This window comes from Tursiops truncatus, chromosome 13, assembly GCF_011762595.2.
Source record: "Tursiops truncatus isolate mTurTru1 chromosome 13, mTurTru1.mat.Y, whole genome shotgun sequence".
NCBI classification, from domain to species: domain Eukaryota; kingdom Metazoa; phylum Chordata; class Mammalia; order Artiodactyla; family Delphinidae; genus Tursiops; species Tursiops truncatus.
In genome coordinates, this window is record NC_047046.1 from 24,148,734 (window position 1) to 24,266,545 (window position 117,812).

Below are 117,812 nucleotides of genomic sequence, written 5' to 3' on the forward strand. Positions count from 1 at the left end.
AGGAAGAGGGTGTGACAATGCTCCTAAAGTGATTAGTGTTTCTTGCTTCAGAGACAGATATGACCTAAAGAGGGTGGTGCCAGCCTCTTAGGCCAAACTCCTCCTGAATTGAGCAGGTGAAAACATGCCCCTACATGACGCAGCTGGAGGAACAAGGGAGCACCAACCAAAGCTCAGTGTTCCTTCCCAAACCTTGATATCAGGGAATGGATCACCTGAGGATAGTGAGCTCAGGGCAGGGATGAGACTTACCCAAGGTCACATGCCATGACTGTTGTCAGAGAATCCCATGGCTGTGCCCTTCACCCCAGGCTGCCTCTTATTTGGCAAATACTTATCAAGCACCAGCTGTGTGCAGGGTGCTGTGGTGCTCCGACTTGCTCTGTGCTCCTATCTCGTGCCCTGCCTTCTGCCCCGCTTGCCCATTTTGCCCCTTTCCCCTGGATCATTATCATTGGTTTTTCCAAACACTGCTCACACCACTCTTCTGGGGAGCTCTCCCTGAGCCCCCGCCTCCCAGGGCACAGCCCCAATTCAATGCCCTTTCTGGAAGCTCTAGAGTACCCTATGGGTATCTTTGTCATAGCACTTCTCACCCTGTATGATATGGAGGTCAGATGTTTCCTTGTTGTCTGCTTCCCCACTAGTCTCTGAGTTTTCAAAGGCATGGGCCTAGTTTTCTTTATGTCTGTATCCCCAGCGTTCTCCACAATTCCAGGCACATAGCAGGAGCTATGTTTATTTTTGTTAGTAGTAGTATTGCCTTATTAATTGAATACTTACTATGTGCCAGGCATTGTGCTATGTCATTGTGCTATGACCATATGTTACCTCATTAGTCATTACAATAACATTGTGAACTAGGTCTTATTATCCTCATTTTGCAGAGGAGAAAATCTGAGGCTCAGAATGGTTAAGTACCTTGCTCAAGATCATACTACTAGCAAGTGATAGAGCTTGGACTCATGCTCAGGTCTCTTGGACTCCAAAACTCTGTTCAGTAAATTATTAATAAAAACATTAATCAATGAATAAAAAGCACCATACTGGGCCTGTGGGAAACATACAGACAAATCAATATGTATTGTTTTTGAGAAGGTTTGTATTGTTAGGAGAGAAAACAGGTACATAAATACCTAAGGTTTAAGGTCCATCCATCGCAGGGTCTTGAGGTGGGAGCAATTATTTCCATTGGGAATGGAGTATGGGGAAGCTTCTTGGGGTGAGAGGGCATTTGAGCCAAGCCTTGTAGGAATGTAGTTCGGATAGGTGGAGGTGACAGGTGGGCAGTGGGCAGGACGGTCCTGCAAACTCAGTGGAGGAAATAGCATGACCAAATGCAGAAGCAGAAGGGAGATACTGGGAACAGCAACCAGTTGATTTGGGCTAGATTTAGGGTCTGTGGGGAGGGGAGATCGAGGGGGATGGGAAGCTCTTAGCAAGTTGGCATTGGATGGTGATGGGCCTTGAACACCAGGTCAAGGCTTTTGGGTTTTCTTTGGCAGGAAGGGGGAGCCCCTGACAATTTTCGGGTTAGAGTGACCTGGCACAACACCCAGGATGGACTGAAGGAAGGGGAGAATTGGAGGAGGGAGACCACAAGAGTCTGTAGCAGCAATCTAGGGAGAGATGATGGTCTGGGAGGTTGTGGGGGAAGGGGTGAGGAAAACACTAGAAGAGGCATTTCAAAGGCTGACTCCATGGGTCCAGAAACTAGCTGAGGGGTGAAATGGGGGCAAGCATCAAGGAGGCAGCATGGGGGCAGAAAGCCCAAGCTTTGGTTCTAGCTGAGCCACATGGCCTCCCCTGGGCCTCAGTGTCCCATTTGTGAAAGGTGGAGGATGAGTCATGCCATCTCTAGTGGACTTTCCAGAGCTCACAGTCAAGCCAGATTTTGGAATTTCCAGATCTTTGAAAAAAGCTGAGAGAGTTGCAACTTAGGTGAGCAGATTTGGAAATGCAGACTAGTTATCTTCCTGGAGGTGGTAAGCCAGCTTTGGCAAGACTTCAGCTCTGGGCTCCTAGGTGAGGTAGCTGTGATGGCTTTGTGACACGTGTGTAATCAGGGAGCTGTGATAACAGAATTAGAAACTCTGCTCCCTTAAACATTTTTGCCGTGGGGTTATGTTGGCATGACTGAGGTTATCACCTAAATTGTGTACCTTCTGAGAGGAGAGTATGTGATTTATTGGCCTACGAAAGCACCAAACTCATTATGTGATAAGGTTCAATGTATGGGCCCTGCTAAAAGTCGTAGAGAAAGAGCCAAGTGTCCTGAGCTGAGCAGAACTCCCGGGAATCTCCCGTCTGTCCCTCCACCCACAGGCCATCTAGACTTTGGGCCCCAGTTAGAAGCTAAGTCTGGCTCATTTGGAAATATGGGAAGAGGGGGTGAGTAGCAAGATGCCAGAGAGGATGAAGAGAGCCCGTGGACTGAAGGAAAATGTCTATTCATGTCTTCTGCCCATTTTTAAATCAGGTTGTTTGTTTTTATTGATGTTGAGTTGTATGAGCTGTTTATATATTTTGGATATTAACCCCTTATTGGTCATATTGTTTGAAAATATTTTCTCCCATTCAGTAGATTTCCTTTGCAGTGCAAAAGCTTTTAAGTTTAATTAGGTCCCATTTGTTTATTTTTGCTTTTATTTTCTTTGCTTAGGAGACAGATCCAAAAAAAAATATTGCTACGATTTATGTCAGAGTGTTCGTCTAAGAGTTCTGTGGTTTCCAGTCTTGCATTTAGGTCTTTAATCCATTTTGAGTTTATTTTTGTATATGGTGTTAGAGAATGTTCTAATTTCATTCTTTTACATGTAGCTGTCCAGTTTTCCTAGCACCACTTATTGAAGAGACTGTCTTTTCTCCATTGTATGTTCTTGCCTCCTTTGCCGTAGATTAATTGACCATAAGTGCATGGATTTATTTCTGGGCTCTCTATTCTGTTCCATTGATATATGTGTCTGTTTTTGTGCCAGTACCATACTGTTTTGATTACTGTAGCTTTGTAATATAGTCTGAAGTCAGGGAGGGTGATTCCTCCAGCTCTGTTCTTCTTTCTCAAGATTGTTTTGGCTATTTAGTGTCTCTTGTGTTTCCATACAAATTTTAAAATTATTTACTCTAGTTTTGTGAAAAATGGCATTGATAGGACTGCATTGAATTTGTAGATTGCCTTGGGTAGTATAATCATTTTTAACAATATTATTTCTTTCAATCCAAGAACATGGTATATCTTTCCATTTGTTTGTGTCGTCTTCAATTTCTTTCATCAGTGTCTTATGGTTTTCCAAGTACAGATGTTTTACTTTCTTAGGTAGGTTTATTCCTAGGTATTTTATTCTTTTTGATGCGATGGTAAATGGGACTGTTTCCTTAATTTCTCTTTCTGATAGTTTGTTGTTAGTGCATAGAAATGTAACAGATTTATGTATATTAATTTTGTATCCTGCAACTTTACCAATTCATTGATGAGTTCTAGTAGTTTTCTGGTGGCATCTTTAGGATCTTCTATGTATTGTAGCATGTCATCTGCAAAGAGTGACAGTTTTACTTCTTCCTTTCCAATTTGGATTCCTTTTATTTCTTTTTCTTGTGTGATTGCTGTGGCTAAGACTTCCAATAATATGTTGAATAAAGGTGGTGAGAGTGGGCTTCCTTGTTTTGTTCCTGACCTTAGGGGAAATGCTTTCAGCTTTTTACCATTGAGTATGATGTTCCTGCTTTAATTTCTTTTGGGTATCCCAGAAGTGGAATTCCTGGATCATATTGTAATTCTATTTTTAATTTTTTGAGGAACCACCATACTATTTTCCATATTGGCTGCACTATTTTACAATACTACCAGAAGTGCACAAGGGTTCTAATTTCTCTACATCCTCACCAACAATTTTTTTTATAATAGTCATTCTAATGGGTGTGAAGAGGTATATTATTATGGTTATAATTCACATTTCCCTAATGATTAGTGATATTAGCATCTTTTTGTATAATTATTAGAATTATTTTTAAAATTTGCCAATCTGGCACTGTCCGTATTTCAGTTTGGGTCAGTTCAATGTACTACAATTAAATTTTTTTTTAAAGGTCAAGTCTTTAATTAATTAATTAATTTATTTATTTATTTTTGGCTGCGTTGGATCTTTGTTGCTGTGTGCGGGCTTTCCCCAGTTGTGGCGAATGGGGGCTATTCTTCTTTGCAATGCACGGGCTTCTCATCGTCGTGGCTTCTCTTGTTGCGGAGCACGGGCTCTAGGCATGCGGGCTTCAGTAGTTGTGGCACGTGGGCTCAGTAGTTGTGGCTTGCGGGCTCTAGAGCGTAGATTCAGTAGTTGTGGTGCACGGGCTTAGTTGCTCCGTGCCATGTGGGATCTTCCCGGACCAGGGCTTGAACCCATGTCTCCTGCATTAGCAGGCAGATTCTTAACCACTGCACCACCAGGGAAGTCCACTACAAGTAAATTTAACATTTTCACTTCCTTTCCTAGAGAGCTGTTGCTCTTGTAAAACGAACATCTGGATACAACCCAGATGCCTATTTGTAAGGGAGTGGTTCAATTGATTATTGCTCATACAGACTATGGAATACTAGTGGCCATTAAAAAAATAAGACAGGTGCTTCCCTCGTGGCGCAGTGGTTGAGAGTCCGCCTGCCGATACAGGGGACGCGGGTTCGTGCCCCGGTCCGGGAAGATCCCACATGCCGCGGAGCGGCTGGACCTGTGAGCCATGGCCGCTGAGCCTGCGCGTCCGGAGCCTGTGCTCCGCTACGGGAGAGGCCACGACAGTGAGAGGCCCGCGTACCGCAAAAAAAAAAAAAAAAAAAATACAGTTATCAATTTACAAGACAGTTTTCCTCAATATGTTATGTGAAAAAAGTTCTATAGGGTTCCATATTCGAACTAATCTCCCATAGTAACATTTAGATTGTTTCTAATTTTTCACTCTAATGTGTAAATATTTTTGTTCACCTGTGTGAGTATTTCTGCAGGATAAACACCTTGAAGTTGGAATTGCTGGGTCAGAGAATCCACATTTAAGGTTTTTTTAGGTATTGCTAAATTACGATAAAAATTTGCACTCCCACCGGCAAAGTATGAGTGTGCCCATTTTTCTGTTACCCTTGGCAGCACTGGATATTATTCATCTTCTAGACATCTGACAATCTTTTTTTAAAAGTCGATAAATTTTTATTTAAGGAATTTCAGGACTTCCCTTGTGGTGCTGTGGTTTAATAAACCACCTGCCAATGCAGGGGACACGGGTTTGATCCCTGGTCCAGGAAGATCCCACATGCCATGGAGCAACTAAGTCCATGCGCCACAACTACTGAAGCCTGCATGCTCTAGGGTCTGCGTGCCACAACTACTGAGGCCGCGTGCTGCAACTACTGAAGCCCGTGTGCCTAGAGCCCGTGCTCCACAGCAAGAGAAGCTACCACAATGAGAAGCCCGCGCACCACAATGAAGAGTAGCCCCCACTCACCACAACTAGAGAAAGCCTGCACGCAGCAACGAAGACCCAGCGCAGCCAAAAAAAAAAAAAAGGAATTTCGCATGCTCTGATTCCTTCTACTGCCAATCACCTTAGTTCCTCCAATGTTTGAGTCATAATCTTCACGATAGTCCTTTTAAAAAGAACTTCTGCTCAATCCACAGTTGTCGTATCAGTCAATCCACAACTTTTTTAGTTGGCTTTCTTTGATCTCCAATTGGATATGAACATACTTCAAAAATTCCCCACCTGTAATCTTTGGGAGCCATTTTCTTCAAGTATTTTACTTTAGGGTCATGTTTAAGGTCAGAGTAGATGGATTTGCCTGGTTCTGAATTTTAGACAACCTCTAAACATGCATAAGTTCAAATCATGTTCACTCCTAAGTTATCACAGCCTAGAATAGCACAGATTGGTGGGATATGCCAATACCTAAGATAAAAGAAGTTTGACTGTTAGGTCTTTCATAGTTTAGCAGCTCTGTCTTATAGTTATTTCCCACAGATGTAACACATAATTGACTCACATAATTCTGTGAATAAATAAAAAATCCACATATTTACTCTGTGAGGTGTTTCCAACAATGTAGGCTAATTGAAAAAGCCCCATTGGGAGAGACCTCAATGACATCTGACAATCTTGTAGGTGGAAAATGATCTTTTATTTTAACTTTTTCTTTGATTAATAAATTCTTACTCTTTCAATTGTGGCAGATGTCCTTGGGTGGAATAACACTGGGAATTCTTTCATAAGAAACGACCCTGTGGATGAATTCATTAGAACCCTGGAGAGGGTTGACAACTAGCTGAGAACAGGGCCCGAGGAGCCCAGAATTCACCTAGGGAAGGGTGCAGAACTGGGATTTGGGGCTTAGCTTGAGGAAGTCAGCCTTGGAGCCCCCAGAGGGATCTGAGGGCAGCCCGGGCAGCAGGAGCAGGCTCTGGCCTGAGAGAGAAGGGAGGGGAGCAAAAATGCAGTGGGTTAGAGAGCACATGCAGCCAGGAATCAGGGGTCCAGGACCCTAATCCCGATCCTGCCCCCTGATTCACTGTAGGACTCACAAGTTCCTGTCCCTCTGAGCCAGAGTGTGTCTGTCTGACAAGTGAGTGGTAGACTCTGCTCTTCAGGTCCTATGACCATAGAGATGCTTCCAGTACCTGGCACAGGTGGCTGAGACTGCTGCTTCTTAGTCTCAGTTTTCTTTCCTATAAAATAGAGACAGTGTCCCCAGTCGTACCTCGCTGAGTTCACAGGGCTGTTGTGAGGTGGTTGTGAGATGAGAGGTGGGAAAGTGCTCTGTGAACAGAAAAGAGCACTGCAAATATAAGGGCTTGTCTTTCCCCTTTTTATTTTATTTATTTATTTATTTATTTATTTTGCGGTACGCGGGCCTCTCACTGTTGTGGCCTCTCCCATTGCGGAGTACAGGCTCCGGATGCTTAGGTTCAGCGGCCATGGTTCATGGGCCTAGCCGCTCCGCGGCATGTGGGATCCTTCTAGACTGGGGCACGAACCCGTGTCGCCTGCATCGGCAGGCGGACTCTCAACCGCTGCGCCACCAGGGAAGCCCTCTCCTTTTTATTAGTTAATTTTATGAAGGTACACTTTTCTTTTTTTTTTTTTTTGCGGTACGCGGGCCTCTCACTGTTGTGGCCTCTCCCGTTGCAGAGCACAGGCTCCGGACGTGCAGGCTCAGCGGCCATGGCTCACGGGCCCAGCCGCTCCGCGGCATGTGGGATCCTTCCGGACCGGGGCACGAACCCGTGTTGCCTGCATCGGCAGGCGGACTCTCAACCACTGCGCCACCAGTGAAGCCCTGAATAATGTTTTTGGAGAAGAAGCCAGAGCATTGGATTGGGAGCACAGATTCAGGCAATGACCATGGACAAATCACCCTTCCTCTTTGAGTCTCAATTTCCACTATAGAACAAAGGGGTGGGTTGGATGCTCTTAACCCCTTTCAGCCTGAAGAGTCTATTATCTTACATGTTGTGGAAATTGAAAACCCAACATACTCCTGATTCAGACATTAAAAGAACTAGCCCTCAAGGCCACTCACATCAGCAGCTCCCTGTGCCCAAGAAGGCACAAGCAGTCCTCCCATATCAGGGCGATGTGGGTGTAATCACAATGTTAATGACAGTTCTAATTTGAAGAGGCCTTTGCCCCAAAGAGCTCACAGCTCTTTCACATGAAACAATGACTTCGGCTTGACTTTGGAGAATACCTAAGGAAGCTCTCACAAGGAGTGGAAGTGGGAAACAAGTGGGGAGTGACTCAGGATGAGTCAAAACAAGAGATTAAACTGGGAACTGTGGTGATTCCTGGCTGGAGAGCAGAGCAAATGGACTTTGTGGTGGCCCACCATTAAAAATGAGGCCTTATGGTTGGATCCATGGCCTAAGCCCATATAAAAAAAATCTCAGTTTCCTTTTCCACTTTTTTCAAACACAGCCCTGAACCATTTCCTCTCACCTATCAGCAATTTCAGTCTCACCAAGGATCAATTCCTTGTTCTACCTACCTGTCAGAACCAAATTTAAGCTGGAGGGTCGACCAGCAGGTCCTCCTCCAATCACAGAATCACTTGGAAGACAAACAGAGATTTCAGGATTTTGCATTTTGAAACATCACATTGGTTCTTTCTTTAAGTGTAGCCAATTTAGAATAGAAGGTTCTTCATCTCAGGCTTTTATTTTGTGCTTTGGGGTTGATATTTGTGTGTACATCTATGTGGGTATATGTTTGTGGTGATGTTTATATGTGTTTGTGTATATATGGTTTCATTTTTATACCTGTTCTATAATACTTTAATCAAAGTCAGTCTAAAACATTAGGCTAAGCCACAGGCCATTGACTGTTGCACCTTTGTCATTCAATGTAATGAGAATGACGTTCTTCTTTTCTTGCTTCCTGGTAGGATTTCCCAAACTTGGAAAAACCCTATTGAAGTCTTTGCCTAAAATCCTTAGAAAATCCCAGGGATCAGGGATACTTGACTAGGATTAGGTTTTTCCTCTTGCTCAGACAGAAGATCATTCTTTAGGGGAGTCTGTGCCTTAATTACTTTGTCTTAGCATTTTTGGTGTCTCAACCAAAAGGACAAATGAATCATCTTTTGGAAAAGTGTATGTGTGTGTGTATAAACAGTATTTATTTATAATGACTCAAATAATTGTTTGTGTGAATGAAGGATGAAGATAGTATTGGGAGATCTTTCATGGGTTGGGGGTGACTATGACCATTAGAAAGCATGTGTAGAAGAAGAAAGCTCTTTCTGGGAAGCCAGTTTTGTGGTTCACTTATCTTTACACTCGTAAGCATTGCCTGGGTAATCAAGTCCATTTCCCTCACTGTACTTTAAATCCCAGGGTAGATAATAAAACCAAGCAGGAGCCTGCAGACCTGGGTTTCAGCCCTAGCTCTTCCACCAACAATCTGGGTGATCTTGACAAGGTCTGTTCATTCTCTGGGACTCGGTTTCTCATTTTATAAAAATAAGGTCTTTCCCCATTAGATTGTGTACTCCTACATCTTTGCATCTTGCTGTCTACAGCACCTGAAACAGTGGCAGGCATATATAGGACACTCAGTATATATTTGTTGATCCAGTGAATATATTATGGAGTCAAGTTTGACGATCCCTGAGGTCCCCAAATACTTGAATATTCAGTGATCCTAGTGTAGTGTTCTTCCTTCTTCTCTCTCTCTTTCCCTCCCACCCTCCCTCCTTCTTACTATCCATTGATCTAATAAATAATACATTCACATGGTTCATATGTAAGCATATATGGAGAAAGTCTCCCAGTCATCCAAATATTTTCCCTGAAGGCAATAAATTTTGCCAGCTTCTTGTGTATCCAAGAGATTTAAAAATTGTACATGTAAGCAAATATATACCTATATTCTTCCCTTACCCCCTGATATTTTATACTAATTTTAGCATACTATATGTTGTTTTGTACACTTTGCTTTTTTAACCTAACAAAATATCTTTGAGATCACTACTACATATCAATATACAAGAGCTTTTTAATTAATTAATTTATTTAATAAATTTATTTATGTATTTATTTTTGGCTGTGTTGGGTCTTCGTTGCTGCATGCAGGCTTTCTCTAGTTGCAGTAAGCGGGAGCTACTCTTTGTTGCAGTGCACAGGCTTCTCATTGCGGTGGCTTCTCTTGTCGAGCATGGGCTCTAGGCACGCAGGCTTCAGTAGTTGTGGTGCGCGGGCTCAGTAGTTGTGGCTCGCGGGCTCTGGAGCGCAGGCTCAGTAGTTGTGGTGCATGGACTTAGTTGCCTCACGGCATGTGGGATCTTACTGGACCAGGGATTGAACCTCTGTCGCCTGCATTGGCAGGCGGATTCTTAACCACTGTGCCACCAGGGAAGTCCCTCTTTTTTATTTTTAATGGCTGCATATTATTATTCCATTAAGTGGATAAACTGTATTATATTTAACCAATCCTTTATGGATGGATTTAGGTTGCTTCTAATCTTTGCCCATTACAAATAGTGCTGCAATAAATAACTTAGAACATAGGTCATTTGCCCTTATGTAAGCCTATCTGTAGCATAAATTCTTAGGAAAAAAAGGTCAAAGGGTATGTGAATATAAAATTTTTAAATAGATTTTATTTTTTTAGAGCAGTTTTAGGTTCACAGCAAAATTGAGCTGGAAGTACTGAGTTACCATATCCCCCTCCCTCCATGCACAGCCTCTGTCACTGTCAACATTCTGCACCAGAATGGTACATTTGTTAGAATCAATTAATCTACATTGATACCTCATTATCATCCAAAGTCCATAGTTCACATTACGGCTCACTCTTGGCATTGCACATTCTATGAGTTTTGATAAATAGATAATGACATGTATCTACAACTAGAGTATCATACAGAATAATTTCACTGCCTTAAAAATTATCTGTATTCTTCTATTCATCTCCCTTTGCTGTCTAAACCCTGGCAATCACTGATCTTTTTTTACTGTTTCCATAGTTTTGCCTTTTCCAGAATGTCATATAGTTGGAATTACACAGTATATAGCCTTTTCAGATTGACTTCTTTTACTCATTAATATACATTTAACATTCCTCCATGTCTTTTCTTGGCTTGATAGAATATTTGTTTTTATCACTGAATAATATTCCATTGTTTGGATGTACCACTTACTAAAGGACATTTTGGTTGTTTCCAAGTTTTAGCAATCATGCTATAAATATCCATGTGCAGGTTTGTGTGCAAACATGTTTTCACCTCCTTTGGGTAAATACCTAGGAGCACAGTTACTGGATTGTATGGTAGGACTATGTTTGGTTTTGTACGAAACTGCCAAACTATCATCCAAAGTGGGTGCACCAATTTACATTCTCACCAGCAATGAATGAGAGTTTCTGTTGTTCCACATTCTTGTCAGCATTTGGTGTTGTCAGTGTTTCGGATTTTGGTCCTATCGTTAGGTGTGTCGTGGTATCTCATTGTTTTAATTTGCAATTCTCCAATGACATATGATGTTGAGCATCTTTTCATATGCTTATTTGTATGTCAGAAGATATATCTGTATATTTGAACAGGTGTCTGTTGAGACCTTTTGCCCATTTTCAAATCGAGTTGTTCATTTTCTTTTTGTTAAGTTTTAAAAGTTCTTTGTATAGGTTTGGTTAACAGTTCTTTATCAGATGTGTCTTTTACAAATATCGTCTCCCAGTCTGTGACTTGTCTCCTCATTCTCTTGATATAATTTTGATAGATGTTCTCAAATTACTCTGTTAAAGTTGGTACCAATTTATACTTTCACCTGTAATGTGTGAGAGTAAATGTTTCCTCTATGACTCAATGTATTATCAATTTATTTGTGATTTTTTTCCAGTCTGATAGGTAAAAAATAGTATCTTACTGTAGTTTTAATTTCCATGTACTTTATTAGAGAGAGACTGGGTATCTTTTAGTATGTTTATGTGCCATTTGTATTTTCTTTTTTTAAAAAAAATTTTATTTTTGGTTGCGTTGGGTCTTCGTTGTTGTATGCAGGCTTTCTCTAGTTGCAGTGAGCAGGGGCTACTCTTCATTGTGGTGCGTGGGCTTCTCATTGTGGTGGCTTCTCTTGTTGCAGAGCACGGACTCTAGGCTTGCAGGCTTCAGTAGTTGTGGTACTCGGGCTCAGTAGTTGTGGCTCACAGGCTTTGCTGCTGCGTGGCATGTGGGATCTTTCCGCACCAGGGCTCGAACCCGTGTCCCCTGCACTGGCAGGCAGATTTTTAACCCCTGCGCCACCAAGGAAATCCTGTATTTTCTTTTATATGAACTGTTTGTATTTTTTGTTCATTTTTCTGTTAGGATTGGTTCTTACATTGCTGTGGATGGTGAGACTAAGGATAAACAAATCCTATGGGCCAGTTTAGAGTGGAGCTCAGTATTCTCAAAAATATCCTCTCTATACTCTTCATTTTTGCCCAGTTCTTTGCATCTTGGATCCATTCACTGCCAGCATCATCTGTGGCTCAAGGTCCTGAATTTTCAGTGACTCTGTTTCTGCTGTTTTGACTGATGTTATGGTTGTTCCACATTTGATACTGAGTGTGAGTTTCACCCAACTTGAATACTCCCTTCCTTCCTAGGATTACCACTCTGGGAAATCCCATTCTTCTTAGTCAGCAATACCTTAAGGTCTTGTAAATATATAATCCTTTTACTGATACATGCCAACTGTGATCATGAAATAGCACAGTTACTCATCTTTATAAGTATTTTGAAATTCCCTTTAACTCAATCCTACTGCCATTGTTACAATGGGGTCACTGTTATGTCACAATATCTCTGATGTCCGGTGTGTCATGCAGGTAGAAAGTGTGACATACAGGACAGGAAACAGATTTAATTCAGTTTGGAGCTCTTTCACTTATCTATCAATCCATCTATCACCCATCAATCCACCCATCCATCCACTATTCATCCATCCATCCATCCGTCCATCCATCCATCCACCCACCCATCCTGTGATTGCTCTTATTTGAAAGAGGATCAAAAAATACCTCCACACCCATTCCATAGCAGCATTAGTCACAATGGCTGAAAGGTGAAAGCAACCCAAATGTCCATTAGTGAATGAATGGATAAACAACATGTGGTCTATTTACATAATGGAATGATTCAGCCTTTAAAAGGAAGGATATTCTTTTTAAAACATCTTTATTGGAATATAATTGCTTTACAGTGGTGTGTTAGTTTCTGCTTCTGCTTTATAACAAAGTGAATCAGCTATACATATACGTGTATCCTCATATCTCCTCCCTCTTGCGTCTCCCTCGCATTCTCACTATTCCCAGCCCTCTAAGTGGTCACAAAGCACCGAGCTGATCTCCCTGTGCTATGCGGCTGCTTCCCACTAGCTATCTATTTTACATTTGGTAGTGTATATAAGTCCATGCCACTCTCTCACTTCATCCCAGCTTACCCTTCCCCCTCCCTATGTCCTCAAGTCCATTCTCTATGTCTGCGTCTTTATTCCTCTCCTGCCCCTAGGTTCTTTCTAACCTTTTTTTTTTTTTAGATTCCATATATCTGTGTTAGCATATGGTATTTGTTTTTCTCTTTTTGACTTACTTCACTCTCTATGACAGACTCTAGGTCCATCAACCTCACTACAAATAACTCAATTTCGTTTTTTTAATGGCTGAGTAATATTCCACTGTATATATGTGCCACATCTTCTTTATCCATTCATCTGTCGATGGACACTTAGATTGCTTCCATGTCCTGGTTATTGTAAATAGAGCTGCAATGAACATTGTGGTATATGATTTGTCTCATCTTTGATGATGGTCTGTTTCCCTTACTGGGCTGGAAGCCCTGTGAGGAAGGTAAGAGCCCTGTGAGTCTTGTTCACAGCTGTATCCCTAGAGTCATTGCACATGACCTGGCACATAGAAGCTGCTCTTTTGTTGTAAGAGTGAATGAATGAATGAATGCCTTTTATGGTCTCTCCTTGGCTGCCACCCATCCCTTTCCTTCTCTGGCCACTTATGTTCTGCTGTCCTAGAAAGATCAAAGAACAGCTTGGTCCCTCCTTTGAGGTCCTTTAGCACTTCCAAGCCTTCCTCCCACTCACGCTTTGGATTTGCTCATTTCCACAGACTTCACTTTTAGAACCGGGCATGGGCTGGCAGCCTGCAGCTGGTGGTTAAAGGCTGGACTTTTCCTGTGGGTGAGCTCACTTCCAGACCAGACTGGAAGTTCCCTGAGGGCAGGGACTCTGCTTGGCAGAGTCAGGTGAAAAAGCTTTGCTGAATGTGGGAACCAGTGGACACAGTTGGAAGGCAAGCTGCTCCAAGCTGTGGCTGACTGCTGAGCTCTAGGTCATGGGAGACATCCACGGTGAAGAGCCCCTGCTTCCAAGATCCCCAAATGGGGAATTTCTTCTTCCTGTGGGCAGGTGTTATGATGGGCCCTTATACAGTTTACAGTCCTGGGGGATGTGTGGGGGAAGTGGGGACAAACAAGCACTGAAGAGGCAGGAGGGCAGTGGCCCTCAGAGGCAACAAGGTGCAAAGGAATGGGCTGCTTGACTTTAAGCAGTGGATGGATGTCTGGTGGTGGGCAGGGAGGGCCTGAGGCAGAATAGCATCCTGGCGGGTTTGGATGGTCCTTCCCCCTCCCTCACCTCATCACCTAGCAAGGGTCCCCTCTCCAAAGTGGCTGCTCTGGGACCTCCAGCACCAGCCCCTGAGAGCATCCCAACCCTCCTCTGAACTAGGGCTGCCTTGGTCTGGGCTGCATGGTCACCTCTGTCACTGGCTCACTGTGTGACCTTTGGTGAGTTGTGCCTCTTCTCACAGTCATCTCTGTTCTGAGCCTTGACTTCCAAATTAGACATGTGTTTCCAGATGGGTAGGCTGAGCCCCCAGAAAGGGCTAGGGTTTGATGAGTTCCTTGGAAGGGATTCTGTAGTATCTTTCCTCTCTCCCACCTGCCTTGGAAGGGCCCCAGATAACATTACTGGGTGAGGCACAGGGCAAGGAAATAGCTCCCAGGGGGATCCTTTTCCCCAGTCTCAGTTCCTTCTTCCTTACAGCTGGGGTAACAGTGCCCCTTGGCGCTGCAGGCTGTAGACGGAGAGGCAGAAATGTGGATGGGTGAGTGGTCATCCCACTCACCCATGAGTGGCCAAGATACTGCCATCATGCTGAATTTTCTTCCAGTAACATCCAGCAACTTCTGGTTCTCACCAGAATGTTCTCCATGGAGACCAAGAACTTGGCTGATTCCTGGAACAGTCCTGCACTCATTTTACACATGGAGAAGCCAGGTCCACAGAGAACACAAGATTGGTCCAACAGCAGGTGGCAGGTGATCTGAAGCTTCTAGGCCCCCAGCACCAGGAAGCCTGGCTCCTCAATGGAGCCGCTGGAGCCCTGGCCTGGGTGTTGCCACACAGCAGCCCAGGTGAAGCTGCCCCATGCCCGGTGCCGGTGCGGGAGCACAGTGGGCCTTTGTGCTAGGAGGGCACCACTCCCTGGCCGGCCCCACCCCACTTGAGAGAGAGTGCTTATCTGCCCGCCCACCTCACCGCCAAAGCTCTGCCAGCTCCTCCTTGTTGTGCACTCAGAGCTGCTCCCCGACGGCGCAGCGCTGGGGCTCCTGCAAGACAGCACTGCTGCCAGACTTCACGGGTCCCCTCCCCGGGACTGATCATTAACCCGGAGACCATATAAGGAGCGAGCGGCCTGGGCTGGAGGGACGCATTGTGGCCGCCGTCATGGACAGTAGCACCTGGAGCCCTGCGACCACTGCCACCGCCGAGCCCCTCAAGCCCTATGAGCGCATCCGCAATGCGGCCGACATCTCTGTCATTGTTGTCTACTTCGTGGTGGTGATGGCTGTCGGGCTGTGGGTATGTAGGGCTCCTGAAACGCGGGCTGAGGGAGCAAGGGCCAAGGGGAGGGAGGAGGGGGCACACGGAGGAGCCACCGCCTTGGTGAACTGCAAGGAGGGGAAGGTGGGCTGAAGGGTGTGTGGAGCCGGGTGGAAATGACTTGGAAATGTTTGAGAGGAGTTCAGGGGGCACCGTGTGAGGTGAGGGGCCAAGCAAGGGTGAGCAGAAGTGGGGGTGCTGGCCAGTGCCTGAGGAGGCTCCTCCACCCCGGCTCTGTGAGCAGAGAAGGAGAGTGAGAGATTGGAGAGGCTGGGGGCTGGGGGTGTGAGGGGCAGGAGAGGACCAGCTGGTAGCTGCAGGAAGGATCCCAGGGCTTGGGAAATGAGCCCCAGGAAGGTGACTACTGTCCTGCCTCTTAGTCATCCAGTTTCAGAAGGGAAAGAAGCAGGGTAGATCCGGAAGGACACCAGCCTCTGCCAGCTGCAGGTGCTTTGGGGCAGCCCAAGGCAGAGGGGCTGCCCTGCGTCCCCCACCTCGGAGAGGTCTTGTGCCCTGGGATCTAGGGGCTGGAGTGAGTGAGAGCTGAAAAGCTGGGCCCAGGAAGAGGAGGAGGAGGAGGAAGACTGGAGGGTGGCCTGGTGCTGGGGAGAGGGAAATGCGTGTGGCTCCCTTTTGGAACTATGGGGACACACCAAACCAGAGAAACTTGTTCTTAGCAGTCTTGAACTTGGAAATTTCACTTGTGACAGACGTCGGCACACCTAGCAACTGGAAGAGAGGTATTTTTAAGTGTGAACATATTCCAGTCACTCTCAAAGGCTTTCATGAGGGACCGCAGGCCAGGAGGTGCTAGCAGGTGGTTGAAGTCGTTTGACTTAGAGTAGAGGAGGGTGGGCATTAACCCCTTCATGGCCAAGAGGTTTTTTTTAGAGATAAAAGGAAGTGTTGATTTTTAAAAAGAAAAAAATAATTGTGGAAACCAGATGTGACTGAAAGCCTAAAGTGTCACAAGGAATCTGTGTGGCTGATTCTTGCTCAGTACTCTCAGCTTCCCAGACATGGTAGAAAGTCCAGCCAGGAGCCAGGGTTCTCAGGTTTAGCACTGGCTGTGACACATGCCAGCCTTGCGATGTTGGTAACCCCACTCAGTCTCAGTTTATTCAAATGTGCAATGGGTACAATCTTACCTGTTCTTATGACACCCCACGTGGCTGTGAGGATCTGCAGAGATGTATCTGAAAGCTCCTTATGGACTCTAGGAGTCTTCAGAATGACCTTCAGAATGGTCTTTCCCTGACCAACTTTCAGAGCCTGATTCCTTGGAACTTTTTTTTGTTTCAGCCCTAGCTACCTCCCCTGCTCCTTGGGGCTGTTGGTCCCCTTGCTATTCCCAGAAAAACCACTACAGAGGCCCTAAGACTATGACCTATGGAAGGCTCCCTGCCAGGAGTCCAGAAATATCTGAGCCATGCTCTCCTTGGCACTGCCTAGGGCACAGGGGGCTCAACAAATCTGTGTTAATTGCCTGTCAAATATAGGTTCCTGCCTCCGTCTTCTGAGCTTCAAGGAAGTAAGGAATGTGGAAGTGTTTCAGAAAGTGAAGTGGGTTGAAGAAAGTGCAAGTATATGGGGGATGGGGGTGATCCTCTTGGCTGGCAAGGTTACTCCGTTCTAGTTTTCTATTAAATTTTTGACACTTCCTCCCCAGGCCATGTTTTCCACTAATCGTGGGACTGTTGGAGGCTTCTTCCTGGCAGGACGAAGTATGGTGTGGTGGCCGGTAAGTTTTCTCTGAAATACTATTTGCTGAACCACGATATTCCCCATAGGAGGCCATTTTCTTGTTGGCTTTGGGTGATGGTTATTCTTTCTTCTTGCCTTAGATCCCTGATAATGGGTCACCTGCTCTCCAGGTCTCTGGGCACCCTTAATCTCTTGCAGTAAGGGAATAGCCTTTAAATAAATAACACTTGGAAGTTTTTCAAGGGATAAACAGAGGAAAGACTTCACAAGGAGGACAGCGTGGAGAAGCAAAAAGAGCACACAGTCCGAGGTGATCTTGGGCAAGTCTGAGATTCCACTTCTCTTTCTATAAAATGGGAGTTGGTAATATTTGCCTTCCAGGAGTATGATGAGAAGCGGAGACTGCTTGTGGGGTGGAAACTCAATAAATAGTAGCTCTTTTGCTATCTTTTTGCTACTTTAAGACCCACAGAGGAGAGACTTTATCTCTCCTACCTCAGGAGCCTAACACAGTGCCTGATACACAGGAGGCCCTCAATAAACATTTGTAGAGTGGCTGGAGAAGGAGCCCCCTACTGTCCCCAGTTACAGTTTTCCTCATCTCTTGGTGGATTTTGTATTTTGTATAAACGTGAGGTGTTTTCCCTGATACTTGCACATAGGCAGAAGTATCCCAATCAAAGGACGTGTGCATGGGTGGAAGAGAAACTGGAAGGACCCTTCCATCCTAACAGCACAGGGCTCTGCTGGGTTATCAGTCAGCCCAATGATTATTTCAATCCAGAGTTCTCATCGAAACTACTGGTTGACCAGATTGGCCAAATTGTGAAATTCTTTGGGCGTAAGATACAAGCAGGACTGACTGGTGAAAGGGGCAGGGGTAATGAAATGTACATACAATGAGAAGAGAGCGACAGGTATGGAGGAAGAGAAGCAAGAAAGTGAAGACTGTCACTGTCGTATACACAGAACAGAGGGAAGGTAGGAGGAAATCATGCCACTTCCTGCACTTGGCCTTTGATCAGCTATTTGGGGATGGATTTTAATATTTGGCATCTTCACAGTTGCTAATGTTATCCCTGAAGTCATTTCTGCTTTACCCTTGGCCAAGAATACTGGGCAGATGCTGACTTCTGTGTTGGGTCCCTCATGGTGGTCTCTCCTGACACATTTTATCTTCTCATGCTTTGGACTTTGGTGCTTTCCTAAAAGCTGGTGTTGGATAGGCAGCTCTGATCACAAAGTTCAAGGCAAGGTTGGAGTAGTTCCTCTAGAACTGCACTGTCCAATATGGTAGCCACTAATCACATTGGCTTTTTAAATTGAAATTAAAATAAGATAAATAATTTGTTTCCTCAGTCACACTAGCCATATTTCAAGTGCTTAATAGCTACATGTAGATGGTAGCCACCATATTGGACACTGCAGATCTAGAACATTTCCATCATTTTAGAAAGTTCTATTGGACAGTGCTGCTGTACAGATTTCACAGCCAAGGCTGGCATGAAATCTCAGTGGACTTGAGATTTTCTGAATTAGAAAACTGAATAGGACCTTGCAGTTTACTTTAGTTGTTAAGAAACCAGTGTATCCCCACCCCATCTAATGCTTCAATGCCCCCAAGAGTAAGCCTGCCATCCAGGATGTTTATCCAGCCTTGGTTTGCATCCTGACCTCTTTTCTCTTCCTTCCTCCCTCTTTAACAGGAAACTCATATCTCTTCATGTAAATTTTCTAGGGCCGATTTATTGGGGATAAGGCCTTAGCTTCCAATCTCTGGGTCTTGGAGAAGCCAACAAGAAGGCAGAGGCATGGGGCAGAACCACCCGTAGGAGATATATATTTTGGGCTAGGCCTGGGAACACATCACATCTTAACCAGTGATGATGTCTTTCTTCCTGATGGCACCTGGGTTTGGATCTGGGCTGAGAGTTGGGTGATGAGAGGATTAGCCCCACCCAAAACAGATAATGTGGGGTTTCCGGTGGGTGTTGTTTTCCTTACTCATGTCTTGGATTATTCTAACCAACAGAGAAACATGACATCATTCCGCTTTTGTGCAGAAGTCCCTGTTTCCTTGATGAGGCTGAAATTTGACTTTTCTTCCTCCAACAACAGTTTCCATCTAAGGTTTCACGAGATTATGTTAATGGTTCATAAACCTGCCGGTGTATCTGAGTCACCTGGATGTGCTTTCTAAAAATACAGATTCCTGGACCTCACTCCAGACCTACTAGATGAAAAAACCTTGGAAGAGGGCCCCAAGAATCTGCATTTAAAAAAAGCTTACCAGGTGCTTTTGATGATTAGGCAGGCTTGATAATCACTGGTTTGGGTAGACTCTTCCCTAACTGGTCAGATTTACCGAGAATATCAACATCTATTAGGGATCCTGGCAAGGGGGATTCTTGAATGGGGATACAATGACCTCTAAATCCCTCCCAACTCTGAAAATGCTCTAATTCTAGAAAATTCTAGAGTAGAATGAGTATGGGCTTTGAAGTCAGCTCATCTGACCTGCCTCATTTACTAGTTGTATGACCCTGGGGAAGTCACTGAACTTCCCTGAGCTTCAGTTCCTCCCTCTATAAAATAGGAGAATAATATGTACTTTGGAGGGTTCTTGTCAGGATTAAATGAGATTATGCATGTGCAGCACTCAACACTGTGCTTGGCAGGTGCTCAGTAAATGGGGACATTAACAAATGGAAGGAAGGTTAAGAGCGTCAGGGCATCTTACCCCTAAGATGCCCTGACGCTCTTAACCTTCCTTCCATTTGTTAATGTTCACAGACCTACTAGAGAATGGACTTGAGGATATGGGGAGGGGGAAGGGTAAGCTGTGACAAAGAGAGAGAGTGGCATGGACATATATACACTACCAAACATAAAATAGATAGCTAGTGGGAAGCAGCCGCATAGCACAGGGAGATCAGCTTGGTGGTTTGTGACCACCTAGAGGGGTGGGACAGGGAGGGTGGGAGGGAGGGAGACGCAAGAGGGAAGAGATGTGGGAACATATGTATATGTATAACTGATTCACTTTGTTATAAAGCAGAAACTAACACACCATTGCAAAGCAATTATACTCCAATAAAGATGTTAAAAAAAAAAAAAAGAGTGTCAGGGCAACGCCCCAGCTGGCACTTGTCTGGTGCCCAGTAAATGGAAGCTAGCATTTATGTGAAGATATTGCTACCACATCACTTAAATTTAACTTTCACATTGTGTGAGTATATGAACACGATTTATATGTAATTTATTTATACTACTGTAAGTTATCAATTCCAGCTACACATTGACCGCATTTTTACAGTTCTGAGATTGACTGTGTCTGACAGTTAGTGGCATGCCATACTTTAAGTGGCAATGTTTTTTCTTCTTCGTGCTCCGTGGTATGTCTTACAATAGTTGGTGTTTTTGATTCAGTAAAGTATGGTTATATTCTAAGGTAGTAGTTTTTATCTTTTATTTTTTTTACATCTTTATTGGAGTATAATTGCTTTACAATGTTGTGTTCGTTTCTGCTGTATAACAAAGTGAATCAGCTATATGTATACATATATCCTCATATCCCCTCCCTCTTGCATCTCCCTCCCACCCTCCCTATCCCACCCCTCTAGGTGGTCACAAAGCACTGAACTGATCTCCCTGTGCTATGCAGCTGCTTCCCACTAGCCATCTATTTTACATTTGGTAGTGTATATATGTCAGTGCTATTTCTCACTTCGTCCCAGCTTACCCTTCCCCCTCCCCGGTAGCAGTCTTTAAAAATATGTTCACTACAACTCTTAGGCGCTGTAGAAATGCCTCAGGGGCTGCCCTCACTCTCCTTCCCAGCAACCCGTCTTTTATTTATTTTATATGAGGGGAATCTGCTAAGATTTTGTTTGAGGGCAAGGTTCTGCTGACTTACAAAATTTAAAAACTGCTAATTTAGAAGAAAAATAAGCATGATGATTTCCATTCTAAAATTTAAAATGATTTTAAAACTATTGTAGTACACACTTGAAAGAACAACAAGGCATGCAAGAAAATGCAAATCAAACTACTTTCTCTCCAAAATTGAAAAATAGTTTAAACTGCATCAAAACTATATTTCAGAAAGAATATATTTCTTTCTTTTTTTTTTAAATGGATACGGCTGCCTTCTGCAGTCCCCAAATTGGAATGTGTGGTTTGACCAGTTCAATTGCACTTCTGGGTGCAAAGGAGAAGCACGTGCGTGGGAAATATGGGGCACCCCCCCAAGGTTTTAGGGACATTTGAGGGACCCACACCCTGGTGGGGAGGAGAGGTTTGGGGATCTCTCTTGGGTGGATGCGTGCCTCTCCCAGCCGTCCTTGTCCTCGCTCAGGCCATTGTGCTAATGTTGGCCAGGCTGGAGGGGATCCTTCTGGGTGGGCATTCAGAGGAAAATACCTGAATAGGTAGTGCAGATAATTGGGGCCTGCCAAGACATTCTGTATTTTCTTTCTTTTCTGGCTGCGGGGCATGCGGGATCGTAGTTCCCTGACCAGGGATAGAACCTGTGTCCCCTGCAGTGGAAGCGCAGAGTCTTAACCACTGGACTGCCAGGGAATTCACAAAACTATGCTTCTAAATTTCCCTTTGGATTAAAATACAAAGTCAGTTTAAGCCTGTCTTCGGTCTATAAGTTTATAACCAGAATATCTGTCCTCAAATGTGCTGGCCCAAGGAGGACATCACAGGGGCCACAGGCTCTTGCAGCTGACATTTCTCTCAGCCTCCAAGGGGACACTTTGCCTCCTTTATCTGCCTTTAGCACTGTTGCTTTGTGCTGTAGGATGCGTGAGCAACCAGAGAAACTTCGGAAGGATAGTCCCAGGGGATTTTTAGGAGGAAAGGACTTGTATTGACCTTGGATTGATACACCTGAGGCCCCGAGGGCTTGGATAGCCACCCATGAGAAAAGCAGGTGGAAATCAGAGCTCATAAAATCTGAAAGAAGATTGGATAAAGGAGACGCCAGTTGGGGGGCATTCCTGGGGGCTTCAGTGACTTTGAATGTGGCAGTTGTGACCTGTAACAGGTGGAGATCCAGGCACTCTAGAAAAGGACCCCGTTCTTAAAAAGTTAATGAGGGCAAGAGGGAGAAATAGTTTGTGCTTGGCTTAGGGATAAAAGTGAGGGACCATTGGGAGGAGGAGCAAGGACTCCAGGGCTGGGTAAAGGAAGGTCAACTCACAAAGAGGGCCAGGCAGGGAGGGCCCCAGAAACCTGAGTCACATTGAGGCAAGCCAAGCCAACTGAGAAACACGAAACCTTGTTAGTGAAATGAAACCTTATGTAATTGTGGGCTGGCACCATGGTTTGGTGCCTTTGATGAACAGCTGCCTGGGTGCTGTGCTATATGATTCTTTGAGGATGTGGGAGACGTGAAAGCAGGAAAGTGAGCTTTGAAGGGGAAATTCTCCATGCCTTGGCTAGTGGCAGCAGAAATTACTTAGAGAGATAGAGCCCCAGGTACACAGCCCCACGGAGAACTTTTGTTTTGGAAGAGAGTTTGGTCACACCAGCCAGGACCACTGGCAGAGCCAGGTCCATGGGAGCAGCAAGTACAACAGGGCTGAGCCAACCCTTCAACAACCCTCAAGGCATTTTCAAACATTTCAGAAGTAAGTATTCTAAAGGGAGTGGGGACCTCACAAGGAGCCAGAGGACTTGCTTTGTCCTAGATTTGTGACGTCAGGCAAATCATCAGCCTCTCTGAGTCTCAGAGAGTCTTCTCAGTGTGGGAAACAGTAAGACTGAGATCTCAAAGCCTCTTCCAGTACTAAAATGCTGAGATTTCACACCACAGAGGAAGGAACAAGCATGGGGGAAATGGGTGTGTACATGCGAGCCAGTCCATTGCCAGTGGAAATGTGATGGCTGTGTGTCTCTCAATAGCCACAGTTTCTTTCCTTCCTTTACTATTAAAGAATCATCAGAGAGGAGTATATCACAGTGGTTTAGGTCACGGGTTGACAAACTTTCTTTGCAGAGGCCCACAAAGTAAATATCTCTGTCACAACTACTAAACTCTGCTGCTGTAGCATGAAAGCAGCCATGGACAATACATAGATAGATGGGCATGGCTGTGTTCCAGTAAAACTCTATTTATAAAAACAGGAGGATGGCCAGATTGGGCCCGTAGACTCTAGTTTGTTGACCTCTTGTTCAGGTCTGGGCCAGGCTGCTTGGGTTCAAATGCAGCCTCTGCCCCTTACTAGCTGTGTGACCCTGTTTGGGTTACTAAACATCTGTGTGCCTTACATTTGTTTTCTTATAACAGAGATAACAGTACTTACTTGAGGTTGTTTTGAGGATGCACACTCAGTCTCAGAACAGAACCTGGCACACAAACTCTCAGGTTTAGCTCTTGTTCTTTTTTCAATCATCTATCTGATTGAATCCTCAGTGATCCAGCAAGAATGACGATTAACCCCATGGGTTGCCCAAGTTCACACAAGATAACAGTAGAGCTAGGGTTCTCCCTGTTCTTCTGGTTACTCAGGTCTCTTTTTCCTTATCCTTTGAGATGGAAATTTATGAGATCTATAGGTACAATCTACAGGTTTCTCCGAAAACCAAGACAATCTTTCATTTAGGTTCGACCATAGACCCTGATGGAAATTTTCTCTGAGGAAAGAGGACAGCTTCTCACACTTCTTAGACTCTTTTGAGTAAAATGTATCTGATTAAGTCTCTAAAACCTAATGATCAGATCAAAGTTCAGTCACTTAGGATGCTACTGGAGTGGCCACCGGGAGGCCTGGAACAGCCTGGCAGGCCTAATACCTAGGTGAGAACTCATGAATGAGAGAGGAAGAGCAGGAACAAGGCGAATGGACATAGGAGAGGCAGAGAGCTCACCAAGGGCGCAAGGGTTGGGAAGATGTGAGATGGGAGACAGACAAGTACTTGACCTTCATAAGCCCGGGTGACTGCCAAGTCCAGGTGGCCCTGTCTTCCTGCTCTGATTGCATGTAGCTGTGTGTGCTTTCATTTGTCCCAGGGTTGAGCCTGTGTTTTTCTTAATCTTTTTTTTTTTTTTTTTTAAATCTCTTCCACCACCTAGTCCAGGGCCTTGCATCTAGTATGTGCTGAATTAAAGGAATGAGAGGGAGAAGAGGGATATGTCCCCAGACCCTCATACTGGATCCCTTTGTCAATGTCACCTGAGCCTTCAGCCTGCATTCTGCTCTCTGGTGCAGTGACTACACTGTGTAGGTGGTGGAAAGAATTCAGGAGGTTAGGAGGGTGCTGAGTCCAAGTGAAAGGCTGCTTCCAGCAGTGCTCCACGTTTCTGTTCCTATGTACACAGAACATTTTTTTCCTTTAGGTTTTTTTTTTTTTTCTTGGCTCATGGTAGTAAAACTGGAAAACCAAGCCTGGCCCTAATTAGGGTGCCTGATTTCAGCCCAGATTGGACTCCTTGGTAAAGGCTGGTGTGGTCATGCTTCCTCACTATCTCAAACATTTGGTTTCTCTCAGTTTAAGTCAAGATTTTGCAAACCTTGTCAGTTCCCATATATCTGTGTCTCATTTGTGGTGAGAGTTTTTTGCTTAGCATGCCAGTGACTGCCTTACTCTCGAAGGACCAGTTCTTTCTCTTCCTCCTCCTCTTTCTTCTCTTCCTTCTCCTCTTCTTCCTCCCCCCTGCCTTCCTCCTCCTCTTGCTCTCTCCCCCTCATCCTTCCCTCTCTCTCTTTGGTGGACCCATTTCCCTCCAATTCTTCAAGGCTTGGTTTCCTTTGAGGAGTTTCTCTGATTCATGCACAGGCACTCACCATCCCATGTATCCTTTGTGTTCCGCGGCCTCAGTTGACTGTGTGTAGCCAAGTTCCTGTCATCTAGTTTGTACCTAAGCTCCTGGCTTCTCCTTTCCCTCTGGCTGTCTTCCCAACATTCTCTAACACACTAGCAATTCTGCCAACAGAGAAAGGGAAAAGTAAGTTATAATCAATATCTCTAGTTGGTTGAGGTCAGAAGAGTGCTGAAACTATCAGCCATGATGAAGTCTTTGGATTGTTCATGTTAGAAATGTGTCTGGGCTTTCCCTGTCTACTAGTGGCATGGCACATTTTGAGTTGGCTACAGCTATATGTTTGTTCTGGATAAACTATATGCAAGGGAGGTGATTTGGAGTTGGGGTTAAGAGCATAGGCTCTGGATCCAGGCTGCCTTGGTCTTAACCCCAGTTCCATCCATTCCTATCTCTGTGGCCTTGGCTGAGTTACTTACCCTCTCCTGACTCAGTTTCCTCAACTTCAAAATAGAGGTCATAGCACCTACCTCACAGGGTTGTTTTGAGGATTAAAGTAGTTAATACATGTAAATCTCTTAGAATAGTATACAGTTAGTACTACCCAAGTTGGACATTCTTATCATCATCATCATCATTGTCCTTATTATTGTATCTCATCTCCAGATCCTCCTTCTTTTTATTTATTTATTTATTTAGCTGCTCCAGGTCTTAGTTGCGGCACGCGGGATCTTCACTGCTGCAGGCGGGATCTTCATTGAGGCATGCGGGATCTTTAGTTGCAGCACGCGAACTCTTAGTTGCAGCATGTGGGATCTAGTTCCCTGACGAGGGATCTAACCCAGGCCTCCTGCATTGGAGGCGCGGAGCCTTAGCCACTGGACCACCAGGGAAGTCCCCAGATGCTCCTTCTTAAAGTGTGAATTCAATCATTTATCCATATATGCATTGCTATTATTTCATTCTACATTTACATATTGATTACCTTCTATGTGCCACATTCTGTGTTAGGTGCTGGCATATATTTGTGTGTGTGTGTGTGTGTGTGTGTGTTTGTGTGACACACATTCTTACAAAATGTATCTGAAATTACAAATAGCGGTGAAGGTTAAGAAGGAAATGTGTTTGAATCTTTATGTACATAAGAGGATCAGGGAAGGCCTTTCTGAGGATTGGGCATTTAGGTTGAGCTCTGAAAGATGAGAAGGAGGCAGATGAAGACTGGGGGAAGAGCGATCCAAGCAGAAGGAACAGAATTGTCAAAGGCCTGAGGTGAGGAGGAGCTTGGGATACTTGGGAACTGAAAGAGGGCCAGCATAGGGGAGAGACCATGCATATTGATCAGGCCCTTCAGGTGAGCGACCCTGAGTTGTTGATGATCCCAAGGATGAGCCCGTCTGAGCTGGTGAGAGGGTTGGTCTTCAGCCTCCTTGACCTATAAATGCCAACAGAAGACCTCACCCCCCTTTTGTGCCAACAGCCTGTGGGAAGATGCCAGCTTTGGCAGTCGTTTCCTGATTTCACGCCCCTTTGGTTGTTGGGGCAAAGAGAGAGTTCATGAAGAAAATAAGTGAAAGGCCACCATTGTCCATTTTGAGTTGACATAGGGTAAACAGAGATTATGATGACTCTGGAGAACGCCTGTGTCTAAATATTTACGAGTCTCCAAAATTAAATAGCCTGAATATGTAAGCCCCACCTTCTCTTCTGTCCCAATCCAGGAAATGTCATCCCTACGAGATGGCAAGGGTCAAAGATTAAACCTTTTCAAACTTCCCCTGTGAAAAGATTCCTTACTAAGGGAACCAAGATGTTAATTAATTAATTAATCAATTTATTTATTTTTAGTTTGGAAAATAGAGTCACTTTTTATTAATACATGTTATTTTTTGTTAACATATAATAAGTCTATTATTGTTATTTTAAATGATTTCACAAATACATATTCTTTCAATTTCTCATTTTATATCTCCAATATAAATATAGATAGATATAATCCTCATAAACTCTTTGGAGTCTTTAAAATTATTTTATTTTATTTTTTTGAATTTTATTCTATTTTATTTTTTTATACAGCATGTTCTTATTAGTTATCTATTTTATACATACTGGTGTATATATGTCAATCCTAATCTTCCAATTCATCCCACCACCACCACCTGACCCAAGATGTTAATTTAGATTAAAGACCAGTTCCCCAGAGGATGAGGGAAGTATCGAAATACAAGTGTGATGCAGACACACACATGCTGTTCCTGAATTTACAATGAGTCAATGAGGTGGGCTGGGGGGGTCTGACTGCATTGTGCCCCTTCAGGGAAGTTCAGAAGGGAATGTCTGGGGAGGAAGGGGGAAAGACAGTGTGGTGCTCTGGCCTCTTCTTCTGTCCCTTGGACAGAAGTCACATTGGGCTGTGGGACCTTGGGCAAATCACGTCACTGCTCTTGTCCTCAGACTTCTTACCTGTAAAATGAAGATGAGAACAATATGCACTTCACAGACTGTTGTGAGCATGATCAGATAAGGTGAATGAAGTGCCTGGCCCAACACTTGGCCTCCAAGGAGGCACTGTAAGTTAGTCATCCTCTCTCCCTTTCTTATTCTCCTAGGACGGAGCTCTCAAAGTGTGGTATCCGCAGCAGCAGCAGCAAAAAAAAAAAAAAAAAAAAAAAAAAACTCGGGTTCTTGTTAGAAATGCAAAATTTCCAACCCCAACCTCGACCAGTGTATCAGAAACTTGAGGGGATGGGGCTCAGCCATCTGTGGTTTAGCAAATCTTCCAGGTGATTCTGACTAGGGTTGCCAGATTTAGCAAATAAAAATACTGGCTGGCCAGTTAACTCTGAATTTCAGACAGTGAATGATTTTTTAGTATAAGTATGTATCACTCAATATTGGCACATACTTTTACTAAAAAATGTATTCTTTTATCTGAAATTCAGATTTAAGTGGACATCCTGTATTTTGAGTCTAGATTGTGGTGCATGCCAAAGTTTGAGAACCACTGTCTGAGGATATCTCGAGGGAGGCATCCAGCACAGCCCAGAGTAGTGGAGAGGAGGCCCTGAGATATCCTGGTAGCATTCCTTAAAGGAAAGACAGAAGCTGAGAACAGGAAGCCATCTCCAGAGCTCTGGACATTCTGGGTGTTATATGATCCATTAACAAAGAAAGTGGTTCCCGGAAATTAGCTGAGTGCATTTTCCATTTGAGCTATGAAGATCTTGCTCCCTCCAAGAGAAAATGACCTCTCTGTCTAAGGAAATTCAGGGAACTCCATCAAAACACGGGCTATGTAAAAGCATCATTAATATTTCTTCTGATTAGTATGGCTTTGTGGGGTAAAACTTTCCTAAAGATTTCTCACATGTCACTTCATTTAAGCCAGAGAACACCCTTGTGAAATAGGCTAAGAAGGATTCTTATCCTCAGTTTATAGTGGAGAAAACTGAGGCTCAGGGTAGTAATATGACTTGCTCAAGGTCACATAATTTGTCCTGGCAGAGCCAAGAATTTTTTTTCTTTGGCCGTACTGCATGGCTTGTGGGATCTTAGTTCCTCTACCAGGGATTGAAGCTGGGCCCTCGGCAGTGAGAGCGCAGAGTCCTAACCACTGGACCAAGATTAGAACTGGGTGGGAAGCCTCTCAGTGTGCTTAATAGGAGGGGAAGAAGGTGGGGTGGGGGGCAGGCACACCGTTTAACTATGCTTTCAAGGCATATACAGGGCACTCTTTTTTCAGTCCAGTGGCTACCTCTGATGGTAAAGCTAGGAACACACACAGAACCATTGTCTGTTGCTTTAGGCAATTCTTGACTCTTCAGCTCGTGGTCCTGAGTGTTCACATACTATCTTACTTTGCTAAGGGTGCGGAAGTAAAGAAAAAATGAATGTGTAAACTTGAATCACTTTCTTCCTCTGGGCTTTAATTTTGTTTTCACTTGAAAGAATAGGGTTGACCTTAATTATTTCCAAGGTAATCCCTGCTCTAACATCAGATGACTGAGTGTTGGCAAGTAATAGGCTTTCCCATATATTTCCTATTTTATGTCATATAAAACATAGTTTTCAATTAGCATTCAATGATATTTTCATGTCTTTTTCTACAACCCCAAAAACAAATACATAACTTCCCTGCATACTTTGTTCTAAGACTTCAGGCTCTACAAGTTAATCTGAGACCACCCTGGAATTGTTGCCCTTTATTGTTAAAGGTATTAAAGAATTGTGTTCTGATTATAAAATTACACAAACTCATTGTGGGAAATTTAGAAAAATACAAAAACACACTTAGTGTCTTCTTTTCCAGAGATAATCACTGTTTAATTTGGATAACTCTCTATATCTATCTATCTATCTTTAAAAATTTGGGGATCATATGGTATATAACTTTGTATGTTTTTTTATTTGACATTTTTGTCACAATCATCTCCTCATAACAAATTCTTCAAAGCTATAATTTTAAAGGCAGTGTAATATTTCATCCTAAGTATGTACCTTAATTTATCCAGTGGTTTTCCTATTGTTGGTCATTGATGTTGTTTCCAAATTTCCTGTATTGTAAATAAGGTAGCATTGAACATACTAAGAAAATCCTTACGTATAAGTCTTTCTCTGCATCTCTGATAATTTCTTAAGATAGAATACTAAAAGTAGGATTGTATGGTGGAAGGAGATGATCTTTGGATTTGTGCCAACAAACTGCTTTCCAGAATTACATTTCTATCAGAACTATGTGGGAGAGACTATTTACTTGCCAATACCAAATATTATCATTTAAAATTTTTTGCCGATTTGATAGACTAACCCTCAAGGTCGGATCCCCCTTGAGGTCTTGGTCTCACTAACACTGAGCTTACAGGTCACCCTTTTGACATCTCAGAGCAGTTTAGAGTTTCTAGTCAGCCCCATTGTCTTTAACGGGCCCCGTGTGGGCCTGGCAGGACAGGTTTATTGCTCTTCCTCAGGAGAGAGCCGTCCTTGGCATGTCCCCATTAAGAGTCCCGACTCCAGGCAGCCAGTGGGAATAAATGCAACTCAAAGGCATTTGGTCACCATGGTTCCTGTCATTTCCCCAAGAGGAGGCTCCAAGGATTTGCTGTCACTCACCCACCCACTCACTCACTCACTCAGCAGACTTTTACTGAGTGCTTGCCATGTGCAAGAAAGGTCCTATGCTAAGTGGAAGCAGAAATGCTCTTCAAGAGCTAGAGGATATTTGGGGGACAACACTTGTCCGGAAGCAGTTACCAAAATAGGACCTGACAGGAGAGTGCAACAGACGACAGGTGGGGTAAGAGGTCAGAGGAGGAAGAGATTGGTTCTGGAAGGTGTCAGCAGAGAGATGGGACTGGGCTTCCCTTTGGTCACTGGGACAGTGTTTTTGCAGGTAGAGCTTGATGGAGAGGGAGTTCCAAGCAGAAGGAAATGGTGTAAACAAAAGCAGGAGGTAGGAAAGCACAGGGCATATCCAGGAGGCTGGGTCTGTGTGATTTAGCTAGAGCATACAGGACTTGGAAGAGTGTGGAGGGGCTGCTGGGATTGGAGAAGGAGGATGAGGCTAGATTGCAGAGACCCTTGAGAGCCTGTAATTCCTCTTCCCATTTTCATGCCATGGCAGGGCAGAGGAGCCCTCCGGTCAGCAATATTTATTGACTCTGGTGGTTGAGGTCATCCTCTGGGAACTCTTATAACCCCTTCTCTTGAGGAGACAAATTGTGGAAGGATTTCCCACAAAGCCTTTAAGTGGCTTCTGTAGACTTCCATATGAAATGTCTCAGTAACTTTGCTATGGCATGAGGATACTTGGGAAGTCTTCATTTAACTGAGCCTGCCGGGTCTGGGGTTCACCAGTGACACTGGTCAAAGCTTGTTTCAGTCCATGTGCTATATGTTGGCATGTAGAGAAGTGACAGTGTCTCCCACTGGGTGGCCCAAATGCCATGGTAAACTCCGGAAGTTCAGTAGGGGATTTTGGAGAGAGAGCCTCTTTCACCCCAAACTTTTTGTTCTCCTCATCTTAGCATCCCAAGTTTGTAGTTAGTCGCTGGCTTCTGCTCCCAAAGAGAGGTCAAAACAAGTTTAAGGAGGAACAGTGACTTTCAGTGCAGTCTAGGGCAGGTTTCTCAAACTTCACTGTGTGTAAGAACTACCCTTACTTCTCTGATTCAGTAGGTGTGGGGTGGGGACTGAGCACTCGTAGCTCTCCTAAGCTCCCGGGTGAAGCCAGTGCTTCTGGCCCGCAGAGCACTCTGTGAGTAGCATGGTTTAGAGAGCCCATTTCTAGGGCTGAGTTAAGCACTGAAGGAGCGATCACTAGATGGACTGATGTCTGCCTTTGGTTTGAGAGGTAGATGCAGTCCCTGCCAGCTTCCAACTCCAGACATTAATAGTTGGTATGGGGAAATGAATTTGGCCAGATGTTTTCCTTGTGGTTTAAGTGGTTGTCCCTTTAGAGAAGGCTCATGGGAAAACATCAGATTTGTGCCAAACCCTGGAGGGATTGAAGTGAAAAAAATTTAAGTGATAGAGCCACTGTATTGTTAAGGCAAACCACATTATCAGGAATCTAAATTGCAATGAGAGGAAATCTATTCTTGTTAAATGGTCCAGATAATTTAGAGGCAGATTCTCTGACAGTGATGGGAATAAGAGGGACTGGCTTCGTCCTCAGCACTGCCAAGACCCATGGCTGAGAGGCAGGTTTAAAAGTATTTGAAGCCACATGATGTTAAAAACAGATGGTAAGTCAAGAAGGGCAGCCTGCTTAGCTCCGACCAACCCATGTCTGGACTGGTCTAGAGGCCCAGGGTCTGAGACCTATTTGGGGACACAGGTGGGGCTGAGGGCAACAGAGAGAGCAACAAGGGCCACCAGTGAGGAGCAGACACATGAGAAGAGGAAGCTTAGCCTGGAGAAGATTTGAGGGTGGGTACAACCCTTGTCCTCAGATACTGGAAAGACTAGCTTGTGGAAGAGAGATTTGACTTGTTCTGTTGCACTGTAGAGGGCACAAGTAGGACTAAATGGGGAGATTTAAGCTCAAGGTAAAGGAGGACTTTGCAACCATTAGAGTTGTTCCACTATGGATTCAGCTGCCTCGTGAGGTGGGGCATTCTCTGTCACTAGAGGCACGCATCCAGAAGCTGACCTTCACTTGGTGCGGGGGGAGGGAGGGAGGGAGTGTTTCCGAGGGGATTCAAGCTGTGACATCTATGGGCCCATCCAGTTCTGGAAGATTCTGTGATTCTCTAATTTCTCCCTAGGTTTTTCCCTCCTGCCAACAATCAAGGATAGGAAATTTAGGCAGTAAAGTATGATTGTGAATTCCCTAAAGTCAAAGGAAAACATAGTCTTTTTCTCTTTGTAATGTAATGACATTACATTATTTCCCCAATTACCATGCTGCGAAACCTGTTGGGTTTGGTCAGACCCAGCACATTTTGCACTGTGACAGCAAACCATCTAAATACTTGGAATGGCTTCTTGAGCCCCATCAGAGAATGAGGAAGGCCTGGAAAGAAGTTAGTCAGAAGCAAGGTCAAGCTGGGAACATTTCAGAGGAAGTCTGAAATCCTGAACTGAGAAGGAATGTGGGAGGAAATTACAGAGAAGGACAAGATGCTTCATAGGTCACTCCCTAGATGGGGCATGATTTCCAAGTGGACATGAACATGGGTGAGGTGTGGACAGAGAGGGCTTTTGGGAAGTCAGAGTGATGAAAGCATTGTTAACAAGCTCCAGTGAGAGGAAGGGTGGTGTGAAAACCTGTCAGAGGAGTGTAGGTGATAAAGCAATGATGTATGTATGTATTAGCCCGCTTGGGCTGCCATGGCAAAACACAACAGACTGAGTGGCTTGCACAACAGAAATTTATTTTATCACAGTTCCAGGGGTTAGAAATCCAAGATCAAGGTGCTGTCAGGGTTGATTCTGGTGAGACCTCTCTTCCTGGCTTGTGGACGGCTGCCTTCTCTCTGTGCACATTCAGTGAGAGAGAGAGAGACGGAGACATAGAGAGAACTGGTGTCTCTTCCTCTTCTTATAAGGACCAGTCGTATTAGATTAGGCCTTACCCTTATGACCTAATTTAATCTTAATTTCCTCCATAAAGACCCAATCTCCAAATATAGTCACATTGAGGGTTAGGACTTCAACATATAAATTTTGGAGGAACACAGTTCTGTCCATAACAGTGTCCATTGTAGCTCTTGTGAACTGTCTTTGAGGGTGAAGTGACTGTCCTCTTGGAGGAAAGAAAGGACACTGATTGAGGGCCCGCTGAGTGTGTCATTACTGATTCATAATCTCCTTTGACTCCTGCACAACCCTGTCATGGGAGAAGATTGAGGCTTGTAGATGTTATGATCACCCAGATTGGAAGAGGGCAAGAGAGCATTCAAACTTTAATTTTTAAGCTCATGCTGCCTTCTCACTGGAGGGAACTTTAGTGTGAAATCTTGCTGAATTCCTGGGACTGCATCTTTAAACCCGGAACTGCCAGGAAAGACTGCTTGGCAGGCTCATTTGGGGGTCCAGAAGGGTCTCTGAATAGGGAAGTGACTTGATCAGAGTTGTGCTTTGGAGAGGTCATGTGGGTGGGGGGAGACTGGAGAGCACCTCGAAGCCTGTTAAGAAGCAATGACAGCCTGTACAAGGGCGATGTAAAAAGTGCTAGCTGCCTATGCCATTGTGAAGGCAGAGTCAGGGTTTTGTAAATGACTGAGTGCAGGTCACGGGGCGAAGTGGGGGAGGTCGGATGAGGCCAAGGTGAGCGACTGGAAAACAGTAGTGACCATGATAGAAATGAACTGAACCTGGACTAATACCCGCAAAGCTCCCCTGGCCCGCATTCCATCAGATGGTGAAGGGCTGCCTCAGGAAAGCCTACAACTGCTTAAAGCCCACTGTCCCCCTTTGGGGGGATCTTGGAGAGAAATTCTTGAACTTAAGGTTAATCTAATGCAGTTAATCATTACTAGTAATTATGCTCTTAATAGTATAACATTAGGCTTAATAATTTATCAAGTGAGAGATGATAAATGAAAAAAAAAAGATAATGTGTAATGACAGGCAGGCTACATGCAGAAGGGAATCCTGATTAAAAGTGAATTCTTATCCCCACCAAGCTGTGAGGAGAGGAAGGAGGTGGATGTGTTTAAACAGCCTGCTTTCCTCTCAGTTTCTCCTTCTTCTCCTCCTCCTTCTTCTCCTTCTCCTCCTCCTCCTCCTCCTCCTCCTTCTTCTTCTGCATCACAAAGCATTTTACTGTTTGTGCTATAATGAGGATGAAATGCAGTCTAGATCAATAGAATTTTTACACAATGAGAATTCCACTTATGGTCAGAGCCAATGGTTATTTACTTCTTTATGCAAAGCTTACTGGGTCCTATTCTTTTAACAAAGGCAAGCATGCATATGTTGTACAACACACTTTAAAGTACAGATAACAAAAGATTAAACTCTTAAGCAGCAATAATCAAAGTACACAGTTTCCCTTCTTAATGAATGACATCCGCCCAGTTACTAAAGTCCTGAATCTAGGGGTTACCGTTGTTTACCCTTTCCCGCATTTCCCACGTCTGATACATCAACAGGGCTTATCAACTTTGTTTCTGAAATGTACCCCAATCTCTATGCTTGTCTTTGTCTCAACTGCCACCACCTGAGACCAAGCCGCTATCCCCTGTTACCTACAGGCAGCAACTGCCTCCCACATGTTTTTTTGTTTTCTCTCTTGCCCCCAACAATACACTCTCCACATGCTTGAGAGCAATAATTAAAAACAAGTTAGATCCTTTCCCTCCCCTGCTTGAAACCCTCCAGTGGCTTCCCAACAGACAGAGTAAAATCCACTCTCCTATCCTGGCTTGCTAGGACCTACGTGATGTATCGCCTCCCAACTTTCCAGCCTCATCTCACACCACCCATCACACTCCAGCCACTCTGGCCTTCTTTCTGCTTCCCAACCATGATGACCTTCTCACTTGGGAGGGTGTGGGGGGTGGTCTTTGCTTTGGTGGAAAGCTTTCCCTCTGATCTTAGCATGGTTGACTTCTTTTATCATCTTGATCTCAGCTTAGAGGTCACCCCACAGAGGGACCTTTCCCAGACTAAAGCAGTCACTCTATCTATCACACCTTCTCTATTCTCTTCACAACACTTAACCACTCTCTGATCTTTTTTGTTGTTGGTGGTGGTACTTTTCATACAGGAATCCTCAGTGTCTAGAATGGCACTTAACACACTGAGTAGGTGCTAAGTTAATATTTGTTGAGTGAATGAATGAAGGCACTTACACCACTGTCTCCTTATCATTCTGGAGACCTCCTGGCCCGGCCTTCAGAGATCTCCCTCTCCTCTGACTTAGCATATGGCACTAAGCACCCAGTGTTTTATATCGAGGAACAGTTAGGACAGTTTCTTGGAGTAATCTGCCTTTTGGGAAATATGTGTTTTGTTCCAAATTTGAACCATATTGGGGACATTAGACAAATAACTACCAGCCTCCCCCAATTGCTCAGCAAGACTGGGGATAATTATACTAGTTTGATGATCATCAAATGTTGCTATGCCTTCTCCTCCTGGGTACAGAAGAGCTCTAGAACTTTTTGGAGTTCTCTTGGACCTCAGAGGCAGTTGAGTTGATGGTACAGTACCATGATTGGTCAGTTCAAAATCCCTCTCTTGTTTCACCTGATACTTTCTCCTTCATCTCCTATTCAAAAATCCCATTCTCCTTTCCTCTCCCAGGTGTCAACTCTTGGGTATTTAGTATATGTCCTTCCAATTTGTCTTCTAACCTATGTTTATAGACATATGTATATCTTTGAAAAATGCAGTGTTTTGTGCATGTATACATAGGACCTTTTGTGCATGTATACATAGGAGCTTCCCATGCCTTCTTGACTGTTGCGCATTGGGCTCACAGAGGACTCACAGAGATCTGATTTGGGGATACATCCCACGACTCCTTCTGCAGTCCTCTCCTTTTATCTTTGCTATTACCCAAGTCCTCACATCTGCCTTCTGAACCAGTGGGCCCAGCAGACTCCAGCATAGTCAAGTTTCTGGCTGGCCTCTGCTCTTTCTTGTCCTTCTCTTGGATGTCATGTCTCTTCTATCTTTGGTCCACCCCTGAGAGTCCTGGTGAAGCATGGAGTCCTCACCCGACCTTCTCTTTGTGTTTCCAGATTGGAGCCTCTCTGTTCGCCAGTAACATCGGAAGCGGCCACTTTGTGGGACTGGCGGGAACGGGAGCAGCTGCAGGCATCGCCACTGGGGGCTTTGAATGGAACGTGAGTAACATCAGAGACACTGTGTCCTGGAGCTGGAAGGATCTCTAGCTGTCAGCCAGCTCAGTCTACACTCAGAGATGTTCTAGATGTTAGAGAACCTCCCAGGGCCACCTTGGAGTACAGATGGATGAGGGGCACAGCTTCAGGAACCCCAGGGTCCTGCTCCCCTTCCACCATGAGAAATCACTGATTTGATGGCGATAGTGTTTCTTTCTTCTTTTAAAAAGCCAACCCCTCCTGTACCCTTTCAGCCATATCAGAGGTTCGGAAATACCACCAGATTTCCATTATTATTATTTTTTTTATTTTTAAAAGCTCTCTAAATGATATTTTACTCCTGTAAACCAGGGAAGAGGCAAAAGGAGCTGTGATGTCAGTGGGTAGCCCCCCGGGTTCCTCTCCACTGTTGCCCAACTGTTGCTCCTGTGGACCAATCAGGCATCAAAGGCCTTCTCCAAGCACTGATGGCCACTTAGGGAGTTGTGCCCAGAGCCCAAAGAGAAAATGCTGGGTGGATTGTCTGCAGCAGCTGCAAGCCCTGCAGGCAGCAGGATGGGCTAAGGTTCCTCCTGGTTTGACTCCACCTCTTTTTTGGTTTCAGGCCCTTTTTTTGGTGGTTCTGCTGGGCTGGGTGTTTGTCCCCATTTACATTAAGGCAGGGGTAAGTATTTGCTCTGTTATTATGTAATATATATTTCCTGCTGGCAAATATCTGTGTGAACTTGGTCCTCCTGGAGGGCAAAGGAGACTTTCTGGGATAAGAGCCTATGACTTGTCTCTCTTTCCTGGGTTATAAAGTTCCTGACTGCTCTCAGGGGCATTCAACAGATCTACTTGGCCACGACTTGTCCCTCTGGGAAGCCCTCCTAAGCAACCTCACTCTATTCAGCATTGAAAGCATCACATCCCCTCGGTCTGGGTGAATACTTGCACTGTCGTGCATTTGCACATGATACATAACTGTCTGCCTCGGCCCCTGGAACAGAAGCAACATGAGAAAAAGAACCATATTTTCCCTTTATTTAAAAACATCAGCAGCCTTTGTTTGCTGAGCATGCATCTGGTACTCAACTACCAAATGCATGCTCGGTCTCTTGACTAAACCTCTGACATTTTACATAAGAGAGCTTTAGCAACATCTGTCCATTGAGATATAATGAGCACCTACCATGTGTACGTCTATACATTAGGAGCTGAAATCAATAAGAAAGAGGCACAGGCAGACTCTGCATCTTCTGGAGGCTCATGGACTGCTGGTGATACATGTCTGATTCCAGGAGACAGCAGGCTCAGGGTTGAGAACATGAGACAGAGTGTGGTTGGAATTTGCAGAAAGCAACTGGGAGAGCAGTTGAGCTGGCCTGCAGCCACAGTCCTTGGCAAGGCTTATGTGCAGAGCAGGGTGAAGCACACACCTAGCCTGGACACCTTTTTTGGTGCACTGGAAAGGTACCACCGTGGTTATGATGTCTTGTTCACAGAAGGTGCTTTGTATAGGACTATCTATCTATTTATCTATCCCCTCCTCCTTCAGGGCAAGGATCTGCCTTCTTGGTTATGTGCAGGCATGTGTTCATTAAAAAAATTGTTTATTGGGCCCTTCTACGTCCTGGGATGCTACCCAGCTGCCTCTGCAGTGGTAGGGTATGTGAGATTGAGATGAGCAAATGGATGGAGGATGGGGACATCTGGCCACCTCGCAGACTTCTCTGACCAATGAAGGTTAACCCTTGATCATACCTCTGACACCGGGGTGGATGCCTCTGCTCTGCTTGCTCTGGGCCTTCTGATCACTCAGACTGGCAGTGACCGCCCTTCCATCCCATGCAGGTGGTGACGATGCCAGAGTACCTGCGGAAGCGATTTGGAGGCAAGCGGATCCAGGTCTACCTCTCTGTTCTGTCCCTGTTGCTGTACATTTTCACCAAGATCTCGGTGAGTCCTCCGCCCTAGGGGCTGAGCACTGGCTGTCTCAGAACCTTCCTACCCTCGCTCCTCACCACATGCTGGCCCACCAAAGGGCAGTGCTATATGTTTCCATTAACTTGGTCCCTTAGGCCTTTTTGCTTCTGAGGGTAAAGTCCTATTTCACACATCAAGGAGTGAACACATGGAACTCCTTATCCTCTACTGTGGGGAAGGTTGAAGACATAAACGGTTCAAGAAGGTTCAGTGAAAGCTGTTCTTCTGTTCTAACAGAAGATTAATAGGGAGTTAGGGATGCCTGAGGGTTGGCCCCGACCTTAGAGGTAGTTGTAAGCCTTTATGCCGTGTCAGGGTCAGAATCTGGCTCCAAGTGACATTTCTGATGCGCTTAAACATGGGCAGTCAGTGGCAACTCTGGAAGGGAACTCAGAGATTCCCCCTCTTCCTTCGTGAACAGGGAAACAGAAACTCTGGGCATGGAGATTCTTGCTCAGGAGTAGAACCCAGACTGCTGGCTCCAGCTCACTGTCCTTTTCACTGCACAAGCCTTCTTATATTCATTCAGAATCAGCTCCCTGGGCCTTTAGTTGCTAACCCTCCAGGGGATTTTTGCTGTCTCTGAACCCAACCACTGGGGTGGACCCCCTTCCATTTAGCCTGCCTCCCTGCCAACCTGGAGCTGCAGGCCCCAATATGCAGAGCTGAGATTTCTCAGGGATTTGCTGGCTATCGGTGTGTTTGAAAGCTGTGCAGAGCTCTTGGCTGACCCACTGGAGCAAGACTTGAATTCCTTCTTTACTTCTCTTCCTTTCTTGAAAATGTTCAAGTCAGCTCCTTTTGATGGTAAAACAAAACAAAGTGAAAGACCCAAGAAATCATTGAAGTTCTGAGATATATTCCCCCTGACAGTCCAAAAGATGGCAGGAAGAAAAAAGTTCGCTTATAGGTCTTGCCTGGAATTTTTTTTTAACCCCTAAGGAGATTGTCAGTCTGATAAAGGTTAAAGCAACAGTGGAAAAAAAAATTTTAAAGAAAGAAAATGTGAATAAAGAATAACAGAAAGAAAACAGGACCTTGATAAGAAAACTATCTAGGAGAATAATTGGAGGAAACATGGGGTTGTGGAGGAGCTGGGCTTCTGCTCTACTGCTCGCCAGCGGTGACCTGGGGCCAGTAGCATATTGCTTTACTTCTCTGGAGCTTAGCTTCTTTGTGAGTAGGATGGGGATAAAAATTCTGCCTTGCTTACCTCCCTGGGTGGTAGTGAGGATCAAATGGATTTTCTTGAAAACATGAAACGTTTTTGGGATGTAAGATATGATGATGATGAACATGAGAACCATCGATGCTCCCTGTAAGAAGCTCCCTGGATTGCTTCAGCACCCTAACCTAGCTAGAGAAGAAGGCTATATATTCTGGATACTAGGCCCTTATCAGATATATGATTTGCAGATATTTTCTGCCATTCTTTAGGTTGTCTTTTCACTTTCTTGGTAGTGTCCTTTGATGAATAAAAGTTTTAAATCTTGATAAAGTCTAGTTTATCTGTTTTTTCCTTTTGTTGTTCATGCTTTTGGTGTCATTTCTAAGAATCCATTGCCAAATCCAAGGGCAGAGAGAGAAATGGCATTTTCTGTGCTCACATAGGAAGTGGTTCCAGCTTTCCCCCTTAGCCAGCAGTTACAAAGTACTCACTGCTCTATCAGAGGGGTTATCTCATTGACTATCGTCAATTTTCCTCTTTTTTCTTGTCCTTCCTCATCTAGCACTAAAGGTGAGATTGGACCAATCTCAGCACTCGTAAAAGATCTGCCCTGGCTGAAATCTGAGTCAGTTGGATCTGAACTGAGCCTTCTCCTCTAGTTAGTTAGGGTAATGAAAAAATAGCAGCTCGTGCTTTTATTGCCCTGATTACTTAAAAGTGAGAAAACAACAATATTAGATAACATTTTCAATTTTTTTAATTTTGGAAAATTTCAAACATACACAAGCAGAGATAGAATAGTATAATGAGTACTAATGGACCTAATTCTCATCACTTGGCTTTCACAATGAACAATATTTTGCCATTCTTGGTTCATCTCTCCCCTTCCACCTTTTTTCTCCAACAGTATTTTAAGTCAAATCCCAGACATCATGTCATTTCACTGTAAATTCTTCGGAATGCACCTTTAACTTTTAAAGAACTTAACAATTGTGCTATTATCATGCTTAACAAAATGTATAGTAATTTCTTAATTTAAGTAGTTTAATACCTGGTCCATATCCAGATTTTCCTGATTATCTGAAAAATGTCTTCTTACAGTTGATTTGTTTGAATCAGGATTCAAATGAAATCTACACATTGCATTTGACTATTGCTTCTTTAGAGGAAATGTATATATATATCTTCAGCCTACCACAATAATTTTTCACTTTTATGTTATTACTTTCTACATGCATACACTTTTTTTTTTTTGACTGGGTTGTCTTTTTTGATGTTGAGTTGAAAGTGTTCTTTATATATTCTGAATACTAGACCCTTATCTGATACATGATTTGCAAATATTCTCCCATTCTGTAGGTTGTCTTTTCACTTTCTTTTGTGTCCTTTGATGCATAAAAGTTTTAAATCTTGATGAAGTCTGATTTATCTGTTTTTTCTTTCGTTGCTCATGCTTTTGGTGTCATTCCTAAGAATCCATTGCCAAATCAAGATCATGAAGATTGAATTCTAGGTTTGTTCCTAAGAGTTTTATAGTCTTAGCTCTTACATTCAGATATTTGATCCATTTTGAGTGATTTTTGTATATGATGTGAAGTAAAGTCCAGTTCTCCCAGAACCATTTGTTGAAGAGACTTTCATGTCCCCACTGAATGGTCTCAGTGGGAACATGTGCTCCAGGATTGGGCTTTGTCTTGGAGTTGGGACTGACACCCAGCCTTACTGCTCCCTCCCTGCCCAGCTTCCTGACATAAAGTGCTACTGCCCTTGACTGGTGCCTGTGTGCTTTCCCTGCCTATGTGGTGATTCCACCTCCTTCACTTTCTCCTCCTTTCCTTCAGGGTAGTTTTTAATTACAAGATGAAAAACCTGGGCATTTCAGTCTTATTTCCTTGGAGACTGGTGTGCATAGCCTGGACTGGGAGTTGCTGGGAGGGGTAGAGAAATCGGGCTTCCTGAGGCAGGGAAGGTCAGGTGCAAGAGGAGAAAAGGAATGTAAGTGGGAGGGTGGGGAGGTGACCCTGGCACTAGTGGAGGTTGGTGAGGGAACTGCTCCTTGCTCCTTGGTTCAGCTTGTGAGATAGCACCTGTCTACTAAGCATGTAGAGGAGGGCACTGGGATTCTCTTTCTTGGAAGCAAGCCTTCTCCAAGTCCACAGTTCAGGTCGGTGAAAGTCTGTTGGCTGAGCTTTGCCCTTGGAGCTGGTGTAGCAGTAGTCATAAAAATAATCTTACTGCTCAACGTCTTTGCCTGCCTTCCCAATTACCTCACCTATTGTTCAGGTTACTGATTAAACCTCCCTGGACTTGGGAGCCCCCAGGTACCTGAGGGGCAGCCTCCCTCAGCTCAGACCCTGATGGAGTCCATCCCCCAGCAGATGGCTTTTTCTGAATTTTACTTTTGAACAGTACTTAGTATGGTCTGCCCTCTTTCTGTGTGATTTCTGCGGTTCCTTACTGGAGGCCTTGCCCAATGTCCTACCAGCTCCACCTGCTGCCCAGAGCCAGCAAACCCTTGAATAATGCACACGAAGGATGATAGCTGCCTTTTATTTGGTGCCAATAGCTTTACTTAGTCTCCAGTAGGGGCTTAACTTATTCCATCTCCAGTCCTCATAAGAGTTCTGTGCAGGTGAGGATTTTTATTTAATTTTCCACTTGATGGAGGAGAAAACTGAGTCTCAGAGAAGTTAAGTAATTTGTCCCAAATCACATAGCTAGTGTATTGCAAAGCCAGGACTGGAGTCTGGGTCTCTCTAGTCCCAGTGTCTGTGTTCTCACAATTCTGCTCTGTGCTTGGATGGGATGAAGGCATAGGATAACAGGATAGATCATCTAGTTCTATGATCTATGCTCCCATTTTACAGAGAAGAGAAGGGGCTTTGTGGGGTCAAACAGTAGCAGAACTAGATTGAGAAGCAGAGTCCCTGATACTGAATCAAAACCTTTTGACATTATGTCCCCTGGCCTTCTAAGTCCAGTACAAACAAGTCAAAATTCAAGACCTTGGGGAAAATTTAAATAGCCAGTTAAGTGACCTTCCAATTTAAATGAGTTTCTGAGAGTAGGATTTGAGAGGACTGTAAAGGGAGAACATCAGCTGCACACTGGGTGTATAAGGGATCTGCAGGTGGGACATCTAGGCAGTGGGGAAGGACAGGGAAGGGTCAGACAGGCAAGACTTTGTAAATTTGGCTGACTTCAGGTTCACCATGGGTCACAGAGCATGAAATCTTTAAAAGGATTGCACTGATATTGACTGTACTTGCTAGGAGCTCACATTAAGATACACGAATTCAGGGCTTATGAACAAAAGGAAAGAATTGTTAGTTAACAAAGTAAGGTAATCAAGTATTTACATTGCACACAAACGGAGATTAATCACTATTGTTGTGTGTGTGTGTAGGCATGGGTAAGAAGAGAGGAGTGGCCTTGTGATATCCATGTCCAGACAGGGAACAATCAGGGACCTACCAGGAAGGCTTTGGGAGGATGCAGGGATCCAGTGGGCATGTAATTGATAGGAGAGAAAAAGTGAAATGCATTTCAGGTGGAGAGTCCCAGATGTGGCCCAGGCCATTGAACAGGGGTGGTGTGGAGTCTTGACTATGGCTGCCATCTTGTGGCTATGTCCTTTTGGTTTCTGAGACTCAGACTTGATTATTCCACCCAGACTTGATTATTCCTCCATGTAATCCTGAATTTTATAGGCTCCTTCCCGCCCACCCACTCCTCCCCAGCACCCTGCCTTACCAAGTTCGGAGAAGCATTCTGTTCTGTAAAATTTCCTGGCATTATCTGTCTTATTCAAACGTGCACAATCACTTGAGATAAAGCCTCAGATTTTATGAATTACATGTGATGACCAAATGTCCCTATTTATATTTCCTGGGGCTATTATCACAGATCACAACTGTAATAAACTTTTATAGCAACTATGCTATCTGTTTTGGATCCTTGGGTGAAAATAAGAGCTTCGGAGCTTGCTTAAGTTTTGAATGCTTATCACCTGGTTCATTCACTCACAAATGGAAAGAGAAATCTGAGTAATGGGGCTCTCCATCTCAAACCTCATTGCCAGGCAAGATCTACTGGGTGCTCAGATACAACTAGGACTAGAATGGGCAGCAAATGAACACATGTAAAATCCCAGGATTTCAAACATTAGAGCTGAGACTAAACAAACTACCCAAGGCTTATGGTCAGAGACTGTTACTGTAAGAGGTTTTCCAACTGGATCTGTATTTATTGTCCCCTGTGAGTTCCATGGAGCTTGTTCAGCCAGACTTTCAAAGTGGTGGGCTAAATCCAACTTCCTGTTTCTGTAAATAAAGTTTTATTGGAACACAGTCATGCCCATTAATTGATGTATCATCTACGGCTGCTTTCAAGCTTCAACGGCAGGCAGTCTTGAGCAGGTTGGAAAGCAACTGTATGGCCTGCAAAGCCTAAGACATGTATGAAGTGAGCCTTTACAGAAAAAGTTTGCTGACCCCTGGCCTAGAGGACCATAATTGTTTAGTTCACTTCAAGTTAGTTTTGCTTAGCAGCACTGGGGAAATTTGCTTGTTCCCTTATTCCCTCCCTCCCTCCCTTTTCCCCTACCTCCCTTCTTTCCTTCCTTCTTTCCTTTTTTTCTTCTTTATTAAGAGCTAAGAGTAGTTTAGAGAAGGAGCATTCTGAGATGAGCTGTGAAATAAATGATCTCATAGGATTAGAGGAGAGTTCTTTTATATCAAAGTTGGTGGTATATTCCCTATCCAGTCCCTGATTTTTATAAATAAAAAAGTAATGAAATGCTTCAAACATACAGTAAAGTACTATACTAATACCACCACCAGGATTCTGTAGATCTAAACAGCTTATCATTTTTTTTTAAAAAGAAATAAAACATAACAGATAAGGCATATCTATACCCTTTTGACCCTATTTCCTTCCTTCTTAAAAGGTAAACACTATCTTGAACTTGGTATGTATTCTTCTGGTCTATTTTTTAATATTTTTACTACATGATGTGTGTATAGCCATATATCCATCCAGCCAAGTAGAAGGTTCTTTATGGAGCTAAATGAGGCAGGGAGAAAAAGAACTGCATCAAGAACTGGTGAATTTGGGGGTGAAGAGGGAGCAATTCTCCCTAAATTTACATGAGATAATCTAGATAAAACCACCTATCAACAAGCCTGCCACACAAGAGGTTCGTGGTGATGCTCTGGTTGTGTCTGAGTCAAGATGGATCCCATCTGTGCAGAGGAGATAAAATTATGATGTAGCTAACATCTCTCTCCACTCCAGGGTGAGGCGGGATTTCCCTCTCATGGACTCCAGCACTCAAACTTGCTTTTGGGAATAGATCAGATAAACCTTTTACACTGAGGTGTAAATGAAGGATAATAGCCTATAGCAGCAGTCTACAAAGTGGGTTGGGAGGAACCTCAAGGTGTTAATAGTTGTTCCTTGGCAAACAGAGTTCCACAGTTATATAAGTTTGTGAAGGGTCATTTACTATGTTTTCCTCCTGGGGATTCACAGTATATTAGAGGCTCAGAGAAGTTGTGTGGTAAAGAAACTGCTTTAACTTTATTTAATCCAGTATTTCACAGACCTCTTTGACTATGGAATTCTTTTTTTTTTTATCTTGTAATATCTATTATCATCTTGAATAAATCTTGTTGGGAAATTTAGGAATAGAGCATGACTCTCAGGTATTCATATCATTTTTTTAATAATTAATTAATTAATTAATTAATTTATTCTTGGCTGTGTTGGGTCTTTGTTGCTGCGCACGGGCTTTCTCTAGTTGCGGTTTGTGGGGGCCACTCTTCGTTGTGGTGCATGGGCTTCGCATAGCAGTGGCTTCTCTTGTTGCGGAGCGTGGGCTCTAGGCGCGTGGGCCTCAGTATTTGTGGCACATGGGCTCTAGAGCGCAGGCTCAGTAGTTGTAGTGCATGGGCTTAGTTGCTCTGCAGCATGTGGGATCTTCCTGGACCAGGGCTCAAACTTGTGTCCCATGCATTGGCAGGCAGATTCTTAACCACTGTGCCACCAGGAAAGTCCTCCTTTTGTTTTTATTTTTATTTTATTGAGGTAAGAACACTTAGCTTGCCCTCTAGCCACTTGACAGGTTTTGAGTGTATAATACATATTGTTGACTAGGTACGATGTTGCATGGCAGATCTTTAGAGCTTATTCATCTTACTTAACTGAAACATTATACCTGTTGATTAATAACTCCCCCTTCCTCCAGCCCCTGGTAACAGCCATTCCAGTCTCAGATTTTATGAGTTTGACTATTTTAGAAACCTTGTATACATGGAATTGTACACTACTTGTCTTTCATATTCTCAACTGGGGATAAAAATATGAACCTCTAATTGTGGGAGTTCAGCCAAAGGGCAAAGGGGTGTGGGCCAACGTGGAGCCTCGGAAATCACAGGCATCGGCACTACTTGGGAGTTGGCTTCTGCTAATCCCTCCAAGTTCTCCTCCCTCGTCCCTGCCGCTGACGTGCCTCAGCCAGGCCCCGTGCACCCTGCAGCCAGTGGCCCCTCTCTCCCCAGCCCCACCTCTTCTCTCCTTCCAGGCAGACATCTTCTCTGGGGCCATATTCATCAACCTGGCCTTGGGCCTGAATCTGTACCTGGCCATCTTTATCTTACTGGTAATCACTGCCCTTTACACAATCACAGGTGAGTCCCCTCGAATGACTCAGCCCAAGCCCAGCTTGGGGTTAGGCACTTGTGAAGACGTGGCTTCTCCTCTCAAGGAAGAGATCCACCCAGGAAACAGTTCGAGGAAACAGTTGTAGGTGGCCCCAGAAAAATCCAGTGCTGGTGGGAACAGTCAGGACAGCTTCTTACAGGAGGTGGGACAGGGTTTGGCTTTGCAGGTTGTGGAGAGAACTTGGCTGAGTCGGGAGAAGCAGGGAGGGAGTGCCAGGCTCGGGGAGAGGTGTGAGCAAGGGAATGGAGTCAGGAATGGGAGTGGCAGTGCCGGGGCAGGGTGAGCAAGCAGATGAGTTCAGCTGGAGGAGGGGCATCAATGGGAGGTAGCTGAGGGTGGGGGGTGTAGACGATGCCAAGACCTGATAGTTCAAGTGGGGTCACAGTGCGGGGGCCTTGGAAGCCAGACAGAGGCCTTGGATTTGATGTGACAGGGACTGGGAGGCACTGTAGGGAGGAAGGGAGGGAGTGACACACAGAGACCTTAGAGGAAGGCTCCAGAGGTGACCGGAGAAGCCGGCGGCACTAGTGACCATGGGGCACCTTTGCAGAGGTTGCTCTGCCCAGTTAGGGGAGCCAGGGCCAGCGACGGAGCTTGCTGCCCAGCTGGAGCCCCATGGTGCTGGGGATAAGAAGTTACTCAGATGGCCTGAGAGAAGAGAGAGTGGACTGATTTGGTTATGTCCCCAGACATCTTGTAGAGATGTCAGCTCTTTGCTCTTCCCTGCCTTTGTTTGCGCAGATGCTTCTCACCATAGCCATTTCCTGGCTTAAAGCGGTCACATCAAGCTCTCCGTCCTCAAATAGGGAGAAACATTCTCTCCCCAAGGCCCTTCCAGCATTTCTGTGAAAAGTGGAGATACTGGAACATGCTGGGTGGCAGACCTCTGTAACAGGACAAGGGAGGGAAGGAAAGGAAGGCAGACTGAGGGGTGCAGAAGGTGTGCAGAGGGAGAGGAGTGCAGGTGGCGGTGAGGGTGGGGAAAAGAGGTGGGCTGACAGGTTGCCCTCCTACCTGAGGTTAGATGCCTTGTCTCCTTTGCTTGCTCAGGGGGCCTGGCGGCTGTGATTTACACGGACACCTTGCAGACGGTGATCATGCTGGTGGGGTCTTTTATCCTGACTGGGTTTGGTAAGTGGGGCTGGGGCAGGCTGAGGAGGTCGGGGGGCAGAGGTAGAGGCCCAGGGAGAAAAAACAAGTCCAGCCTCCCTGTCTGCTGCTGTCCTAGACAGTGAGCTGGGTATGCTCTGCTCTCCCCAGGGGAGTAGACTGGCCTAGATTGGCAGTCACTGTGGGTGTGCAAGGGACACCTTCCCTAGCCCTGGAGGTTTCAGGCTGGGCCCGGCCCAGACAATACCTGGATTCCTTGCTGCCCTCTCTAGACAGTCTGGGCCAGTGGGCCCCAGTGTGGGCCGCTGATGTCACGAGAGGTCTTCTCTCCACAGAGAAACTGGACTTAAAAAGGATAAGGCTAAATATCTATTAGGCTAAATATATTTAAATGTTGCATCTTAAATCTCAGATTATGTCATCTACATTTTGATGTTAAATGTCCTTTCTTTTATGAATGACCATTTTCTTATTTATTTCTTGATTTGGTAAAATTTAAAAAATCAGCCACAAAGTAAGTCAGAAAGAGAAAAACAAATACTGTATGCTAACACATATATATGGAATAAAAAAAAAAGGCTCTGATGAACCTAGGGGCAGGACAGGAATAAAGACGCCGATGTAGACAATGAACTTGAGAAGACTGTGGGGGTGGGGGTAGGGGAAGCTGGTACGAAGTAAGAGAGTGGCATGGACATATATACACTACCAAATGTAAAATAGATAGCTAGTGGGAAGCAGCTGCATAGCACAGGGAGATCAGCTGGGTGCTTTGTGACCACATAGAGGGGTGAGATGAAGAGGGTGGGAGGGAGGCTCAAGAGGGAGGGGATATGGGGATATATGTATACATATAGCTGATTCACTTTGTTATATGCAGAAACTAACAAAACATTGTAAAGCAATTATACTCCAAAAAAGATGTTAAAAAAAAAATCAGCCACTCTGTAATCCCCGTCCTCTCAGTTTTGAAATTTTATTTGTCTATGAAATCCTAAGGACAAGACTGGAAACCCTACAAATAGAGGTACTTGTTATGGGAGGACATAAAATGCCATTTTATTTTTAAGGGGGCCTATGCTCTCTGTGTGTCCTCTGAAGCTTCTTATCCTCTCTCTATGCAATGTTTTCCAAGAGCTTCCATTTGATTTTCCCCGGTGGTCCTCAGGGGTCTGGAGCAGGGGAAAGGAATGCCTTATTCTGCAGCACAGGGTCTGGAATGCCTTATTCCCACAGCCAAGAGGTGGCAGGGCTCCAGACTTCCTCACCCATTCTTTCCCATCCCACCACACTGCTGGGACTGGGGGCCTAATCTGTGTCTGTGTCCAGAATCCCAAAGGCCACTGCTGATAGCAGGGGGTGAGGGGAAAAACAGAGTCTTTGAATCTGGTTCAAAAGCAAGGTCTTTCTTTTAATAATTCAAATACTTTCCCTTTGTAAAGAAGTTTATGGTTGGAGTACTTTCACAGGTTGTTGCTTTGGACCCTCACAGTAGCCCCCTGAGGGGGCTGGGCAGGGTTAATAATCCCATTCTATGGATGAGAAAGCTGAAGCCCAGAATGGGACAATGACTTGCCCAAGACCCCACAGTGAGGGCTCTGGCTGTGGGTTTCTCAGGCATCCACAGGAAGAAACTGCTATGAAGAGTTGAGAATTTCATGATGTTGACTTATGTTACCACTGTTTTCCAGCTTTTCACGAAGTGGGAGGGTATGATGCCTTCATGACGAAATACATGAATGCCATTCCAACTGTGATTTCTGATGGAAACACCACCATCAAGAAAGAATGCTACACCCCAAGGGCTGACTCCTTCCACATCTTCCGAGATCCTCTCAAGGGAGACCTGCCATGGCCTGGGCTCATCTTTGGGTTGTCCATCCTCGCCCTGTGGTACTGGTGCACAGATCAGGTACCCATGCTGGATGTGTTGGGAGGAGAGGGTCTTCCCCAGGGTGCTACAGAGACTCCTGTTTGCCTGTGGCTTGTGGGGCTGGGAAAGGTAGGGCAGGGCTCACGTGGTCTGAGGGCTGCTGAGCCTCGGTGACATCAGAGTGCCAGGCCAAAGACCCGGGATGGTGGGGGAAGCTGGGGTGGTTAGAGCCTGTTGTGGGGTCTCTTGCCTACACCCCTCCCTCACTGGGCTTTCCCGGGCAGGTCATTGTGCAGCGGTGCCTCTCGGCCAAAAACATGTCACACGTGAAGGCTGGCTGCATCATGTGTGGGTACCTGAAGCTGCTGCCCATGTTCCTCATGGTGATGCCAGGGATGATCAGCCGCATCCTGTACACAGGTGATGCCTTCTGCTGGACTTGCTGGCCTCTCTCTTCCATTTTCCTGGCTCCAAGTCACTTCTAAAGTCCTGTAGATCCCTGTTTCTTTTTTTCTGCCCTCTTCTTTTCTTGCCATGATTACCAAGCATTATTGTATCCCCCTGCCCCAGACAGTGAGCAACTTGAGGCTGCAGAATGTGTGGAGTTGTGTTCCCTGGTTCTTTACATTGGCAATTATTTTTCCCCTTTTGCAAATTCTCTGAAGTCATGACGTGCCTCCAACTATAGCTTCTTCTAGCTAATATTTACTTATTTTTTGCTCTGTCTTCTCCCCAACCCCCAGGCTATAGTAGTGTGTATGATGCCCTTAATGTCAAAGGACCGCAGCCAGTCTCTAACTGCTTGCTGCCCTGTTTCCTGGACCATTTCTGTGAAGCGGCCCCGAGCCTTGCACTTTGCTATCCAGGGTGTTAGATTCTTCCTTGGCCTGTTTGTGGCCTCTCCTACACTTCCGTTTGCGTGTGTTTTTCGGTCAGCCATCATAGGTCCAAACTGTTTCCTGGAATATAAAATAATGGCAAAAAGAGAGCACCACAGAGTGAAAGTTTGATGAGCACCTTCCAAAATGAAGACAAGACAGTCTGGGGCCACTTGTTGCCGTTGGCTACATGCTCCTAATAGTGCTTTCACCCTCCTATACTGGCTCACCTGTCACGAGAAAAATATATCTAACTGAAGATTTTAAAGTATAATGGATATAACACACAGACAAATATTTGAGGTGGTGCTGTGATGATTTGGTACTATATGGGGCAGCACTAAATGACCTACCTGTAGTAGGTACCTAATAAATGCGTGTAGATCTGAATTCTATAGAAGTTTTTAGAACTTCCTCCAAGTCTCTAGGTCATGTCCCCTTCCCCTCCCAGGTTACTGCCTTTCTATTTCTAGCCCAGATTTTCCACATCTGGGAAGTTCTACCCCACATTCCTCCCGCTGGGGAATTCCCTTAGTTGTCTAGATGTTCAACCCTACTTGCAAGAGCTGTTGAAAACAAACCTCAAAATTAGGAACAGCAAGTCACTGTGATCTTCAGGAGAAACAAGAACACAGTCACTGCTGAGCAGAGTAGCTAGCTAAAGTCTGAGGACCATGCCCTCTCCTTTCCTACGTAAGCATTTCTTTGCTTCTCCCTCATCTGCCTAGGAACTGTCTTTCCTCCCCAGGCAGAGCTTGGGAATGGTCAGGACCAGCAGGGCAGGGGGATGGCATGGAAGGGCTTAGTGGGAGCTGTGCTCTTTGTGGAACCATGTGAGGGCCATGGGCAGGAACGTCCTATTTGAAGCCCTGTCTTAAGAAGGTGAATCTTGGAAATAGTTCCCGGATGTCTGCTTGCTGACATGACTCTTCATCTCTCCTCAGAAAAAATTGCCTGCACTGTGCCCTCGGAGTGTGAGAAATATTGCGGCACCAAGGTTGGCTGTACCAACATGGCCTACCCGACCTTGGTGGTGGAGCTCATGCCCAATGGTGAGAGTTGTCCCTGCTGGCAGGGTCTTTCTTGGGAGGCTGATTGGGCTTGGGCTCTATCTACATAGCGGTCTGTGGGCCTTCTGGGGCAAAGCCGTTTCTGAGCCTGGGGTGCTAGTAGGGAAAGCCTCATTCCGGGCATCCTCAGTTTTTGAGCAGGTCTTGCCTTAGTAGGGAGGAGACATCTGGCTTGGTTGGGCTCCATGAGTCCTGGCACTTGTCCATCAGTCAGGCATGGAAAGGAGATGATCTGAAAACATGTTAGGGAAAAACACGACTTTTTCATGCTCATCTAGAAAGTCTTTCGATGCTCTCCAACAGACATTAACATGAGGCTTGAACTAAATGGAGTTTTACCTGGAGAATGAATTGACTTCCAGGCTGTTCCAAAGAAAAACATGGAGAGAAAGGCAAAGAGCAATTTTAGCTCTAGAATGAGGAAGTTCAAGGCAGTAGGTAGATTGGATACAAGGGGGTTTCTCATTATACAGAATGTGGTGTCCTAAGAAAGTGAATACTTAGAGTCCAGAATAGTTAGTTTTGGGGTAGACCTGTATGGTTACTGTTCATCTTCATGTTGAAGAAAAATCTAATTCTGGCTTAAGGGATGGAAATCTCATTAGGTTAGGGGTCCCAGGAGACAAAAAATTCAAAGGTATTGATCAGGAAAATTTAGAATAAACATAAAATTTTATTACTGAAAGGAAACATGGAGACCATCTAGTCAAACCTGTTCATTTTACAGTTGGGGAAATTGAGGCCTACAGAGAGAAAGTGACTTTTCCAAGGCCACACAGTAACTCAGCGTCTGGCATGGTTAACTCAGCTGAAGACTAGAATTTAGGAATTTGGATTTTTTTTTTTTAAACCACAGACTGGATAGATGACCTTGGGCAAACCCTTTGCATTCAACTTCTATAAAAATGGGAGTAATAGTTAACTATTCCACTGAGCTGGGTTGCTTATTAATTAAGGTTGCAATTAACAAGAATCATGGCTCTTTTAGAGTTCTGGCTGGGATTCTGGCCTCTGTGGCGTGCTTATGCTATTTCCTTAGACTGGCAGATCCTGGGTGAGGACTGTAGCTCTGAATACTGTGCTAGAGTGGATTGTGCATGACAGAAAGCTGTGTGGCACATAGGACACCAAAATGCTGCTTTTGCATGTACCATTGTCGTTCCTCCCATTTGGCTGGAATCTGGCTTCTGTAAACACCAGATTCCCCAATGATCTCTCCATGCTAGATCAAATAGATATTTTCCATTGGTCCCTCAGTAGCATTCAGCATTATTGATCACTCATCTTTTTTGAGTTATTCCCTTCTCTTGGATTCCATAACACTATCCTCTTCTGTTTGTCTTCCCCCCCCGCCCCCTGCCCCCATCCTTTCCAGCTGTTCCTTTTTGTCTCATTTGCAGATTCAGCCTCCTTCACTCAGTCAGTAAATATTCCCCCACCAATCCATCACCAAATTCTGTCCATTTTACCTCCTAAGTATCTCTTATATTCATCTACCTCCTTCTCTTGTTATCGCCATCACTCTACTCTGATATACCGTTACTTGTTGCCTGGACTGCTCTAAAATTATGTTAAACAAATATTTGTTGTGTGAATAAATGAACGTGAGTCTGAGAAGAGTATCATACAGAGGGAAGAAAACTCTGTCGCAGCTGAGCAATTAACTGGTAAAGTAACTCCGAGCGAATGGCAGAACTAAGACTTGAAGCCTTACCTACTGACTCCTTGAAATGGATCTTTGTTTTATTAATTGAAAAATGAGATAGTTGGATGAGATGGTCTTTATAACTCCTACTATAGCTCCAATAGTCTGTAGTCTACATGATAGACACTCAAGTGGGACCATTAAAAAAAATGTCCCAACAAATGACAAAATAATCAGAATAGGCAACCTTTATTTTTCTTCTTGTGAGGCTGTAGATGAAAACACAGCTATAAAATTATTTACAGATACAATACCTAGAAGGTGACAGAACCATGTTCCAAAAAGATCTCAAGAAGCAGGAATGTTGACTCAAAGCTAACCAGCTGAAGTTTAGTAGAGATATATGTCAAGTTCTATTATACAGGGATAGTACAAGAAACTGAAGATGTTTAGCTTGGAGAAGAGAGAGTTCAAGAGAATATGAGTTGTCTTTGAATATGTGAAAGATGGAAAAGTGGATGAAGAGTAATACCGCTTCTGGTGGGTGGCTGAGGCTATCAACAGGCAGATATCTGCCTAGTTAGGACTGTCCAAGAGGGAGCAGGCTCCTGTTGCTGCAGGGTTTAGGCAGAAGAAAAGTTGTGGAAAGGATTTGTGTGTCAGATGGGTGGTAGGCCTAGGTGACCCCTAAGGTTACCTTTACTTCTGGGATTGTACTCTCAATAGTGGGCCCTCAGCATGGCCTGGCCTCCTAGCCTCAGTAGGGACAACCTCGTGCTCTCCTTGGTTAGTATTTCACAGAGATGTGAAACTATCACCACAGTCAATTTTAGACAATTTTCGTCATGCCCCAAAGAAATCTTGTACCCGTTAGCAATCACTCTATGTTTCATCCTAGCCACCCCACAGCCCTAGGCAACCACGAATCCACTTTTTGTTTCTATGGATTTGCTTAGTCTGGACATTTCATATAAATGGAATCATGTACAATATTTGTCCTTTTGTGTCTGGCTTCTTTCACTTAGCATAATGTTTTCAAGGTTCATCCATGTTGTAGGCATGTACTAGTATTTCATTCCTTTTTTAAAAGTGATATTCCACTGGATGGATATACCACATTTTGTTTATCCATTTATCAGTTGATGGACCCTGTGTTGTTTCTACTTTTTGGCTATTATAAATAATACTGTTATGAACACCCATGTACAGGTTTTTGTACAAACCTATGTTTTTATTTCTCTTGGGTAGATGCCTAAGAGTGGAATTGATGGGTCATATGTTAACTCTATGTTTAACTATTTGAGTAAATATTTACCACAGTGGTGGTACCATTTTACATTACTGCCAGCAATGTATGAGGGTTCCTATTTCTCCACATCATTACCCATGCTTGTTATTATCTGTCTTTTTAAAAATTATAGCCCCTCCAGGGGGTGCAAAGAAGTATTTTATTGTGATTTTGATTTGAATTTCCTTGATGCTTAACAACTTTTCATGTGATTATTAGCCACTTTATCTTCTTTGGAAGAGTGTCTGTGTAGGTCCTTTGCCCATTTTAAATTAGGTTGTTTGTCTTTTTATTATAGAGTTGTAGGAATTTTTTATATATTCTGTATAATAGACCCTTATTAGATATATGCAAATATTTTCTCCCATTCTATGGGCTGTCTTTTCACTTTCTTGAAACCTTGTCTTTTGAATCCTAGTTTAACTATTTCTTCATTATCATTAATCTTTTGAGTGAGAGACCTTGTAAAAGTCTGCTCAGATGGAAACACGTACACACACACACACACACACACACACACCACCATCACCACCACCACCATCACCGCCACCACCATCAATCACCCAACAGCAAAGCATTTACCTCATGTGTATTTTGTCCCTAGCTCTTTGTTGACTGCTGTGGGCTTACAATGTATTTTTAAGCTACAGTCCATTCCTTAAAGTTCTAATCTTTCTGGAGAGATAATCAGAGAATATGGTGTGGTGTAAGAAGGCAAAAAACTTTCTAAGTCTTCACACTTTCCAAGCACAAAAGAGCTGAGGTTCTCCATGTACCACTCAGAACCTCCTTTTCTTTCAGGACTTCGAGGCCTGATGCTGTCAGTCATGTTGGCCTCTCTCATGAGCTCCCTGACCTCCATCTTCAACAGCGCCAGCACCCTCTTCACTATGGACATCTACACCAAGATCCGGAAGAGAGCATCTGAGAAAGAGCTCATGATTGCAGGAAGGTAAGTTCAGCTCCCCCTGTCATGCACCATAGAAAGCTTGAATGATCAGAGAGTTTCCCTCAAGCTGGGGAAGATTGGTACATGCTGGGTAGAATGGGAGTAACCTCTGTGGCAAGTTATATTTGCTTTCAGTGGCATTTAACTTTAAATTAGAGAGCATCAAACAATGTCCTTCTGAAGCAGGAAATGACATCAGAGATCATTTAATCTAACCTCAGTTTATCAATAAACAAGATGAGGCTTCTCCTGCCCAAATCAGGAAGCAGAGGCAGGACTGGAACCCATGGCCAACTGAGTCCTTGTCCAAGGCCCTTTATGCTGTCCCACGCTTTCTTTCTCAGCCCTCCACACTGCAGCTCTCCTCACTGGACTTCTTTTAGACCCAGGTGCCTCCAGTACCTTGACCCTTTGCTGTAACATTTTTCAGGACCATTGTGAGGATTTGGTGATATTATGCTTGTGAACATGCTTTGTAAAGTCTAAAATACCAGGCTATGTGCACGCTTGTAATGGGCACAACAGGATACTGAATGCAGTAAGCATCAATCCATGGGTCAGGTGTGCCCATTATCCCGATTATCATGGAGCAGATGCTCTGGATAGAGGATTAGCAGAAGCTCTGCTGTGTCTCTCCATGGGGCTAAGGCAGGCCAACCTCCTCAGGGGAGGTGGAAAAAGTCCCTGGGATGTCTGTCAAGGGAAAGGTTCCCAGGGAATGCTGCCACCTCATAAATCTCATGAGCAAGATTAGGGCAAAGGAAGGAAAGGAAAATGGCAGGCCACTTTCAGGAGATGAGACACCTGGCACTCAGGGGAGGTCTGACCACTGGGCCAGAGTCCACCACTCTGCTTCACCGGAAGCAGCACGGTTACCCTGACTGGGTTTTCCTTAGAAAGAAGTTTACTGGTGTTTTTCTGCTATTTATAAGGCTCAAGATGCAACATGGGAAGAAAACCATTTTGTTGCTTTGCTCAGGGCTGGACCTCTTGGCCTGAGATTATGTTGGGGCTCATATATTTTTTGTGCATCCAATGACTGCTGCCCAGGGGTTTGTCCCTGTCCTAGATGAACTTACAGTTACATGAAACAATTCCAAACTTTGCTGTGGCACCTGTAAGAGCAATCAAGGGCTCAGAGAAGGGATAGATGAGTGCACCATGCAGTAGCTGAGGAAGGCTCCTGGGGGAGCAGCATCCAAAATGGTGGATAAGAGTTGGGTAAATGGGAGGCAGTGGGAAGGGCATTTTAGAGGGAGAAATATGTGAGTGAAAACACTGCCCTGCAAAGGTTAGCTTAAGACTCTTGCCTTAAATTCAGGTAGGAGAGATAAGAGAATCACAGCCTTCCTTCTATTTAAATCCAGAGGTTATAAGGAACCCTCCAATCTGTTCAGGACTTGAAGTGAAACTCAAAAGGAGGAAAGCTAGAGAATTCCCTAGTGGTCCAGTGGTTAGGACTCTGTGCTCTTGCTGCCAAGGGCGCAGGTTCAATCCCTGGTTGGGGAACTAAGATCTGCAAGCCACGTGGCGTGGCCAAAGGAAAAAAAAGGAGAGCTGGCTCCAAGGTCCATACTCTGTTCCTATACTCCACTGCCTCTCAAAGTGGGATTCTCTCCTGGTGGTTACTGGGTCTACTTTACTATTGAAAATCAAGTGCATTTTACTTACAGGTGAAGAAGATTTTCCTGAAGAAGCAGAATACAGAAGAAAAGAGTCTCAGTGAATTTGCTAATTATTTTTCTTTGCTGTGGTCATATAAAACTTTATATCTATCTATCTATTTTTATGTGTACATCTATATTTGCTAGTTATATATACACACACACACACACACACACATATATATATATATATACACACAGTGATATATATTTATTCATGTGGAGGCATTTATTGACACGCTATTGTGGGGGCTTTGATTTCAGGTTGTTCATGCTGGTGCTGATTGGCATCAGCATTGCCTGGGTCCCCATTGTGCAGTCAGCACAAAGTGGGCAGCTCTTTGATTACATCCAGTCCATCACCAGTTACTTGGGACCACCCATTGCAGCTGTCTTCCTGCTTGCTATTTTCTGCAAGAGAGTCAATGAGCAGGTAGGTATCATACATGTCTAGAAAAATCATTCTGGAACAGAAATTCCCATCTGGATTTGTATATTCTCTGGGAGGGATTCTATTTCCCAGAGATCTTAAGCAGGAATGAATGTGCTGCTGAGGGTTTATATGGAAAAGCCTCCAGGGACCATGGGACTCTCCTGGGTTCACATACTCTCGGACTTCCCTCTTCTCTTTGCTGCATGTTCCAAATTAATTCCCAACTAATGATGTATGTTTTCCATCCACTCCTGGTGATTTTGACCCAACTGCATGGCACTCCCTGGGAAGTTTGTAGCCCCTGGGTGAGCAGCTCCAGAGGAAGTTCTAGCACAGGCTACCTCCTTGGTTCGGCAGTGAGCTAGATTTTCCAGCCAGCACTTTTCAGGGCCCAGTGAAGGACTAAGTAGTGATACTCAAGCAGGATAGGGATGAGGGACTGTCAGGAATCTCACCTGTTGAGAGAGTTTGTGTGTGTGGATAATGGAAGACTCAGCTGGAAAGGCAGGTTAAGGTTAGACTAGGCACAGTCCCTTTGAAAGCCAGGCTGAAGAATTTGGGCCATCAGTGGGGCAACGTTGCAGATTTTGAAGCACCACGAAAAGAATGCCTTTGGATAAGGCTTCTGACTGGGATGTTGCTCAGTGTCTCTGTATCCAACCATCTCTATGCCTGGGAAGGATTGGGAAGGGGTAGGGGTGTTGACTATGTAGCTGACTGTCTGAAACAATATAAACAATGATGTATTTTTGGTTAGACAACCCCTTTCTCTCAATAGGACAGAGACAGATATATATCAGGGAAACACTTCACTGCAGTGACCCAGAGTTGAGGTGTGTGAATCACAACACGTGTCTCTCTTCCTTTGTCATTTGCCATTAGGAACATAGTCCAGATTTGCTGGGAACACAAAACTGGGTGCATGGATAAGTGGCCTTGAGAGATCAGAATTAAACCTGCAAGTGATCTTGGAAAGTTAGGGAAATTGGCACACATCTTGGAATACGTTTCAATAGGGATTGACAGAAACTGGTTCACTGGGAGATTTCTAAAATTCAGGTAAGGAAAGTGTGGCTAGAAGCCCAACTGGGTATTGCAGTGGGCCACAAGCAGACTCAGTTCAGCAATGGACCAGAGCTTTCAAAAAGTAAGGCTAGGGACTTCCCTGGTGGTCCAGCGGTTAAGACTCCAAGCTCCCAATGCAGGGGGCCCAGGTTCGACCCCTGGTCAGTGAACTAGATCCCGCGTGCCGCAACTAAGACCCAGCACAGCCAAATAAATAAATATTAAAAACAAAAGTAAGGCTAAGAATTGGAATAGATTGTCATGGTTCTCAACTGGGGGTAATTTTTCCCTTTCCCAGGGGATATTTGGTGATGTCTTGGAACATTTTTTTTTCGTATCTGTGAACATTTTAAAATTATATTTCATATTTTAAAATTTTGGTCAAACAGAAATTGCTTTGATACCCCAAATCCAGATTATTACCTACATTTCAAAATTCCTTAAGGAAAGGTTCAGTTTATCCTACTATTTTGATTTCCTTGGTAGGAGATATAGCTATATATCTTTATGTCCATGTCTATGACACTCTGAAAGGAATAAACACATTTTGTTAGCATTGTTCTCCTTTATTTGGCAGTTATTTATAACCACTTTTCAACTAACTTCAGAAGTATTCCAAGTTATTAAAGGGAGTGCTTTTTGGGTATGTAAACACCCAATAACTACTGTATTGGGAACATTTCTTTTAATGGTGCACTAAATTCATCTCTTTAATTAGGAAATGAGACGACTAATTTTCACATCATAAATGCAACATTCTCTTATTTCATTATTTTTTTAAAAAATTTATTTATTTAATTTATTTTTGGCTGTGTTGGGTCTTCATTGCTGCATGTGGGTTTTCTCTAGTTGCGGCGAGTGGGGGCTACTCTTTGTTGCGGTGCACAGGTTTCTCATTGTGGTGGCTTCTCTTGTTGCAGAGCATGGGCTCTAGGCACGCGGGCTTCAGTAGTTGTGGCTCGCAGGCTCAGTAGTTGTGGCTCGCAGGCTTTAGAGTGCAGGCTCAGTAGTTGTGGCGCACGGGTTTAGTTGCTCTGCGGCATGTGGGATCTTCCCGGACCAGGGCTTGAACACATGTCCCCTGCATTGACAGGCAGATTCTTAACCACTGGGCTACCAGGGAAGCCCTTATTTCATTATTTTGGAACATTTTTTTTCTTGGCCACGCCGTGCAGCTTGTGGGATTTTTAAAGTTCCCTGATCAGGGATCAAACTAGGGCCCTCTGCAGTGAGAGCACGGAATCCTAACCACTGCATGGCCAGGGAATTCCCATTTGGGAACACTTTTGATTGTTATGATTTGGAGAATGTTACTGGTATCTAGTGGGTAGAGACCAACATTCTACAATGCACAAGACACCCTCCTACCCCACTTCCCCCCACAAAAAATTATCCAGCCCAAATGTCACAGTGCTGAGGGTGAGAAGCCCTGGCCCAGAGTCTCTGGAGAGTAGCACACAGAGACTGCAAAGTGATTCTCAGGACTCATCTCGCACTCTGTTTGCTGAGGGGTGACCAAGTCTTGAGGAAAATTTCAAAGGATCCCAGATTTTTCTTTTTTTCTTTTTAATAAATTTTAAGCTACACTAACTTTTTTTTTTTTTACTTTTAATTAATTAATTTATTTAGGCTGTTGCTGCGTTTTAGTTGCAGCACGCGGGATCTTCGTTGCGGCACGCAAACTTGTAATTGCGGCATGCATGTGGGATCTAGTTCCCCCACTAGGGATCGAACCCAGTCCCCCTGCATTGGGAGCGTGGATTCCCACCCACTGGACTGCCAAGGAAGTCCCCCAGATTTTTCAAGAGCCTCTTGAGAATAGAGACTAAAGGAATAAGAGCAGACTAATTGCCAAAAGAAAAGGAAAACCTAAGCGAGTTTTATCAATACTATTCACACAAACTAAAATTAAGAAATAAATTTTTTACTGAAAAAGTGTATGAGGGACAAACGGGACCTCTTTTTCTTCTTCCTTATTCATTTATTCATCCAGCAGACACTTCCAGATGCCAGCATAGGGCTAGGCATTAGCAACACGCAGGGAATGAATCCTGGTTCCTTCTCTGAGCAAGCTCCCAGTTCAGATGGGGAGACAGGAGCGAATGCATGATTACATGGCAGTGTGGTCGGTGCTGGTGTGGAGGTGTGTCCACAGTGCTGCAGCCACAGCAAGGAGGATGCACCCACCCAGTTCTGTCTAGGCAGAAGGAGAGGAGACCTTCCAGCTAGGGCAAGGTTCCCAGGAAGGGATGAACCTATGCCCTCCTAGGTAGAGAGAATGACCTGTGCAAAGAGACAAGACATGAACATACATGACACGTTTAAAGAATAGCTGGTAATTTAGCACACCTGTAATATACAGTGTCGGGGTACAGATGGCTAGCAAAGGAGCTGTTCAGACCAACACTTGACAAAATCACGAAGCCTTCTTTTGGCCACCCTTCTATGTGCTCACTCTGCTTTGTCATTGGTCCTCTTAAAATATGACCTGTAGACTCAGACCTTGTCCTCTAGGTGAGAACTGACTGAAAGGAAGGAAAGAAGGAAGGAAAGGAGGGAGGAAGGAAGAGAGGGAGGGAGGGAGGAAAGAAAGGGTTTTTTTAAAAACCTGAAAAATTGTCCCCCAATGTTACTAGTCTCTTAAGGGCTTTCCATAATTCTAATATGTAAACCCAAAATTTAATGTAAAAACACACAGTATAATTTTATGTTCTCAAATTAAAAACAGTGACTTTGGATCTATAAAAGGGGGTGATGGAAAATTCCTTTCTCCTCTGTCCCCAAAAGACCCAATTTCTTTTTCCATGTCTTCAAGGAATACAAATTACTTCACAAGTAATTGCTGTACATCTGAATGTGCCTAAATCTGGAGGCTGATGGTAAAAGTAGCTGCAGGTAGAGAAATTCAAATTATTTTTAAAGTTAAAGGGAATTAAGGCCTTAGGTTGCTATTCTAACCAGTTATTAGACACTTTACTCCATTATCTTGTGAATCCTTGTTTTATGACTTACGTAAAATCACATTACTGAAACGTGGTAAACGCAACCACTGAAGGCCTGATGTAACATTCCTAGCCGTATTCTGAACTCCACTGTTTCCGTTTTAGATAGCCTGGAGCTCTCATTTCTCTCACTGTTATTCTTTTGCCTCTGTCCCCACAGTGAATGTGCAGCTGTTTTCTGTATACAGTGTTTCTTAACCCTGGTTTTTCTTTCACAGGGAGCCTTTTGGGGACTGATCATTGGATTTGTGATTGGGGTGTCCCGTATGATTGCTGAGTTTGCCTATGGAACTGGGAGCTGCATGGAGCCCAGCAACTGTCCCACAATTATCTGTGGTGTACACTACTTGTACTTTGCCATCATCCTCTTTGTCATTTCTCTCATCATCATCCTGGCTGTCTCCCTCTTCACCAAGCCCATTCCAGATGTGCATGTGAGTATCCATCTGGGAGACCTGTCCTGCCCTGGTTTCATGTTCATGCTGCAACACCCATCTTGGTTGCCTTTGGCTCAATCAGACGTCACCAACTCACATGACTAAAATAGGCCATCCTTGCTTTTGGTGTCATGTAGAAGGATACAGGACAGAAAACATGGTTTCCCAGTAGAGCAGTGTTACGAGTGTGTCTTCAGCAGGAGTCCTCACAGCAGACCTCATTTCACTCCAGAGGCTATTCTCTGGATCCTGCTCCCCAAGTGACAGCTCGGTACAAGGGAATGAGATCACATGGGCAGGCACAGGGGTCACCCTGGCTTGGATGCTTATGCCCCAGATAGCAACACATATTTCTTGTAACAATCTCCTGGTCATAGCTTCCAGGGGTCCCAGCAAGGGACATACCTGGTTATAAAAATCACCACGTTGAGGGAAATCTGAAGTATGATTTACCCTTTATTTTTTCCCAATTAAGCCTCCAAACAGTTGCCCATAGAATTTAAGAAATTTCAAATAGTATCAAAGTCTAATTGATTCAAGACTTTAAAAATCGCAAGTACTCTTCTTTAACTCTAGATGTCACCCTTGGTTTAGGGTATGTTCGCAGCCCTCCCAATGCAGATGAAGATTACCAATTATGGGTCATTTTTACCATAAGCAATATAGTCTGATAACCCAGCACAGGTGACATTCTATCCTTTTCAGTTTTCCAAGGAACAGAGCTAGAGAGTTAACCCAAGATCGCATTTGTCTGTAGAGAAAGAGAAAGGGTTTTGTTTATCCCTTTCTGGTGCATGGACAAATACAGGGCTTACGGAATCCCTGAGAGACCTTCAGTCTCACTGCCAAATTTTCAAAACTGTGACCAACCTTAATATCAAACAAATATTGCTTTTATAGCAGCAGAACCGCCATCATGGTTAGTGGCCAAATCTGTCACAGGCTCACTTTATGTTGTATTAATTGCTTCTTGATGTCTCAGTTTTTGAAAGTATTGTAGCCCCAAACACATTTAATTCCATGCTTCCTCTTGAAGTAAAGTAGTTTCTGGTTTTATGTCAATAGAAACTGCACCTCCAGCTGTTCCCTGTTCTAAATGGCTTATGAGTCTACAATTCTCCCCCCATAATATAGTACAGAAAACCTGATCTTACACTGCTGGTCTAGATAAATGGGTGTCTAGCCTTGTTTCCCAGCACAGGTGCTAAATGGAACAAATTCACTTATCATATGTAACAAGAGATCATTCATTCAAAACATTTCTATGTTCAAGGCAGTCTCATAGTCTCTGAATATGCACATAGCATAGGGGCTGGTGTGCACGTGTGTAAGATTTATATCCACATTTCCAGCATATTTAGAGATAGTGCTGTGGATGGGAACTGTTATCTGTGTTCTTTATGGTATTGAGAGCCACATTCCTTTTCCTTTCTTGATATACATCTCTTTGTTCTCTCAACTTCTTGGCCCAAGACACTGTTTGGATCTTTCTGCTAACCTGTTCTGCTTTCTCCACAGCTCTACCGCCTGTGCTGGAGCCTGCGTAACAGCAAAGAGGAGCGTATTGACCTGGATGCAGAAGAGGAGGACATTCAAGAAACCTCAGAGGAGACCATTGAAACAGGTGATTTGTGGCTCAGAGCCTATTCCTAAGCCCTAAAGAGTTACTCCTCCAACAGCAAGACCACCTTACTGAAGCCTTCACTAAGTGCCTCATCAAAGCTCAGATCTTTCTACTAGAGGGGAGTGAGGAGTGGGGTGTGGGGTGAGATGGATAAGTGGGTTTTGAGTAGTTTACTCAAGGTCTGGTCAAGGGGAGGAAGGGGATACCAAATCATCCCAGCTCTTCAGTCCCTGGTTTTTAGTGCTCAGTGAGTAAGCGTGGGTGAGATACATGCCACCCTGACTTGGTTTGGGGCTTGGCTAGGGACAAGGGAAGGCTCAGGACTCTTCCGACATAGCCTGTGAGCTGAAAGAAGTTGGAACCAAAGCTATGGTCAGTTCTAGTGATATCAGGGGGATGGGATAGAGGCTCGTAGGGTCTTGTGTCTTACCGGCTTACCACATCATATTTAAAAAATCAAATTTCCCTGGAAGTCCAGTAAGATAATGCTTAGGCAATGCCAAGAGACTTATCCTGATCATGGAGCAATGCTTTCCTCAACTTCTGTGTTGCAGCTTTTCCTCCCTAGATGGGAGGGGTGCACACATGGAAGATGGTTGTGGTGATGTGCAGTGTGCAGAAGTGTGGTAGCACAAGGTCATATGTGTTTTACCTGGTACTGGGCTGGAGGTCTCATCACTCCATCTGAAGGGGAGCATGGATGCTGCACAACAAGGTCTGAATCTGGCCATCAGGAAACTCATAGAACCAGCTCTGGAAAGGGCCCTAGAGATTGTTTGGTCTTATCACCTCATTTTACAGACATGGATATTGAGGCCCAGGAAGGGAGAGGCTTTGCCTATGGTCCCAGCTCTGATGTAGTCTGCTCTGAGATCTCTAAAGACCTCTCAGTTCTGAAATGTAACCCTGCAAGTGCTGGAAGGAACCTAGAGCCATAGGCAGCTGGCCATGGTATTGAAAAAGGCTGCCCCTTCCTGCTTCCTTGGGCCAGGCAGGTGTGAACATGCCCCCTACTTCTCCCACCCCTCAAAGTGTCTCCACATTGAGTGAGAATATCAGATTTGAAAGGAACATGGATGAGGCATATTTTGCATGTTTTAATGTGGAAGAAGAGATTAGCTCTGCACCACAGGGAAGGCTTAAGACAGATGGGTGGAAAGAACTCTTCCAATTTAACTTGAAGTATGGAGGCAGGATAGTGCAGAAACTGTGTGGTATTTGGATTTGGGGAGAACTGAGGTTGAATCCTGAATTCTCTACTTACTACCCTGGGCAAGAGATTCCATTTTTCTAAAGGTCAAGTTCCTCACAAAAGTATTCTAAATGATAGGCTACACTTCATAGCATAATCCTCCACTATAAGCATAATCCTCCACTATAAGAATTGGCTATAGTTATCACCGTCATTACTGATACTTAAGGAAGAGTTTTCTAACTGTGTTTGTCTGGAAAGGGGTGGGCAGCAAGTATGCATCTAACAGGGATGCCATAGAGGAGACTCCTACACTGACTAGAGAACTGGCTTAGTGACTTCTGAGGTTCCTGGCAGCACTTGAATTCTGTTGTTTCTTGAACTCATGGTGAAATCAGACTGAACACTCTGCCCTATTAAAGTTCAAAAAATGAAGATCTCTTGAGGGCTTTTGCAGGCAATAGGTGTGACCCTCAACATTCTCTGAGAAATGGCAGCATGAGGAAACTTGCAGCTGCATCATCATCATCCCCATATCATCACCACCAGCACCATTGTCATCATGACTGATATTGATATGATCATAACATTTTAATTATGAATACTTTAGTCTAGTGATACATTTTAGCACTGCATCATACTTATAAGGCATATAATGCAAGTGTAAGTCTTCCAATTTTACAGATGAGGAAAATGAGACATAAAGACTTTCTCAAGGCCACCCAACTTTTTATTGACCCAGATAACCAGGCATTTCTCACTTGGGCTGGTTAGTGAGCCCAACTCCTTGCTAATCCCTCCCCATTCTCCTATTTTGGTAGAGTTTACTGAAATGGAGGGGTACAAGGAGGTTTGTCTATCTTTTTTATGTGTGTGAGGGAAAAGAGAGGGAATGGAAGGGGACTAACACTTCCTAACCCCTACTACACACTGGGCACTCTCTCAGGAAATCTTATTAATGAAGAAGGTGTTATTTATCCAACTTTACGTATACTTGAATATGAGAGGTGAATTAAGAAGGCCATAAAGTGGATTGACATATATACACTAATATGTATAAAATGGATAACTAATAAGAACCTGCTGTATAAAAAAATAAAATAAAATTCAAAAAAGCAAAAAAAAAAGAAGGCCATAAAGCTGGGTTTTGGTTCCAGTTCTGACACATGTATGTGCTTGACCACTGAGGTTCTTTCCAATTCAGTAAGTCTGTGATTCTTAGAACTGGGAGAGTGGAGAGCAGTGGTCCCTGACCATGGTGCTGAAAACACAGTGGGCTTGATTTTGTATCTAGTGAGTCACAAACCTGAGATTCTAACCCAGGTCTGCCTACCTCTAATGCCACACCTGGGCTCAGGAGACAGAATTAGTTCCCTTGGTGGGCATCCACTTTGAATGGCAAGGTCAGTTGAATGGTTCGACACAGCAGTATCAGATCTTAAGCCCTGGAAGTGTTGATCACTGCTGCCTTGTATCAGGGACTATTCAGACCAATCCTTATCACATGGCTGGATCTGTTGTGAAGCCTTGGGGTTTCCAGGTGTAGCCAGTGCACTCCTGAGTCATGCCAATCTCATTGCTTTTCAGTGATGTAGCAAACAGACATGAGTTTCTGTGTTTGGGAGGTGAGTTTTCCATGTTCTTCATATGTCACAGTCCCCAGCCAATTGTTAACATTTCTCTCTCATAAACTATTATTTCCTGTTTGATTCTGACTGTTCTAAATTAAAATGTATTTACATTGGGCCCAACAGAGATAAAACGTAGGCAAGCTGATCATAAGGATGTAGAATCCATCTATTAACATCATCTTATAATTATGTTTATACAAACATAAATTTGTACCATTTTCATTCTTGCAAACAAGAAAACTGGGAAATGTCTGCAAAATGGCAGATGTTTCATGGAATGGCATCTCCCCTGGAAACCTTTTCTGGTGCCTCCTGCTTCTGTATCCAACAATCCTTTTATGCTTTGCCCTTGAAACAGAAGTTCCTGAGGAGAAAAAAGGATGCTTCAGGCGGGCCTATGACCTGTTTTGTGGTCTGGACCAGCAGAAGGGTCCCAAAATGACAAAGGAAGAGGAGGCAGCCATGAAGCTGAAGATGACAGACACCTCGGAGAAGCCTTTGTGGAGGACGATAGTGAACATCAATGGCATTATCCTGCTGACCGTGGCCGTTTTCTGTCATGGGTATTTTGCCTGAGTCCTGTCTTCTGCTGCAGGCTGTGCTTGTGAAGGCTGGGATCTTTATTCTGTCTCCTTTTAATCCCGTTCTGCAGTGTTGAAGGGACACCAGCTAGTTGTAAAGTTTGCCCAGTTGATAAATGTGTACATTTGTAATTACAGGCTAGCTAGAGAAAAATTGCTGTTTTGCTGTTAACTTGCATTTGAGACCAGTGTGATACAATCATCTGTACATATCGGAGCTGCAGAAGGAAATTCCACTCAGTCTGATGTCTAGGAAAAGGCAGTCTGATGTCTAGGAAAAGGCAGACTAAGAAACAGAAGCCCATGATGTCTGATGCAAGTTTGTCTCAGGTAGATTCAGCACGTCAACATTGTTTGTGACCCTTGAATATTATGTTAAGAGTTGTGGTCTCCCTGGTTCCTACCACTTTCCCTATCTAACTTCCCCCTTCATTTTTTTTTTTAAAGAAAAATCTCCCCCGCCTCATGATATCCCAGTCAAGGTTTTCCTGGCACAGGAAAGATCAATCTGATAAACTGATGAACACGTTGAAGCTGAGGATGTGAACTTGATGGGGTCCCTGTCCTGGGTGTTTGCTCTTTGAAGGAGGGGCCTGGACATGGCCGTACTAACACCAAAGGGAGGGACCTAGGCTCCAGCCTCAGGCCAGCGGGGAGAGCAGATAATTCCGAGTCAAGGGGATTTTCTGGTTTTCTTAAAAGTGTCCATTGTCAGTTCTTTGTGTTGAGATTTCATTCATTTTAGCATTTCCTGTGCCTGGACTCTCTTAGCCACTCAGTAATGTTTGTGGACTGAATGAATGATGTGGGTATTTGTTAATAAATGCTTGCTTTATTTTTGGTTAGCCTTATGGCTGCACAGAGTACACACTCTGGTGACTATAATGAATTGGGGTGCATTTTTCAGAGGCTCCTCTTCCTCATGGTGCTGATATTGACATACAGGCTTAGTAACTGACTCAGTGTCACAAAATAGAGCACATATGCCTCTTGGGGGCATCTGTCATCTCAAAGCAGCTGCACTCTCCTGAAACACTGAAACTTTTAGCCAGAGATCCTCCTCCCTGTGAGTTCATGTGACCACAGCTCTTCTTTTCTTAAGTGTCTTGATTGGTGGTCATCCATTGACCAAGTTTGGGGTGGGTGGTCTCTGTTCCAGGTGGTAGCACTCAACACTTTTATTTCTTGTTTTACCTGTTTCCTAGGGAGAAATGTTTTAAATTAAAATTAAATTTAATTAATTTATTTCTTTTAGTTCCACCTGTGGAATCTTAATCATATTGTAATATAATCCTGTGGAAGTCATGATGTTAGTATTGACTGATTTCAGGCTAGCTTAGAAAAGAGCTGAGAGTGGTTCCTTGGGTATAAAAATGGTTCAACAGGTAAAGAATGGCTTCTTCTTGTGAAAGGAAAAGAAAATATTTGATGTGCCCTCATACTCCCCTTAAGCTAGGCAGAAAACAAGGAAAAGTGGAGAATTTCACATGGCCAGTATTACTCAGAGTACTCAGTTTTGTGGGGAGTTTGTGATATTTTTGAGCTTTGAGAGGATAAAGGGAGAGGATTGAAAGCTAGTGGATGGAGCATCATAAAGTATCTAGATTGTCCTAGATTCTGTTTCTGACCTTGTCAATGATTCACTATATATATTGTGGTAAATTATTTTGTCTCAACTCTGTATTTTTCTCTTTGAAAAATGGGGACCTTGGTGCTCATAGCATCTACCTACCTCCTCTGGGTGTGACGAGGTCACTTTGAAAAGAGGATGAGCAATACATACATGAAAGATGCCAAGCAGATGTAATATTAAGCTGCATTTAGTCCTGTACATTAAAATTTATTACTTTGGTAAAAAATAAAAACATTAAAAAACCATAACATCCTGATTTCCTGTTTTCTAGAGATTCTAGACAAATACTGAGCTTGTCTGTGGTGAGCATTTGTTGGTACAAGATATGGATTAGGAAGCAGGAGCCAGGACAGTTGAGAATAGAATCTAACAACTTGAACAGTTTAACAACAAGTAGCAAAGTTTGAAGATGATTTCCACTTGAAAACCACTAGTAAACATGAGGTGAGTAACTACCTTCAATGCACAATGTCCCATTAGAACAGACTGAACCACTTGGGTAACCAGGGCCCAGTAAGTGATAAACTATACTAGAATAATTTCAGGGATGCAGGAAAGAGCTATTCGTTTCCTCAGATGGAAGGTGTGTGTTATGGTGCAGAGTGATTGCTCATTAATGCTAGTTTTTAGAACTGAAAAACCAGGCACTGTCAGGAATAAAGCTTCTTTAAGTATGGATGACCATTTTAAAAGGAATCTTTCAAAATGAGAAGATAAAGCTCCTTGTCTGCAGAGTGACGTTGGTCCTGGGGCCTTTGACATACCTGGGAGCATTTCTTACTTCCATATAACTGAGTCAGGCATTGGTGTATACGTGAAAAAATTTCTACCTCTGAAACTCACTAGAACCCACTTTTTCCTAGTACTGAAATCACCATTTCCTAAAAGATATGCTACAGCTTGTTCTGCTTCATGAAAGCAAACCTTGGGAGAAAAACATGTGTGTACTTAGTTGCAGGAGAGAGATTTTTTTAACATTACCCCAAACTCAGCCCGAAGAGTACTCCTTCTAAACTCCAAGTTGGATTTCGGTGAACCAAGTTGTTTGAATGAGATGCTGTTGCATTGATGGGTTGGTGGGGATGGAATTAGGGAGATGTGGGTGAGGTTAATGGGGCAGCATTATTTGACTAGCTCTGGAGGATTCAGGTGAGTGTTATTCAGTCCCCGAGGTCCACATTGCATCCCTGACCCAGCCAGCTTTTTCTGTCAGAGGAGCTTCTCCTCTTCTATGAGGGCTCTTCCAAGACTCCCAGGACATGGATAATGATGCTTTCTGGTTCTAGGGCACCCCCAGCTTGAGAGAAGTTGGTCCTTGAGTGGACCTGCATTCCTAGATCACACTCAAAGGCCAAATTGTCAAACTAAACACTAGATATTTCAGATTGGAGAAAATTCAAATTAGAATGCTGGTGCTTCGCTTTATTTTCTGATAGTCCAGGAGTCAAGGTGCCTGAGTCCTGGGAGCAGCAGATGCTTTCTCATTAACTCTTTGTTGAAAACCTCTGTGATCCAGCCACCCAAAGGCGCTGCCCCACCTGCCTTCCCTCACCCTCAGGCCCTATATGTTCAGTTTGTAATTCTGTTTCCTTTTGCTGCATGACATCCACTTTAGATTATTTTTTCCACAGGAACCCATGACTTGGAAATCCATAAGATGCATAATTAACTTTACCTGTGCTATAAGCTTAATTGTGTTCTCTTCTCTCACGCATTCATTTGTTAAAGTCTAACCCCCCCCAGTACCTCAGAATGTGACTGCATTTGGATATAGGCTCCCTAAAACGGTAATTAAGTTAAAATGAGATTACTAGGGTGGGACCTAATCCAATATGACTAATGTTTTTATAAGAGGAGATCAGGATGCAGGTACACACAGAGGGAAGACCATGGGGAGACACAGGGAGAAGACTGCCCATCTATAAGCCAAGGAGAGGCCTCAGAAGAAACCAGCCCTGCTGACACCTTGGTCTTGGACTTCCAGCCTGCAGAACTGTGAGAAAATAAATTTTTGCTGTTTAAGCCACCCAGTCTGTGGTACTTCGTTATGGCAGCCCTAGCCATCTAATATAATCTGTAAGGGGATTAGATCCTGTTCTGCATTTTCTTAGATTCTGTATTTGTCAGTTTGATAGGCATTTATCACAGGGTCAAGTATATTAACTATATTTTCCTATTTTCTGTACTTTGATGCTCTGGCATTTGGAGGCCTTGCAGACTGGGGAGAGATGGCAAAGTGCTTGTTCCGGATCACATCTGTCATAAACTGACCAACCAATCATGTTTATACACCAGTCACCTCCTTATCTAACTCTCACACACCAAGGCAATATTTCTTCTGTCCTAAATCATCCCAGGGCCAGGTACTTGGCAATTAGAGACCACCTCAATAGCCCAAAGCGCACCAGAATTACTCAAAGCGGCCAATCCTAAGTTGTTTACCTGCCCTGCCTTGCCTTTCCTGAAGAAACCCCAATAAAGTCTGTGGCCTAGGCCTTCCTCTTGCTCCTTTCTGCCTTCTGACTGACAGTGGTGCTTCCCCCTGTGGCCCTGCATGGCATGCAGTGCCCTCCTCTTTGGGATCTGTGACTATAATAAACTTCTGCCTTTCAAGCCTGGTTCTCTTCTCTTGTGGCTGCACCGACTTCACCATACCATACCCCACACCTACATTATTAGAACAGATCCACTTCTCATAGCTGTCTCAAAGGTCTATAGGGCACCATCAGACAGACTCTTGATCAGGAATTGCATTTCCATTTCCTTACAAGACTGTCTGTCTTCTTCTCAACCTTCCTTCTTCTTAACCCTCTCTTATTCTTCACCCTCTCTTCTTCTCTCTCTGTCTCTATTCTTGTCTCCTCAATAGTCATTCACCTGGTCCAGCCATCTTGCAGACTCCATTTTTTTCTACTCAGTGAACCCAACACCACTTTTCATCACTTTCTGACCCCTCTTGAAGCCAGGAACACACCTATGGCCCCACAAAGCTAGGTTGATTCAACTTGCTTCAGCAAGGGACACAATCAAGCAGAAGTGCAGCTTCTCACCAAATAGAGGAAGAGAGAGAGTTACCATGGGATTTGGAGGAAGTGTGGAGTTTAGGGAAAATTTAGGTGAGACTGTGTTTGGCTCAAAGTAAAACAGAGAGAGTGTGTAAAGGGGTTAATATACAGGCTGGTCTAAGAAACAGACCCAGGGTTCCCATTATCTTGGAAATTCAAAGTTAAATGTGGAATATTATGTCTGAAGACCCCTATCTGAAGCTCTGCGCCTGGGTTGGAAAGCGAGGCTGTTTCTCTGTTAGTGACCTGTGTGACTCAGAGCCATCAGGCAAGAGTGAGCTATTTCATTCTCACTGATATCATTTCAAATAGCCAAGCTTCTCAGTCTATGATTTTAGAGAACAAGTTTTCACACCATGTCCACGATGTTAGTTAGCACAAGCTGTTTTTACACACTTACATTCCTTGTCTCTCATTCTCACACCACAACTCTGACTGCTCCAGGACCAGGGTCCTGACTTCTGAGTTCCAGTTTGTTAATATTGTACTATACTATCTACCCAAAGATATTGAAAAGGGAAATTTAACTTGTTGAAACAGAATACTTGGAAGATGGGCTAAATAGCAGAATGGACAGAACTGACCTTAGTGGATGGAAATATGAAGCCCATGAATTATCCTAAAACGTACTAAAAAGAGGTAAAGTGATAGAAACTGTGAAATAAAATTCAGAAGACATGGACCCAGGAAGGCCAACATTCATCTCTTTGACGTTCCAGAAAGAGAGTAGGCAGAACATGAAGTGAGGAAGTAATACAAAAAATAGCAAGCAGTTGGTAGGTAGACTATTCAAAGAATTCCTGCGAATCAACGAGGAAAAGATAGCAGGAAACTATTAGGGAAAAAAGGACAAAGAATTTAAAAAGTCTTCAAAGAAAAAGAAATCAGGAAGAGATCATAAAAACGATGATGTCTGCAATACGGTGGAGTAGGCCACTCCAAACTCTCATCCTCCAATAGAAACATTGAAAAATGAGCAGAATGGGGACATATGTATATGTATAACTGATTCACTTTGTTATAAAGCAGTAACTAACACACCATTGTAAAGCAATTATATTCCAGTAAAGATGTTTAAAAAAAAAGAAAGAAAAATGAGCAGAAACTGTCAGAACCAATTTTGTGAGAATTATGGAAAATGATTTATAAAAGTTTATAGCGACCAAACAAGCATGGAATCCAGAAAAAGTCACTACAAAATGGTAGGAAGATTTTGTGATAATCTTACTGCCCTTCCCTTACCCTCTCGCTGTGTGGTGGCAGTTTTAAAGCAGCACCAGTCATAAATTGGCACCAGTTTTAAAGTAGGGGTAGCTCATGTCCCCAGTGTGGAACCATTTCCCTAGCTCCAGAGGGAGCAGAGCAGACCACATTCACAAATTATTGTGTATGCCTCTTCTAACCTGTCTGGGAGGCTACCTGAAGGACTGACACTAGGTACAGCTCTGTTTTACCTAACTCTGAACTCAGACTGGAAAATCTTGAAAACACTGCAAGCCAAACTTGCAAAGACTCTTGTGTTGTCAAAACACAACAGACTGCCTAAGGCAAAATCTGGGGAAAGTGTCTCTGGGAAATTAAGACATCCAAAAACAACTGTATATAATGGGGAATTTAGAAAGCCATATTTATGACCAGGGTAAGACACATGCTTAGAAAAGACCTGAGAAGACCCTAAGCTTTCACCTTGGTCAGATCCAGTGCAAGCCTGGCTAGGAGTTGAAGGAGGCCCCCAGCACAGTCAACTTTAAAAGACTGGGAGAGCTTCTGTCACTCAAGGAAATCTCTATCAAAACAGTAGCTGAGGGCTTCCCTGGTGGCGCAGTGGTTGAGAGTCCGCCTGCCGATGCAGGGGTCACGGGTTCGAGCCCCGGTCCGGGAAGATCCCACATGCTGCGGAGCGGCTGGGCCCGTGAGCCATGGCCACTGAACCTGTGCGTCCGGAGCCTGTGCTCTGCAACGGGAGAGGCTACAACAGTGAGAGGCCCGCGTACCGCAAAAAAACAAAACAAAACAAAACTGGAAAGAACCGTTTTTGCTCTAGTGTCAGAATATTTCATTGTTTCATTAGTTAAGAGCTAGATATAGTCGTTGACTTGTGTTTTGCTGCAGTGTTGTTCAAACAACAAAAACTTCTCTTTCAACTCTAGGCTCACAGAGTCTCAGTCAACAAGATATTTCCTTCATGAGAGTGTCATGGGGAAACAAGATGGATACTGAAAATAGGAGATTTATGCACTTAACTTTCAGTTACTCTGAAACATGTGCTCAAAGTATTAAAATGGCTTCAGGACTATCTTTATTGTTCCAGCTATACTTTTTCTTTATTTTTCCAACTGAGCTGGTATAGTTTAATTTTCATAAGTTAGTATGCATGAGGTGCTACACCAAAATATCTGGTTCATGAAAGCCTGCTTGAACTATTACCACACATCTCCTCCTACAACCAACCCACTGCCCCAATTTTCCTTTCCTGATTCTGTGCCCTGGCATCGTGTATTCATTTGGGCCCTGCCTTAGATTTGCCAGTCTCAGGTCTAAGTCACTATTTTATCCTGACCTCCCATGTGTATGATACACTGGGTTCCAAATGCCACTCTGCGTACCAAACACATAGCTGGGCCCAGTCACCATTACCCCATCCCATTCACTACATCATTAGGTGCTCACACCAAATACTGAGGATTCTGTTTTCTTTGCTCTAGCTGTGTTTCTGGGTCTGTGCTTGAATCTCACAATGGAAATAAAAGGATATCCTTACATGGCAGTGACAAGGCTAACACTGAGGATGCTAATGGTAGGTTGGGGTGAGATCAGCAGAAGTAGCGTGACTGAGCCAAACATGCAATGGACTCACCAGTGGTTGTGCAAATGGCAGTGAGAGCCGAGAGGATGAAGATCTCCAGATAAAGGTCCAATCCCAAGGCCAGTGTGATGAATATGGCTCCAGAAAATATGTCTGACTAAAGAGGGAACAGTCAGGATGGAAAAGAAACATGCACTGCCTCACTTAGCTCTTCACTGATGACTAATATTTACTATAGTATACATGTCACTAATATTTACTATAGTATACATGTCACCTCTACAATCCAATTATGAACACCTTAGAAGCCAGATCTCATCCTCAGAGGATCAATTACTGGACTGACCATCGAGGCTAATAATGAGTGATTGAACAGAAGGTGAGAAATGTTTGCACTATAGCTTGTGTAGACTACTCTTTAATGATGGTCAGCAGAGAAACAACAATAAAGACTAGATTAGTAGATAGAGGAGATACAGAATAGACAAATGGTTATGGCCAGGAAGGAAGATACTTGAGCATGCTTGGGGTAACAGAAAGTAATAGGTAAAATATGATGGGAGGAGGGTAATTATGAAGCAAATAGCCAGAAGCATTGAGAAGAGATGGGATCAAGAGTAGGCAGAGGTCAAGGGGTTGGCCTTTGACAAAAAGGAAGACTCCTCATCCTCAGAGTAGTGGGAAAAAGTAAGAACAAGGTTATTTGGGTGGAGGAGGGATGAGTGGTTGGTTCATGCCTAAATTTTCTAGATAAAGTGAGAGATGAGGTTTTCTGATAAGAGGCAGAGGTCCAGGAGGTAAAAACATTGTGGATGGTTTAGAATAGTCATTGAGAGGACCAGGGAGAAAATCATAAAGAAACACAGATAAAAGGACTATTGGTTGAGGTTTAGAAGCCAGCAGGGAGTCCTGCAGCGGGATGCTGAGATGCAAGATCATGTCCACCCAGCTCTGTTGGCACCCCTATAGCCCCAAATTGTGCTTCCCAGCTTCTCTGATCTTTCTTCAACACAACAGGTGTTTCTTCAACTCTGATCCTCCCAGGCTTCATATCAAAAACCAAACCCAAACCAAAACAAAAACCTGAGAAATAGGATGTAAGCATGTTAGAAACACAGAAATAAAATCTCTGGGTACAGGCACAGAGTCAGAGGGAAGCTGGATTCAACCAGGGTTGGACTTTTTGCCAGGGGAGTTCAATGAAAGTGGAGATAGGCAAAGAAACTGAGGCTATGTGCTTAAAGAGTGATTATAAAGATGGATCGTGGAATCTAAGGGAAAGGAAAGCATGAGTGGGGTCAGGGCAAAGGATAAGGCGGCAGGATTCAGAATCAGAAGAATTAGAGGTAGGTTTCTTTGTAGAACTTGGGTTTGGAAGGTGTATAATAGGAGATGGTTGCTTTTTTTTCCCCCATGAAATTTGAAATAAAACTTGGTATTTTATCATCTCACTAGACATTCGTCTTGTTGAAAAGCCTGTTCTTGATGATCTGAGCCTAGAGCCTAACTCTGTGTTACCAACCCAAAGTACTTTCTGCAATGTTGTTATCACTGGGTTTTCAAGGAATGCAATTACTGTGTAAATTGAGGGAAGACTGGACTTTTTACATAACTGGATAGTTACAAAAAGTCTATTTATCATTTCAGAAAAGATATCACCTACTGAGTTGTTACTCATTGTATTTGAGTTGCCATGAAACATACCTGCATCCGTCTGCATTTATGGCTGTCACATTCATACCGACGTACATTGTATGTACAATTATTTAAGCACAGTATTACGACTTGTGTACTCATGCATAATTATTTACATATGCAAACACACATTACTGTATTATGAATTCCTTGACTTTGGTTTCTCTTATATAGTACAAGAAAGGCAATAAATTGATAGTCTTGAAATTATAAATAAGCAGCTTATATTACTAATGACTTTTTATTTTTTAAATATTTATTTATTTATTTAGGCTTCACAGGGTCTTAGTTGCAGTGTGAGGGGACTTTAGTTGCGGCATGCAGCAGGGATATAGCTCCCTGACCAGGGATCGAACCCGGCCCCTGTGCATTGGGAGCACAGAGTCTTAACCACTGGACAACCAGGGAAGTCCCACTAATGACTTTTTATTGTGGTAAATATATGTATATATGACATAAATTTTGCCATTTTAGCCATTTTAATGTGTATAATTCAGTGGACTTAATTACATTCACAATAATTATAAAATATTTCTCATAAAAAGGAAGCATTTCATGATTCAGGATTTTCTTTTGCTTTTAAAGGACGTTAGTAGGACAATTGTCATATCTGAATAAGGTCTGTAGGTTATATATTAGTAACCTTAGTTTGTATCAAAGTTAATTTCCTGGTTTAAAAATTTGCAGTGTGTTTTTCTAAAAGAATATCAATATCTTTAAGGCATACAGGTTGAAATATTTAGGGGTAAAGTTGCATGATGTCTGATAGAATACATATAATGATTCTCAGTATATGTATTATTGGAGGTTGAGAACCAGTGAACAAGATGATCTTTTTTAAAACTTGGGGCAGGGGAGGACTGTGAAAGTTTGATCTGTTTAATAAGTAACCAGGACAGAATCTGTTATAGAGTGTAATAGTACACAAAAGGTAGTATCTAAGATTATTAATACCACTTAAAACATAACCTTGTAGGGACTTCCCTGGTGGCACAGTGGTTAAGAATCCACCTGTCAATGCAGGGGACATGGGTTTGAGCCCTGGTTCAGGAAGATCCCACATGCTGTGGAGCAACTAAGCCCATGTGCCGCAACTACTGAGCCTGCACTCTAGAGCCTGTGAGCCACAACTACTGAGCCCGTGTGCCACAACTACTGGAGTCCGTGTGCCTAGAGTCCATGCTCCGCAACAAGAGAAGCCACCACAATGAGAAGCCCACATACTGCGACAAAGAGTAGCCCCCACTCGCAGCAATGAAGACCCAGCACAGCCAAAAAAAAAAATTAATTAATTAAAAAAACCAACCCCCCCCCCCCAAAACCACCATAACCTTGTAGGTAAGAATGGACTCCTGCCACTGAATCTTTCCAGGTGACCACAGCAGACCCTGCACAGTCACACTCATGCTCTTGGCCTTCCCTGCTGTTTCATTCAGCTCCCCAATATTCCATCCCCTCCCCACAAGCAGGAACCATCTACTCCAAGAGTCTGCATCCCTTGGGGGCCCCTTTGGCCACGTCATTCTGCTCCAGCACCTTGTTCATGCTCTTTAGGATCATAAAGCTCTAGATGTCAGAGCCAGGGAGAATGGAGATCACTAACTCCCACCCACCTGAGGAGCATGTGAGCATAAAGCCCCAGACACCTGCAGGCTCCTCTGCCTCCCTTGGGCTCTCCTCACCTTTCTGTCCTGGGGCTTAAGTGCCCCCAACCCCCATCAATGAGGATGACCTCCAATTCCAATTCCACCCAACATGGACTACCACCCTCTTTCCTGGTCTGCAACACATTTCCTGTACTTGTCCACACACCCTAGTCCAGCTCTTAGTTTAGTATATTTGCATATATTGTCACAAAGTGCTATTTCATGTGTAAAATTCTTACACCCTTAACCACGTGGTGAACTCCTAGTGAATAGGAATCTTGTTCCCCCTGACATGGAGCTCAACAATTTATAATAAGTGCTGGGAAATACTCACGTTGCATTAGAAAGGCTCATGCCATTTAATCTAAGCAACTGGTTTACTTCCAGTCATGATTCAACTCAACAGAGGAGCAATAAGGATGGTGAGCTTCTGCTCTCATGAACTGCCTAGACTATAAACTTGCAGGAGATTATTTCCTTAGTCACCGATACATGAGGAGCTTTTTCTTTGTTTTCTACACGTACTGCTGAATCTTCAATTTCCTTTCTTCTTTCCTCAATGATTATCTCCAAGGGTTTTAACTGTTAAAAAGCTTTAGAATTCCATTCATCTGTTGATGGACACTTAGGTTGCTTCCATGTCCTGGCTATTGTAAATAGAGCTGCAATGAACATTGTGGCACATGACTCTTTTTGAATTGTGGTTTTCTCAGGGTATATGCCCAGTAGTGGGATTGCTGGGTCGTATGGTATTTCTATTTCTAGTTTTTTAAGGAACCTCCATACTGTTCTCCATAGGGGCTGTATCAATTTACATTCCCACCAACAGTGCAAGAGGGTTCCTTTTCTCCACACCCTCTCCAGAATTCTTTTTTTTTTTTTTTTTTTTTTTGCGGTACGCGGGCCTCTCACTGTTGTGGCCTCTCCCGTTGCGGAGCACAGGCTCCGGACGCGCAGGCTCAGCAGCCATGGCTCACGGGCCCAGCCACTCCGTGGCATGTGGGATCTTCCTGGACTGGGGCACGAACCCGTGTCCCCTGCATCGGCAGGCGGACTCTCAACCACTGCGCCACCAGGGAAGCCCTCCAGAATTCTTTTAACACTTATTTGTGACATTTGTTTTGTAGGGGCGATAAAATAGGGTACATTTAAGCAAAGTCAGTATAATAATACAAAACACTTTCCTTCTGGTCTACACGTCAGATAATCAAGCTGAAAAGGAAAAAGTAAACCTAAACTGGCTTTGACAAAGAGAATAAAGAGGTTATTGTGCAGGGGGGAGCCAGGGTGCCAGAGAATCCTTCTCGTTTCTACTACTAAATAGCTGTGCTACTTGAATGAGACATTCCGATCTTTCTGTACATCCATTTTTTTTCACATCCTTAATGAAAGGGTGGGTTTACACTCTGGAGCCTCTCGTGACATGTAATTCTTTTTTTTTTTTTTTTTTTTTGCGGTACGCAGGCCTCTCACTGCCGTGGCCTCTCACGTTGCGGAGCACAGGCTCCGGACGCACAGGCTCAGCGGCCATGGCTCATGGGCCCAGCCATTCCGCGGCATGTGGGATCCTCCCGGACTGCGGCATGAACCCACGTCCCCTGCATCGGCAGGTGGACTCTCAACCACTGCGCCACCAGGGAAGCCCTACATGTAATTCTTTTACTCCACAAATGCAGGGTCTCTGAAGTTCCTTTTTTTTTTTTTTTGCATAAAATCTTGGTAGAGAGACCCCATGTAGTTTTAAAACATCTATATGGCTTGACCTTTAAAGGCTCTCTGATCTTAGCACTCTCATCCCTCATGAAGCTAAAATGCCAAGAGGGCATTGAACTCACTGAGATTCTCAAAGCCACACAGATGAACAGGGAGAGAACGGAGAGGTAGTGTGGAGTTGCTTCCCACCAAACCGCTTCCTCATATATTCTGGCATGGTCATCACCTTCAGAGACAGACATCAGCAGGGATTCACCTTCAGGGTCCAGCACATTCAGATCATTCAACACTTATTAAGCACCTGTGGGCAGGTGACTGTGTGTGGCACCTTGGGAAGACACAAGTGAGAAAGGCACAGTCCCTTGGGAAAGCAGCAAGGCTGGAATGCACACAGGCATTGGAATCAGGCAATCTTGGGATCTGTTCCCAGATCCAACATTTACTGGAAATATGAACTTTGGCAAATGACAATCTCTCTGAACCTCTGTTTTCTCATCTGTAAAGTGGACCTTTAATATGAAGGTAGATGTAAAATACCTACCACAACACCAAATGCATGGTAGACACTCAACAAATATTTTTTTATTATTTTCACCAGTAACGTTGCAGTCTAGCAAAAACAATATAAATAATGAACCATAATTAGGATTACATAATAAATTGATAATTCAACAAATTGCAGATATATATTCAGGTGTATATTTACGTGATTATCTTTATTGAAAAAAAGAGAGTTATATTAACTCTTATGTAGAGAAAATTCTGAAGTTATCATTACCGAAATACGAGATCAGCTATGTGATCAGTTTAAAAGGTGCATTTTTCTGGTTCCTTCATAGTAGTTTGAGCTCATGATTTCATCTCCCCCCGTATAAAAGAATGTTAAGTAAACATTTATATAATATTATCAAAAGCAAGAAGGGAAATTCTTGGGGCTCAGAAACTGTGCAGAACCCCCTCAAAGATGGTAAGCTATGTCCAAGAACACATGCATAAGTTCTGTGGTGTGTATTCTTACACCAAGAAGAGCAGAGCTTGTTCAAGCCTGGCACTAGAAGGGACTCAGGATGAGCAAAGAGGGATTATATAGTGACCTGCAGAGGTACTAGACAGAAGGCTTGCCCCCTGGACACCGTCATCCCAGGAATTATCCCAGGATATAGCACCCCTCAGCCTGTGCACCAGCTGCAGAAGGAATAAGCATGGGAGCTAGGCTCAGAGAGGCAGAGCAGTGCCCTAGTTGGTTGACAACACCGAAGTTGAAGGGGAGCCACCAGAGCATGGTATTTCCAACCCCTCATTAAAAAAAACAACAAACTACCTTACAAACATCAGAATGGCAAAAATCAGAATAAAGGAAAATACCATGCGTTGGTGAGAATGTGGGAAAATGGGAACCCTCACAACAGTGATCAGCAAGAGGACAGTGGATTGCAGCCGTTTTCAAGAGCGATCCGGCAGCACTTAGCGGTCTCATGTAAATGTAAGCCCAGAAATCCTGGGACTAATGATATTACCCAGGTTTCATGACTTTGCAGAAAGAATGAGTGAATAAATGAATGCTAGAAAAATGCACCAGAGAACACCTGTGGATGCTCACCCCTGCCTTGATGTATATGGGGACAAAGAACCACCCTAGGACCAGCAACAACAGCAAGGCCTACAAGAAACCAAGAACAGAGTGGAAATTAGAGAGGTTTGGCTTGTGGGCTTTTTCACCTCATGACCTCTGAGTCTGAAAATAAAATGCTTACTTGGATCCTGTCCCACTCAACCAATTATGACCCCAAGACAGCTGTGGGTCCCTTACCTCTGTTTCCATGATTCAGAGGTCACCGTTTCCTGGGGCTTAGGATGTGACAAAAGATGTATGGTGAAAAGTAGACAAAGAGTAAGAGATATGAGCTCAGCTGGACCACTAGAAGGTCATACAATCTTTGCCAAAAGGAATTATTCTTGAATGTCAGGAATTTCTTTCTCAAACCAATGAGAAAGAAATTTAGAGATAGAAGAATATTCCCAGTGACTGCCCCCAAGTCTTGCCATATATAATAATGATAATGGTATAGTCTTACATGAATATTAATGTTTGCAAAGAGCCTTCACTTATATCACTCATGCTTTTCTTACAACACCAGGTGAGGCAGATGTGATAAGCACAGTTATTCCTGTTTTGTGGAGGGGTAACCCAAGCCTCACAAAGATTACGGAAGCCCAAGGTCACAGGCTAAAAGAGCCAGGCTCTCAGCAACCTGTTAGTCACACCCACTGGGGCCATAGGGTATTTTGTCCACACTTCTGGAGACTGGCCCCTTTCTGGAGTGCGTGGCACTATCAAAACAAAACTCGGACCATAGGGCATGTGTGGAGGCTGGGTCCATTCTGGAGTCTCTGATACTACTAAAGTAAAACTAGGGGCAAAATCTTCAACAAGGGAGGGGCACAGTTATTTGTGATGACATAAGGTCACTTTCTGAGTCTATCCAGGGATGGTCTGTTTATACATTTGCTATGATCCAACTTTCTTCCACATAAGCATCTCCCTCTGACTGATAGGCATATATATGCATGTGCAAACACTAGAAAGGATAAGAGACTAGACCTGAAAAAACTCAGTCAGCTCAAGAAATATTTATAGCATGTGCTCAGTCAAATGCTGGATGATGGGGTAGTGTGAGTGACACGAGAGGAAATGGTCCCTAGTACTTAAGGAACTTAGGATCTAATTAAGAAGACACAGCTTCTACTGCTGAGCTGGCAGTAGAACAATTAGGAACTTAATCACCAAGTCTTGAAGTTTTGATCTACTAGCTCTAAATCATTCACTCCTTACTATGCTATCACTTTCTTCGTCAATTTCTACTCATCCATCTGGCATCCGCCCCAGGAAGCTCCCTGGACATGTGCCACGTCCCAGCCACCATCTAGGATGGATGCTCCTTCTGTGCGAGGTCTCTCAACACTGCATGCATACTTCTTTCTTTGTAGTTTCTACACTGTAGTGAATGTTTATCTGTTTCTCTCACTGAGATGTAAGCTTCTCACAAGAAGGGATCATTACTTTTACATTTTTTAATTTCCTGCATCTAATTCAGAACTGGATATATAGTGTAATAGCTCAAGGAGGAGAGATAGAAGTGAGAGCTAAAATGATCAAGGAGGTCAAGTGATAGTGGGGATTAAATGATATAGAAATGACATTCTTGGTGGGAATAACTGCTTTAGTGAAATCTCAGAGGGGGGAATGATGTGACTGGAATGACCCAGGCAGAATGGGCCACACAGGGAAGGCCCTGAGGTTTATCAAGGGATGGGTTAGGAAAAGGAGAAACAGAAATCAAACCAAAGAGGAGTTTGTCCTATACAGACTCCCAGACAAACATACCTAGAGTTCTGATTTAAAGAAAAAAGCTTATGATGCCACTTACATTCCATTCAAATGCTGCAATGGCGATTCCCGAATCCGCTCCCATCCCTGTCAGCCCCACGAAGTGACACACTGGCGATATTACTGGCAAAGAGAGAGGCGTTCAGCTGGAATCCAAGAAAACAGACTAGGATCAGAGTTAAAAGTCCCAAAACAGACTTCTTGAAAGCAGGTGAATGTTGAGATGTTTCCATCACTTCTCCTTAGGGCAGGAGTCAGCGAGCTAGAGCTCATGGCCTAAATTTAGCCAGTCACCAGTTTTTGCATGGTTGGTAGATAAGAATGTTCTCATACTTTTGAATAGTTTTTAAAAATCTTAAGAAGAATGATATTTTGTGAAATGTGAAATTATATGAAATTCAAATCTCAGTGTCCACAGATAGTTTTATTGGAATACAGCCACACTCATTGGTTTTACATATTGACTAAGGCTGCTTCTGTGCTACAACAGTAGTTGTGTTGTTGCCGCACACTGTATGGCCCATAAGCTCTAAAATACTTACAATCTAGCACTTTATGGAAAAGCTTTCTTTATTTTTTTAAAATAAATTTATTTATTTTTGGCTGCATTGGGTCTTTGTTTTTGGGTCTTTGTTGCTGCGTGCAGGCTTTCTCTAATTGCAGCGAGCAGGGGCTACTCTTCGTTGCAGTGAGCGGGCTTCTCATCGTGGCAGCTTCTCTTGTTGCAGAGCTCGGGCTCTAGGCACGCGGGCTTCAGTAGTTGTGGAGAGCAGCCTTCAGTAGTTGTGGCATGTGGGCTTAGTAGTTGTGGCTCACGGGCTCTACAGCGCAGGCTCAGTAGTTGTGGCACACAGGCTTAGTTGCTCCATGCCATGTGGGATCTTCCTGGACCAGGGCTCGAACCCATGTCCCCTGCATTGGCAGGCAGATTCTTAACCAGTGCACCACCAGGGAAGCCCCTGTCTATTTGGAAACTTTTGTGGCAGGATTTTTCCCCTATATCTGTGAAAAAATATCATTGGTGTTTTAATGGGGATTTCATTGAATCTACAGATTGCTTTGGGTAGTGTGGATATTTTGACAATATTAATTCTTCCAGTCCATGAACATGGGATATCGTCCCATTTATTTATATCTTCTTCAGTTTCTTTCATCAAGGTTTTATAGTTTTCAGTATACAGATTTTTCACTTCCTGGGTTAAATTTATTCCTAAGTATTTTATTCTTTTTGATGCTATTGTAAATGAGACTGTTTCATTTATTTCTTTTTCAGATAGTTCATTGTTAATGTATAGAAATGCAACTGATTTTTGTGTGTTGATTTTGTATCCTCAACTTTACTGAATTTATTAGTTTGAACAGTTTTGTGTGTGTGGAGTCTTTAGGATTTTCTAAATTTTAGGATTTCTTGCCTAATTGTTCTGGCTAGGACTATCAGTACTATGTTAAATAGGAGTGGTGAGAGTGGGCACCCTTGTTTGATTCCTGATCTTAGAAGAAAAGCTTTCAGGTTTTCACCATTGAGTATGATGTTAGCTGTGGGCTTGTCAGATATGGCCTTTATTGCATTGAGGTAAGTTTCTTCCATACCTGAGAAGTATGAGAGTTGTTGAGAGTTTTAATCATTAAAAGGTGTTGAATTTTGTTAAATGCTTTTTCTGCATCTGTTTTCACATCTGTAGATGGGACTCCAATCAGTGAGTCAGCCACCTGGGCGTGGGCTCACCTTCTAAAAATTTCCCTCCTTGGTCTTGGACTCCATCAGGGATTCACACAATTCCCAAAGGCACTTTTGCCCACGGAAGGATACCACATTATTGTTTCTGAGGAGGAATACTAGCCAGGGACCTCCTATTCCACCATCTTGCTGATGTCACCTCATGAACGCCCATACCATTTTGAAGATGTCTTTTTCTTTGTTGAACATTTGCTTGATTGTTGTCAACCTTTGACTGTTTTCCATTGTTTCCACAATGTTCTGGTTGGTTTTTTGATGTTTCTGTTGGGGAATGAAATCTTGGAATGTCCTAGTCCACCATTTTCCTGGTCATCTCATGGTTATAATGGAGTTCTGTTGACTGAGACATCTCATCAGGTCATTACTGCTCCCTCCCACACTCTCCCAGAGATCCTATCCTGCGTAAGGCATTCGTGCACATCTGTCCTTTCCTCTGCTCTGCAAGCAACATCTGTGTGCATTTCTGACCATTTAAATGCAGGACAAGAAGTAAACTTGATGAAATAAGAGCCTCAAGAGGAGCCGAGAGGAAAATCAAATGGGTCCCAATACAGGAAAGTAGGAGTAGAGCTAAGTTAACTAAACCTTAATTTAACATAAAAGAAGTTTGTGGCACAGCTGTATCTCACTAGGAAAAAAATTTAAAGATCAACCTTAGAATAAGGCAAGAAAAAGTCACTTTTTAGAGAGCTCTGTGAACCTGAGTCCAAGACCCTCATAAAGCATGAGGAAATCTGCACGAGAGAAAGGACTTGGTTAGCTCCCACCAAAGGACACATATTTATAACTTGCCTTTACCAAATAAATAAGCCCATCAAGCAGCAGGTCTCCTTTGGATCATTTTTCTTTCTGAGTAAGAAGTTTCTGTTGGGCATCACATTGTCTTCCACCTATAGGCCTGGAGTTTTGAACCTCTGAGCTCCTACCTCATCCTGTGGGCAGGATGGAGGCTCAAGGTGCTGCATCCCTTCCTTCTGAAGCCCTTGCTCTGCTAGGCTATGTGGCTTCAGCTTCTCTAGTTCCAGCAGCTGCACTCACATACTCTCATCTCATGCCCAGGGACAGGGAGAAGGAGGAGGAGGGAATCTGGGCACGAGGACACCTCAGAGACCTGTGGGTATACAATTCCTGAACATTGACCAGTCTGGAAAAATTGGTAAAGTAACTTTATTAGTTTATTACTCCAGAAGAGGAACAAGCTCTACTGCCTTCTCTGGGAGATCTATAGAGAAGAGTTGGTTTGAAAACTGTTTTTGCATATATATGAGTCTGGGTTAGTCCATGGGAATGGTTCCATCCACCTCCTGTTGTCCTCATCTCCCTGCTGAAGTCACAATGCCTTCTGTCTGCTACCTGTCATATAAAGCACCCCTCCCCTCCCCCACCACAAGTCTCTCTTGTTCCTTTCCTCATCTGCCTAGGCTTTTCCCACCTCACCACCTTCGGCAGTTGGCACACACATCAGACTTCTGCCACCTCCTGGATGTCCCTTGACCTTAAATGATGCAGAGGTTTTATGCCTTCTATTTCTTCTCCTTACAATGTCCTTTCTGCTATCCCTTTAGCACTAGAAGAAGTTCTACCTTCTCCAGGAGACCCAGATATAAAGAGCCATATGGTAAGGGGCTGTGTTAATTGTTGTAACATTAAGGCTAGGATAGCGTGTGACAGGTAGGTGTCATGAAAACGATGTGCATTGCAAACTCTTTTAACCCAGTTAGAACAAGAAAAGCCCCAGGATTAATCAGGTCTTTGGAAGAGAGGGAGTTCAACTTGAACCAGGGTGCTGTGGGACTAATCGTGGGTAGTCTGCTCTCAGCTGCTCCCAGGAGGATGAACCCCAAGCTTGAGGGCAGGAGACTTTTGCTCACCATCGGGGACTTTGCAGCTGTGTCCCCCTGGGAGGGGCATCAGTGGAGTCATAGGTGATGATCTATGAATTATTCAGCAGAAGTCTGGGAGCCCTACTCAATTTTTCTTGAGATTTACTGGTTCTAAAATAGTTAGCTTGGTTCTGTGGTCTTCTGTGGTTCAGAATTTTATTTCTTTGGATCCCCAAAGGCATCATTTTTATATAATATTATATATATGATACAATATATAATTTATATTATACCATATCATATTATATATAATATACGATTTATAATATGTAATCTATATTATAGTACAGTATAGTATAATATAACAGGGGTCTCAGAGTGGTTCTTGGGCTCCATATCAGGCAGGTGGCCTTCCTGACCATCTCTGGGCTCCAATCTGAGGAGGAGGCCGATTATTACTGCTCAGTGTGGTACAGCATCCTCAGAGCTCACACAGTGCTTCAGACACAAACCCTGAGCTCCCCCAGCCTCACCCAGCACCTGGGGGAACTCACAGAGCACTGTTTAACTGGCCCATGAAAAGACAAGGGCTGGGTTCCAACTGACAATAGCGTGTGCTATTCAGGAGCATTAAAAATAATATGAGAGAGAAAAAAATATGAGTTAAAATGACTGGACCTACACAATCGGTAAACGTATATTTATTATTGTGAATATATTTGTGGCAACTTAAAGATATATACATTCACACACAGTAAAAATTGGTAAAAAGGAATACAAGGTTTAACTAAGGGAACATATTTATTTCCATATTTTTCTTTTCTATTCCAATTGTAGATGCTAGATTCACATGCTGGGGTCATCAGCCACCAGCCTGCCTTCTTCTTCTGCCCTTGGCACATGCCGTGATATCTGACTCTAGGGATCTTTCTTCCTTTCTGCCATGGAGACCGCTTGACATCCTACAGATCCAAACTTATGCATCAGACTTTTTTGAGACTTCTTTGGCCCAACTTCCCTCTGCTCCTCAACATGCATAAAGGGTAATTTCCCATGTGTGTGTTCCTGTTGCACCCTTTAACTGCCCTTTCACATATGTGTGCAGTGTCTGAAAACAGCAGGCAAAGTTGGAGCTGTAAGGGTACAGTTGACAGAGACGGACATTTAAAAAAATTGATATTTTTCCATCGAAATAAAAATCCAGATGTGAAAGCATCACTGTTCCAGTGGTGGATCTTCTGAGACATCTACTCACTCTGTTATCTGAGGTAATGACACCAGGAAAAAATTACAGTACAAAAAGGACATGTGCTAAGTGTTATCACAGTAACCAGAGGATGTAGCCCCTGTGGCCAGCAGGGGGCGCTTGTGATGTCCAGAGAGCGCAGGTGTGCTAGACAGCTGATAAACCGCTCAGCTTGCTCAAGAGTATTTGGGTAAACTGTGTTCTCACTAGTGTGTGACTTTCCTTCACTTGTGATGCCTCCTTATCACCCTACGAGATCCTAGGTCTGGCTCTCCCATGGCTTCAGATTTGAGTCAGATCCTTTTCTTCTAGAGTCTTTGCCCAAATCTGGTCCAGGAAGGACTGATAGACAGTGAGGATCCAGAATGTGGATAGAGTAAGTCTGTTCCTAGGAGAGTCTGGCTAGAGAAGCAAACACAGCTTGTGGGCATAATCCCCACCATGGATCTTCTGGAGACAGAGCTCTGAGGCGTCTCCAATGTGCCCCAGAGCATTTTCCCCTCAGCCTTTTACAAATGGGGCATTTTCCAGGGGTTTAGGTGAAGGGGCTCCCGGGGTCAGACAGGTTCTACCTTTATCCTCTGGTCTATAAGAAGCAGTCCTCTGATACTAGACTCACACCCCTCTGTCTCAGTGTATTGGTCACTTGATTAGAAGGTCACCACCTTCTGCAATGGAAGCCTTAGAAATGTAAGCAATTTTGATGCAGTCTTGCATCAACAGCTGTTATTCTGAAGCACTGTAAATGTGATTGATGTTTTTTGTTCCCTGGACTATGGCCTGAGGGGAAAGACTGATTACTACTGCAGACCTGGAATAATAGCCTTGCACTACGATCTTGGCCTTGGGAAAGTGGGCCAAGGCATCCCCTCTGCACCCTTTGCTCAGTCATTTACTTCCCTATCACAACATGTGACCAACACTAGCTCACTGGGGATATTTCTGCTGTCACTTCTGCCACCAGCACCTGAAGAACTAAAGTATTTGGGTCTTTAGAAATGTCTACTTGTGTGGTCCCATCAAAGCTTAGACCTAATCTTTTTTTTGGCTGTGCAGTGAGGCTTGCAGGATCTTAGTTACCCTGACCAGGGATTGAACCCTGGCCTCGGCAGTGAAAATGCCGACTTCTAACCACTGGACAGCCAGGGAATTCCTGATTACTCTTTTTAAATTGCGTTGTCCGTGGTTACAGAACAATGTTGAATAATAATGGAGGTAATGGGCAACTTTGCCTTTTCCTGATCTTAGTGGAAGGATTAAGTGAGATGCTGACTTTAAGACTAAATTATACATGTGTGCAAGAGAGAGCGTATTACCATATTATAAATGTATCTGTCTGTTTTTATTTTCTTAACTGGTTTTTCTTAGGAAATGTTGTTAAATTTGGTGAAAGGCTCTTTCAGTATCTATTGAGACAATCTGATCTTATCTTTTGATCTATTATTATGGCATATTATATTAAAAGATTTCTTAATATTGATCAAAACTTGCATTTCTGGAATAAATTCCAGTTGGTAATGGCATTTCAATTTATTAATCTGGTATTACATTCCATTTGTTAATATTTTACTTAGAAATTTTATATCCATATTTAATGATATTGATCTGTAACTGTCCTCTTTTTGTATTTCTTTGTCAGGTTTAAGTAGCAGTGTTATAAATCTTTCTATGAGAACTAGGAAATTTTCCCTCTTTTCCAGTGCTTTGGAAAAAATTATGAAGCAAACAAATTGAAATCATCTTATCTTTGAAGATCTGTTAGAAGTTTTCTATTAAGCTACGTGGGCCTCATGTCTTTCTGTGGAGTAGTTCCATAACAACATTCTCTATTTTTTTCCTAAAGAAAGTAGTCTGTTTAGATGTTTTATCTTTAATGGGACCAACTTTGCATTTTCCAAGGATGTATACATTTCATCTAGTTTTTTTTCAATGGAAGTTATCTCTTTAGGATTTTTTTCATTTTAAGTTTTCAATATTTTCCACATATTTGACTTTATACATTTTCATTGAAAAAGTTAGTAAGTGGTTTTCCTATTCTGTCATTTAAAAAAAGATTTTGATGTGCCAGTTAGATTTACTATTTTTTATCCTCTACCACATAACCTGTTACTTTTCTTGTGATGGGGAGATGGGTTGTTTCTCACTTGTCTTTTTAATTTTCTTGTACCTGGTAGAACTCTAAATTTCTTCCCCTTGCTTGTTTTTTCCTTCACAAGATGGTTCCCACAGAGCTCTCCAGCCTTCCTTTTAAGGAGGAGATGGAATCAACCCAAATGTCCATTGACAGATGAGTGATAAACTAAGTATGGTATATATACATACATCAGAATATTATTCAGCCTTAAAAAGAAAGGAAATCCTGTCACATGCTACAACGTGGATGAGTAGAGGATATTATGATTAGTGATTTAGGCCAGTTATAAAAAGACAAAGACTGTGTGAATCTACTTATATGAAATATTTAAAGTAGTCAGATTCATAGAAACAGAAAGTAGAATTGCAGTTGGGGGAGTTGAGGGGATAGAGAGATGGAGAATTATTGTTTAATGAATATAGAGTTTCAGTTTTTTAAGATGAAAATTTCTGGAGATCTGTCATATAACAATGTCAATATACCCAACACTATTGAACTGCACGCTTAAAAATGGTTAAGACAGTGAGTTTTATATTATTTGTTTTTTAGCAATATTTTCTTAAAAAGAAGCTGGGCCAGAGATGAAGGGTGCTGCTGAAGCATAGGCATGGAGTATGTAACGGAAGTCAGGGTGTGTGAACACTGATAGGAGGTAATACCATCTACATTTTCACTCACCTTGTGTGGCAGAATAGCATGTCCATCCCCTCAGGGTATTGGCAACAAGCCACAGCTGTGGTGACACTGGCTATGACCATGCCACCAAAGGAAGTCATAGGTGTTTTCATAAGACAACATAGTGGCCATAGAATCTCCAAATACCATTTAACCTCATCCTACTTCAGAATCGCCAACTCTGATAATATAATTTCCTTAATAGAAAGGCCCAAACTGGGCTTAAACTCTTCAACATAAATATAAAAGTAGTAATACCCAACTGGTCCACAAAATGAGAAACTAAAATGTATATGGACTCTTCTTTCTACCCTACCCAGGTATCCAATTGATCACTAACTTTGTAGATTCTCTCTCCAAAGCTCTTTCAAATTCATCAGGTCCTGTTGACTTTCCATTCTAATGTCTTATTTCAAACCTTCATTGCACTTATTGATTATGGGCTATGATTGAATTGACCCCTGATTGACATCTGGCCCCTCCCCTCACTCCTTCTCCTTTCTGGGCATCTGGCATCTTCTGATGGTGAAGTCTGGTCCCAATTCCAGGATTCCTAGCTCTTCTTGCCTGAATAGCTGGGCTCCTTTCAGTGAATGGCTCAGAATCTCACCCCACATGGTCCCTCCTGGAGAGGGGAGTGTCTTTGTTTCCATTTCCTTCCAAACAGAGCTCATTCTGGTGATATTTATCACCTCCTTTAACACAAAGTGACTCTAAATGTCTGGACCAGAGTAGTGGCCCTTGGTGCATCTAGAGAAATGTAAAGGTTTAAATGTATTTTGATCATAGCACGCTGCACAGACACACCCTGGACTCACCGCTGGAATTGTGAGGGGTGCAGATTGGGGAAGGCAGGAGTCCTGAGCAATAGCACCTGCCCAGGGTCGGCATGTGTCCTTCATCCACCAGAGGGCGCTGTGTCCTATGCACCTGCTTGATGCTCTCCAGTTTCTCGGCTGATTCCCTCCCCTCTTGCAGGTGTTCCTGTGACCTCACTGGGGTGAATAACACCTCCCTCCTACAGTCTCTCTTCTTATCAGGTGGAGCCAAGGCTAAGGTTGAAGGAAGGATTTGAACAGCCTCCAGAAAGGGGAATATTTGCATGGAGACCTCCTACCCTCAGGATCAGGGTGACATATAAGAAGGGTTGGTGGGCTCAGGCCTGGCTGTGAGGCTCAGAAAGCAGAGCCTGGGGGTGTCTTCACCATGGCCTGGGCTCCTCTCCTTCTCACTCTCTTCGCTCACTGCACAGGTGGATGCCTGCAGGGAATTCTGGGAGGCCTCCTGTTTGTCACCTGGGAGGATGACCTCTCCCCCTTCCCTGGGAATGGGATCTGTCCTGTCCTCACTGGGTCTTGGGCAGAGGTTGTGTTGACTCAGCCCCGCTCTGTGTCGGGGTCTCTGGAGCAGAAGGTCACTATCTCTTGCACCCGCAGCAGCGGTAACATTGGGAGTTACTATGTGCACTGGTACCAGCAGCGCCTGGGCAGTGCCCCCACCATTGTAATCTACAAGGATGACCAAAGACCCTCTGGAGTTCCCAATCGTTTCTCTGGCTCCATTGACACTTCCTCCAGTGCTGCCTACCTGACCATCTCTGGGCTGCAGCCTGAGGACAAGGCCAACTACTACTGTCAGTCCGGTTATGACAGCAACAAGGACACAGTGCTCCAGACCCATGGAGAAGTGAGATCAAAATTCCCTAGAGCCTCCCTGTCCTGGGTCTGCCCTTGACCCATCCCCACCAGGGAGGGCTGAGTTTTTCCCTGTGCTCTTCTTGAAAGCTCAAGCTGGAATTTTCATGAGTTCCTCTCTTTTCTTTCCAAAATATAATTTTTTCCTCTCATGTCTTGATAGATGATCTCATAATCCTTTGCAAGCACTGCATGGAGGAGCTTTAGTTCAAATCAGGGTTTCTGAACCTCAGTATTCCTTGTGGAGGGGCTGTTCTGTGTATCAAGGACATTTAGAAGCATCCTTGGGCCCCACACATCCGATGCGAATAACAACTTACTCTCCATATTGTGACACACAAAAAACTTCCAGCCATTTTCAAATGTCCCATAGGAGGGCAAAATCACCCCAGTTTGAGAACTACACGTTTTAAAAGAGCATGATCTCAGCTATTAGGAAGGCTTTGGCTTTGAATCCTGTTTATACCACCAGCTGGGTGTACGGATGTATCATCGCCCTATGCTTCTGTTTTCCCAGCTTAGGCAAAACAATAACACATAATTCAAATGATTGTTTTGATGGATGAATAACATTCTAAGCATCATGAGATCAGAGAACCTATGACCCAATCATATGGAATCTCCTTCCAACTGGAGTGTGACTTTTGGCCAGATTAGGTGTGTGATTAATATTTTAAAACTTTATACAAAGCACATGAAAATCTCTCTTCATTTATTCCCACAGGGAGCATTTTTCAAGCATGGGATACAAAGATGAAGACATGAAAAGGTCCGGTACTCTAACAGTTTGCATTTTAAGATGGGTATGAGAAAACAGACCAGGACAGCAGCAAAGATGGGTGTATTAAAATGTCCTTTCTTTGGGCTTCCCTGGTGGCACAGTGGTTGAGAGTCCACCTGCTGATGCAGGGGACGCGGGCTCGTGCCCTGGTCCGGGAGAATCCCACATGCCGCGGAGCGGCTGGGCCTGCTGGAGCGGCTGGGCCCGTGAGCCATGGCCGCTGAGCCTGCGTGTCCGGAGCCTGTGCTCCGCAACGGGAGAGGCCACAGCAGTGAGAGGCCCGTGTACCGCAAAAGAAAAAAAAAAGTCCTTTCTTTTACCAGAGTGTTTAGGTTCAAATTTTGGCTCTGGTTCTATTCGGTTCTCTTCAAATTTTGGTCCTTGGACTTCCACTGTTCAGTACATATAGTCTCCACTAGCAGAATGTGGGTATTTATATTTCAATTTATGTTAATTAAAATTAAGTAAAATTTTAAATTCCATTTTCTCAATCACACTTGCTGCACTTCAACTGCTTAATGGCTGCGTGTGCCTCATGGCTACCATTTTTGAGAGTGCAGGTATAGAACATTTCTACCATGGCAGGAAGTTCTACTGGACAGTGCTGACTTGAACAATTCACTTGTCACTCAGGGATAAAGGCAGCCCATTTAGTAAAAAGTATTCTTGTGAAAACTCTTCTGTGTGCTGTGAGGCATGATTCTTTTGGATACAACTCTAGGGTATCTTTTTTTTTTTTTTTTTTTTTGCGGTACGCGGGCCTCTCACTGTTGTGGCCTCTCCCGTTGCGGAGCACAGGCTCCGGACGCACAGGCTCAGCAGCCATGGCTCACGGGCCCAGCCACTTTGCGGCATGTGGGATCTTTCCGGACCGGGGCACGAACCCGTGTCCCCTGCATTGGCAGGTGGACTCTCAACCACTGCGCCACCAGGGAAGCCCGGGTATCGTTTTTTATGTGCATGAATTTTAACCAGGGAGTGATGATAATAAAAAGAGTAAAAGAGAGATCTGGATATGCAGACTGAAAAGTCTCCCGACCATCCTGGCAAGTATCCTATGGGAGACAGGTGGGATTTCTAATGCTCCTGCTGGCCTTTAGGGTTTGCTCCACTCTGTGTCAATGTGGGGCCTTTAAGATCCCAGATTTGTGTCTGTGTGGACTGATCTGGTGTTGGTAGCCGATCTCCAAGATGCTCTTAATGGTCACTGACTCCTGGTATTCTTGCCCTTGTACATACTGATTAGAGATGACCTGTGAAACTAATGGAATATTGAGGAAATGACCGTGTATGACTTTCGATGCTACATCATAAAGGACTTCCATTGTGCTGTCTTAGATCACTCGCTCCGGGGAAGGCAGTTGCCATGATGTGAAGACTCTCAAGGAGCCCTATGGTGAGGTTCATGTGTCAAGGGACTGAGACCTTGTGCAACCAGCCTTGTGACTCAACCAAACTGGAAGCTGGTCCACCAGCCCCAGTCAAGCCTTTCTATGACCATCACCTGGTCAAAATCTTGACTGTAACCTAATAAACAAACTTGAGCCAGAAACACCCTTCCAGGCTGTTGCCAACTCCCTGATTGACAGAAACTGTGGAATCATACATGTTTTTGTTCTTAGCTTCTAATTTTGGAGAAATCTGATGTGAGGAAATAGATAATGAATACATTACGAGATGGACATGGCGATGTGGAGAGGGTGTAGGCATTGGTGGGGTTAAGCCTTAATGTCTACTGTTAGTGAAATGTGATGAGACCACACTGGACTCCCTCGCTGCATATGATGTCAATGGATTGCCTAATGGCTTTTCCTTATAACCCATGGCTTCATTATAAATGTCCCATATGAATTATGCACAACCATTATGCCTTGTCAAGCTTCTTTGAGTAAATCTTTTTTTTTTTTTTTTTTGCGGTACGCAGGCCTCTCACTGTTGTGGCCTCTCCCGTTGCGGAGCACAGGCTCCGGACGCGCAGGCTCAGCGGCCATGGCTCACGGGCCCAGCCGCTCCGCGGCATGTGGGATCTTCCCGGACCGGGGCACGAACCTGTGTCCCCTGCATCGGCAGGTGGACTCTCAACCATTGTGCCACCAGGGAAGCCCCTTTGGGTAAATCTTTGACTATAAAATAGTCGAAGGACACGGCCCTCTTCCACACTTTGATATTTCAGTATTGAATTCCTTAAAACAAGGTACCTTACCCTCTTTATTATCTATATTTTTCACTCCCCCACCTTTATCAGACGTAAAGATTTATGTAGACAGTCACCTTATGTATTCCTTTGAATAATAAGAAGCATCTGTGTACATTTCTGCCCCTTAACTAAAAGACAGAGATGTTGCTTTAACAAGAGGGGTCACCCAATGGTAAAGATGAAAAAAATATATATATAGCACGTCCGAATTCAATAGAGCTAGGGAGTGAAGTGAACTTCCCAAAGTAGATTTTAGAAGAGACTCTCATCTTTTTGTCTAACTAATCAGGAGAGAGTCAAGTCCTGGATTTTGATGGAATATGTCCATAATAGGAGGAAAAAACAACACTTTAGAGCTCATCAGCCAATATGGCATTGAAGACCCTCTTCAAGCCAGGAGAGCAAAGGAAGAGGAAGGAAGAGAGAGCCTCTGGTGTTGGCAATCTTACCACAAAGACAATGGTGAGTTTCACCTCGTGAATATCCGGGGGCCTCACGAAGTGAACTGATGAAGAACATTCGTATCTTCTGTTGACAAAGGCTGGTGTTGCCCCTGGGAACATCTTCACCTCTCTGTCTCTTGTCTCAGCCACAGCGGCCTTCTTTCATCTCCCTCACATCTGGCACACTACTGGCTTGTTCCACTCTTTTCATAAGTATTTCTGGAATGGATGGAAGCATTTTTCTAAGTGAGAAGTATCCATTATGCTGATCTTTTAGGGTCCTTTGTCCAGACTGTGCTGACTCACCCATCCATGGTGTAGGAATGTTAGGAAGAACTTTCTGAAACATGCTGTGGCCTGACAACAAAAGCATCCAAAAAATGCCAGACCCAGAAATATGAGACGTTTTGCCATTTCCCAATACCCTACACTATTTGGTGTCTCTGAATATTTGAACACTCTGCTACACCTTCTGAGAACCCTGCCCTTCTCTAGAAGTGTTGCTTGCTTTGTTGCTCCACAAACAAGACCACTACTCTCCAGTCCATTCCGACCCAGATGACCAGTCACCTCCTTCCTGTTGCCCTCTTGAATGGGCTGCTCAAGTCTTTGTTCCCAAATCCATCTGCTTTCCCACCTCGCTACAGCCTTCGTCACGTGGTATGGTGGTCATATTTCTTTCACCTTAAAATCTAGAAAGAACTCAGTTGAGAAAGATGTTTCTTAATATCAATTATCAATGGACACTACAGGGTGTGGTCCACAGATATTTCTGGAAAGACAGGGACCAGGCTTTCAGACCAACGCCATTAACATAATTTCCACGGAGAAACTGAAGTTCGAATTCATTGCGCAGTAGGGGGCGCTGTGGGATTTCCCCAGGTCTGCACAGTGGGTGCCCTCTGCTGTGTAATCACTCACACTCTCCAGGGCTGGGGCTGTGTTTGCTGGTGGAGACTCAGCTACTGTGTCCTCTCTGGGCTGGGCAGGGTCTCCTGCTCAATGGTCTGTGTCAGGTCCCAGCAGCTGCTTCCTCCCTAGTCACTCCCATGGGGCAGGCTCTGAGTCTCACCCATCAGCCCCTCTGTCTAAAGAACCAAGTGCAGACCTCAGCTGGTCCTCAGGGTGGAACAGAGGTCTCCAGTATGGGAAACAAATTTACATGAATAGCCCCTCCTCCCTGAGGCCACTGGAAGAGATAAGAGATGTCTGGGCAGCCCAGCTCCAGTTCAGGTGTCTCAGGAGGGCTGCATTCACCATGGCCTGGACTCCTCTCCTCCTGATGCTCCTGTCTCACTGCACAGGTGGGGACATTCCTCAGAGACACAGAGCAGCCCCACAGTCTGTGTTAGCCTCTCTGGCTCAGAATCTCAGGCAACTCAACTCTGGTCCCTGCCCCAGCACCCATATGTGTCTATGTTTGCAGGTGCCCTCGCCCAGCCTGTGCTGACTCAGCCACCCTCCCTCTCCTCAAATCTGGGAGCATCAGCCAGACTCACCTGCACCCTGAGCAGTGGCTTCAATGTTGGTAATTTCTGGATACGTTGGTACCAGCAGAAGCCAGGGAACCCTCCCAGGTATCTTCTTACTTTCCACTCAGATTCAGACAAGCACCAGGGCTCCGGAGTCCCCAGCAGATTCACTGGATCCAATGATGCATCAACTAATGCTGAGATTTTGCTCATCTCTGGACTCCAGCCTGAGGACGAGGCCGACTATTACTGTGCTACATATCACGGCAACTCAAAGGCTTTCACAGTGCTCCAGACCCATGGGGAAGTGAGACAAAAATCTCCCCACTGCTCTGCTCTGCTCACAAAGGAAGCCTGGAAGTTTCTTCCACCTCCCCCAGCATCGGGTGGGCCCTCAGAACTGCACAGACAGAACCTCTCAGACATCCCTCAGTCCTGAGCCAGAGACCCTCAGGTTGTGGCCACGTCAGGGTCAGAAGAGACCTTGGCCCACAGGTCCTATCCCCTTGATTCCCCCGGTTCACTTCCTAGCTCCAAAAAGGCCTTAATCTTTGAGTGCTCACCTGTGAAAGGGAGATCAGGACACTGTCTGCTTCATAGGGTTGGGAGAGGATTAAATGAAGTCACAGATATGAACTCATTGCAGTGTGCGGCCCAGACCAGCTGCTGTGATCGCCGTCACCACTAATTCAGCCTAGTCTAGGACCAGATGCTCCCAGAATGTTCTCTTCCTATTCCCAGACTCCCGCTCCTCCCCTGCTCCCCATTCTCAAGACTCACCCATCAAGAGAGGGAATTTAAAGAGAACTTGTTTTTCACTTGGAAAAATCTAGATTGAAAACCTGGATCTTTCAAATATTAGACATGCATCATGGACCTGCTTCTGAATTTCCCAGTGTGTCAGTGTCATTGTCTGTAGCATGGACACAAAGTACCCACCTGATCAGCCTGGTGGGTAGAGTGCATGGGATGGGGTACACAGAGTAGTGACAAGAATGGTCGGTGCTATCTTCCCTTCATGACCTCAAATGTCCACTGAACAGTGCTCTTAACTTGAGCCAGCCCTGGCTCCACTATCCAGAGAGCCTGGAAGAGACACCTCCCAATCATACAGACACTTTGGACTCAAGAAAAGAGTCCCAGACCAGGTGGGAGAGGGCGGCAGAGTGTGGGTGCAGCAGGTTGGGGTGGGTGCTGCTGGGTGTTCCCTGTGCTTCACCTGCAGTGTGCACCTGGCGTGACAGGTTTCTCACCCCCAAGAACGACTGTGGGAACTGCAACCTGTTGATGAGAATTATGACCCAGAGGTTCTAAAGAGAAGAGGGCACCAGTGTGATTTCAGGGTTCCCGGCAGTATTTCCAAGGCTTAGAAATGGAACCTACAATGGTGAATCCTGATTAGAAAATCCAAAGAACCACCCCCCTCCAAATTATAGATTTTCTCAACAGCTGCACTGGCTTGTCCCAGAAAGAGTGTGAAGATGCCCTGCAACAAACGGAGTGCTGATAGCCTGGTCTTGTGGGGCTATGTGGAGTGGGCAATTATGCACAGGGGGAAATCTTGTGCCCTGACCTTCACTTCCTTGTGACTGTGACCTCTCAAGGTCTTTGTGGGAACAGAGTACAGGCTTCCCTTGGGCCACCATTTATCACAGATTGCTCCACAGAATAGAACCCTGCAAAGGGCCAGAAAAAGCAGAGTAGGACAGAGATTTGGGTAAAGGGCTGTGTATGATTTATGGTTCTCTTGAGAGACAGAACCAATGGGATGCAACTCTATCTATCTATCTATCCATCCATCCTCCCTGTGGACAAAGTGAGCAGGGACCCCAAATCTCACCTCTCCCTATTTTTTGTATCTTTTAGGTTTCTGTTTCTTTCTAGGCTCTGTGGACACATCCATCCATGATGTTGGAGTGAGATCTCAAAAACAAGTTCATTTATAGCAGAAAATCAACAACATATAAATGAACAAGAAAAGCTTGCTATGGCCTGGCAAGAAAAGCATCAAGGCAAGAGTCCTGAACATGTGGACTGGGGAGATCTTGACTCAGTGCCATCTGAGACGGAAACTCTGGCTTCAGGTTGGCCAATGGATGGTTCCTGAGGGTCCCTTAGACCCTGTCCTACAAAAAAGCTGGTCATTAGGACCAGACATGGGATGATCTTGACACAGAGTTCCAGACCCTGGAGGACTGGAGACTCAGCCATCCCCTGTCCTCCCACCGTCAGGCTATAAACGTTGGCTGCCTGTGTGTAACATTACGTCAAGGGTGACCTTGCTCCTAACTATGCCACCACCACCTGAGGACCTGAAGACTTTTCAAGGACTTGTGGCTTTGAGGGTGGCTGGACCATTTCTCACCCTCATCACTGCTCCACAGGCAGAAACTTTAGCTTCAGGACACAGAATCCTTTAGGGCAATTGATAGACGGGCCAGAGGGAGGCTGACACTGGCCGTGCCCAGCATAAGAGTTAAAAACTACCGGAATAGACCGTAGGTCATCCATTCAACCAGTACCTGGTCTTCATCTGTTAAGAACCCAAACTACTTTTTCTTATCTGTACTCAAACCCTTCCTGGTGGCCCTCTTCCTGTCCTCCTGAGGCCACAAGCCTTCACCAACTATTCTGGTCTCCTGGGCCTGACCCTCACCTCTGGGTTAACATGTTCCTTGTAAGCTCCCCGCCCTTAGATGCCAGGCTTCCTTGTGAAGACTGGCCCTCCTGCAGACACAGGAAACCAGGGGTGAGGCTACTCTGCGAGTCGGCTGGAGGGAAAGGAGGGGACTGTGATGGCTGCGGATCCACGTCCTTAGTACCGTGTGTCCCTGATCTCTGGGCTGCCAGGACTGCAGATGTGTGGTTCTTTAACTAGATCACGAGAACTATGCTACAGTTCATGAGGGCATAAAGGAGACAACAGTCCCCATTTTCTTATCATTCAACCAAGGCACTGGCCTCAGGGCTTTCAGTTCCCGGGAAGATTCTAGAAATGGAAGATGAAGGCTGTATAGCAGGAGTTGGGAATCAAACATGAGAATCAGTAAATGTTAAGCTTTATAATAAATCAAAGAGAAATAAAAGGGAGGATCAGTCATGAGGGCAAAATGAATGAATTTGTTTCAAAAACCACCTTTTTTGGGGCTCCTTTCTCAATGCATAAGATTTGAATAGAAAAACACACTTTCCATTTTCAATAAATGCTTTAGAACCTGCCACTTAAATTCTGTCACCATTTCTGCCTTTATAAAAATAAATATAGAAATGAAGAAATACAGGAAACTTCCTTAATGGCTTAATGATTATGTATCTTTAAACTGGAGAAGAGCATTGTTCCTCCAGGCGAAATGCTAGAATTGTTTCCATTTTAATCTGACCACACATGATGCCTGCTGGCCTCTCCTGTGAAAGATTTTAACCTGGGATTTGCATCAAATCAATAACAGAAGTAAAAAAATATGAACATATTTTAAAACAAAGAATCAATTTACACAGAAGCCTAGAGATTGTACCGAAAATTCATTGGAATGAATAAAAACATTTTCAAATTCTCAATTAATAAAAATACTATATAATTTTAAAATTATATAAATTTAAAAGTACTTCAAAGTGTATGTTGTTCCAGTCCCAGTATTAAAAAAAAAGTAGAAACTTTGACCATATATGCAGGAAAACAAATAAAAATTCAGCAAGGAACATAAAGGAAAATTTGAACAAGGGGTAAAATATTTTCTTACAGGAAAACACTGAGTAAGAATGTCAGAAGTGAGTAGATGGGTTATACAAGCACTTCTATTATTTATATTATTGCTTATTTATACATGTTTTCCCTTGAGAAGGTGCGTGGGTGGGTGTAAGCAGAGGTGACAGTGCAGAGCCCTCCGATGTCAGAAGGAGGGATGGGTAAGTGATCAATGTCAGTAACTGACACCACACAGGGGTTACTGTACCTTCTGGAATGTAAGTCCTAATAAAATTTTATTGTTTTTTAAAATTTATATTTTGTATGAATAATTATTGATTATCATCTTGTATACGGAAAATCTTTTCAAACATAATAACTGTTTATCAAATTCAAAAACTCTAAGTTTAACTTAGAGGGAAGATCCACCCTCATTACTCAGGACCGAAGGGTGTCCTGGGACATGGGACTTCCAGTGGTGAAACCAGGAACATCCAGGGTAAACAGGGATGAGTTATTTACCATATTATAATTGAACATGTGTAATAGATCTTCAAAATGCTTTTCCAGAAATCTCACTTCTGGATGGTGGAATAATTTATCTGCTGAGAATGATAAGGTAGGTGACATATTACAAGTTACAATTAGTAAGTTATAATTCAAATTACACGATCATCTTTATAGGACATGAGAAAGATGCCAATATAATGAAAACTGAATTGGGCTAGTGCTCTGTGGGGAGAGCTATTATGCTCATCTCTGCAGGTGCTTATGCACGATGAGAATTTCCTGAATGAAAACTTTGCACCATCAGAGAGCCACTGTCCAGGTCTGAGAAAAGAGCAGAGATGTGGTAGATTAGATGGATTATGGAAGCCAAGTGAGTAACTGGAATAGACCTTAGGAATTTTATTTAAAAATGTGTAGGATGCCTGAGTTTTAACCTGGCAGAGTGGAGAGACCCTGTATAGCACATGGACTAAACTGGTAATAGAGCTAAACTAGTCATTTAGTAACTCTCATTCATTTCTGGTAGTCATGGAAAACGGTATTGGCCAACTATGGAAGACAGACGAGATTTTTTAGAAAGCTAAGCATACTCTCACCGTACGATCCAGCAGTTGAATTAGGTGTTTATCTACATGAGTTGAAAAGGTGTGTCCACGCAAGAAGCTGCACACAAATGTTTACAGCAGCTTTATTCATAGTTGTTACAATCTGGAATCAAGCAAAATGGCCTCCAATAGCTGAAGGGATAAATAAACTGTGGTACATCCACCCAATGGGACATTATTCAGTGATTAAAAATAAATGAGCTATTGGGCCACAAAAAGAAAGGGCGATACAAAAAGTAAATGTATATTACTAAGTGAAAGAAGCCAAATCTGTAAAAAGTAAAATACAGTTACTGTGTGATTCCAACAATATGATACTACGGAAAAGGCACATTTACTGTCTAGAGACAGTAAAATGATCTAGAGTTGCCAGGAGTTCGGGGATAGGAAAAGGCTGAACAGGTGGAGCAAAAGGGATGTTTAGGGCAGTGAAAATATTCTGTATGTTAATGGGATAGTGGTTAGGTGACATTACGCACTTGGTAAAACCCATAAAACTGTGTGACACCAAGAGCGAACTCCAATGGAGTTTAGTTGATAATAATGTATCAGTATTGGTTTATGCAGTTTTACCAGTTGCCCGAAACAAATGCAAGATGTTAAAATGGTGGAAATGTGGAGGGAGTAGGAGGAATATGTGGGAATGCTCTATAGAACTGGATTTGTATCTGAAGGAATTACACATCTCCTTGTAATTAAAACCCAGACCAAAATTATGTCAACTGTGTATTTACAGCTCTAACCCTGCTCTTGGTTTCCAGCCCCGGAAGAGGTGAAAAACTAGAGTGAGGTGGGGCAGGGGCGGGGAGTTGGTCTAAAGAGGCCTAATCAATAGGAGCTGCATCTCATTTGGGATTTTCAAAATCCGAAAGGACTGAGACCGACAAGATGGTACGAGTAGGGGGGAGGGAGTGTAAGAGGTAAGAATTCAAAGAAGGAGATATTGGCCATTCAAGTAACTGAGAACAGTTGCTTTTAGCCTGTGCTGTGGGTTGTTGGGGGTAGGGAAGGCTCCTAGGAGGAGCTCTTTGGAAAGTGGCCGGAGAGCAGGAGAGGCAGGTAGAGACCAGACCACTGTAGTGACCTCAGGGGACGTAGGGTCATTGTTGGACTGTAAGGTGGGGGTGACACACTCCCGTTGGCCTTTCTACACTAACTCTCCAGCTGCAATGGGGATAAAACGCACAAGTCAGGGAGGTGGGTTTGTGGGTCTCATCCTGGGAGGAGAAAGTGGTGGCCAGAATCCAGGTTAGTTTGGGTGGAAACCGGGGTGTGTGAGGCGGGTCTAAAGGTGGTCTCACCCACTGGGCTCAGCTCGGGAATGTCCATCCCAATCCTAAGGGAGCCTGGGTGTGGACCGCAGGGGACACTGTGCGCCTGTCCCTGAGGGTCTGTGGGGGGACTCTCAGCTGGGAATCCAGGCCCTGGAGCCCTGCCTTGTGCCCTCTGCTCTATGCTCACCGGTCTAGCCGCTGTGACCACGCAGGGGCCAGGGGAGGCTCCCCAGCCCCACTCCACACTCAGGTCTCACCCAATTTCGGCCCATTGTCCCCAGGGGAGGGGTCATTTGCATGGAGGGGTCCTCTGCTCTCCCATGAGGGACAAGGTAAGAGAGATTCTGTGCAGGTCCTCTGTGGGCTCAGAAGCAGAGCTGGGGTGTCTCCACCATGGCCTGGACCCTTCTCCTCCTCGGCCTCCTCGCTCACTGCACAGGTGAGAGGCGGTGGAAGCCGGGAGAAGGGATTCGGGGACACCTGGGCCGCTTTATTCCTTCTTGTGGAGAACATGCTGTGGACAATGGCCCAGACTCACTTCTCTGTGTGTCCCCTCCTCTGTTCCAGGGTCCTGGGCGCAGTCCAGGCTGACGCAGGAAGGTTCCATGTCAGGTTCTGTGGGACAGACGGTCACCCACTCCTGCACCGGAAATGGCAACAACGTTGGAGCTAATATCGTGAACTGGTACCAACAGATTTTTCACGGGGCCCCCAAAACGGCGATGCTCGCAGGTTCTCTACCCTCAGGGATCCCAGACCTGTGCTCTGGCTCCACGTCTGTCAACACGGCCTCTCTGACCATCTCCAGGCTCCAGCCTGAGGACAAGGCTGATTATTACTGTTCAACGTGGGATGACAGCATCAGTGGTAACACAGCGCATCTGACCCACCGGGAACTGAGACAAAAACCCACCCCCTCCCCCCGTGATCACCCCCGTGACTGCCTGTGACAAATAAGGAGGTGACCGTGGCCCATCTTACAGCGTGAGGGTCTGACTGTCCAGCACCCACCCACTTTAAAGGGTCAGTGACACAGGCTCCATCTCACTGTTTTCATCATAGTTTCATTGAGATACACTGTGCATGCCAACAGGTTCACTGGTTTAATGTGCACAGTACAAGGGTGTTTAGCATATTCACAGAGTTGTGTAACTATCACTATATTCTATATTCTTTTTTTTGGCCTTGCAGCGCGGCATGCAGGATCTTAGTTCCCAAAGCAGGGATTGAACCCATACCCCCTGCAGTGGAAGCTCAGAGTCCTAACCACTGGACCACCAAGGAAGTTCCGGATCACCATATTCTAATTTTAGAACCTGCCCACATTCCTCAGAGAACGTCCCCACCCATTCGTGATCACACCTCATCACACCTCTGCTCAGTCCTAGGGAACCACTGCTCCACTTTCTGTCTTTACAGATTTGCCTGTTCTGGACATTTCATATAGATGGAACCAGAAAATAGGTGTCCTTTGTGACTGTCTTAGTTCAGTTAATTCTTTTGCGTAACATTTTGAAGTTCCAACCGTGTGAGTCAATATCTGTTTTTTATTGCCAAATAATACTCCATTGTATGAGCTGACCACCGTTTGTTTACCCTTCAGGGACATTTGAGTTGTTTTTTTCTTCTCTTGGCTATTATGCAAAATGCTGCCAGAAATATTTGTGTACAAGTAGTTAGGTGTTTTGTTTTTGGTGGAAGTATGTTTCCACTTCTCTTGGGTAGATACCTAGGAGTGGCATAGCTGAGTCCTATGGTCACTACGCTAACAGTACATTTTGAGATTTGAGGAACTGTCAGATGTTTTCCAACACGGCTGCCCTGGTTCGCATCTCTACCAGCAATGTATGTGGGTTCCAATTTCTCCCCGCCTTCACCAGCAACTGTTATTATCTCTCACTTTATTTTATAGCCCTTCTAGTCTGGGTGAAGCAATATGTCATTGTAGTTTGCATTCCCCTAATGACCCCTGATGCTGAGTCCCTTTTCATGCTCTGTAGGAGGCTCTGAGGCCCTCCCCAATGGATCACTGACCTTAAGAACCTTTAAAATGAGTCAGTGCTGAAATCACACGCTCAGCTTGTTCCCCTGGACTCAGCAGAAAGCCCTTGTTCAGGGATAGGATCGCTCTCAGAGACCAGGGAATGGGCGGCATGAGGCCCCCTCCCATGTGAGGACCACTAGGCAGGAGTGTTCTGGGATCTGCCTGGGGGGCACTGCAACTTCAGGCTCACACTTTCCACAGGGCTGTTCTGGAGCCTCCCCTCTGAGCACGACTCTCCCTGTCACCACTTCAGGAAAACACCAGCCCAGCAGGCGACTCCCTGATGCCTCAACAGAGACCCCTCCCCTGGGAACCAGGACTTGGACGCAGCTTGGATACCCCTCACCTCCCCCACACAAGACCGTTGTCAGGAGCCACTCAGTCCACACGGACTCCGACAACCTCCTGACAAAGAAAACGTACAGACATCCCAGGAAAGATGAACATTCCATACAGGGGATAAAACAAGACTTGCATACATGTAGAAACAGATCCATTGATGCTTAGGATGGATTGCAATGAAAAAAATCTGAAAATTATGCTTATTTAGCTTATCAATAGTTTCTATTTATTTTTAAAAATACCTGTCAGAATTTTGGAGAAATGAGACCTTTTTTCTAATATTTGTGTGAAAAAATGTAAATCCAGGAATAGTCTAGGACATTTTACAAATGAACAAAAATGAAGAGAGATATACATGACTAGATAGTGACACATATTTACAGCAAAAATAATTTAAAGATTGTGAGGCTACTATAGAAACCACACACAACAAACAAAAATCAATGTACACTGTGTGGGAATCCCAGGAACTGGGAACCACCCTGGATGTGTGAAAGGAGACAGGGACCAGGTGAGCTGCAGAACCTGCTGAGCCCTCAGGTCCTCAGGTCACCGCGAAGTTGTGCTCTGTGACCCGCAGGGGGCGCCATGGGACTGCCCTGGGGTCCCTGCACAGCTGCTCAGGGAGGACCTTTCGCTTCAGGAGCTGGGCCTGGGGGCGGGGCCTGTGCTCCCTGGTGGGGACTCAGCAGTGTGTCCTCTCTGGCTGGCAGAGGCCCCTGAGCAGGGACCTGCGTGGTCTCAGCAGGTGCTTCCTCCCAGGGGGTCCCAAGAGGGAAGCCACCCTCCACCCCCTGAGTCTGGGCTGTGAGCTGAGCTCCAGCACCAGGGCTCAGGGAGGGGCTGGGTGGGCCCTGGGTGGACACCCATTTGCACGGGAGCCCCTCCTCTGGCAGAGGCTGGGGGAGAAAAGGAGGCCTGGGGCAGCCCAGCCCCAGTGTGGGGACCAGGGGGCTGTGAGCACCATGGCCTAGACTCCTCTCCTGCTCGTGTTCCTCTCTCACTGCACAGGGAGGGCCAGGCCGCGGGGACCAGGTCTCAGTCCCCAGCCTGCATCAGCCCGTGTGGCTCAGACTCCTGGAATCTTTCCTCCAGCTCCTGCCCTATCTCCCCCCGTGTCTGTGTCTGCAGGTTCCGTCTCCCAGCCTGTGCTGACTCAGCCTCCCTCCCTCTCTGCATCTCTGGGAGCATCAGCCAGCCTCACCTGCACCCTGAGCAGTGGGTACATTGTGGGCGGCTACCACATATCTGGTACCAGCAGAAGCCAGGGAGCTCTCCCCGGTACCTCCTGAAGTTCAAGTCAGACTCTGATAAGCACCAGGGCTCCGGGGTCCCCAGCCGCTTCTCTGGATCCAAAGAGGCCTCGGCCAATGCAGGGCTTCTGCTCATCGAGGAAGTGAGACAAAAACCCCTGGGCCCACAGACCTTGGCTCTGAGCCTCTTTTCAGTGAGAAGCTTCTGTGGAGGGATCTGCAAGGGAGGCTTCTCTGCACTGAGATCTCTGTGAATGGAGAGAGGAGAAACACAGGGTCGTGCCTGTGACCCGAGACAGCGCAGGTGTCCCAGGAACCCGCACAGAGCCCACCTGCCCCTCCTTCAGCGTCTGGAGTAAATTCACCAGAGTAGGTGCTGTGTCTGGACCCAGAAATGCTCCCAGCACAGCGACGTCCCTCCTCATTTCCTTCATCTCATCCCACAAATTGTGAGTCCCAGGCTGTACGGATGTCCCCACAGCTCAAATACTGACACGAGCTCTGCTTTCTGCTCCCTCCTCCCCCCTCAACCTCTTTACTGTGCTGTAAACAGGGCTGCATTTTCCTAAAACTCAGGGGTCATCCAGCCTCTGAGTAATTGCGTGGGGAAGCTATGGATTATTTCTTCCTTCAGAATTAACTGAGACCCCACACGAGGTGAGTCCTGAGGATTTAGCAGAGGAAGCCCTGGCTCCATCTCTCAAGACGGGCTGTGTTTTCTTCTGCCCCAGGTGATGTTTCCATGAATTCTCCGAAAGCACCTCAACTGCAGAAACATTTTCCTCAGGTCCCTGAAGTCCGAATCCTCCTCTCTTTTCCGAAATCAAACTAGACAATCTCCCCTGGTCCCCCAGTTGCAGACACCTGGACCGAGCAGGGCCCGCGAGCCTTGGCTCTGGTGAGGGCGCAGGAAGATGGGGCTGTGGCCCCCCTGCCCTGTGCTTCCTGGGCCTGCAGACCCACAGCTGTGGTGTCAGGGCTCCATCCTTCCCAGTCCTGCAGGGAGGACAGGGGACAGGCGTCTACACTCCACGTGACCCGGGCTTCTGTTCTGTGGAGTTGCTAACAGAAGTGTCACCCTGATTCCTCCTTCCATCTGAAGGAGATCCTGCTCCAGGGACGTGGCTTCCTGCCCATGTGGCTTCCTTCCTCAGCCCCAGCCCCGGAGCCTGGAGGCTCGTACAGAGAAGCCACCCCAGGGATGGGTTTGCTTGGAGACGCAACCTCAGGGGTGGAGAAGCCACAAGAGGGACAGGGGCCACTGGGGCTCAGGGTGGACTTTGAGGGAATGGCTTCCTGAGGACACACGGGCACAGCCTCTGTCACACACACACACAAACACACAGTGTCCTGGATTCTGCAGGTTCCAGGCTTCTCTGTCCCTCCAGGAATCAGGGGTCAGTCTGTGCTCACCCAGCCTTCTTTAGAGTCAGGCTCCCCAGGAGTCAGGATGTCCCTCCACAGAGAACACCAGTGACAGTGACAGTGACAGAACCGGGTCCTGGGTCAGGGATGGCCAGGATGCCCGACCCCCTTCTCTGCTGGGATGAGTCCCAGGGCGAGTCTCTGCTCCCTGTTGGCCACTCACCCCCTGGACAGTCTCTGGGGTCCAGACGGTGCCTGAGGCTGATTGGGACAATTATTCTGGGACGGTGGCCTCAGAGCTGTGCTTCAGGCCCGAGGGGACATGAGGCACAACCCTCGCACCCTGTGCTGTCCAGCCCGGACGCTCACTCAGTCACCACCCCTGACACTCCCACCAAGGCAGAACCTCTGCTCACAAGGCTCCTGTCCCAGCCCAGAGTCACAGGGCCTGTCACCTCAGGGACATTGTCCACATTGTCTCCACTCCCCACGACTCAGATCTGGGACATCTGACAGAAATTCCTGGGTCCAGTGCGAGTGGGAAATAGAAATCCGTTCCTCTAGTGATCGGGTGTTTGGAGAAGGGAGTTCTGTCTCCCTCCTGATAGAGCTGGACACAGGGAGCAGGTGTCACAGATAAGAACAAACACAGTTCCATGCTGGATCTGGTCCTTTCGCTCCAAGGTCTGTGCTGTGTGGCCTGAGCATAGTCAGGCTGGCTCTGCATCTTGAAAAGGAATGCCACCTGCAGCCTAAAATATGCAGAATAGCCCTTTGTCAGGGCTCTGCCTCCCAGGCTTGACATGCGAGGTCAAGGTCTAACACTCTTCATTCATATAGATACAGAAAGGTGCAGAACCAAGAATAACCTTTGTCTTGTTGGAGGTTTCCAGGAACATCCTGACCGGACCTGCGTGGACAGCTGCACAAAGGGTCATCGCATCGCCTCCAGGGTCTGGTCTCCACCAAGAAGTTTGCAACAAGCAGCCACACCCTCTCCCCTTTCAGTTTAAAAGAAGCCTGAATTTTAACTCGGGTAAATGTCTTTGGGGCACTAGACCGCCATCTCCTCTGTCTGCTGGCTTTCCAAGTAAAGTCATTATTCCTGGTCCCAAGACCTCGTCTCTCCATTCATTGGCCTGTACTGGGGTGAGCAGTATGAGTTTGACTGGGCACCAGTGCAAACAGAATCACCGGGTGCCCAGCTACGAACTATCCCTTGCCTGGTTGGTGGAATGACAGGGAAGTGGACATCCAGCACCTGTGACTGGGAGGCCCGCTGGTCCTCCAACCGCTCCCTGCAGGCCTCCTGCCCTGGTCCAGAGTCTCTGATCTCTCCCTGATCCTGAAGGCTTAAGTGAGCTGAGCTGCTCTGTTTCTCTTGAGCTCTTGAGAAGCTCCTGATCTCCAGGTCCGGGAGACCCTCCTCAGTAAGGACGTGGCCTTCAGATCCTTCGCTTGCTACTTTCTCCAGTTTAACCCCACGACTTTAAATGCCATTCCCACTCTGTTGGGGATGATATTGGATAAATACCAGTTGTCCTGGCCTTGGACCTTATAAATCCAAACCACCATTAAATCCATGAAGCTCTTAACAAAAATCATTGATCAGGGACTTCCCTGGTGGTCCAGTGGTTAAGAATACACCTTCCAATGCCAGGGACACAAGTTCGATCCCTAGTTGGGGAACTAAGATCCCACATGCCGCGGGGCAACCAAGCCCGCACACTGCAACTACTGAGTAAGTGGGTCACAACCAGAGGGCCGTGTGCTACAACTAAGACCTGATGCAGCCAAAAATAATATAAATAAATGAATAAACATTAAAAAAAATAATTGATCAGAGGATGACGCAGATTAGGGAGCGGATCATGAGGGTTCCTTAGGTCAGAAATGCAGGAAGAACTTCTTAAAAAGGGTGAGAGTTGCATTTACAATAATATTCTTTTTATGTCAACCTCTTCTTGACAGAAATTGTAAATAAATGTCTATAAATCGGAAATGTATACATTTAGTACATTAGAGAGTCAGAAGAAATTAAGTACTGCCAGAATAACAGTCACAGGCCAAGGAGAACCCACAGATGTAATAAAGAACAATAGACATTGTTCCCCTAACATTTTGATATTCTCTGGGCAAAGACATAAATAAAAGTCAAAGAATGTACAGTGGGGACTGGGTGACCAAAACAGGGAACTGTATAACAACAACAAATAAACAAACATGCAATTGTGACCCACGTAGATTTCCTACCAGGTAGCTCCAGGCCTGCGGGAACAGAGACCAGGACTCCTTTCTCATCTGCGGGAGGTGGGGCCACCAGCAGCTTCCTGCTCAGGCTCTGCCTGGAGCTTCTGTTGCTGCTTCTGCTGCCGCCCTGGGTCCACGTTCATCCCTGGGGGCCTGCTGGGGTGTGGAGCCTCCTCTTTCCCCTCTGTCCTCAAAGTCCCTTCAGCAGCCCATTCCTAGGAGGGGTCTCAAAGGAAACAGAAAGGCCATGTGCCCATCGCTGGGGATGCAGCATTCTTTGCCCTGAAGCTCAGGGGCTGAGGTGGGGGGTCGGTGGAGGTCATCTCCGACCTGAACTCTGACTCGGGAACCCTGAGCCTCCATCATTGGGGTCATCTGCCATTTCCCAGGAGTTTCTAGGGCTATGACCCCCTCTCATCAGCCCTCAGGCTGAACGGCTGTGCTTTGCTCACAGGGGAGATTTCTTCGGACACTTTTGCACTGACACCGGAGCATCTAAGGTGCATCACACATTTGGGTCTTTTGGAACAACTACCTCTCCATGCCCTTCAGTGATCCAACCATTGATTCTTCCTGTTTAATTGCGGTGTCTAACACTTGCTGAACGGTGCTGAATAATAATGGAGCTAAAAGTCACATTGGCTGCTCCTGATTTGTGGCATTTCCACAACTTATCACCATCAGGCACCAATCAGAGGATAACGGGTGCTCTTACCATGTATGTTTCACAAATCCCTACATAAGTTCTTGATACATTCATGATGTTTTTCTCAAACTGAAAAGAAAAAGTGTTTATGCTTTTCCTTTCCCCCATAATTAGAGGAGGCAGCGCTGGGCCATTGCAGTTCCTTAGATGGTCACACGTCCAGGGCCGCCCCTTTGTGTGGCTCATCTTACTGTCTACGGGCGGCAGACCCCACCTCAATATTCCCTCCTCTCCATTGTTTGTTACCTGCCCTACAAAAAGGAGAAGAAACACTTATCACAAACCCTAACCGGACTCTATCTAGGGTCTCTCACAGGATTAAGAGGAGTAATACCCTATAAAAAGCTGTTGGTTTTCTAGTTACTAAAAATGAAGAAGCACAAAGGATATTTTTTAAAATTCCATTCATGAGGGCATCAAAAAGAATAAAATACTTAGGACTAGGATTAGCTGAGTAGGTGAGAGGCTTATAAACTGAAAACTACAAAACATTGCTGAGAAAAATTAAAGCGGATGTAAATAAGTGCAAGGAGACCTGTTCATGGATTGGAGGACTTCATCCTGTGAAGGTGTTGATCAATCCTGCCCAATTGATCTGCGCGTTCAAAGCAACCCCATCATGTGCTTACTTCTCCCAGTTTAATCCCCAAAGGTCCACAGATCACCCCGCTCTGGTTCTTTGGGAGGAAGGTGGAAAAATGTTTGTTCTTTTGGACCTAGATATTAGATACCCAACCCCTGGAATTCTACTCCATGGCAAAGACAGGCATCAGAAGGCCTGTGCCGCGCTACAAATGACAGAAATATAGAGATCCACAGGCAGACACACTCCCAGTAGGGTGAAGAGCAGTCATGTCAAATTGGAGTAGCTGGTAGCCCTCCACCTCTGCACATACTTGGTGAGAGAAAGAGTTACCATGCTCACCCAGCCACATCTCCAGACCCCACCCATCCCCTTGGAGAAGTAAGTGTCCCAGGTGACTGACTACATTCACTAGGAACAGAAAGCCCCCAGACCCAGAAGAAAAACTGGTATACTCCCCCCAGCAACACAGCCTAGCCTCTCACAATCGCTGGGGTCTGGCTGCAGTAAAACACTTCAGCATTCACATAATATTAACAGCTAGTATTTATTAATAACAAACACTCCATTATTCTCATAACATTAAAAGCTAATACTCATTGAGTGCTAGGGATGGGTAATATGGTAGGCTGCATTCCAAAATTTGGCACATGTTAGCCATTTAAAAAAAAAAAGGCCTGTGCCAGGTGGGCTGAGGGGACCCAACAGGAGAATCTACAACAACCACCACAGTGACAACGTCAAACTGTAAGAGAACCACGGAGAATTAGGATGAGGTCTGAGCCACTTTGATACTCACAACCTTACACCTTTGACATGTCTTAAGGTGAAGGTGGACCCGTAATGACCCCAGACCCCCGGTAGGGGCAAACTCACCTGTCAGGTGATCCTGAAATATCTGAGAACAATCACTGTGCAATTATTCCTTCTAATTCTCCCTTTTTCTCTTACGTGTTAAATCCTCCTTATCTTCAAATCTGATGCACACAAAATTATATATCTTTCCCACTGTAGCAGAGGAACTTTGTTTAATAGGCATCAAAGCATCTAGTGTGGATCTCTGTCTGACAGGATTTGAGGCCTCAGACACAGATAATGAGAAAGGAACACAATTACCACACACATTGTGTGAAACAGACACTGTAGCAGCAACTCTGAAATGAATATGAAATCACATTTCATATCACACTGTGAGAACAAGAATTTTGTGGCCGTACTTCAAAACTTAACTGGAGAATTTTTCTCTTCCCACACTCCTCTTTCATCCCAACCCCCCTCGCCTGCTCTTACCAGCCCTTCTGCTCCATATCAGACCGTTTAGGGAAATTCAGATAAAAAATGCTCCATGATGTTCACACCAACGTGTTCAGATACAGTATAATTTTAATTTCTGATTATGAGTCATATGTTTTCCTATTTTTATCTGATGTTTTGGAAGAATCTCAAACTTTAATGGTTGTATTATTACTTTTCTTCTAAAAAACTGCAGGTACATTGAAGCCACCCTAGTTTCTTGATGGCTTCTCAGAGAAAAGGGGAGCTGCCCACCACGTCTGGTGCTGGTCTGGGTGTCAGCATGCCCAGCCTGGATGCACTGGACTGTTGTGACCAGCAATGGTGTCAAAGACTGTGTCGGCGGAGACCCCGGTCCCTCCACAGACCACACAGGACTCTGCGGGTCTGCACTGGGTTTCCTGCTGGAGGAAGCAGTGCTCACTGATCCTCCACAAGGAGCAAGAAGTGATTTCACTGGGGAGGGAGCGAGGGTCACAGTCACGGGATGAATGTGACATTTGGGATGAACTAGATCCCTGGGGCCAGGAGGTGGAGAGCACATCCATTTATAACTCAGCCTTCAGGCTCTGCAGAGAAGAATTCAGGTTTGAGAAACGTAGGACGTGGGGGAGCTGATTAGGGGAAGGATGTCAAGCTCATCACTCAGTGTCTCATCCCTGTGCTGTCCCCGGTCTCTGTGAAGCCCCAGCATCTGCCTCCTTCGAGACCTCCCCCAGGGGACATCAGGTGACACTGGTCACAGAGAGGCAGGAAGCTGATTTGCATGAGGCCCCTCCTCCTCCTAACAGGTCTGGGAGGCGTGAAAAGGCCCGAGGACCCCACACTCCAGCCCAGGAGGCTGAGGAGGCCGTGTCCTTGGAGTGTCCCCACCATGGCCTGGCCAGCGCTTCTGCTCGGGCTCCTCACTTATGGCTTAGGTCAGGCGCTGGGACTCTGCATCCTTGGGGGCACCTACAAGCAGGGCCTCAGGGGATACTGTCTCCATAACAAGCCCTGTCTCTCTCCTGTCAGTTTTAGGGGTGGATTCTCAGACTGTCGTCCAGGAGCCGTCAGTGTCAGTGTCTTCAGGAGGGACGATCACTCTCACCTGTGGCCTTAGCTCCGGGTCAGTCACTACTGGTTACTATCCCACCTGGTACCAGCAGACCCCAGGCCAGGCTCCCAAAACTGTTATCTACAACACAAACAGCCGCCCCTCTGGGGTCCCTGGTCGCTTCTCTGGATCCATCATTGGGAACAAAGGCGCCCTCACCATCACAGGGGCCCAGCCTGAGGACGAGGCTGACTATTACTGTAATCTCTATGTGGATGGTGGTAATTACTATTGCACAGTGATATAAACCCATGGGGAAGTGCTACCAAAACCGACTCATGTGCTCAGAGGGCTCAGCCCTTAGAGGCAGGAGAGGCAGAGAGAGGGTGGAAATGGTCAGCACCCCGTGGGGAGTGAGGCTCTGGGGCCCCATCTCCTGTCCAGTGGTTCGTGGCCACATGCCTCCTCCAGTCTCTCCCAGGTGTGTCCACCTCTCCAAGGGGACCCCTCTCTGACTATAGATGGGGAGGGGGCCCAGCTCCCAATCATATCAACCAACAATGACACTGAGAGACCCCAGTATGACCAGCACGACTATTCTTGTCCAAAGAGAATTAACAGACATACCCAACTTCATTAATTTGATGATGCAGAATAAACTAATATTTATGATTTTTTCATATCTGTACAACAGCTAGATCCATAGCACATTTGCTGATCTGTTCATATACCACATGCTTACAGTCATTGCATCGTGAAGCTAATGATGGAAAATAAGCATTTAAAAAATTCCATGTTCTGGGCTTCCCTGGTGGCGCAGTGGTTGAGAGTCCGCCTGCCGATACAGGGGACGTGGGTTCGTGCCCCGGTCCGGGAAGATCCCACATGCCGCGGAGTGGCTGGGCCCGTGAGCCATGGCCGCTGAGCCTGCGCGTCCGGAGCCTGTGCTCCGCAACAGGGGAGGCCACAACAGTGAGAGGCCCACGTACAGCAAAAAAAAAAAAAAAAAAAAAAAAAAATTCCATGTTCGATGGTGTCCTAGAGACAGTTCCTGCTCTTTTATAGCCTTTTCCCACACTTTTTAGCTTTTCTGATTTTGAGCATCACTTAATTAAAGCTGACATAGTTTTATATGTAATTTTATATATAGTTCTATATTTTGTAATGTAATATTAAAATTCTTTTACATTTTACTGATGACTACATTGGTAGATTTTTAAATATGTGTATGTTTCATTTTGGAAAGTGTTGCTTTCTGAGAAATTGAACAATTAGTGTCTATCACTAACTGTGCTCACAGTACCGGGCGTGGTCGTGGATGTTCATGGACTGACAGTGACCAGCCATCAGCCCAGGGCCCCAGCATCACTTCCACCCAGAGCTGGACTTTGACCAGGAGCAGCAGGGGGCACTGTTGGTCTCCCCAGTGTCTGCAAAATGGGCACCCCCTGCTGTGTGACCCCCCCAAACTCCCAGGTCTGGGGCGTTGGGGCCTGTGTGTGTGATGGGGACTCAGCAGTGTGTCCTCTCTGTGCTGGGCAGGGTTTCTGCTCACAGGTCACTGTGGGTTCCGGTCACTTCTTCCTCCTGCTTCCTCCCAGGGGTCAAACTCTGAGTCTCACCCATCTCACCCCAATTTCCTAAACTCACCTATCAAAGGAAGGGAGTCGAAAGAGATCCTGTCGGTACTTTAGAAAAGCAACGACCACAACACAACAGGACTGAAAAAGGGGCTCTGAGGCCATGAGGGACAGTGTGGGACAATCCTGAGATGGCCCCTCCCCACTGGAAAACTGCTCAGGACTCCAGGGGGTCCGGCCACCCGTATGCTCACTGGGCCACGCTGACCTGCCAGGACCCAGGGGTCACCAGGAGCCAGGCACCTCCCCCCGGTCCCTCCTTCTCCCTGTGGGCACCCAGGGCAGGGAGGCCAGGAGCACAGACAGCAGGTCTATGTGCAGATGTGCTTCTGCCGCATGTGGATCTGGGGGATAGAAAGGGACTTCGGGGAGCACGGTCCCTACACCAGCGCTGAGGGCTCCGTGTCTGAGGCTTCACCGTGACCTGGGCACCCCTCCTGCTCACCTCCTCTCTCCCCACATGGGGGGACGACGTCACCTGGGGGTGGGCCGGGGACCTCCAGCTCTGCTCCTCAGCCCTCTCTCCTGCACAGGGAGCAGGGTCCTGCTCTCAGCCTCCTCTCTGTCCCCTCACAGCGACCGCGTCCCCGGGACAGATGGCCACACTCTCCTGCCCTGGAAACAGCAACAACGTTGGCAGTGAGGGGGCAGCTTGTGCAGCAACAACCTGGCTGGGTCCCCAAAGTCCTGACCCGCAGGAGTCACAACCGGCGCCCAGGGTCTCAGAGAGGTTCTTGGGCTCCAGGTCAGGCGGCGGGGCCTCCCTGAGCATCTCTGGGCTCCAGGCCGAGGCCAAGGCTGATTATTCCTGCTCAGCCTGGGACGGCAGGCCGGCTCCTCACCCGGTGCTTCCTGCCAGGTGGGCGGTGAGCCCCGAGCCCTGAGCTCCCGGCTTCACCGGGCACGTGGGGCTCACAGAGCACCAGTTACTGTCCCCGGACAAGACCGGGCTGGGTTCCCACGGACACTGATGGGTGCGATGCCGGTTATTAAAAGTAATAATGTCAGTGAATGGAGCTGAGGCTGTATAAACATATGCATCTTCACATGCACTAAGACTTAGCAAAAACAGGATTTCAGGGTTTAATTAAGGGGATAATCTTTTCCCTGACTTTTCTTTCTGTTCCATTTGAAGGAGCTGGAGTCACAAGCTCAGAGGGTCCACTTCCCTGACCTCGAGTGAGCGTTCACCAACCTCACCAGGAGCCACCCTCTCCCTTCTTCTGACCTTGGCACATGCCCTCTGGCCCGAGGGCTCTGCCTGTCTCTGCAGGGGGATCACCTGACTCCTCCCTCACATTCCTGCTGACCCATTACAGCTTTGTTCAGGCTCCTTTGTCCCCACCCCGGAGCACACCCCAACCTGCACACAGGACACGTCACCATGTGTGTGGCCTGCTGCTCCCTGTCGCTGTCCTTTCATACACACGCGCCATGTTTGCACAGCAGGCAGGGCTGGGCTGTGGGGCTACAGTTCACAGAGATGCACATTTTGGAAATATGGTCAGTTTCCATGGAGATGAGAGTCCCAGGGTGAGAGTATTCCTGTCTCCAGGGTGGACCTGGAAAGGCCCCGTCACCCGACTCTCCTGGGAGTAACATCAGCAAAGCCTGCTGTACAATGGGACACTCTGCAAGGGGGCTGGGACATCCCAGTGGCTGGAGGAGGTGCCTGTGGCCAGCAGGGGGCGCAGTGCAGAGTCCCAGAGAGGGGGCTGGGCCAGACAGCGGGGAAACGACTCAGGGCTCCAGAGCGCTGGGCAAACTGTCCTCCCTGATGTGGGACCCTCCTTCCTGTGAGGCCCGGTCACCCAGGAGCTCCTGGTGGCCTCCCTGACCACAGGGTTCAGATTCGGGTCACCTCCTCCGAGTCCTCTGTGGAGTCTTTGCCACGTCTGGGTCAGGGAGGGGCTGTTAGAAGGTGAGGAGTCAGAAGGTGTCTCCAAGGAGGAGCGGGGCTCCTGGGAGCGTCTGTGCCGACGGTGAGACAAGCGTGGGGGGCAGAGGCCCCATAGGGTAACCTGTGTGCACTTAAGCATGTGTGAAGAGTGTGTATTAGCATATTACAAATGTGTTGTTTGATTCTATTTTATGTGGATTTGCTATTATTGGTGTTAAATTTATTTTTTAATGTCTTAATATAAAACACAAGTTGTATATTTGAAAAAATGACTTTTAGATTCAGTATCGATTTACTAAACCAGTATAAATATTTCTTCGTTGACATTTCTTTTGGAACATTTGGATCGATATTCACTGATAGTGGTTTGTCAGTGTTCCTCTTTGGTGTTCAATTTATGTGCTGTATGTATAACTGTTTTAACTGCTATCTCAAAAGAACTAAGAAATTTTACATCTTTTTCAATGTTTTGTAATAAATACACAAAGCAAATCTATTGGAACCATATGATTGCTGAAGATTTCTTAGCTATTCCCAATAAAATGTATATATCATATCTTTCAGCAGAAATTCAATAATAATTTTTTTACTTTGGAAAGTAGTGCATTTACGTATTTTCTCAAATAGAGCCAATGTTGTATCTTCATTGAAAAGCATGCATTTTAATCTCTTCTTTCCTACCAGTTATGTGTTATTTTTTCCA

The 117,812-nt window shown here is 44.9% G+C and overlaps 1 protein-coding gene, 1 long non-coding RNA gene and 1 pseudogene across 3 annotated transcripts; 1 reads left to right on the forward strand and 2 right to left on the reverse strand.

Moving 5' to 3' along the window:
- Positions 1 to 5,971: 5,971 nt before the first annotated feature.
- Positions 5,972 to 6,118, reverse strand: LOC117307787 (small nucleolar RNA SNORA18; annotated as a pseudogene).
- Positions 6,119 to 15,107: 8,989 nt separating this feature from the next.
- SLC5A1 (solute carrier family 5 member 1) lies at positions 15,108 to 66,469 on the forward strand. 2 transcript variants are annotated; one of them, XM_019950562.3, is made up of 15 exons: positions 15,108 to 15,386; positions 17,077 to 17,148; positions 36,075 to 36,179; positions 36,781 to 36,840; positions 38,010 to 38,114; positions 45,893 to 45,998; positions 47,083 to 47,163; positions 48,834 to 49,054; positions 49,300 to 49,435; positions 50,838 to 50,945; positions 54,698 to 54,848; positions 56,774 to 56,942; positions 61,228 to 61,443; positions 62,965 to 63,070; positions 66,252 to 66,469. In XM_019950562.3, the coding sequence occupies exons 1-15, from the start codon at positions 15,252 to 15,254 to the stop codon at positions 66,467 to 66,469; spliced, it is 1,989 nt and encodes a 662-aa protein (XP_019806121.1). In that variant the 5' UTR covers positions 15,108 to 15,251. The 2 variants fall into 2 exon arrangements, with proteins under 2 accessions (XP_019806121.1, XP_019806122.1); XM_019950563.3 differs by lacking the exons at positions 15,108 to 15,386; positions 17,077 to 17,148 and adding an exon at positions 22,532 to 22,750.
- A 1,094-nt stretch (positions 66,470 to 67,563) lies between these two features.
- On the reverse strand, positions 67,564 to 95,404 carry LOC141276163 (uncharacterized). Its single transcript, XR_012325266.1, has 4 exons — positions 95,158 to 95,404; positions 82,461 to 82,566; positions 74,030 to 74,135; positions 67,564 to 67,675 (listed from the first exon to the last, which is right to left on the reverse strand). It is a non-coding gene; the product is annotated as an uncharacterized lncRNA (long non-coding RNA).
- Positions 95,405 to 117,812: the final 22,408 nt, after the last annotated feature.

Excerpts from the sequence above, each read along its gene's own strand:
- SLC5A1 (XM_019950562.3), top strand. The coding sequence starts at position 15,252 with ATGGACAGTAGCACCTGGAGCCCTGCGACCACTGCCACCGCCGAGCCC. Across the intron at positions 49,055-49,299 it reads GGTACTGGTGCACAGATCAG|GTCATTGTGCAGCGGTGCCT; the intron begins GTACCCATGCTG and ends TTTCCCGGGCAG. Across the intron at positions 61,444-62,964 it reads AGCCCATTCCAGATGTGCAT|CTCTACCGCCTGTGCTGGAG; the intron begins GTGAGTATCCAT and ends CTTTCTCCACAG.